We start from the raw sequence: 132,069 nt of genomic DNA on the forward strand, positions 1-132,069 counted from the left end.
TACATACATACATACACACAGAGGCGCCACTTGATCATGCTATGATATATACTATATGTGTATATATATATATATGTGTGTGTGTGTGTGTGTATGTATATGTGTATGTGTTTGTGTGTAAATATATATATGTGTGTGTGTGTGTGTGTGTATATGTATGTGTGTGTGTGTGTGTGTGTGTGTGTGTATAATAGCGTGATCAGACGGTACCTCTCATTTTCTCATCATTTTTTCATTTTAATAACCATGAAGGGGGTTGTGCGACGACAGCACATTTTCAAAATTCTGTTGACCTACATGCTGGTAGTATTTTCATGCTTAGAAAGCAAACAATATATGCTGTAACACCGCAAAGCCATATGGCTTACAGGAAATCATATGTGTAAGCACGTTAATTTAAACACATCTATGCGTCCATCGCAAAGTGACAGTCACTGTAGGTATACACCCGACCAAATGTATGACTGTGGAAATACAACGGATTTACACATTTGTTTAGACAGTTATCAAATACACCAAAGCTAAAACTGACGAGTCCTCTTCTCCCATTAAACGGGTAGCTTAAAAGTTGGACATTTGTTTACAGAATTTTTTTTTTTTTTAAATTCTACTTCTAATTTCTGGCCAGGTGCCTAAGAGGTATCAACATGTACATAGCTGTGAGGTTCTATTCTGTCCTAACACTGCTCTGCTGAGTCAAGCTGATGTTTCTTTTAAATGGTATGCTGTGTTACTACAAGTTCCAGTTTAGATGAAACACTGATATTGTATGTTCAGACCTTCAGGGTAAAAATCACAGTGGGAGTAACTTAATGTGGGATTCATCCAATCCCTGTGCCATACACACACACACAAAAAATAATCTTCTCATTACTGTCTACTGCTTAAAATTATCTGGTTACACGTGCTATTGGATTATGCGAACAAATACAGACATGTCATGTAAGAAGAAAGTGAAATTCCACCCACAAAAAACAATACCTATGAATAATATTAATAACAACAGAAAACACTCTCTCAGGTCTATGTCATTCTCCTCTTTGATTTTAGCAATCCTTCTTCACACTTAAATGATGGTGGCTTTTACATAGCATGTGGAAGTTGCCCCAACTACGTGTTAAATAATAAAAGAGATTCAGCCAGTTTGCTAATTTTGAAAGACAGCCTGGGTAAATCACAACAGACCTGCAAATCAGTCTATGTGCAAGATACGACCCCCTTATATTACTAACCTTACACTAACTTTTAAGCAGTCCCAGCTCACTACTCTGGTGTTCCCACAGGAAGGTCAAGCTCTCACGAAAAGATCTAAAATTCACAGTTCTCATTTTAATATCTGTAAAGGTAAAACATGAGTTTTATGTGTGCTCTCTTTTACATGGACCAAAAGAGTGTAAACCTTAATTAAATCGTGGCCAGTATATATCATTACTGTTGTATACACTTCATGACTTTACTTTTACACATTAATCCCCTTTTTCACACATGTATACAGTGATATATTTTATTTATAGCTCATATCATTTTTTTTCATTTAAGTCTTTTATCTTACATTCTATATTTCATAGGACTAGTGCTCTTATTGTTGAGTTGACTTGTTTCTCTCGTCCAACACATTTCATTGTACTGCTGACCCCGTGTTAACCTAACAAATAAAACTGAACCAACTATATGACTGACATCATTTACACTTACTATGTTATCAGGTATGATGATACTACAAACTGAGAGTGATCTTACATTTTAAAACTTGCATTTTTTTTTCCTGTCTGATGAAAACTGATTAAGAGACTGAGAAAACCGTGGAGCTCAGACCTCCAAAGTACTTAAAAGCTTTATCTTGGAAATATCTTGCATGTTCCTGCTCTGATGCACCCCGAGGCACAGGGGTGTGTGCTACGCGAAATAATGTGTCTGAATCCAAGCTGGACCACTCTCTCCAACTGTAGCCGGGGATTCTCAGGGAACACCTCTGGCAGAATTCTTTTACATGAATGAACCGGAAAGGGACAGCATCTATCTCCCCAGTTTACTAACAGTCAGGCGCCTTTATACTTATGGGTATCATTGCTGTTCTACACATGGTATGTGACTCAACAATACTATGCAGCTCATAGTGTGAAAGGATGCAGTGGCTGGCTTCTGATATATATATATATATATATATATCAGAAGAGGCATGTGCTAAACTGCTGTTTGTCCCACATATTGTAGTAAGTGGTAGAGACTTACAATAGATAAGATTAGTAGTGAGGGATGAAACTGCGGGAGGGATGGAAGAAATGATGAAAGAATAACAATTTTTTGATTACCTAAGATAACCCAATAACAAGACAACAGCAGACTCCACGGTGGGGGGGGGAGTTGTAGTTTACAATGCAGTTCTTTCCCTTTGCCTCGGTGGAAAAAGCAATCTTTTATGCCATGCCTTTTATACAGCCACGTCCTGTAGTCGTGCAACCAGCTATAACTTTTAAGACGTCATTTAATATTGATGTCGTTTTTATGGCGTTCTTTTACGAGGTCTGCACTTGGGGGACATTCCACAGGAAGAATTGTGCGCCTGTGTTGGAATCCGGGAAGGTACTGAAAATCCCCAGCTCGTCCTTGGTCAAATACTGGTACATCACAGCTGTTTTGTTGAATTCTTACCTTGAACACCATCATTTCTGGGACAACTTTATCGCTGTGTTTCAATTCATGATAAGGCTAGAATGCCCTAAAGGTGAAAAAAAAAATCTTTGATGTAATAAAACTCGTATATCCTACTAATTTAAAGCATCTAATATAAAATGGTATGATAGTACAGAATAAATATTTCCTGTTGGCCTATCACAAGCATAAAAATATGTTACTGCCTCTGATCTCAAGATCAAGGTTTTTGACAACGAAAAAAAAAAGTACTTGGAGACACAGGACCAGCTGTTCATTTAAAAGGGAAAACCAGACATTTCCAACTGGAGTATTTCTTTGTAAATGTCACCCTAACCTTCAGCAACACATACGTCATATCATTAAAATAATTCTTTGTGTCCCAGAATGCTGTATTTCATGAGTTTTTATTTAGAGATTATCCAGTTCTGAAATCATGCGGAACCATCAATGGGATATTTTCAATTAAATTACACAACCATCATACTGTTTATTAAATGCAGTAACTATTCTTGATGGTGAAAAAAGTTGACCAAGTATGACTTTAGTCTTTTAAATGTTTGTTGTTATGTGCTGAAAGTCAATTTTTCTGTTTGATGTCTCATGTGTCAGTTCGCATAAATAATGGTAGTCATTCACATTCTCCAAGCTGTAGTCTGATATAGGTGTTCTAATCCGATCCCTTGCACTGGAGTCGGACATGAGGAGCCAATAACTGACACTGCATGTACATGAGTGCAGATACACATATATATTTTCAGTTTACAACCTACAGTTATTGCAAGCTGCACTGTGTGGACATTTGGATAGCACAGACTTGGACGAGGCCCTGAAAAACAGGGCTGAAATTCCACATAAACCAAGAGATAAATTCAGGAACAGAACAGAGTGCTATGCTATTGCCCTTTCAGAGAAAAACCACAACAGAGGTAAACTTTCCATGAGGAAGAGGGTTCGGGGCTGAGCCAAGAACGTTGTTACCTGATGTAAAACAATGTAAAGCACAGCAGAAACACATGTTCAAGTCCTTCCCACACTGCCTAATGCTTTTCCAAACTGCTGTGACCATCATGTAGCACTTATCACTTACCAGCATTCACCCTAATTGCTGATCATAATCGTCAACTAGGGTAAATATTATAGTATTTATACAACTACAGATATTAGACAATTTACATTTTCTATGCTGGAGTACATGAGATAGAAGAAGCTCCACAATAGCATTTTCACAAGCTTTTGTAAGAACAAATTAGTATACAAATTGTCGGGGCACCTATCAGCTGACGGCAGTGTCTTTTTCATGTGGTTTGCCAATTCACCTAAAAAAACAACAACTGACAAATCAGATATTTAAATCAAATATGTAAAGAGTGAAATATGTGAAAAGTTAAAATACATTTTGCCCCAAAAAACTTTGGCTTTACCAGATAAGCTCCAAAACCTCCAGAAGCCCCAATGGAACGGACATAAAAACAACTTGTCGAGCAACGGGGAACGAACACATCATCAGCTGTGAGGAGGAAAAAGAGAAGAATTAGTCAGGCCATTTGTCCTCTTAAGATGAGCGATGATCTGCATCAATTCCTGATAATTCATAACCAGCGTCCAGAACTTGAACTTGAACTTGTTGCTTGGGTGGTCATTACACGCAGACATTACATTCATATTACACCTATTACAGCATTGTTCCATGGAATTAACACACTGACAAAAACATAAACAGCAATGTTCAACATTAGATCATTAGATTTTCTGGTTTCATTTTATTTTGTTTGACTAAATCTAGTCCGTTTCTTTGCCAAAAGTCCATGCAGTTTGCGAAAAGCAGGTTTTATGCTTGCATTGCTTTGTAAACTTAGAAACATTTTGTTGTGTTTTCCACTTTGCGATACATTTTTACTAGCACTTGTAGTTTTTCTCGAATTCTTGAAAGAATTTGTCCTCACAGAATCCAATTCAAAACAGAATAATACAGGATACCCACAGAAATGTGGATTAAAAAACATCACTTTTTTCTAGCAAAATGCGCAATTAATGTAAAACTTAAAACACATGTCACAAAAAAAGATAATTTCACCAAAGCAGAGAAAAATGACCCTCCTCAGAGAGCCTTTCTATTGCAAAACAATAGAGTGACCATAACACTCTCAAAATTGAAAACACATATCATAAAACCGAACAATTCTATCAAACACATTTTTTTTATAAATATTTAAACTTAGTTCTACTCTGTAACTAGGTCTAATAGCTACATGAACTACAATCACAACAGTGACCCCCAAATCCAATCCTGCAAGATGTTCTGCTTTGTATTTGGTCTCACCTTATAAGCTGACTAACCAGGGAAAGACATGTGAGCGCTACAGCCAATCACTGACCACAGTGGTTGACCGACATGGAAACTGACAGGGTTTTGGCACTCCAAAACTGAGTTTGGGAACGCCGTACCCAATAAACTATAAATGAGCAATATGTTAGTTTCCCACTGAATCTTTGAACCTTTGAAAACAGATTTTGATAAAAATGAGTGCAATCCCTATACTTTAAAGTTTCATGAAAATCCGTTTTCAAGGGTTCAAACATCACAATCACAATCTAAGGTTCATTACCTCACAATCAAGTCTCTAACACATTGAATATCCCATAACCGAAACTCCAGACGTGATAAGGTTATGAAAAAATCAAGGTTATGTGCTTCCATCCCTGTTCACTGAACATAAACTGTATGAAAAGGTGGTTTGTAAATTGTTCATGCTGTAAAGTTTCATCCAACTCCCTAGTGTCCTCCATGTATATCTAAAGCATTTTGGCCTATGAGGTGTCCTGATAAAGGAAAATAATGGACGCGCTTCAAAATGTGCAATGGAGTGACGTTTACTTAGTTCAAGTTAACGTTTACTTAGCCAAGTTCATTGTTTTATCCTGTTTATACACTGCCTGGCCACAAAAAAAAAAAAAAAAGGTCCCACACTCTAATATTTCTTCTGACCGCCTTTGGCTTTGATTACGGCACGCATTTGCTGTGGCACTGTTTCGACGACCTTACGCAACGTCAAAACATTTATTATTTACTGTTTGGTCGAGATCTTGTTGACAATTGGAGAGTCAAACCACTCCGCAAGGTCTTCTCCAGCACATCCCAAAGACTTTCGATGGGGTTAAGGTCAGGACTCTGTGGTGGCCAATTCATGTGTGAAAATGATTCCTCATGCTCCCTGAACCTCTCTTTAACAATTTGAGCCCGATGAATCTTGACACTGCCGTCCTGGAATACGCCCATGCAATCAGGGAAGAAAAGATCCATTGACGGGATAACCTGGTCATTCAGTACATTCAGGTACTCAGCTGACTTCATTTTTTTTTTTTTTTTTACCACATAACGTTGCTGAGGCTAGACCTGACCAATTGAAGCAACCCCAGATCATAAGACTGCCTCCAGAGGCTTCAAATCCAAACGACAACTTGTTTTTTTTTTTGGTTTTTAGGCCAGGCAGTGTACCATGGCCACTTGCCAAAGAGTTTTTTTGTTGTTGTTTTTTTTTTAAATGAAGGCTTTTTATATATTTGCTCATTCATAATAAAAGAGATTGATATACAAATAGTAAACAAACTGTGCCGTCATGGTAACAACTCTCTAATCTCCCTGTATTGCACCAGTAGCCCAAACAGTACATGGACATTATCTAACTAAACTTTCCAAATAGCCTACAGCATCTGGAAACATAGGGCTGCTTTTAACTGGTTTCCTCGTCACTGAAATATTTCTGAAAAGAATTTCATGCCTCCACATGAGGGAATAAGGTTTAATTTCTTGACACTTTTTTAAGATTAAATAATTAAAACAGTTTTTTTCCCCTTTTTTTTGATGAACATGAGACATAGCCAGTGCATTTTAGTAGAATACCCTTATTTGGTTACTTTATTGAAAACTTAATAATCACATTGCCAAAATATAACCAAAGTTATAGTTAATCTTCATCCTGTATACTTCTTGTAATAAAATCATTGCCATGCACAGTAAAGTATTCTCTGATAAACTTATTATTATGTTTAATGGCAACATTATAGTTTGTTAGTGATAACAGATTCTAGGTTTTATACAAGTTTTGTACAAAAAAGAACATTTCTGAGTGCCAAATACAGTTTCTGGCACTTCAAAAGAATCTCCTGTGTCAAATAATGAAAATATTTGGTTTTGTTTAACAAGATTGACACTATTTATTTCTGGGCATTAGATGGAAAACTATGGCTTTGATGTGCAGATAAATGCTTCATTAAAATTTGATTAGCATGGAGAATTGAGTGTCCTGATTTAAGAACAAAGTGAACATTGTGTAAAAAAAATGTTGTATAATACTGTTCCTAAAGGAAAAGTGATACAGTTACCAAATGTAAATTATAATAATTAACTTTAATAATTAAAGGTTTTTAGGCATCTGGTTCTAGAAAAACTGTAATTTACCCATGCAATGATACTGCATGACAACAGCTCACAATCCACCAACCTGACACTCCTCATTAATGTATAAAATAACTAGTCAGTTACAAACTATAAATGTGCACATTTGTATGTATTTTATATATATACAGGGCATAGAGGTTCCACTGAGATTCTTCAGGGCTGCCTGTCAAGATCAATGGAAAATTGCTGATGTGGAGTCTTGCCAGTTTGCTAATTCTAACCATATGTGAAACATAGGAGAAATCTGGTGCAAAATGACGGTGGCTCCGAAAACCCAGAAAACTCATCTTCAAAAACCTCACACCACCGAAGCGAATGTTATTTCAACATCACCACTCATATTTTCCCCACCGTGAAGTGGTAGACGTCAATAACATCAACAGGTATGCCAGGCCAAGAACATTCCATTGCCCAGCAACTGTACTCATATCCAATGTCTCACATATTCTAGATGCGACTTGCACACAGTGTCATCTCATTTGGCTTAGTCAACACAGAGCTTATAATAAATCCCTCCAAACATCCATTTGGCAGCCATCTGAAAAGATAGACAAATCTTTTCGCCCCCTTGACAGTCTGCTTTAAAGAATATATTTTCATTCAAGCTATGTTGCAAGCATCCATAAAATTGTCAAACATTCCAAAGTACTATTTTCCCATTTCTGTTATCTTTCCATGTCTAGACAGTTTTTGAGATCAAAACTAAAGTTAGAAAAATCTTCCACTTTACTTCATCACTCCCACTACCAGTGTTTCTTCTCCTCTTTCCCAAATCTACATCCAACTTCAAGCTCCTCTGGCGAAAACTGCTTTTACTGAAATAACAGACTACTGCAGCTACTAAGGCTGACACTTTAACAATGAAAGATCATTCATCGTTGAAAAGACTGAAGATAACATTTTTTTTTTAATCTGCATTCTTTCGTTCCTTTACTATTTCAATCACAGTGCAGTCTAAAGTTATGAAGAAACTGTCAGAAATTGTGAATGGTAAATGTTCAATTTCATGCTTATTTCCCTCACTGACAATCAGTAGATCAAACATACAGAATCCAGATGTACGGACTGGATCTGATAGTGTGTGAAATATCTCGTTGTCATTGTTTCATTGTTGACATTCCAAAGGATTAAGATAACTCTGACAGGAATATGGAGGAACCAGTGGATTAAAAGAAATAGGCTTTGTTTACAAAAAACTAAGCCATGCAAGCGCTGTCTTTCGTTACAAATTTTCTCAGGTTTTCTGAAAGGCTAAATTTGGGTTAATTAGGCCTGGCAGGGGAGTCTACTGAGTGATGACAGAAATTACTGTTGAACTGCTGGGAGGCTGGTTGATACGTAAGTTTAATTTGTCCTAAATCATGCTTATAGTCACAGAGAGACAGCTGCATGAACCAAGAAAGCACAGTAAACTGTTTCAGTCGTGACGATTATGAATGTGATGCGTGAGGGCTGATAATGGTGCTGCTTTTTAATGAAGCTGTTCTCATAACAGAGCAATAATTCTCATGATAACACATAATTATCTCTTTGGAGTTTGACAGAATTTCTGCCAGACATTTACCCTGCCAAGTCTAACAGTCTATATTTATTGCAAAGACCTGTCAAGTCAATGACAAGTGCACCCTGCCACAAAACCAATTACTGTCACATGGGGAACACTGTAACTGTCAGTACTATTGTGACCCACCACTGATTACACATCTGGCTACGCTATGTTAGTAGAATACTAAAGATCTGCAGGAGCTCTTTTTCTAGTTCTAAAGTTGAAAAGTCAAAAATAACGATCATAATATCGGTTCTTTGTATATGACAACACAAACCAGCACACTTTCCAGATGGAGGGCAGGCAACTGGAGGCAGGTTCAGAGGCAAGTTGGCAATGACCACCAACCCTGCAGGAATGCCTATTGTTTGCGCTGTTTAAGGCTGTTCCAACCCATCGGGAAAGGAACAAGGGCTACTTTCGTGTCCCGAAAATAATGGTACACAAAAGGAAGAAGGAGGGAGAGGAGGAAGGAAACTCACAGAGAAACGGTGGCAGACATGGATCAAAAACTTCTGTCTTAAGTCTGGTGAAGCGGAGTCCAACAATGCCTGTGTATGCAGTGACGGCTCTGTGAAAGGTAAGGCTAAAGTCATTTTGCTCTCTACACAGCTAGCTAAAACTGACAAAAAATACAGACCAGAGTGGTGATATCGCAGGAAGCATAGCTAGCTACATCTGCGATATTATCACCCTGTGGTGTTTGTTCTGCAGCTAGTGTTTCACAGTTTTAGTTAGCTAGCTAATTAGCTACTGGGAGATAGCTAGCTGGCTAAAACTATGAAGCACTAGGTGCAAAACAAAGACCACAGATGGGCTGCCGCTATGTATACACGCATTACGTGCAACGTGTGTCTTAAGATTCAATATTAAAATTTGTCAGGAGTCATGTAGATTAACACAACAAATTCATCCTCACTTCACATGTTGAGAATTTGCATGTATATAGTAGATTGCATTTAGAGAACAGTACAGAGAGGGTTAATGTAAAATGCATCTGTGCACATCTTCTGTCAGCAGCGATGAGAAAGGTAAAAATGATATAAGCATAAAGATGGTTGTCATTCAATCTCTATCAAATATCTGTTACAGTTTGATGCTTAATCCCTTCTTCACAAAAACAATGATTACCCTATTTGAATATTCTGTTAACAGGACTAGAGGATAATAAGACACAGTTTAGGCTACTTCTCAGTGCTCTCCAAATAATAATGTAGGCAGTGTGGCTGACAAAAAACACAGACCAGGTGGTGATATCGCAGGAAACATAGCTAGCTACATCTTCGATATTATCACCCTGTGGTGCAGGGCCACTGCTGGCCATTTGGGTGCCCTAAACGTAATTGTTTTGTGGTTCATTTTCTTTACTTTTAAATTATTTTTGTTCTGTAAATTGGCAAATGGGAAGTGAAACCTTTAGTTTTGCATCACTACTCCTTGTCCTTCACCCATTCATTACACTGAACCAAAGGATACACTATAGAATAATGCTGTTTCACATCATGACAGGTTTCTTGATTACTGATGTGTATGCATAAAAGACAGTTTTCATACAGTAAACCAGCAAGGCTCGGAATGTAAAAACAGATGATAGCCTGGTTAAACCCCTCAGCCAGCACACACAAAATCCACCCCTCTGAGGAGCTTGTCTCCTTTCAAAGTAGAGCCATAAAATCAGCATTGGAATGATGGAGGAGGGGTGGTGGGCCTTTTTTGTCTCCAACTATCTGTTGCAATGTTTCTTTCACCGGAAGCATAAAACATGCCTCCCAGGAACACATTAAGATAACTCCTGGGGTGTTAGCGGCAGTCAAGGGTCTTAATATAACAGGGCTTGAACTCTCTAATGGTTTACGCACTTAACTCAGGATAAACAGTGACAAAAGGGTGTTCCAGATCGGATGCTAGTATAATGGGAGAAGTATCCACTGAAGAAAGAATGTATTTCTGCTGTTAGGCCTCAGGGTAGAAACCTTGGGGAGTATATAAGTTACCGACGTAACCTACCAAAACTCAAAGCTATCCAAAAGAAGAATAGCTCAGAAACATTTGGACAGGCATAGCGTTTGGTTCATGTTATCTCGCTAACTGAGAGAACCTGTTCTGTTAAATATCGCCCCAGGCATTTTACTATATGTTTTTGGTTGTTTTTTTGTTTGTCAGTGCACACAAGGCTAAGAAAATCAGATTCCAACTGCAGTCATACGGAATATACCAATTCAGCAGCAAATCAAGAGAAAGAACAAAATAGGCATGTTGATAACTTCTAAATGACTGAGTAGAGTACTGTTAACATGTATTCAGTCTCAAGTAGCTAAAAGTGCATGCACTCTCACTTCTCAGATTCACAACTCATGTTTAAAACGTTTCAAATACGTTTTATATAGATTAAATGACAACAGAAGATAATAAGACAAAGAATGCGATTTGAAAAATGATATACTCTATGTGTAACTAAAGCTAGTGCTTGGCCGATTCCTTCGGCTCATGCTTAGTGGTGCATAGGTTGTGACCAAAGCTGAATGGAATTAAACAGCTGCTTCATATTTTCCAATCACAGGCACTGTATGAGGACAGTATGCAAAACATATACATCTCTAGTCTATCTGCAATAAACATTGCTCACATCTTATACAATCCACATCTAACAGCTTTCAGAGCTGGGGACTGGATTTTCAAAGGAACATCTGAATTGTATTTTGTATTGGTTGAAGTCACTTTTTTTTTCTTTTTATCACTTCTTTGTTTGTGTCAGCTGAAATAACGTTCCGGTGCCTCTAGAACTAAAATGTCTACATTTTACCCAGTTGCTGAATTTCACAAATATCAGTTATGGGTGATTCTTTATGTTGAAGCCAGTCTGTGCTGAATTTAAAAAGTAAGAACAAGGGTTTGAACATACCCTCATATGAACTGCTCCTCTCTGTTGTACTTTAACCCATGTGGTTTATTCATTACCTCGACAACCTAGAGGAGGACCATATAGTCCATCAAACTTTATGGCCTCCCATTCAAATATTCTCTTTACTGCCCACAACACCAGGCACACAAAAAGACATGCTTATTCCCAATACACATTTTAAATTCACGTGAAACACTCAAGTGCATGTTAATGCAACATTTGCACTATCCCAAAACCGTCGATTGAACATTCGGTCTTCTCTTACCTCAAATACCAGACCAACCCACTTTTTGACATTCTGTGGCTATGCATCTTCCACAGAACCAACAGTTCAGTGGAGGATGCTCTTTAAAATGGGTCACAACTAAAGCCTGCGACATATGGACTTGACAGGTGCATATGCAAAAAATCCTTCAGCTCTGCAGTACAGACTATGCAACAGACTTTCTCAGCTGAGTGTTCCTATTTGTAATTGGCTAACAAACTTGGATTACCTGACAAATAGCAGCTCATTTGTGAAGCTGGGCACTCACCTATAAGATTTCCCTCTCATGAGTATCGGTTCCATGAGAACCAGTGCACAGCAGTGTCTTCTTATTTTCCCGAGACTCATGTAAACTGTAAACTCATGAGCCTCTGCAGAGTCTATCTACTCACTACTCATGATTGCCAGTGATGTAGCCTTTGTTGGTCTCATGACAAAAGGTAATCTCTGTGATTGCACACACACACACACTGTCAACAGTGAGCAGTGAATCTGTCCTCTGCATTTAACCCATCCAAAACAGCGGTGGTGAACACACACACACACCAGACGCGAGAGCAGTGGGCAGCATTCCTTGTGCCTGGGGGGCATTGGGCTTAAGTGCCTTGCCCAAGGGCACACAGCCTTGGATGTCAGTCCCAGCAATTGACCCAGCGACCCCTCAGTCACAAACAGGAAGGTGGTGGCATTGTGGTGTTCTAACAATCACCTCAAAGTCAACATCATATAAAGAGTGATAGTGTTGAGTCTTACAAAAGTATCTTCCAATTTAATAACTGAAGAGACAGCACACTATGGTAGTAGAAAAACCCAGGCTGGACCATAAACTAGGAACTACCCTGTTATACTGATGCCAAAATAGACATTGGATGCAAAAAAATACATGTGTTCCTAGCCTGGCTCAACAAATTAAGAAAAGTGACTCAAAATGAAAGAATTTACTTCAGAGTCAGTCACCTCTTACTGAACTAGAGGAGAAGCATTGCCACTCTCACAGAAGGTACAGCTAAAGATGTATTTTATGGACCATTTTAAATAACTTGTCATGTAGCGAATTGCAGTCCAGTGCTACAGAGTCTTTAGCTCCCGACACGAGCATTTGCAAGTTCTCAAATGCCATCTGGTTCTGCATCATGTCTGTCCACACCAAGTCCAAACTGCAACACTGAACGACTTTTACCCTCCACTGCACAATTCCAGGGCTAAGAAGTAAGCAGGAAAGATTGTTTATGAACCCTCCCAAACATGTCATATTCTCACCCTCAGAGAACTAGTACCAGTCGATTAGAAACAGAACCAGCCCCTTTTGCTAGGCTGTCTCCATGTTCAATTCACCCTTATGGATACCAGCGTCTCCTGTGTCCCCCTACCTCCGCTAGACACAAACTGCCTGTTGTCCACGTTGTTTTATCTGTTTGTTTCTCTGAAATATATGAAATGGCATTATATGTATCATATCTTAATCATCATGTATCTTTCTGTGTACGACATATTAAGGCTACTATATCTATGCCGTGGGTATGGCGTAGGTTCTGCGTAGCCGCCTTCCCTATGCCGTAGCCTGTGCTGTAACATGACGTACCACCTCCCCAGAAACGAAACCACGCATCATGGCAACGCAGACCACAACAACGCAGACTAGTTTAGAAACTAGTCCTTTTTTTTAACACAAAACTTGTTTTTATAGATACTGCTGTGCAAAGACTGAATTCCGACTTTTTATTTGACAGTATTATTTGCCACCATTTGTAATGCACAAAGAAACGCCACACAGTGGCATAGAAACCCCCCATGGCAAACTAGCGCTTCGACGGTATAATTGCAGAGCGACGCAGACACACCAGCGCACAAGTATAACTGCTCCCAGCGGCGTAGGCCGCTTGCATAGGCTACAGTGTACAGCGCTTAAGAACAATCTGTGCACGCACAAATAGACTGAAAAACAGCTTCTTCCCAAGAGGTGTGGCACTACTGAAGTCAGATATCTCCTCAGTCTGACAAGACTGATGCACTGCTATCATTAGAGTACATGCAATAGTTTTTTTTTTTTTACTTCATGTCATTTCATGTCCACATGCAATATGTACTTACTTATGTCATTCACTCATGTAATTTCATTTTCTGCTATCATTGGGGTACGCGCAATATTCACTTACATGTCATTTTACAACTCATTATGTGCAGTATTCCACATCGCAGACATGTCATTCAACATCCCAATACACCATCACTCCATGTCACACCACACCTTTACTGCACCTTTGCTGCTGGCATTTTTGTTCGTTGATAGTTGTATTTATCGCTAACTGTTTTATACTTTACGTTGTTTATTTTCTTACTTATATTGCCTAGATTCTGTACTTTTTTATCGCTGATATTTATATTCCTTATTTTATTGCTGATATTTATATTTTAAATTTCTACTTTTTTTAATGTAAATATGTGTGAGTCTTACATAATGCACCGGTTGAGGATGGCGCGACTGCAATTTCGTTGTGCTTGCACAATGACAAAGTTCTTAAATCTTGAGTCTTCGATGCAGAAATATGAATCAGCCTTTATTCTGATTAAGAATGTTATGTGTTCAAATACAAACTGCCACATAAGGCATGGACAGAGTAAGTTCAACTGGGATGAATGTCTTATGTGAGGTCTGGAGACCCGAAGGATCCAGTAGTTCCAACACTAATAGACCCAAACGGGGTCTCCTCAGCCAATTTGTTCTATGCCAAAATGAGTTCCTCCAGGTGTTATCCTACAGGCTTTAAGATGACTATACTTACTGGAAGATGGACGTCCATTCTCCCATCTTACCCCAGGAATTTTTTTTTAATCTTTTTTTTCTCACTGCAAATCATTGCAAGAACAAATTGAGCAAATGTAAAAACATGCTCCTTTTGCCCATGTGACGGAAAAGAAGTGATTGGTGTTATTTTCCTCTAGCTTGATATAGTGTTTTTGGTTAAATTTCACAACACGGAGCTAAACTTCACAAATACTGTCCGCACAAATGTCTTTTTTTTTATTCTTGGAGTGTCAAATGCCAATAAGACAATAAATGTACTTTTAATTTCAAAATATTGTCTGCCATTTAAATCATATGATGATGTGCACTGCCAACGTATGATTGTTCTTAAATTGCCAATTTCTGCACTTGAAAAGTGCCCAAAGAGGAAAAAATATAGCCCAGCTGCGCAAAATAAAACAACAACGACAGAAAAAAGCATCATTTCTAACATCATAAAAGAGCAAAGACCAGAAAATTGATCTAGACCTCACCAGATAATGACTTCTTCGGTTTTTAGCATTAAAAAAAATATGAGATTTCTAATTTATTGGCCTCAGAGCAGTGGACAAGGTTTTGAAAAACGTGATTTTAGGAAAACTCCTACCCCAGATAAGAATTTAAAGAGCCAAAAAGTCTTAAAACCTTTTTTTGTGAATGATAACTGTCATAAAAAGGAATTTCCCATAAAAACACACTAAGTAACCCTTAAGCTGAAGTAAAGGGATGGGACTGACATGGTGTCATAGGCCTTGTAGTGACAGTCTCGCTGAACCATTTGAGTCATGTGTAGAAGTGGTGAGTGAAATCCTTCCAGTCCACAATGATAGGCTGTCCTTACCACCTGGAACAGTTAAAGTCATTCATGGGTATGAGGGAACACAGAGGAAAATAAAAAAGCCTAATTGTGATGAAAGTTGTGAAAAGCAAGATGAATAATTTTCCACATAAACTGGGAACATTTGATGAGGTGTTCATGCCAGTCTAACCCAAAGCAAATAAATATGAAATTAAATGAACAAATGTACATAAAGGAAGAACATTCCCTTTGATTTGAAACAGTACTGTTTTTTTTTTTTTCACAGTCACCATAATGGGTGGTTTCTTGGGTAGACTGGAAACAGTAACTTGTTTGGCTGTGCTTTTGATGCCAACCTTGTATATAGCAGCTCGCTGCCAAAAAAAGAGCTCCATCATTGTGGTGCACGTGTTAAATGTTTTTGCATCTATGTTTACATCATTTCAAATGGCTGGTGTATTTCCACACCCGACAACAAATGCTATAACACCAGTGCTAAGGATAAAAACAGTGCGAAGAATAACAAGTCTAAAATGCTAACTAGTCTTACATAACAAATCTAAAACGCTACAAATTCTAAGTCTACAAATTTACACAAGCTGCACACAGAAAAAAAACAAACAAAAACAAACAAAAAAAACCCCATGAGCTATTTTCAGAGAAAACAGATGGAATCAAGTTTTTCCCGATTTCACAGACACTAGTCCTCTCTGTTGCACAAAATTCCTATTTCACTCTTAAAGGTTCTTAGTGGCTTTGTCCGGTACAGGTTGGAGTGTTTGCAAAATCCATTTCAATCCCGGCAAATGCATCCCTGTTCTGCACATTGTCTGGCTCTGGAATAAAAGACTAACATTCTTGCCAAAATGAATTGTCCCATGTGTGTAGCAGGGATGACCCAGTTTGACTAAAGCAAACCAGTGAAAACACAGGCATTTGCCAAAGAGAGAAAAAAAAAAAGAAAAACAATGCTAGAGTAAATGAGGAATATAAACTATACTGAAGAAGATGCTTGCATATAGGTGAGGTTTCCAAATTAATCAAGCAATTAACATCCCATTATGTCATCTGTCATGAAGTAAAAATAGACAAACCCGAATGCACATTATTTTGGCTACCGTAGCTTGCAGAAGAGATTGTAGTGATTTGACAAAAATGGGGGATTGCTGGGGCATGTTTGGCTGGATCTTCAGTGACAAACTCAATTGGCTGATGTCTCATACAAATAATATCACAACAAGTGATTTCAGAACCGTAATTGAAACAGAACACTCCTTTACAGAAATTTCGATACTTTCGAGATTCAAGATGCGTGGAAAAGAATTGAGACATTTGAATCAGCTGATGGCAAATATCAATGGCCAGTATGGGCTGGCAGATCTTGTTTCATCACGATTAGACTGTTAAGGTGTGGTTGAGTTGGGCAAGCACAGAGCATGCCAGAAGAAAACTTCTGGTTCTGGTCACTTGCTTCCCATGTTGAAGGGTCCTAGAGGCTGTTATGCTGTAGGGTACTTTTTCTGGCCGTGGTTAAAATGCACTCATACACCTAGAGGATGAGGTAAATGGCAACAAAATCGAAACCATTTAGAGTGATAACCTCCATCATATGATGTAACATGTGTATCTTGATGAGAGCAGTTTCCTCCAGACAGACGCTGCCCTCAAACAGGGATCAAGTGATTGGTGAGTGGTTTGCTGAATATGAAAACAGCATGAGCCATATGCCATGGTCATCTCCCTCGTCGGGTCTCAATTACATTAATGCTTGTTGGAGATTCCAGAGCAGTGGTCAAAATAGTGCTTTCCATCACCATCAACCATAAACACCAAAAGATAGACTTTCCTGAGTCAAATCCCATCGGTTAGAGCTCTCGTCACTTGTAGAGTTCATGCCAAGGAGCACTGAATCTGCTGTGTTGGCTTGCAGTGACTCAACACCTTAGGAGGACACTTCGTACATCTACTCCCTTTATTTTGGCCACCACCCACATTTAAAATGGACCAACACCAAAGCAATTTAGCATCAGTTACACATGTGTATGTGCAAATGCACATGCACAGATGCACATCTGTTCAGTCACACAGTCATATATTTGAGTTCATATATGTGTATACACGCAATCTCTGAGGAATATCTTCCTTTCATCCAGCTGGGATGTTCCACAGCTTGTCTAACGCTCTTTGTTTGTCTACGAACAAAGGAAATCACACTACTCATGAGGAAATGTTGAACCATTCATCATCTTCTTTCACCCAGCTGTGTTACACTGTGTTTCAAAGAGGTGGTGATGACAAGTTGCACTATATTTAATGCTGTCACGAGGAACTACATCTATTGATCTACATATGTAATAATTCCAGAATGCTCTGTTTGACTACTCTTTAATGATATTAATTCAACACTTCAGGGAAAAGAACTTTAAATGTCATCCCAGACCAGGGCTGAATATTCAGAAAGCATCAGAGAGTTGTAAAATGGAACTTACTGCTCAAAAGTTCTGATAGTGACACAATAAAATAAGTCCTACCTTGACTGAAATTTAAGATATCACATGAGATGTCCTAAGGACGTAGGAATTTGTTTAATGGGGGAGTAAAAGGACAGTGCCTGAGGACTTTTGACAGAGAATGCACATAGTTGTTGACAGACGTAATTAGAGAGAGAATTACTTCAACCACTTGAGGAAATCCAGCAGTCTCTGCTGAGCTGAAAGCTGCTACTGTATTGTGTTCTGTATCCTAGCAACAGGGGGGAAAGATAAAATAAAAGATAATATTTTTTAAAACTGTGATATCATGCCCAAATACCACATGAAATATCATGTGTACCAGAATGAGCAAAACACATCAGTGCTAACAGCTGGTTTATTACTTAGTAATGTCAAGCTAGACTGAGACACTGTCTCAGAAATAAACTTTGAATACCAAATAGATACCTCCTGCATAAAACATTGAAGTAGGAATGATTTTACCCCCAAAACCACTTCAGCCTGATTACTTGGATTTGTACATTCAACAGATTAAGTGTATGAAACTGACAGTTGTGATATTGTTTGTACATCCACACACCAGGGGTTGTTGACCATGATACAAGCACCTCCACCCTTGCCCTTACCCGACTCCGTTGTTCTGTCGCGGCGATGAATGGAGGGGCCCTCGGGTAGAATGGCCGAGTCAGGGAACGAGGGATCCAGCCATGTCTCTGTGAAAACAAAGACATTACACGTCTTAATGTCCCGATGGAAGGCCAGTCTGGTTCTTAGTTCATCCAGCTTATTATTAAGAGATTGAACATTCGCTAGGAGAACGCTAGGAGGCGGGAAACGGTGTTGCCTGTTCCTCAGCCTGACCAGAACCCTGGGTGTTTTCCCCCTTTTCCTCCGGCGCCGCTTCTGCCCAGGTAACCACGGTGAGTTAAATCCAACCAAAGGAAAGCCCGTCGGGATAGTTCCAGATGGCGAATTTAGTTCAATATCCAGAGGAGTCTGTCTGTCATACTTGATTAGTGCATTACAAGTTATGAAAAAACTAGAAAATAGCGTAAAAAAAAAGAAGGGAAACACAGAGTTGAGGAGGACACAGAGTGACGGCAGCCATCCTCGTCAGTGCCATCTTGACAATATTTAAAATATTTAATATTGCTGATTAAAGTTAATAAGGTTCATTAGTTTGTTAGACACAAAAACTCCAGGTGTAACAACAGTGCACCAGAATGAGTCATCTTTAACTGACAGTATAACAAGATGTACAACTATATCTAGCCAATCTATCACTGTGACCAGAGGGTGTTTCCATAAAGTGGGATATCTTAGCCAAAAAGCTTCAGCCAAAAGTCAAAATGGTTCAACAGAAATGCTTCTTAGCTATTCTCCAAATGGACAATTTTCACTTTTGGCACGAGTTGTCTGGCTAACTAAGAAATTCTACATCATGGTGTACACCCCAGGTGTTTTAGGAAATTCAAATGATTACAGTCCCATGGGCAGTTGTAAAGTTTTTTCCTCTTCTTCTCACTAATAGGCAGCAATCACTGTTAATCGGGCATCAGTATGAGTGCACCCTGGCTGCTCATTTATATTTCATTAACAATTGTGGCGTGCCGCCGAATATTTAAATATTGTTGCTATAACCTTAACAAACCCATGGAAACATTTCATACAGCTGAAACACAGCTCCCTTACTGAAGGGCTGTCCTACAAATTTCTCTTCTAATTTCACCCGCTCCCAGTTTGCAGCAGAAAACCAGGAAGTACTAATGGGAGGCTAGGCTCTGTCCGTGCCTTGCAAATGTCAACTGTCCAAGGCAGCACTTTCTTGGAGGCAAAGCAATTTTACTTGTCTACACTTTGCTAAGGAGACAAAGCAGTGATATTCTCTTGAACCTTCAGCAAGACAACACCATGATAAAGATCACATAATACATGCAGAGGTCCAGGAATGCTTTTACACATAAGGTCAAGACTTCAAAGGCATGTTAGTGCAGCTTCAAGGTGTGCAGTGACAGAGAGAGAGAGAGAGAGAGAAATACAGAGAGACAGGGGCATAGAAATAGGGGCATGTGGAAATGCAGACACTGACACACAAAGACTCTTCCTCTCTCACTTTCCCTCTCTCTCTCTCTCTCTCTCTCTCTCTCTCTCTCTCTCCTACACACACACACACACACACACACACACACACACACAAATGTCCTTTGCACAAGGTAGACTACTGTTTACAGTTTTGTTTTTGGTGACAGGACATTTGTGTCGGGCCTATTTCAATTTTAAGACTGTTTAAGTACGCTTGTTTGGAATATAGGACCAAACAAGATGAATTTCATTTTTCCATGTAACATAATGATCAGTGCTCCACTTGGACTGTGTGCTCCAAGCAGACAGTTTGTACTTGATCATTTCTAGTTCCTGTAAATAACATTTTAAGAAAAAAAAAAAAAACAGCAATGATGATTAAAAGGATTATGATCTTTGACAAGGACATTAGTCTCATATAAAAAGAAGCCCTGAAAAAAAAATCGGAGGATTCTGGGGAACATCAATATGTATAAAAAAAAAACATGTCAGCTTTTCTGGGCCAAAGTGTACTGTGGTCCCCAAAACTCTTTTCTGACGTAAGATGAAAGAAGAATAAAGGGTTGTAAGATGAACGCTGATTTTCTATGAATTTCTTCTGTAGAAATCCATCTATCCAGATGAGAACAAAAACGAAGAAGAGTGAACATCAGGATTTTTCAACATTTGTTAAGCCCTGTTCTCCTCACCGTGATATTACGCTGACGCACTGTTTAGATTTGTCTTTAATCATGTAAAATGCTCAATTACACACCCCTGGAGCATATGCCTGTGAAATGAAGATATTCAAGCGCATTGTTTCATTTAGTTTTGGTGTGATTTGTTTTGATTTGGTTTTTCAAGAAACACGCAGATGGTTGGCAAATTATGTTACACGATCCAAAAAAAAAAAAATGGTGAATTTATGTAAATTCTTCTGTTATACTGCACAAGCATTCGTGTAGACTAGAAATTCACCATTGAAACACGCTGGAAGACTGATTGCTGTGTGGTGCTTGTAATGACAACAACAGAGCACAAAATCAAGGTAGGCCAATATCAGACAGAGTGTGTAATGGAAGAGTCTAAGTTTAGCATAGTTGTCTGTCATTTCATGTGGTGAGTGACGCTGTATATATCTCATATTTACACCCATGCTTTGAGGCTTAAACCTATCCTTGTGCCAATTTTGAGCACAGCTGTGACGGCAGTTTAAACGAATAAAAACTTAACAGTACAGCGAGATAGTCTCAGTCACAGTGTCCATGTCTCAAACATTGTAGTTACCAGACTGCAAAACCTGATAATGACAGACTCCCACACTATCTCTCCTACCGCCCTTGTACATACGTTCACAGACATTAATGTTCAAACACAACAATGCTGATATTTTGTCACATAGTCTGAAGATTGGGCTGGGGCCCTGACACTGTATGGAAAGACAAGACTGCCTCTCCACGAGATCCGCTTGTCAGGTTTAACCCTACTTTAGACTGGGCTGAAGGTGAGGTCATTACAGGGTTAAACATTTTGATTACACAAACACCGATGTATAATTAATGTCTTAAGAATCAGGTTCCTTTCAAAATGTGACACTGATTTGATTTTATTAGCTGGCTACCCAGGGTGCCGTGTTCTTTTCTGTATTTGTTAGTGGAAAACAGCAGCCTGCGGTTTCATTTGTTTTTATCTGTCAAGAGAAGTAGAGTTCAAAAGGACCGGTAATGAGGTTGTAAATATAAACATCTGGCTCTGCCATGGGGTTTTTGGTCTGTATTCTCTCACATGACTGGTCGGGGGGGGGGGGGGGGGGGGGGGGGTGCCTATGCTGGCAAAGGACTGCATGTCAGTCTCGCGTTCATCCTGTTACCATACCGTTTTTAGCAGCATCGTCACTTATCTAATAATATGACATCACCCAACAGTAAAGAAGCTTGAGAAACAAGAAGATCTATTTTTAGATCTCATCAGAACTACTGGACTGTGATTCATTAAAAGTATCTGAATTAAAGAAAAAAAAAACAAAAAAAAGGAAAGGTTGAGTACGTGGTAAACATGAGATGTATGAGGCTGCTGCTAGCGTAGCACGGCATACTGTTTTACATTGAATGTGCTATACTTTTATACGACTGGCAGCGCAGTAGGTGTGTTTACACCATAAACATGTGAGTAATGCACTGCGCTACAACATTATGACAGCTACAACGTCACTAGGCAATGGGAATTTTTCAGCTCCATTATAATCTTATGGGATCACCGTTGTATATGCTGTCCACGACTGTATTTGAATATACATAATGAGATATCTAGGCGCCAACAGAGCGTAAGAGCCCGGCATGGGCTAGCGAGGTCGAGGTGTAGGATTTTCCACTAGTGGCATTGTGTTGCCGCTTCAGATTCACATTGTTGCAGTTTTGGATTTTGGAACATTTCGGATTTCGGATTTCGGATTTTCGGATTAGGGATTCTCAACCAGTACTTAATCTTACTAAGAATTCCACTTTCATCCCATTCTTTGCCATTACTTACTTGTGTTTTTCTCTTCACACCTTAGATATGAATTTAACTGTGAAAAGATAACTATAAGTAAAGTCCTATTAATAAATTTACATATCATATGCATGTACTTCCAAGTCCCAAGCACATCTGGATGTGAGCATCCACGTCAGCATAGCTTGCAGAACTTGGTGTCGTGGTTGTCTGAGGTCAGCTAAACTACTCTTAGGTGTCAAACAGTTTGGATCAATGAGTTGAGGATCAAAGTGCTTGTCAGGAAACATGTTAGGGAGGTGAGAGGGGACATGGGTTACCATGCTGAAGCAGGGGAGCTGCTCCATTTGTCTGATTAGTCACACAGTGAAAACCACGTGTTGATTTGATATGGCATGCATATAGAAGTATCATACAAAGGTAGAAAAGAAAGCAAATAAACAAAAAAAAATTGTTGCAAGATATTTGGCATCAGTTACATACATTATTAATATTATTACTTTCCTAAAATAGATTCTATAATGAACAGTCATGTGGAAAGATCTTGAAGGCTATTGTTGAGTCTTTAGACTCTCTACTACTTAGCGCATTTCTTAGATTCACACCCTCCGGGAGAAAAAGTGCAAAGCATTTCAAATTAAGGAAACCACACAAGGTTAAGAAAGACTGTTTTCCTGTTGATTTATAACAGAGACTGGGGGAAAAGGAAATTGCACCCCCTGCTGAATATCATTCCCTGTTCAGGCCCTGAGCAAACACTCCAAACCTCTTCCAAGAGTCAGCTTGCCATTTGTAGATTGCATCAACTTGGCTTCACCAAACAGTAGACAGCTTCACAGTGACAAACAAAGCTGTCTATCACGCAGCAGACGTCTTGTCCGTCTCCTTTGGAGACCTCCTTCCTCCCACATACTGGATACTGCAAGTAAAACGGGTGTTACACGATGCAACTTCCACGCAGTTCTCAACTGTTCACAACTGGATTGCATCTGGATTGAATCACATGACTTGCTTGCTGTGATTTACAAGACCCTTGAATGCAGCTTAGTTGCAATTATGCAAGAGCAATTCAACTTGATGCAGAAAATTTCATGCGACCACCAAACAGCACTTTAAATCACACTTATCTTGACCAGATGACACTTTATCCATGATTTCTTACCACTGAATGGTATTTACAATGGTTTGTTTATGTAAGCAACCAACTTGTTCAAAATGGCACCATGAAATTGCAAAGTGGCATGAAATGATGATGAACAACTAAAATCAATAACGAGGTGTGAAAAAAATAACCCACGTTATGCTAAAAAACAAAACAGTTGTCTACGTAACCGGTCAAAAGACAAGCGTAGTAGGGGAAGTTATTCACATCATGTTAAGAAACTGTGCTTTATCAGTAGGCTTCTTTTCCCAAAAACACTGTTACAGCCCATTTTTTCATTGTAACGTTATTCAACATACAAGATCAGTCCTGAATTCTTTTCTCAGCTCCATTGCTAATGAGCACCTGAAGCGAATGTTCAGCAATCTTTAACATTACCTGGAGGTGGTCTAGGTGGCCACCAACTTTAAGAGAAGGAAGGAAAATGAACACATTCCATTTTGGTGAAACTAAGCTGTTTTCCAAGGCACTGGAAGTGTTTACAGATGTGCTGTCAAATTTTACATTTGAAATCCAGTTCTACGAGCCATGAGCTCTTAAATACTTCTCATCACCAATGCCATCTAAGTATAGCATCGTTCTATGATTCTCAGAAACAAAATCATATTTTCTTTTGTGAATGATGAGCAAATATTCAAAAGGCCACAATCATACTCTCGCATAGTTGTCTTTTGCACGTCGAAAGTCTTAAGGGGGCGGAAAGCAATTCTACCACATGTCTCCTGGCTCTGAGACCTGTGCATGGATTCCAGATGTTGGAACTCTGCTTCACAGAGAAGCGTGGATCCATTCCGAGCCATGTGTCTGGAATCGTCTGGCTGAGCCTGCCTCATCTACCCAGGACAATGAGTGGTAGTAAGGTAAAAGACAAAATGCGTGGGGGGACCATCAAACAACTGCTCTCCCCTGCCTTCCCACCCCCCCATCTCAAATGGGATATGCTACATATGTTCAAGTGCGTATTGCATATGTTTGAAGGAATCCCCAGCAGTTGGAGGTCGTAGACATCTTCTGGTTTGGTTTGCAGCTGACTCAGAGACAGACCACTGAATGTAATTTGCCTTGGACATTTGCTTAAGACGCTTTTCCCTCTGATGGTCAAACTCGTGTCAAATTTTTACTGCCAAAAGAAGCAGATTATCTTTAAATCATTTGCATATTTCAAACATCACCAAAAAGTAACATGTTCTTATTGAGATTATATCAAACTTCAGCTATCTAAAATGAATGAAAATAAAAGTGAAGAGTTTCAACTTTCTGATATAATATTTACATGTGGTATCATTTATCTCTGTGTTTAAAGGGGTCGAGGTGAGCCTGCCAGGCTGTTAAGGCTCATGCTCCTATCTGAGGCCAAGTGACTGTCAGAATATCAGATGAGCTTCTTTTGCCAAATGCATTTTGGTGTCAAGAAATGGTCCATTTTCATTCATGCATACTTACAAAAGCAAAAAGCACACAATTATGTAGCCTTAGCAATAAGGATAAGTAGTCGAGCAATTGCATGCAAATCATCGGTTAATAACGCAACCCCTCAAACAAATTTGAGGGATCATTAGGGTTTACTCTAGTCATACAACCACTCTTTGTGAAAAAGGAAACATTTGTTTCAAACCGTAATCTGTACACTGACTGTAATCGCTGACTACTGTCTCTAACAATTAAGTTATGTTTGGAGCCTATGTAAAAACGCTGGTCTAAATTAGAGAAATATTATTGTATGTTATGATATGTGATATATATAAGTAACTGTCTTTATTCTAGGTGAAAGAAATACGAAGTTATGTCTGAAAGTCCACAATCCTCAACTGAGATGTCCATGTACTGCTTTGAGATACAGGGCAAAGCAGATGGGTGGCTAAAAATCAGCTGACTGCAAACATCAGTTTGGAGTGTAAACAGGCAGTTTAATCAAGAACAGCTGAGAGTTTCTCAGTTAGGGATACTATGGTTAGGCTGCACTGCAGAAACCTGCTACCTGTTGCCCAGAATGCATGTTTGTAAAGTGACACAGGCAGTGGTCTAGCAGAGGTCAAAAGTCACGGGGTCAGGGTCACCCTTCACCGTGTTCTCAGCATGTAATCAGGGCCTATGTTAACGTTTTCTACAACACCAAATGATGGAATTTCTCTTGGAAACATAATGTCGCAACCTTTCACTGGAGTTCCAGACAGAAAACTGTTCAGACCATTTGTGGTGACCTGAGAGTCTGTTAAGGCACTGTTGGTATTCACTTTATCTTGTCAATTACATAAATATGCCAAGTTTTTGGTTTACACTAGTATGGGCACAGAGTAAAGTATTCATTTTGCTTACTCTTTGGAACACACTTATTAAATACAAATTAATCTAAAACCCAATCATCTAGTCATTTTTAAATGATTCCATCCGTCTTTGTGTCTGTACAGCCAGAAGTGAATTCGCAATCCATGAGACACTGTGTCACATAAGTTTATAGTTAAGTAAACTGTAGTAACTTACTCTGTCATAAATTAAATACCTGTTGCATTTAGCTTTAAGATGTTAAATTTACTTGGAGCTTGCATGCTCAGAGACCCCAGAGAAATTTGATGAAATACTGGTTTGCAGAGGCATAGGACAGGAGAGGAGGCCTGCCAGTGAAGGGCTTAACCACACTTTTAACAGGAATAACAGTGCTTGTCTGGCATTTTGGTTGGATGGATGAACAGTTGCTAGGATACAACGCTAAATATACTAGAGTGGAGCGCACTTCATCTGAAGAGTGGAGACATGAGCAGAATGAGGAAGTATGCCAAACAAGCTGCATGACAACCAAAAGGACAACAGATACAAGAAAAAACTCAATCAGCTACCAGATGTTAAACAAAAAGAAGTGCTGAATGTCAGAGTGCTATGAGTTGAGTTGAGTTGAAGTGTATGGAAATCTAAATTCAATCCAAATGAAGTTAGTCAGGATAAAGTATGCAGACCTTATCCCTCTTTGGACCTATAATATGTCAATACTACACCTGCGTTTGAACCATTTTCAACTTTTTTTTTTTTTTTAAATATACTAACAGATTTGAAAATGATTATGGTCTGAAACATCAGTGATAATATCATAATATTTCTTTTATGCAAATGAATGTGCTAGCAGTATGAACAACAGAGTAAAATGTCCTAATTAGTTCAAATCTCTCTCAGTAAGACATGTTAACTGTTGTACCCCTCAGGCCTAGTTACAGTAGTGGCAGGTCCACCACATGATGAATATTTTATTAAATTGAGCTTTTGCAATATTCAGAACAGACTACCAATTTAAGATTGTTTCACTGGACATAAAAGTCCAAAAACTAAAAACAGAAAATGTGTGTTTTTCTCTTGGCTGTTTGACAATGCATCACAAAATCTCTGAGAAACACTCAGCACTTTCATTGAATGGGTTGGTATAATTCCAGTTCTGTCAGGTACAATACAACTGATCTCTGTGGGGGTTTTTTATGCAGACAAACAGGACTTAACACTGAAGGAATATTTCAGATTTTGGCATAAGCTCCTCTAGTTAATAAAAAGATTCCTTTCATTGGAAGTCTATGCTGAGGCGCTAAGAGACATCTTTAGTTATTTAGGCCAGCAAACAACTTACTCTTCAAAGAGAGTAAAACAAAATGTGAGTGAAAATCAAAAAATCAAGGCACGAAACATCCTTGAAATGAAACACTATTTACATTACCAGCCAACGTAACCAAGTCATAATCACCCTGAATGCAGAGTAAATAAGGGATACCTTACATGTGCTGTGCTTTCAGAACAAAACTGACAAAAATGGTGACATTCTCCAAATTACAGTTTTTATTTGGGAGAAAATAGGTAAAGAGAGAGCACTGTGTCTGTATGATTCTGTGTGAGTATGTCAGGCACAGATTCATGGAATCACAATATTCTGCAAACCATTAAGGTCAGAGTCATTAAGTGATTTCCTTTCAAAATGCATGACTAGCATGTTGTCCAAGTGCACAAGCCAAGCCAAAACAGTCACCTAAAGTCACAAACACTTTGTTCACGCTACAACTAAATCTGATCAAGTACAGGATGTTCCCGCATATGTAACAGAGTTTGTAAAGCAGATTGAACAGCAAATAATAACATGGAAATGTATTTCATGACCACTGATCCCGTGCTTGAAAGCCTCATGTTATCAGAAACAACAGAGATCTGGCCCTAAAGAAAGCAGTAAACATGGCCGTAGATTGTCTGAGGCTATAAAAAGGCAACAAACAGACTTTAGGGGCAGTGCTATCAGCACTAAAAATACCAGAGAGATATTTTTCAAGCTAATGGCAAAAGTGCTTTCAAAAAGCAAATGCCTGCGGAACCCCCCCTCCCCCCCCAAAAAAAAACACACACAACAGAGACATGTTGTAACAGCAGTGCAGATACAGCAGGAACACTAAGTGTGTTTAAAATCTGGAAGGACTGGCCATGAAAAAATAACACTGTCCTGCAAAAAACATTAACCGATGTGTCACACATGTAGGGAAAAAAAAAAGTATAATTACATAATTACGATAATTAAAATTTCCAAATTTGTCAATGTCATACACAGTGAAGAAACTATTAGCAGCGTCCTCTTCCTTCACGTAGTGAAAAAGGGATAGGAAAGTCAGTCAGTCGACATGATAAAATAAAAGTATAAAGTTTTACTCCAAGATCAACACAGGTCTGTCCTGCAATGTACCTACAAAGACATTAAAAGTCAGGACAACCCTTGGAACATAACCAAAATTATTTTTTTTGGGCCAGCTGGAGTCCCCCTCTACATCCTGGACAAGGATAATTAATCACTCAGCAAGGCTCAGCATAGGGTTTAGTAGGACATTTATGCGGCTTGTGATCTATATGGAGCCTTCACTGTAAGACCAGCAGTAATGATGATGAACCTAGTATCTAGAGAGGACGGACACTGAGACATTGAGAGAGTCTTACCCTCAACTGTGCAACAGCCATACACCCTTAAATCAAAGCCTAACATGACACTCCCTACCGTGTCCCACTGCCTTCCAGATGAATAGCAACTGCCTTACTGGACAAAGTTAGGAATCGGCTTGCACGCACGGAGACCCAGAGGATAATAACCAACGTTTAAGAGCCAATGGACTGGTACTCAGTGAATCACACCAGGCTCAACCAAGCAGCGCAGACTGCAGAAGAAATGCATCCTAATTTACATGGGTTAGAATGGCCATGAATGCCAGCACTGCTGATTGGACCACACGTATTCGTCCAGCTGAATGCAAATATGGACCTCTGGAAAATCCCTTCATCAACCCGAATCAGCTAGATACACCACCTATATTCCATTTGGCCGACGTGACTTTAATGGTCACTATGTGTGACTTCAAAGTCCATACCAGTCAGTGCGTGTGATTTCACACCACACAACAGTCATTATATGAGACTCTCAATTTCACACCAGTCACTGCAGGTGACTAGAGAGCACATTCACCACCATGTAAGACTTTCCAGCACACAGCAATCACTATGTACGATTATGTGATGCGCTCCTTTCATTACTCATCAGGCAAGAGCAAGTAATGTAGAGACTAGGCTCAGTTTACAGTGTGAATCAATGGAAAACATCTTCTCTTTTCCTCTTGTCAGGAATTTTTTTCTAGCAATGAAAACTTTTAAAACTTTTACAATTTTTAAAAACACTCCTGATGTCCTGAATCCTATTTGCTTTGTTTCTGCACATTGTTTCATTTGGAAAAAAAAACAAAACAAAACAAAAGAGGTTTATTTTTGGGGTGGCTACACACTCAAGGCCTGTTCTCTTGCAGTAGCCCTGCTATTGTTCAGTACAGGAGAAACACTTGGGACATTAATGTGGCCTATGCCAATTTTTTTTTTTTCCTTATTAAAAAGTTTTCTTGGAAGAACTCATCTTATTGCAATTATGTCATGAGAATGATCTTTCTCTCAGAACTGGTGAGAAGTCCAAGTGAAAACTGGCACTAAGTATAACTAAATACAGATTTATCCAATCATAGACTTCAGGAATGGATGCTGCCATATGGCACTACAATAGATTGCTGGCTAAAAACCTCAGTAATAATTTAAACTTTTCTTATAGAAACATCTAGTGTGACTTCAGAAATTGTATGCTTGTTTGAATGTTGCTGGAATGTACAGCTTGTGGAACATAAAGCCAGTGCCTTGTAAAGTCAGGGCTTTCAACGCAAAACTGGTAGATTTTGTTCCATTTCCAATATTGAGAATATACAGATAAGCGTATGCCGCTGTTTAATCTTCTGTCTATGTACTTTAAGAATGCCTATCTTATTAAATTAGATGTAGTTATCTAGCAACAGCCTTTTGTTTGGTCTTTACAAAGCAGCATAACAGGAATAGAGGACATCAGGACATGACAATCCACTGTCTGAATGCCCTCGTCTTCCATTTTATTTCAACATACACCATTTTCAGACTGGTTTGACAGCCTAGATAAATCACGGCTGTCAACGTGTAGGCTCGATTTTAAATGTCTCTGAGATTAAGCTACATGCACTGTGAGACAAATTCATGATTACCTTTTGAAAACATGAAAGGTTATTATTTTGGGACACAGCGAACTTGAGAAAACCTCAGTAGCGTGTTCAAAGAAGCTGCATGGGTTTTTCAAAAAGTCTCTGAAGGCATAAACAAATAGACAATGATGCTATTAATACAGTATGTGCATGCCTTTTCTTCATTAACTTTCAAATCAATACACTCCAAACGCACGCTAACCACAGCTGGTCAATTACTTGTTAGCTGGTAAAGAAGTGTTGTTTAAATCCAGTAAACAAATAAAAATAAAAAGGTAGCAAATAAACAAATAGGACAGAAATGTAATTGACATAAACCGTTAGTAGGAACCAGGTGGGCAATATGTTCTGTATTCAATGGTTGGCACTGAGAGAGAGAAAGGTTTATTAGCTGTTGCAAAAGGAAGCACATTTGAAGTAGGCCAAAAACATATTTGAAATAAGCCAAAATCAAGCTGGTTTTGACTACGTGGACAAGCAGTTGTGCAATACCATCAGTCACTTGCTGGCTTTAATCAACTCTATTTACAGCCACTTTAAATCAATCACCACAAAGTTTAATGGAATTAAACTTTTTAGATTCCAAAAAATGTATCTGAAGGCCTTTTGAAATGCTCATTTCAAATGACTGGCTAGTACTAAAGGGTAAAATTTACCCTGACAAAGCCACATAAAACTGTATTTATTAGTTAGCAAGCTAACACATACAGTCTCCCAAACTTTATTGTCAAACTGAAATAATCATAGTTTGGAATACTGGTTAATCGAGCAATATACCCCAGCCGCTTATACGTAAAGAGGACATTTTCGAGGTAGCAGTTATCAGTGTTGTAGGCAAGCTCACCTAGTCCGATTCCAGGTCCATCATGAGACTACAGGGGGCCAAGTCCGAGACGAGAGAGGGTTGAGTCCAAGACAAGACAGAGTCTGGAAAGAGGTTAGTTGATGCAAGTCCAAGAGGAGACCAAAACCTAAGTAATGCAAGGTTAACCCATATGGTGAGTCTGCATGTTGCATTGCCTGGGTTTCCCAACCACTTGAAATTACACAACTGTGATGGGCCACGTGGGCTTATTGACCACCAGTTCCTGAAACATTATTCATATGGTTGAGGGATGTGATAGGTAATAACCTCCGCCCTGGTGAGAAAAAAAACCATTTAATTGCTATTTTCATGTCAAGCCATTTACATAATGCAGTTAGCTTATATTGAAGCATTGCATCATGATTTGGTGGGCTCGCTAGCTAGCTAGCTAGCTTGCTTCATTTGTGTCATGTATAGCCCCTTTCAGACATGCACTGCAACTCTGAATTTGTCTAGACATTAGCCGGTCCCTACTACAATTGTCTTTTTATAACTGTGTATTAATGTATTGAGTAAAAACACCTTTAAATTTTATGCAGCAGACTCAGTTTATTCAGGCGGGGTTTTCTCATGTTTTTCACAACACACAATACACAGGTTAACAAGGGGGATGCATTTTTTGTAATTTTGCTTAAAATTGGGAGACGGCAGAGTCAGAGGGTCCATTGGGTAAGGACCATACTTCTGTCCCTCAACGAAGAGGTGTGAAGGTGTACACTTCACTTATCCCACCAGGCTATAACAGACATCTGTAATCTCCTGGCAGATGAGCTGGGGACTGGTGCATGCTGTCCCCATGCACCCTCCATTGCTGTGAAAGTCACGGCTGTGCTACATTTCTTTGCAAGTGGGTAATTCCAGCATCCCCTCAGTTCAACTGGAGGCATACCCCCATCTGCCGTAAATTTGGCCATACACGCAGTTACCTCAAGCCTAGTCCAACATGCCCACCTGCCAACCAAAGTGGGGTTAAACAGGAGTTCTTGGCGAACTTTGGATTCTCTGGGGTTCTGGGTGCGATCGATTGCACGCAAGTGCGAACACGTGCCCCGGCAGAAAACGCTCTCGTAAAACCTACGAGAACTGTAAGGGAACTCATTCCATCAACGTCCAGGTGATTTGTGATGCAGCGTGTAAGGCTACATATGTATTCACAAAATATCCTGGATCTTGGTCGGCTCATCTCTCCTCTCGACCTCAAGGATGTTTGTTTCTCCGTTTCTTCTCCCTCCACAGCTACCCCCTGCTCCTGCTTACTGGGTCCTGGGTCTTCAGGATCATCAGTCAGCAGAGCTGCTTGACAGTTACGGTTCATTTATTGTATGACTTTGCAACAGGTGTTAATGCAAAATAAAACTATACGCAACAAGTCTGCATGGTTTGTACCTGACACTCTGATTGGTTTATTGCACATTATGCCCAAGACCCACCTATGAGTTAATTAAGTGCTCAAGTACAACCCCTTTAGACGAAGCGTCATATTTATCTGCAGTTAAAATAGCAAAAGCGGCATAACCACACCCTAAAAGCGCTTGCGTCATGCGCAACTGACCGTGCACTTAAGATTGTTAAAATAGAGCCCCAAAACTCTTAACATGCATACATCTTGACTTTTTCAGAAGCTGAGGTTTAGGTTATATCATATAACCATATCAAACTAAATCTGCTGAAAACATAACTGCTGAGCAAGGATAACCCACACAGCATTTGGAAAATCAAATGGACTCAGACTCCACATCTGTCCAAGGCCATGACAAAACTGACGTTTCCTCTAAGAATCAAGGACTATTGCTTTATGCCTTTAAAACCTTCAGTCTGTGCATGAGCCTTGCCCTCCTCAATATAAACCACAAATTTCCAATCAGTAGATTGATGGCCATTGCTAAAGAGCAATTTTATGGTCAGCTTACTATTTCTTGGTTGATTCTGAAATATGCTTGGGAGCACTGCTTTGATTGGATGCACTATTTGACACCAAATTTCAATATCCTGGCAGAGGAAACTAGATTCTTCGGCCAAATGACTTAATACTTGCAGGAGCTAATGACTCCATTTCCCTTAAACTAAGCCAAAGACCAATATCTAATAAAAAACACGTAGCATTACAGACCCACCACCTTATTCTGCTACGACGGATATTCTTCTATTGCCCGTATGCAAAGCCATCTGACCATAACACCTGGTTTTAATTGGAGTTCCAATGCTATGAAGCAAAGTTAAAATGCTTCTTGTGATTGCCCTAAATAGAGGCTCTCTACTGCTAACAGAAACTGAGGTGGTGCCTAACTGGAGATTGTGTCTCTTAAGGATGCAATCAAGTTTTGCAGATATCTAAATGTGGTCTTTCTGAATTTTATTTTGATTTTTATTTTGCCAAACCATCTGCCTCATTACATGTGGAAGAAAAAATGTTTTCGCACCCTGTGCCAGGCATGGACTACCGCCATTCTAGTGGTTTTAATTTTTTTCCTTAATTAGTTTTAATTAGCTACATCATAGTGGAAAGCAGTATCTCTAGCTGTTTTTCCTAATTGCTTTCTTCTTTCTGCCTAACCTGTTAAGATCAGAAACCATCTGTATTCTAAGAGTCCGTTTCCTCTCCCCAAGGTTAGGGACATTGAGGGTTAATGTAAAGCAGATCTATTAGTGGTGTACAGTAGTTACTGCAGTTACTGTAACTATTATCTGAGAATATTGTGAGACTTGACAAGTACACATTGAGTTTAATAGTTCAAGATAATCCAATTCTTTATCCGTTATGCTAGCGACTTCACATGCTGAAGTAATTTCTTTAGGAGAAATTATTCTAAAACTTCTTTCTTTATTTCTATTAATTTTAATAGAACAAAGTTTACAGAGGTTTGCCTCATGGTAAATAGGTTGCCACAAACTAATATCAGAAGCCAACTAGGAAATGAATAGGTTCGTTCTCTGAATAAAAACTTCAACTAAGAACAACAACAACCTGTGGTTGGGCCACCCCTTGAGTATTGCATCATTGAACTGACGTATAGCCCTGACGAGGACATCGAAAGGTTAACTCACAATGCGGTCAAATCCAAATGAGCCGCTCATAATATATATATATATATTTTTTTTTTTTTTTCTTTTTTTCTTTTTTCCTCTAACAGCACAACACAAATGAGATTCTTTTGTTTGTTTCCTTCTTAAAATTATTATGTAAACAAACGCATAAAGTTTAATAGTTTCCTTATGGCCTGGGTTGGTTTGATTGAACCGTGGGCTCTGGGCCTTCTCCTTGATTTTAGCCCGATTTCCATTACCTTCTCCTCTCCCTGTAGGCCCAGATGCTGTGCCCAATGTGCCCACCAGATGCCAAGTAAATGGGAATTTCAGGCATTTTAGTGCCATCACTACTACATCTTCAGCACTGCACAAATGACACACTCAGCACACGATAACAGAATGATTTTTCCATACAGTTGTTGGTGAATTTATACTAACAGTTGTTGATTGCATACGCACTGACACACAGGTCAACCTCCTTAAAGACCTACTGGAGACAAGCAGTAGGTCTTGAAACATTTAAAAAAATAGGTTAAAAATTTCAGCTCTGCTTGGCATCTGGGAGATGCAGTCATTGTATTAAGTGAGTACAATAAGAGTCCAGTGTTCTTAGAGGTACTGGTGACATATAATAAATTGCATTTTGTATTGAAGTAAATTGGATATTGTGTGTTGTGTATTGTAACTACTGTTTATTGTACAATGTGTACTGTACAATATGTAAACTGTATAGTTTCTGTCATCATATTCTGTACATAGTGTGGTCTACAGCCTGAGAGAATAATCACAAATAAGAATAACAGTGTGCAAATAAAACTCCCCAAAAACCTCTTGAACTTTGAATCTCTATGACCTGGAGTATTTTCAGTGGAACAGACCACTTCAATAGAACATGAGGTGTTAACAAGTTATAATTTTTCAAGACTCTTAGACTGCTTGTTTGTTTTCGTTACTAATGCCCCCTACCTATGGTATATCAGGGCCTCCCCAGTATTTCAGACATAACCCCACTTGAACTTGTCCCTTTCACACATCTGTTGACACAAAAGGCGAGAGGAAAGAGACATTTTGAAAGACAAAAGGAGGCAGAGCATGCTGTGCAATAGCACCATAAGGGTTGACTTTCCATTCATCTAGCCAATGAGTTTAACAATCTAAGCTCCAACAGCTGAGCCATTCACCTCAGATACTCCGGTAAGACAGGCCGACAGTAAGGAAGAGGCTGAGTTTTTCAGCTAGTCTAGCTGCATGGAAACTGTAAATCTCCAGCACTTCTCCATAAGAGAATTGTTCGGATCCCATTTCACAGAAACATGCAAAATATATCAGCATGCCCACATGGATACGGTGTCATTTTTACTACACAAATACATTCTCTTCTACCTCCAATAAACAGCCTGCTGTCAACAATCTACAGTCTAATGAAAAAGTATGGTAAGAAATAATATAACAATGTAATAACCGTGACGAACATTAATAAAATTTTATGTAATTGCACTAAGTATGTAATATTATCTTTCAAAATGGCTGCTCAGCATTTCCAGTGTACGACAGTTTCTACAGAACAAAAACACAATTAACCTAAATCTAAGCAGTCATCTGAAAGTCGATACAGACTGGCAGAAAAGTCACCTCTCTTGCGTATGGTACTGTCTGGAAACCTGGTTTGATTAGGCATGCACTGTCTGGTCTATGAAATGATATATCTGCTGACAAGAAAAACCTGAATAAACAAAGTTTGTTGACATAAACTGCTATCACATTAATTTAATAACCCAAGATCTGATGGTGGAATGAGAAACTTGTCCAAGCTGTCTCTCTTAGAGATTATTTTCCAGGACAAACTTTAAAGACATAGGTTGTACCTTGCCAAGTACGCACCTGATACATTTTTCCCTAGGTCAGCTCTGAAATAAGCTCACCATTTGTTTGTCTGTCTGAGAGCTCCAGAGAATTTCATAGAGGGAATCCTCATTTAAGCTGATCCTAAACCCACGGTTTAGAAAAGGAAAACTTTTTTTTTGTCATATTCACTGGGGATTTTTTATGGGTTCCTGTTATGTAACGTTTTCGGAAAAGTTAAATTTCTTCGAATGTTCCATGTTCACCCCTCCACTCTAATTTCCACTTCCCCACTGCGCCACTAAAAACATACACACTGAGGAAACTGAAGGTAGGAAGATCTGGAAAATCTACACCAGTCTGCATTGTGTTACATACCACAGACCTACCTTCTAACCTAGCTTCAGAGAAACCATTGACAGGCACTTCGTTACCCCCCTGCAAATTGTTATGGCGTTGTCATGGTTTCGCAGGAACCCTTTTTTTTTTTCTTAAAGGGAACACTAGCTGTGAATACTATATGCGTTAGAAATTCATTCATGAGACACTATTAAGCCTTCAGAATACCATATAGGGAATGTATAATGTATGAAAACTTTTGCCATATGAATTCATAATCAGTCACACCGCATTATTAATTTATACATAAGACATCACCTGTGTGATGCAGTATGTATGGGGTATAATTTGTGTATTATAACAAACATGCTAAAGACATACTGATTTACATTAATCAAAAAAAGCATACAGTTAAGTGATTTAAGTCATTAATATGCTAGAATAGCTAAAATTCATTATGAGAGCACAGAAATGGTATTATCCTGTTATTGTCAGTGTGGTATCGGTGGTAACAGAAACACCAGGTTAAATCAAGTTCGTTAAGTTTTGGAAAGCCCTCACATCTGTTCATTCTTGTGATTTACTTGATAACCAGGTTCTATGCATTTTAATTATATACTGCTGTCACGCTGGTGGTGTGGTTCAGGACCCAAGTGCAGGACACAATGATGAAGGTGAAAAAATGAAGGACTTTACTTAAAATAAAGATCAAAATACACGTGCAGAACAGGAACAAAAACCAATAACAAAAAGGTGCAGCGTAACAGTGTGCTAAAAACACAAACAACGATGGACAATGGACAAGGCAAACACTAGGACTTAAATACAGAGGGAAACTAAACAGGGCAAAACAGGATTGGGTAAAACTAACAAGGTTAATAATTAGACAAACAGGGACAGGTGGGGGGGCGGAGACAGACAGAGAACAGGCACACAAAGACATGCCAAACTAAAAGTCCAAAATGGAGGTGCAGGTTGTGACAACTGCATAAATCTATTGGTATATTTTCACACCTGTCTTTTCTTGTGATTTAATAAATAATCAGTAATAATGCCTAATAATGGTCTAATAATATACTTAAAAATTCTGTCAGTACATTCTCTTCACATGGACAAATGGACAAAAGTCTATCTTGGGCTACTGCAGAATGTTGGTAACAATAACGTTAAAATATTGTTGGTATCATCCATACTTCACCATTGCGTAAGGTAACACCAAGTGTTATCCTCATATCATATCATTCATTTTATGCTTTGCTCTATGTGCTGAGACCAACTCCATCATCGTTGCATAGTCTTTTAACTGATGCGACATCCCCCCACCCTGAGTACTCGAGAACTCGAGCTTCTCAAGAAACGAACACTTGAGTTGTAAAATTATGCACCCGTGCAACCCCTACATCAGACAACTCAATAATCAGTGTGTGTGAGCTACACCACAGACATTTAGAATTTCACTCATTTAATAAACAGACAACATCCACTTAAGTGCACACAACTGTAACAAAAAAACCGTATGCACTTGTTGTACAGTAAACACACGGGCCTTGCACAGACAAATATAAACACATACCTCTCTGCCATTCACTGTTGAATTGCTTGCTTTCTGAGTCAACTTTTCCTTTTTAATGTAGAAAGAGACGTTTTGTCAAACAACCCGGCTAACGTGTTAGCAAGAACAGGACCACAGGCGCCAGAGGAGTGTGAGGAGGCGCGAGAGCTGAGAGCGGAGCGTGAGTCAGTCAGGGATGACTTTTTCATATTGATCGGTCCAGGACAAACAGGGATACTTGTGACACAGTGTGGCGGGACAAACGGGGAGGGAAATAATTGTGACGCACACAATCATGCAAAAACGATAAACTTCAGTTATTTAATTATTTTAACTAATTACATTTTTAAAGCAATAAGTAGCCTACTCAAAGTGGCAGCACAAATTGCCTCGCGGGCCGGACCCGGACCCCGGGCTGCCAATTGAACCGCCCGGATGTACAGCCTAATTCTGTTGGTACATAATGCACAGCAGATTTGCAGCAAGCATTTCCCCACATAACAAAGCTAGCCATGTTTTAGAGACAGTCATTTTTTGTGTATATAACTAATACATCAAGGACACTGGCTAACATTTAGCCAGGTTTACCTCTGCTCTGATCTGTGGCTTTATTATCCTAATTCTTCATTTGTTCTAGTAAAGCGTCTGAACCTCCTGACACCTTACTTCTGTACTGGGGAGTTATATAATAAATTAACATTCAGAACTGGGCATGTGACAGTGATGGAATACTTACTATTTCACATTAAAGAACTGGATAAAATGTTTTTTTTGTGTGTTTCACTTACAGTGTATGTACAAGAGGAGAAGTACAGCAGCTATGAACAAAGGCTGTAATAGGATCAAGCAGTTAACAGTTTCCATTTCTGTGGTCATTGTATCTGTATCCCTTCATTCAAAATTCTTACATTTAGCAGTAACAAGGAGACTGTAAAAGGACTCTGTCCATCAACCATCCCAGAGAGTAATAACACTTGCTGAACGAACAAGCCTGGATTTCCATTTGTCTGTTCACCAGCTTTTGTCCCGTACAAACAATCAAATTAAATAAAAGTAGTCCCTGGCCAAATTATCTGGGAGAAAAAAAACACTACTGTAAAATAATTCGTTTGATTCATTGGAGGGGAAAAAAAATGATCAGTGACCCAAACCATAAAGGGAGAACAGGCTCCCCTACAAAAATAACTTTGGAAGCTGCCAGAAATCAGTATTTGGGTTGGTGAAACCTGTTGTTTTTATCACGGTGTTTTGTTACTTATTAATTCACTGTATTTTTAAGTTAGCAAATAGCTATGTCAAATCAGATAAGGCCATAGATTGTGTTTAATAACAGTTTCAGCTATAAATTTAACATTTAATGAAAATTTAGTTTACAACAGGTCATTCCTATAATAATGACTTATCATACATTGAGGTGTTCTTGAATTGTGTAGGCCACAAGCCATTTTGTCATGTCGATATTAGAACATTGTTTTATATTGTTTCATAAATTTACAAGCTTAATTTTAGAGTAAAGATTAACCGAGTACTTACAAAATCTACATTGGATTTCTGTCATTCTTAGCGCTGATCTGTTTATCCTAAGGGGTAATGGACCTAATGAATATGGCTGGCTTGGAAATGTATAAAAATGTATCAAATGTCTACTCAATTAAAATGTGGGTGACAGTGCCCCCCTGCCCAACCTAAGAGAATTCCTGGAGCAAGTATAACAAATGTGTTTACTTTCAGTCCAGCTTTTTCGTAATTCACTCTAACAAGTGTTGATCTCTTTCCCAAGGAGGACAAGGAAATTGGATAATAAGTTCCGTAAGTCGGTGAGGAAAACAGCTCTGGAAGCTAAAACAGGTGTGTATTTTCTGTGTGTGTGTGTGTGTGTGTGTGTGTGTGTGTGTGTGTGTGTGACAAGAACACAGTAACATGTGGTGGTGGGTATGACTTGGGCCTGGGATGGAAGCGCTTCACCTCCCTTTTCACTTTCCTGAGGCAAAGCAAGCATTTGTGTCCGATGGCACACTCTTCAGCATTCTTGACTATAAAAATGTAACCATAGACTAAATAAAGCTGGATAACATGTTGAAAGAAATTAGCCGATAGACCAAAACAGATTGTTGCTACGATATCTGTGAACGCTATCTCGCCATATTACAAACGAAAAAGATCAGCCCTTAAAAAACGGCATTCTCGGGTACATAAACACTTCTACACAAGCACAACACAAACACAAGCCACATTTCACGTTAAAGAAATCGGCTTTCAAGCTTCACAGTCTGAGACGATTGTACAACAAGCCTATACAATGCAACAACCATATTCAATTTCTCATAGACTGTTATCATTCACAGAGTTATTACAACTGTTTGCAATCTTTTGACACCAAGAGCCAGGCTATTCTGCTCAGAGATAACTACCCACAATAAACTGTCCCTTGGCTTGTAAAAAATCTCATACAATTAAGGCATATACAGTCCAGATTCAAGGGTTTGGACGAGGACAGTTTTTCCACATCCTGCTATTAATCCCTTTTACAACTAAAGTCCAAAGCAGACAGCATGCAAGGGCTCTCCCGGGATATGTAAATATTTGTCCGCTTTCCTTCTATTTTACTGCAGTTTTAGGTAAATCAACACTAAAGATGTTTAGTAGTTCACACTACAAATCTAAGAAAAAACAGGGATGCATCACCGTAAAAACATCTCATAAAACTACGGCACGACAGTTCAGTAGTGCCGTAGAGTGGATAAATGATACGGTAAACAGAAGAAATGAAAATGAAGTGAACATACTTACATATGGTCTCAATGTTTTGTGAGAAGTCTTCAAAAGACAATGAAAATTCAGTTGCGCTTAACTGAAGAAGCCCTCCAATAAGGTACTGCTCACCATATTCCCCTGTACTAAAGCAGGAGTATCAGTGCTAGTTCATGAAAACATGCCTTTGTGCAATTCCTATAGGGAGGATATTTTCCACTGAACACTTGTGAAGTGTAGTGTCTTGATATGATGTGACTGGTGAATGAACATAAACAGCTTTGTGTCAAACTGACCTTAAGAAATGTACATGTTTCAAAATGATTCTACAAGACACACAGACAAAACAACCACAAAGCAGTGACATGTTTTGTTTATTCAAGTGGATCATTTAGACATCTTCATTCTGCCTACATTGTTCCAAGGACAGTTTCATGGCATTTTGCCACACAAATGGCATAACAACCATATTTCGGATACACACACAAGAACTGATGGGACAGTGCACATAAAGTATTGTGGGTGAATCAATGCATACAAACAGCTTATTTATTCATCAGTCTAATTACTTTGGTTGACAAGTCGACATAAACTCCATTTCATATTACTGAGTGGCAAACCACTGAGGCAAAGAAGAATCTGGATCATTTTGTCTTCAACCAGTGGTATTAGCAATTATATTTCATATGATGTTGCTTAAAAAGTTCATGAATTCAACCTTTTAACTTAGAATGATGTCATTCTGTTGATCCCATTACTTGTTTACACAAACTGAGATTCACACAAGCATGACAAAGATCTGTTTTCTTTCGCAGGTTTACAGTGCAATTTTGATCATGTCAACCATGTTGATAAAAGCAATGTTGCAATAAATTTGTGGACAGATATCTTTTGCTGGAGCTGCTATCAGTATACCCTTGTTGTAGCAGCGCAACGTACAATGCACTGTGATGTTACACAGTGAATTAATGCATCTGTTGTGTGTTATAATAGCATTATCTTACTAGGAAAGTTTGTGCCCAAATGTCTGTTTCGCATTGCCTTTGTGTTCCATTGTTTCCATTCAAATTCACTCCTTATCACATTTACTTGGTTTAAACATGCTCTCATTTAGGTCTGGCTCATGTCATTAATCAACATGTATTGTGTGCATTTTGGACTATTGTTTGTATTATTATTACCCTAAGTTTCCAGTTCTTTATATCGCTGGATTTTTATCAAGACATGTTTAATTTGAATGTGTTAAAAGTTAGCTGTGTTACTTTTGTCAAAGTTTTGTGTGAACTGCCAATACTCTCTTTGTTTTCCATTGTAAATGCTGAGTTTTGCCATAACTTGACCAATGATGCAACATGAGTTTTAACGTAATTTCAAACTGATTTATTACTGACAAACTTTGTGAGACACATTTGTCAAATCATCTTGTACATTTTGTTTCTCCTTCCTTCCACAAAGCAATGAATTCATTAGTGTGTAATGGGAGTATGTTAACATGTGCCCTGGATCCAAGCAGAGTTGATTAGTTTGCCCAGACAAAGCACAAAAAAACATGACATGCATAAACCTTTGAAAGTAGCTAAGGTCACAGACAGAATTACAGCATCAAGCTACTCGACAGCACTATAAACGATTACACATTTTCAGAAGCTGACCAAAACATATCGATTCAACTGAGTGACTGATTGAGCCTATTGGCTACATTTTGCATTGGTTATCCGCCCCACTGCAGTGTGTGTTCAATGTCTAGGTAGTAGTCTTTGGCATGTTACTGATCTGAACCTCAGAATCGATACTGGGCTGATATTGAATGCTTCTGTTACTGCGGCACAGTGGTTGTGCCTCTGTAAGTTCTCTTATTTGATGCCTGAATGTTTTTTTAAAAAATTGTTTAATTCCAAAACAAGGCAATTATTGTTTTCTTCTGAGCCAGTTATCACTTTGTATACATGCTTTCATAGCTGGTAGACTATTTTCATTCCAAAGACCGAAGATTGTTTATACTTGGGTCCCAAGAGCCCTTGCTTACAACGGCTAAGTTAAACAATAATGCAGCTATAGTAACATAGCTCTAACCAAGCTACAAATATGAAAATAGTGGAAACATTCTTGAGGTTTTGATGTATCCCTAAGGTGATTAACAGCTATGTGATAGATTGTCTCACGGTCCAGTTACCTTTAAAGACAAACACTTCCATCTTAACAAGAATGGAAACAAGTGGAAACCTGATCATCTGATTAAATGAAGGTATGTAATGTTCCTCAAAAATGAATTATTCCAGATGTTACAAAGCACTGAAAACAAATAGACTAATAAAGATATTTATAGCTATCATCAAATGTATTTTATGCCTTGAATAGCGAGAGCTTAAAATGGCTTTTTGACATTTTAAAATGTATTCAGTAGAGATGAAGAATCAAAGAGGTGGACAGCTCTCACCTGGTTTTAACTTAAAAGATAAAAACAGATCGTATGTATTGGTCGACAGGTTGTCAGCGGGCTTTTCATCAGATACCACCACTGTAATGTTGAACATACCAACTTATGCAAGAAACTTCATGTTGCCATATGCAGCAGTTGGGAAAAAAAAACATTTAAAAAGCATAAGGAATGGCAGCTTATATGTGCATGCCTTTGTGTGGCAGGCATAAAACTTCATAAGTTATTGCTGAAAAGTTACTATTACACCTACTACAGCCCATTTTAAAACCTCATTCTCTGTTCTTAGTTCAATTACCATCACAAGAAAACTTAGTTAATTAAAATTTGCTATAAAAGACTGTCTGTCTTCAACAAATGTATTCGAATAAAAGTAAAAAAAAAAAATTAATAAATAATCCAAAAAAAAAAAAAAAAAAAAAGGAAAGAAACAGAAAACAAATCCCAAAAAACAGAAGTTTAAATGTGGAGGACATGACGGGAAATTGACCAGATGAATGGAAGAATAACACACTGTGAAGCTGCCCAGAGCCTCTACATTTCTGGGGTTTTGGATGCTCTCCACTTCAGAGAGCATGTCTGGTTTGGAGTTTGGGCAATACTGGGATAGACTGGTAACAGTCCCTCCTGTAGTGCTGTAATTCCCTGACTTGATTTGAAATTACATGGGTAGTCAAATGTTGAAGTTTCATTCATTGTGAAAAATTCTTGTTAATTGCTCATTCATTGATTTCAAATTGTCTGTCAACGTGTAAAGATTCATCATGTGTGTCCATCAGCCAACTCCTTCACCAAGCGTCAATGTCTCTGTCATGGCCATTTACCATTATCACTTTGATTCAGTGTAAATCTGTTGAACGTTGAAACAAAGATTTTGGGTAGTAATTTTAACAACTGCACACACAGCCAATCATCAAAGATAGGCTATTATGATCAGCCCCAATATGTTATATGCACATCTCACTCAAGGACATGTTTTGACTGACAGTTTATAGAGTAAGAGGCAGAAGTTGTCAGCAATTGAACTGTTGAAAAAGATATAAAGCCTATTCTAACCCCACAGATGCCAACCACATGGTCTACTCATAAACATCATTTTCACCGCAATGACCAGCAGGACAAGAATGATGAAAGATTCCACCAGGACAGTACCACTCACTTAGTCAATACCATTAAGCTTTATCCACATCTTCATTCATATGAAAATATGAAAGGCATGAGAATACAGGTGATCTACTTTTGGAGACAAATGGATATTAGGAACGGTCAGAGAGACTCCTCTGTTGTTGTTAAATAGATATTTATAAACATCCTAGTGTATTTGCTGTGCCAAAATAGTTCAAATGAGAGGCAAATGTGCCCTCTGACACAGCTGATAACCAGCGGGTAATAGAGAACATGAGAAATGTGGTTTCGGCTGTTAATGGTTTTCTTCACAGGAATGGAGTTAAGTAACAGTTCTCGCAAATGCTGTGAGTTAAAAATTACCCATTTCTAAATTGCTTCCAACTGAATAATGGACAAGCAATTGGGTAGTACAGTATAGCACCGTGTTCACGGTTAGTGTTGCTCGTTTCAAGTCATTTCTACAAAATATGTAGCCCTAAGATTTACACTCCATTAAAGAGTTAGTTTGACACAGTTAGCGCAAAGCGCACTTCTGGAAATCTCCAAAATATGTATAATTATGTGAAAAGGCAGAATAATGTGGTTTTTAAAAGAAAGAGCTACTCTCAGAAAGTGGCTCAGGGGTTAAATTTGCACGTGCAGTTTATAAATGCTCCAAAGCCCATAAAAATATACATATGTGGCATAAATTATAATGAGAACGCAGCTGGAAATGTAATTTTTTTTATCATGTTTTATATTACTGGCAACAGAAAACTTCTGCTTTCTGCAAATTTGCACTGATGTGGGACTCCACTCTACTGCTTTCCCACCCAACTACATGAGTGACTCTGGGTATTCATAAATGCATGTTAGCGCAATAAGTCTTACAATGAATTAAAAGTAGCAGTGCAGAATTTTCACAGGTCATGTTTTTCACAGACAAAAAAAAAAAAAAAAAATGTTTTCAGAGGTCATTTCTTTCCTACAAACAACAACCCAACATTTTGTTTCTCTTATCCTTTGTAGCAAATTGAAACAAGGGATCAGATGTGCATTTCTCACATGGTACTAACAATCGCTCATATGTCAAGAGTTTTCAGTTGCTTTATTTATAACTTAGCTTGTAGATGTTGTAGTATTGTGGAGAACACAATAAGTCCTTTTTGGTTAATGCGAGAATTAAGTATTGAAAGAATTAAGAAGCACAAAAGAAACAGAGACACACAGAGAGAACAAAACAAGAGGAATAAGACTGAAAAGAAAGCAAGACTCACGGAAAGAATGAGATTCAGGAGCGGTGCCGCATTCTTTCATAGTGGCTCCAAAAGGAACATATTGGTTCCCTCTTATTAACTTTATTTCAAGGGACTATACTCATAATTTAGTGTCCTCACGATACCCTTAACCTTAATTAACAACGATCAAGTACAAAATGACGGTCATAATTTGAAGATCAGACTGCTATGGACTGCCATGGACTGCTATGATGTCATGGATGTTTTAAATGTTAATTTGATGGGGAAGGAGCTACACCTGGCTAATTTCAATTAATATCACAGGATTCCCACTGGTTCTGATTAAGAACCGTAGCTAGAGATGAGAGATGAATTGGATAACGACCACACAGGAAGAGGAACCAAACTAAGGTGAAAGGTTTCTATCCAGTGAGCTCCCCAGCAGCATTTGGTTCTAATTAGTACAAGCACAAAAAGAAGAGAGGGGTTAAAGTTCAGGTCACCATAATTACTGCCTGATTGTTAGCCCAATTCTTTACTTTTGTTTGTTCATAATATCCAAGACCTGAGAGTGTGCAGTTATACTCCATTAGTGTTCCTGTATTCAAGCGAGACATGACAATGCCTCCCTACAGACCTGTTGCACTACCGTCTCTTGTCATGACGTTTGAACGGTTGGTGGTGTGCAACCATAGATCCATCACAAACCCCCACCCCCCCCACCCCCCCACCCCCCCCGGGGACCTTACATTTCGTATACAGAGCCAACAGGTCAGGTGCCGTGAGTTGTCATGGTTTATTGCCCACCATGTCCAGCTTAATGCTGAGGAAACAGCTGAAATGCTAATAGACCGCCACAGACTTCCCCCTTCAACTTCACCCCCCAGAAATCAACAATAAAGCAACGAGTGCGGTGAACTCGTTCAGGTTCTCGGGAGCGCACCATAGCTAACAAGCACAAATGGCGCTTCAACATTGCCAACATCATTTAAAAAGCCCAGAGACGGATGTACTTCCTCTGTTGTGTGAAAAAAACTGAAGGTCACTCTGTACGTATTGAGCCATTTTTACCAGTCTACCATCAAGAACATCTTCATATACTCAATCACGGTCTGACCAGGATCCACGTCTGTACCCTCCAAGGACAGACTTCAATGAGACATCAAATCTGCAGAGAAGGTGACTGTATGCTGTTTTGCCCTCTATTACAACCCAGTACAACTTCAGAGACAAAAAACACACAAAAATACATGCACATGCACCCTACACTTGATCTCAATAGAATAACATTCTATTATATTTATTATTATTACAATTACCTGGTGTCACATAAATATGTTTATCACTGCTATGTTTATTGATGTCTTTTTACCTGGACGTGGTCTCACAAGCATTTTTTTGTACTAATTGTGACTGTCTGCACTCCCTCTGTTATGCTTACTGTTCTGTGTGTGTGTGTGTTTTTTATACTGTATCACTGTTTTATTCTTCCTCTTGTTACCAATTACATGTATTTAATTGATGAAATACATGCCAAGTGCTTAGTGAATGAAGATGTATCTGATTCCGATCGCACAGAGAGGCAATGCACATCCATCCACCCATTATATAACTGAGGTTACTTGAACTTTTGGGCATTTCCGTAAATCCAGGATTCATTCCGAATATCTTTTTTAGATTAAGAAAGCATGTTATCTAACTGCTTCTATAACTTTGCGTTGAGTCATTTTTCCTTAAATGATCCTAAATCTGAGCGACCTCTAAGGAATTTGTAAGGACGGCAGAAGGCCTTTGGTTCTGAAGACAATGAGCCATAGCACAGACTCGTCTCCATGGGCTGAGCATCCCCAGACGCCTCCTCCATTACCAGGACTTAAGTGGTGCCACAGGGTCAACCAAAATTGGATATCTGGATTAGTCATATGTTTGTGTTTAGTCTCTTAACAAAGCAGTGCCAGAGAATTTGAGAGGGAGAGAGAGAGAGAGAGAGAATAAGGAAAGCTTAGGAAAGAAGCACTATTATTAAATTCAAGCTAAATCAACATATGCAAAATTTTCACATTAGCCGTTTCAATTCAGTACATGTTACACGTATATCCACTGAGAGTTTTACCATAATTGGTGGCAATCATGTTAAATAATGCTCTTGGGAAACCAGTAGAGAAAAAAAAAAACAAAAAAAACACTTTCACTAAGTTTGTATTTTTTATGAGGGCTCCACTGCACGAAGGTTCATGATGTCCATAAACAGCTTAAACCGTCACCACAGGTGACGTATTCACCACCAAATCAGAATACAATGAAGATACTCAAATAAAAGACTCCTGTAAACCCTTTTCAGGATTTGTTTATACCAGCCGCACAGTCTGTGAAATGCAATTAATTTGGTCACTGGTATTTACGCAGAGTCTAAGAGAGGATGTGACATCATATTATGCTAAAATTCATGGAAACATCTATTAAGTTCCGATAAATTTGATACATTTTTGTTGCTAGTTATGTGACCAGTTATTATGGTTTAAAGTGGCTGATAAACCTAACTGAAAAATTCTTATAAAAAAAACAAAAAACAAAGGGAACATCAAACACGCTATATAATTCTGGTTGTACAAAAACAACCTATTAGCTGTGATTGGGCAGTCCAATTATTTAAAGCTATATATTAAGGAACTGATCGGAATGAGAGAGTGTTGATTTAATCACATCTGTTTGGTTCTTCCCACAGTGTTGATTTTTTTTTTCTTTTTTCTTGTGCGTGATTCACCACAGGCAGGGAAAGCAATGACTTCAAAAAGACTAGAGTGTTTAAATTCATTCTCTTGAATTCTCGTATTCATGTATATGCGCAAAATTATAACTTGGATGCATTGTCTCACAGATGCAGAGAGTTGAACATAATTAAAGAAGCTTTATTCAGGTCCCTCTTTTTTGTCTTTTGAAAAGACATCTCCAACTTATCATCACGGTCTTTGCTGGGACTCCCGGGAATTGCGCACACACACACACACACACACACACACAGACGCACACACCCTACATGTCATTCTACAAATATTCCCTCATACGAATGAGCAAACTTTATTGATCTCAAAAAGTACAAGAGGTCTCCTTAAAAAAAATGGTTTCATGATCAAAGGTTTGTAAACCACTCACAGATGTGCAAATCTCCTCCTGTAACCCAAATAGTACATATTTGGCCTTGTCTTGGGATATTTCTCTGTTATGCAATGTAAGCCCCTTTGAAATTTCAAGAGCAGAGAAGGGAGACATTTCTAAATTTTATCAGCAGGAAATGCAGGCTCTCTGGACTGAAGTATGCATTATGCATCTGCACAAAGATGGACCATTAAATACTGCTTGTGCTAACACTAAAATGCCATTAATGGTTTCCAATACCAGACGTCCTATGTTTATGAATACTGAAGACTGTGCTTGGACAGGTCTTGGTGAGGTACAGAGCAAAGGAAGATAATGGAAGAATGGCATGTTAAACAAAAAAGGTTTTAATTTATCTCCAACTTTTGTGTGTCAATTCATTTTAAAATCAGATTGCTCCTACACATCACATGATTAAAGGAGTTATAAAATGCCTCACATAATAGAACTTATCAAACACCCAGAGGAATAGCCTCAAGTCAAGGTTAGATAACAGAGAAGCAAATTGTTAGCATGTGTTAAATAAGTGGGAAGAAGATAAGCATGCAAGTGAGGACACACAGAGCAGACCCCCACCCCCCCCAACCATCTCTTCTATGGTAAGATCCTCGTGTGAGGAACAGAGCAGGCTTTAATTGGGTTTGTTGTGCATCGAGTTGTGTTTGAATCCCAGCTGGGCCTCATCTGCCATTTGAGATATTTACCAGCTGCGTTCCCTCAGAGGGAAAGGTTTCTTTCTCATTATCAGGGTGTTAGTCATTGTCAGTCAGTTATCCATATAGTTCCAAGTATGTTTAGGAAGTTCTTCTAATTTTTTGAGGGGTTTTTTTAATCACTATTGTGTTCTTATCTTAAAACAATTTTGTTGATGGGGATTTAATGCATCTCCCTGTGTGTGACTGTTGAGTTCAAGATGATAACATCAGTACCCTTGTAATTGAAAAGAAAGGGATTTATGTAGTCAAGAGTTAGAATACCTAAACCATTTACTCCTATTGTTTCCAGATTAGGATGCTAATTGGAATGTTGGAACTCAGCTAATAGCCAAAATCATCAAATCCTTACCACTGTGAGTTTTACAGTAAGAACACAACTGTGAAAAAAGTGAACATTTGTTTTAAATGAATAGCACTCCAAATAAAGTGTTTTATTTGGCAATATCTTGAAAAGATGTTTCAGACTTACTACAGGAACTCTCTTAGCCTTTCTTCCTTTACTTTGTTCCTGTTTGTTCGTATGGCTGCCAGGTGAGAAAGCAATTTCAACTCCTAAGGTAATTGGCGTATCCAAATTGAGAGAAGAAGAGAGGGAGAGAAATGGCCCTGGGAAGTCTTTTTGTAATAACTGTTTACAGAATAGGAAGCATGTCCTTCTAGCCTAGAGAGAGGGGAGTTTGACTTCTTTACACAGTTAGGCCCCCCAACACACAGGCAATGCCGTGCATTACAGTTAGTCTCTAAGCTGTGTCATCACGGACCTCCATTTGTCCACAACTGACCAATCATGCGGAGCTATGCGGATCAGTGTGTTGGATCTTCAGTAGCTGCCTCTCCCTCCACTCTGCATGACTCTGAATGTTTATGCTTCTAACGCTGACGCGAACATTTCTGAAAGGCCACAAAAGCCACCAGTTTACCCTTCCAAAAAACGAACTGGCCCGTACCTTACGGTTAATCAACCGGCTAGGCTGAATTTTCCGCTACATTTCGCTTTGTTTAGGTGAGAGACAGGTATAAACATCCCAGTGAACACCATCCCTGAACATCTTGTAAGTGAAACATTGGTAAATAAAGAACAAGTTAGTCAGGCTCATCTGAATCATTCGTATGCTGCTCTTTAGTCGTACACTGTTTGTTATGTCCCTGCGTGTTTTCAAGCACAAATCTAAAGAACCAGGTGTTCCAATACAACAAGAGACTTGCTTTGTATCCATGGCAGCAATAATAGAAAAAAAAATACATTACAGCTGCCTTTATGTGATTGGCCTGCCATGTCAAGGCATGCATTGAAAGAGTGCATGAAAGGTATTTTCTACATTCAGAGCATTCCACTTTATGCCACAAATAAACCTACACAGAAAATTAAAACGGATCTCTGTTACCATACAGTGGTCATGGCTTTACCCACCACACTATAAAAATAATTCACAATGGAGACTCACAATATCACCATTTGTAAGCTCAACTGCAAGATGTATTGACATTGTAATCAAGTCACATTTAATTATATTTTAATATAAAAAATAGGCTGTTTCAGCGTGCCAGATACTCTGATACTTTGTTATTACAAATGAGACCTACAGGAGAAACATATCAGATTATGATGGTATGCAGGACAACGTGAAGCATTGCTATTTTGCTCCTCAGTTTATTTAAGCAAAAATTTGTGCAGTAAAGATATTTTTGTTCTGGAATATTAAGAAAGAAAAGTTGATCAGTTTATGTTATAATATAATTCCAATTTTACAACGTCAACATTTTTCACATTTATTTGGAGGACGAATGTTTCTGCTGTCACTGTCTGCTGGTGTTTATCTATGCAGTGTTTCTCTCTCAGCGCCAAACAACACCTAAACACTCATCCCAGAGCCTAGGGGCAGCCAAGATTTGCGATCCAATAGAATGAATGTTGGGGGAACCTGTCCAAAAAGTGGACGTGTGATTGGCCAAAATATTTTCCATAGTTTAGACATCTACACTGTCCCAATGGGTTAGCAAAGTGCTACTGTCACGCACACACACACACACACACACACACACAGACAGAAAGCATGCAGAGACATGCATTCAAACAAAAACATACACACACACACACACACACACACACACACACACAGTCGTTATTAGTCATCACGTCTCCATTATCCGGGTCTGCCCCAGAGCACTGGAAACTGAGTTTAATACAATTTATCAGTCTTATACACATTCAAGGAGCATTAATCTCATTGCTGGGAAAACAACTGTCTGTGACTAACAAAAGAAAAATTCATTAGGCTGATTCATGGATTCCACTGAATCACGTTGTGCCTTCTAATAGGTTCATTATCAGTATGCATCTCAAAAAGTAATTCACCGCCCAGACCTATAGAGACACTGTTCTCCCAGACTAATCACGAGGCTTGAGGCCCTCCCAAAAATACCGCATTTCATTGAAATGAACACAGATTAAGTGTAAAGAACAATAAAAACAAACCGGGTATAAATATGTTTTAAAGTAATGAAAACAGCGATAAAGAATAAATAGAAGTTGCATTAACAACAACGGCTGAAAATGGCTTTTATGAGAATACACCACAGTTTGAGGGATTATTTGTTGCCTTGCTGCAGTATGTTTAGGGTAACAAATTAAGATCGCGCAGTTAGGAGCCGCTAATAGATGTCTTAGGACAAGAGCCCACCAAAGTAGACCAGGGGTGCATGTGAGAGACTCTGCCTTACAGCCAGAAAGAGCATTTTCCTATTAAGGGAAACTGTGAGCGTTTCTTCAAAAACATATGCATATCCAAGAAAAAATGTCAATGAACTTTTTTAAGGTTTATATAACCACTTTTCTTCCATTTAAAACATTTTTTCCATGAGTAAGTAGACATTGCACACAAGAAAGGACTCAATTCCGCATTCTCCACTCAGCTCTTTGTTATTTTTTCCAATAGCGCCCCGTTCCATAGGAAATGATGAACTAAGCCTGGAGACCCATTTATTATGACAATTTTAGGTCATATTTTGAAGAGCTAATGACTGGCCAAGGGAAATACACAAAACTCTTTGATTTCTTCTTTTTTTGTTTTCCCTCAAGACGTGTTAATTAACAATTTACAAAAATGATTGTCCCCTCACTGTGACAGGTTTTGTCTTCAAATAATTCCTTGGAAAAGACTGGCTGAAAAAGTTTAAGGTTGATTTTTTTTCTCTCTCTCTCTCTCTCTGTTACTACTGTGCAACTGGAAAAAGTAAGCCATGATTTTAGTTTTTATAGGAGCAGTGTGTCACATGTATCGAACGTGATAGCTATGTTTAACACCTCCTCATTGTTTTTTCCATAACACCAGTTGTAAGCTTAGCTCACAGTTTCTTTGTTTTCCAAGAAACCTCATAGTGGTGGTCTTTGGAAACCATATATACATACACACACACACACACACACACACACACACACACACACACACACACACATACATAACCACTTCCCCACACTCAGACACAAAGAGTGTGGGATTTTGGGAAAGAGAAACCTGGTGTCTAGTTCAGTTGTGACATCAGCACAGTAAATACGAGTAGTGCCTGTTTTTAGCACCATAGGTGCACTCCAGACAGAGAATGCTGGCACTGCAACACTATGGGGGGGCTGATCGTTTGTTCGTTCCAACCAACAACCCCTTTGGAAATATTGTGTTTCCAGACGTGGTTGCCCTGAGGTGAAATGCAGTAGTGGAAAAATATCCTGCTCTCACTGACGAGCCCATCAGAATGTTCTGCAACGTGGACCGAGGCAGGGGGGCTTTGAGAAGCACTGTGGGGAGGGGGGAATCGCCTGACACGATATCGTGCGTGAAGACAATACGAGGCAACGCTATCTCACTCCCTCCATGTTACCTCAGCGGAACCACACTGACACCTAGTGGTAGGGAAACCACCGGGCATGAAGTCAGGCCTAAATCTCAAGCTAAGAATCTCAGCCAGTCCTTTTTCTTCTTGTGGGCAGTCACCATTCCAATCAAGACCGCATACATCAAACTTACACCTACAGTCTACTTATTTAAAAAAAACTGTCATTGCAAAAAAAAGAAAAATATGATGAAGAGAAAAAAAAGTTACTGTCCTGATAATTTGTTGTCTAATGGTAAAAATATGAACTCTCCTACCATGTGTTTTTGCAGGAGGATTACTTTGCAGCTCTAGTAATTGTATAAAGTCACTCTTGTCATGTTTATTCATGTTTACTACCTGATTCTAAACTATTTGGTGCAATGTTAAAATCTTGCTGTCACATGTACTTGGTTAATCCAATTTGATACAGCTGAGCTGCATTAAAGGGTTTGTTTACCCTTTGTCAGTTCATTAAAGAACAATATTTTTATTTAAGCTACTCTTAGAGAAGATCATATTTTTTATCGTAGAGAGTACTGGTAGGAAAAGAATGGAAGCCAAATTCATTCAGACAGGGACTGTGGAATGGAAAATCTAGTATTGAATAACAATAAAGTTACAGACCTTGGGGCCCTCTCTGTTAAAATAAAATAACTGCCTATTTAAGGTATTCAAAATGTTGTTGTTAACGGCAGAAGACAGCTAATTTACACTGTCAGTTTAAAAGTCTTGAAATGGATCTAAACCAACAGATGACCGCAACAAAAAACAGGCTACTTGATCCAATGTCATCCATGCAAAAATCCATATCATTGCAAAAGCAATATGCATTTTGTTGTTGTTGTTGTTTGTTTGCTTGTTTGTTTATTTGTTTGTTTGTTGTTTTAATGCCTTCGGGCAGTACTCTTTTGTGTAAAATCACGTAACCCTAATGTATACAAACAAGACAGTGTGGGAATCTACGCTATCTTAAGACAATCCCTCCCCTGCGACCTTTCCCCCCCTGACTGACATGAGGTGATATCGGGAGACACACAGCAGTGATGAAGCAGCACATGCCCAGTTACTGATGTCAGACTAAACCCCCAGTCTCTCTCTGCTTTACATAGGTTCATTCAGAGGGAACCATGTTTCAAGGCAGATAACTGCTGTTTTTCATCTCAGCATACTCCACATTCCTCCTCATGCTCTCCTCCCCAGTGCGCCACGTAGGACCAGCATCAGATCCCAACAAGTCGCAACATTTCAGCCCTCGCAAAAAAAAAAAAGAGCATCTTCGCTATGATTTCTACTCAAATATCACTGTTAAATAATTTCCTCATTTAGGCTACTCCGCTGACTGGTAGTTATTTACCATTACTACTAGTCTGACTCACCTCCTAAAGAACTTCGCTCCCCCTTTGGGTTTTTTTTTTTCTTTTCCTCTCTTTTTTTGTCTTGTTTGATAAAGGAACATCTGTGAGCTAGTCTCATGAAGAGTGTCGTAAAATTCTTCTTAGCATTCTCCTTCTCTGGTTTGACCTCAAGCTTTTAAGGGTTTATTGACTTCCTGACAAAAATGCAGAACAGCAACTTGGCACAAAACTACCAAGAAAAGAGACTAAGAACATATTAAAACTATTTGCAGTAGCTAATGAAAATCAAGTTAAATTGCGAAAGCAGAACACCACTAATTATGATGTCAAACAAGGTTTCATGACTTCAACTGGATTTTAAGTATAAAGCACAGAACAGTTCACAGCCTCCAAGTTATTTGCTGGGTCAGTAAGTGTTATTGTACTTTACATCATCGAAAAATGAAATCCTAGGCAAAATACATACCTGAGGGACCTCGGTTGTCTCCCTCAGGGTCCAATAGAAATAGATTTGTTTTTTTTTTTCAATTCAATGTGAAGACAGTGAATGAATTAGGTTACTTTTTTGAAGCAGACCTTAGAGGGTTTGAAACTTGGACCTTTCAGGCTGATATAAACCATTCAATTCAACCATTATGTTTTCATTCCATTCAGACTTGTGTTGAAGGATAAAAAGGGGCAAGAAAAAAAAAAATTAGACAGAGCCAGTCTTTCAAACCTTAAGTACACATTAATATTTAACCCAGGTGTATCTAGGAGTGACTCTCTCTCTCTCTCTCTCTCTCTCTCTCCATCCAGTCCCATGTATGTCAAGGACCACACGTATAGCCAAACCACATGAAAAACTGTGTCTTGTAAATGACAAAACCTTCCTGCAGGACATGCCTTCGCCTTTCCACCTCCCTATCTTACATAAGAACGTTGGCTACAGGGCAAGAATTCCTCAGGTCCAGACCTGAGCCTTCCAGCCCATCCCTTCAGTAACACATAACACAAACCAACCCATAGCCTTATCCTGCTCTTGTGTGCTTACATTCTGTTTTTTTTTTTTTTTTTTTGTAAGGATCAACAGGTTCTTTATTTGATGCCCATAACTGACAGCCAATAACAAAACAAAATGCAATGACATCCCTAAGCAAACTTAATCCTACTGGGACCAAAATTAAAACAAACAAACAGAAAAAAAAAAGATTAAAATCTGCATTCTAGGACTCCTACTATGCCAAGTCACACACATTTCCATAGGCCTCCTGCCAAACGCTAAGCACAGGTACAGAATGCCAATAAATCCTTGTAGGTGACTTGTCTCATAAAACAAAATCAGGAAAATATTTAGCCGGTAAGAGACAGAGTGAATGAGGTGGAAGGACCTACGTTCTGTTTGTCTTCAGCAACCAAAGTTAGACGCAAGCCCGGTCTGTCTGGCTGCGCAAAGAGATTCTTTCAACAAATGTTCTTCAGGGATCGCAAAATAGTCGAAGAGAAAAGGAGAAGCTCATCATTGCTCTCCTGTGACTGTTTCACACTGACAACCACCCTGCTTTTTCCATTCTGGATTTACCGTAATCAAACTCTTCACATTGCCTGGAAACTCACTGCAAGTGAACACTCAGTACGAGTGCTGGGACATGGGTGAGTCGTAGGAGAAGGGGTTACACAAATTTTCTTGTTGGGAAAATTTATTGCCCCCCTTTTTTTTTCCACCAAAGTATGAAAACCAGAGGAGGAAGGAAAATGTGGGGATGCCTCCATTATCCTCGACCACCTGCAGACTTTTCCCCGACATTCCTGCTCCCTCTTTAGCTGGTCTGAAATGATTTGTGGTTAAAGTTCAACTTTCCCTTTTCTTAGGCCCTCTTCTCTTTGACTTTAACCCCACCACCGACCATCGCCATGAATTCTGAGACGCAGGGGTACGCGGTGACACAGATTAGAGCGTTCGAAATTAAAATCCATAGGACCTTAGCTTTATTAGCTTTCTTGTGTTCAGACAGACATCTGGGAGAAATTCCATCGTGATTTACGATGAAACGCGGGCTGATTTAGATGAGTTAATGAGTTACCTAAGGACTCGTATTTTACTGGAGTCTCCTCTCCTAGCCCAGGAGCTCTTAGATCATTCAGTGGCATGTTGTTCACTGATGGCATGGTACCACAAATGGAGAAATCTGGATCGAGCAAAGGAAAACAATGTCACCGGGAACAGTTCATCAAAAGCAAAGTTCCAGACACTGTGTAAGCAACACCTCACAGAAATGTGTTGTATGACAATTTGTTTGTTACTACCACAGAGAGAGTGTGATTATTCCATTCCTCTCATGCCTCGTTAAACGACCCTCCAAAAAAAAACGAAATGGGCGCAATGACAGAGAGGCAACATAAACAGGCTAATGTTGGGACAACTAAACATTTCTTTTTCTGAGAATGAGGAAGAGTAAAACACTCCTTAACTCAGCAGAAACGCTGGAAGGCTGATGGCATGCAGTACAACATACTACTTGTTTAGAGAACGGCTTCATCCACCTGCCCTGTCGTAGAGTTTTGGATTTCAACCTTGTATCTTTTAGCGAACTCTCGGCTAAGCAGAAGAGACCTGAGAAGAAGAAGTTCTCACAAAAAAAAAAAAAAAAGGAAATAAATCTAGCAATATGAATTATGGCTCTCCAGTGACAGAAGAAGCCCTGTAGGCCTATGTGAACATGCTTAACACAAGTCCAGTGAACCTGTTACTCACAGAACTTCTCAAATACTCTGAGGAGCCATGCTTTATCAGTAAATGGGGCCTGTGAGAACGACAGCTCCCTGAGTTACATGGTGTGCTGTGATAACGCAGAATTAATCAGGAGTGAGCGATTGCCTCTAATGAGTGGAAAACATCACCATGGGCCATGTTTATGTGGCTGGATTGGAAAGTATTCCCGAGCCCCTGGGGCAATGGGAAAACCCTCCATGCAAAGGGTGTAATAAAGGTACACAATTCACACACTCACACCCAGAAACTGTCTCTCTCTTTCTCTCTCTCTCTCTCCCTCTCTCTCTCTCCCTCCCCACCCCCCATCTAGTAAGTAGGGGAGAAAAATCCATTAAGTAAAATTACAGCAGGCACTATTCGTTTCACTGGTGAACAATAAAATAAAACCAAAGGGGCGGGGGGGGGGGGGGGGGGGGGGGGGGGGGATGGGGGGGTTATAAATGATTACAGAATGGTAGACAGATTTTCATCATTTCAAAGCACAAAGGCCAAGACTGACTTTTCAAACACCATGACTGCACAGCATCATTAGGAACCAATATAAAGGGCATTATTTGTTTTTACCCATGCTGTCATAACAAAAATATTTTATATTATTTTGCTTTAACAGATATAGATAAGCATATTCATAACCTGTTAGTGTTTTTTTTTTTTGTTTTTTTTTTATCGCCAGTGTTGTCCCAGCTGGCACCTCTGTGACAAATCACTTTACAGTTCATCCGGACCTGGACACATGACAATCACGTTGAATGCAGTTAGAAATAACCAAATGCTGGTTTATCATTTTAAGCTTCTGTAATAGGTCACTGATCATATTGTTAATGAAGTGTTACATTACCTCAGTACAAATAATGGCCCTCATCTTCAGAGACAAGAATGGAATCTAAAAAGAAGCACATGTTGCGGTGACATTATCGTATTCACTTTTCAGCTGCCTAGTTGTTACGAGGTTGGGCAATTAAGCATGTAAGCGAAGAACCATGCAATCTGTGCACCAAGCCAGAGACATTAGGTCACTTTCTCTGCATCTCTGAATCACACCCTATGATCACATCAGCCCCACTAAAAATCTGAACATATTTCTAATGATAATGGAAGTGACATTATACTGAAACAGCGTTTACTACTCTGCACATACATGCAGACACACACACACAAACCCACTCAAACACATACACACACTCAAACATCACTTTAAAGTTATGCCAAAGGCTTCAGCCAACCTTTTTTTTTCAGCCAGCAAGAAATCTAACAACACCCTACTGCTTACTACAGATTCTGAATGACCAGTCATACTCCCAGACCCCCTCTCAGACATGTTTCAGCAAAGTGCCCTGCAACTCAAACTTCTGGATATCTTCCCCCATTCATCACCTTGCTTAACTCGCCGTAGACACACTCCAATTAGCCTCTGTTTGGGCTCCACCCGATGGCACACTCCTAAGGACGATAGCTATGAGGAATGTCAGTGAGGTCAGGGGTCGTTCAGATCAGGCACACGCCAACCTCTGATTTTCATTCTTCCCTTGTCGCGACCTGCGTTGATATTACGCGTGCCAACAGAGAGGTTTTTATTTCTGCTCTGTTCTCTTTCACCTTATTCCTTTCTCAACTCCCATGACCTTTTCAGGATTTACTGCTGTTTGTGCATGTCACGTAACGACAATTGACCAGGACAGAGTGTCTGTGAATGCGTTGAAGCTATGTCAGAGAATTGGCGAAGTTTACACAAGATCAAAGGGCCGCGAGGACTCTTTATAAAAGTTCACGGGATGTGGTTCAAACTGTACTCACAACCGTCCACTTAAAGCTTATCAGAGTGTATCACCGACAGGATGATGCAGGGTGAAAAGGTCAAGGATGGGAGAGTGGGAGTGTTATTTTCATTCCTATTCAGAAAGTGATGGAAGACAACTGCATCAGTTACGAGAGGAATACTATAGGACCAAAGCACTGCGCTTGTGTATTCCTGAAATAAGAGACACTGTGATGCACCAGCTTTGAAGAGAGCTTAGAAGCAGAATCAAAAATCAAATGCACAGAATCTTCAAAAGCAATTACCATTAAGTTGATGTAGACTCTAATACATTCTTTGCTCGGTCTAGATTAAGATATTCCAAAAATTCTAGGGTGAAATTGTTGGGAAAAGTCCAAAATTTTTCTGAAATTGCTCAAATAATGTCATTATGTTGTATATTATTGTGTTAATGTGCTACATATGAGTAATATAGGACTCCTGACTACATATCTAAAGAGGGTGTAGGTGAAATATTCATGTATTTTGGTTTGTGAAAGAGCCTGATGTATCCTTTGCACCAGACAGCTTGTCTCATGTGGAGCTCAGATGTTCGAAGTGAGCCATCAAAAGGAAATTCCACAGTGCACATAATTCTGCAAAATCTGGCAACCCACAAAATGTGGCACCTCACGGAAGGAAATCAGATGAAAATCCTTTAAGGGTGGAAAAAAAAAGGCAAGTGCAATGTTCTGTCTGGTGAATTCCACATGCAAGCCTGTGTGTAAGAGAGCATCTGAGAGAGAGAGAGCATCCCCAACAGAACTCATGAATCACAGCTTGCATTCATTACCATCTAAGGTGTGTGTGTGTGTGTGTGTCTCCCAGATCATCAGCCATTGACTTTGCATGTTAAGTTGATTCTTTCCACTCTGTGAGATCTACGTTGAGTAAGCTCTCAAGAAATGTGATAAGAAAACAAGCAAACGGTGTTTGTTTATGCCTTTCCATACATACAAAAATCGGCAGGAGAGTTGATTCTTCCTTAGGCTTATTGATTCGAACTGCATCTAATAATCTGTTTGTTTAGAAACAAATTAGGCTAGACAGAAGGTCATAGAATTCTGTTTAATATGATTCATCATCGGAGAAAAACATCAACAAACGCTGAAAAAGTCAACCCACATGAAAGCTATGTAAATTGTGGTATTGTTTCTGGAGAACAAAAAAAAAAACATTAAATGAAACTTCATGATGTCTGAAAGACTTCCTAACCAAGATGTCATGAGTTCCTGAAACCTTCTTTCCAACGGAGTCTGAACACAGATGTCAACAAGGCGGCAAAAGACACAGACACAGAAATGGCAGAATTATGCAAAGCAACATAAAATTGCAACAGAATTACGGAATCTTGTGAGTAATACATTACATGTCTTGTCAGACACTAGCCTTTGTTACCAGTAGATTAGAAGCTTGTGAGGTTTTCTGAACTTCACTCAAAGTCCAGTTGCCTAATTTTAGCCATTAACTTGCCACATAAATCTCACTTTAAAGGGTTCATAGTGTAAGGAAGTGCCACCCTAAGAATAAATTGTCACTAAGAATGGAGCCCTGCGTTTGACTCCTTTGCTCAAAGACACTTCATCTAATCAGGGTTTGCATTCTTCCCCACCATCAAGCCACAGCATGAGTAAATAATTTGCTTTGAAATGAATGGGACTAATTACAAACCTTGTGCTTTTTTTTTTTTTTTTTTTTTTGTAGTAGTGGTAGTAGTAGCAGTAAGCAATCTTTAGATCTGTTTTAACAGACGATTCAGTGCCTAGTGGACAACTTGCTGAAGATGTCCAAAGGCCCGTCGTGGAGAGTGAGTCTCGACATGTCATCTCAGTCTCAGATTTAAACCTTTGTTCTCCCTTTCATTTCTACTCCATTTATCCCCGCTTTCATGCTGACCATCTGCCAGACTGCTTTAGCAGGCCAGGAGAAAAAAAAAAAAAAAAAAGAAAAACGTAGAATGCAGAGATTAATTCCATATTGAGTGAGGGCCCAAGCTTGGGGAGGAGGGGACATGTTACTGGCATCTTTAGTCCCTGAGGACTGAAGTGAGACTATGAGTAAGACTGAGCGGTTACAGACATGTTAGCATAGCCACCAAATGAATAGTTTTACCAGCAGGAGTTGATACATTCAGTCTTTTGGAGCTTTCACAGACAGAGACAAATTAGTAGAGAATAGTTAAAAACTTGTAGACACACATAAATCTTTTAAATGCTTTCACAATTACCCATCATTCAAGCATTTGTAACATAAATTACAAATAGTTTTGCTATTTTTTCTTTTCTTGTATTGTGTCTGTGAGCAGGACCGACAGTAGCTTCCAACCGTTTCCTTTAGCAAAAACTAAAGCTTTACTATTTTATTCCAATAAAGTAATGACTCAGGCTCACATTCTTGGTTACCAAATGGTACAAGGAACAGATTTAGTCTCAAATTTATTTGGCCGCAGTCACGCAAATGAATTATTGTCCTCTGAGTTATTCCATGACAGTGTTGACAAAACGAATGCTAATTCAAATCCAGAGTATCTGAGCTCGCTTTTTAAAATGAAGACAGCTGACCTTTTCAACTTTTGATCAACCTGCCGTTCGTTTTGAGAATACCTTCAAAAAGTGTAAATGAACTGGTCTCCCATGTATTTGCAGTTCTGTTATTATATTTTGTAATGACCGATTGAAATGTATTACATGATAAAAAGCAATCGAGAGACTCTCGGGTTGAGTCTTCTATCCTGCTGTCCATGTAGAGGTGAGAGTGGGAATGTGTCTGGTTGTTATACAGAGTTAAATCTGAGAACCAATGCTTGGAACATCATATCCTGGTCTGCAATAAAAAAAGGAGGGGGAGGCAGGGGTGGGAGGGACCCTTCGTCAAAGCGCCTCAGTGGGCTACTTTTTTCCGCTCTGGGCATACAGTCCTAAACGGCGGCTAAGCTCCCAGACGGCAGTGGAAAATGCTGCTTCTGTGGGTTTTATATTGTTCTACATAACGCTTTAGAATTTAAATAGAGTTAACTCTGCAGTGAAAGCAGAACATATAAGTCAGTTCGAAAACACCAGTTCACTGCAGAGATGGTCTAATCAGTGGAGACATTGCTTATGGATAAAAACTGTCATAATCATTGACAAAAGACAAAAAAAAGTGAGATAAATTCAAACAAAAGATGAGATCACCATAGTGGGAGTATTCACTTTCTGTCAAGTTATTTACAGTAACATCCAAACTCTTCCTTTACTAATGGAAAAGGTGAGAAAGGCACATTTTTGCAGGTTATTTTGGGGGGTACATGCACCCAGGTCTAAAGAGGACAAACACTTCACGGGAGACGCTAATGTCTGTTTCGGATTATATTAATTGGCAATTGCAGTGAAGAGAAATGCAAGGCAGCTGTCTAGATTTGTTCTACTACACTCACGCTGAGCGGGGGGTGAAATGAAATGCAATCTCTTTCGCAGATAATGGTGCCGGCAAGGGTCAGTGGGCTGCTTTTAGCTTTCCCGCCTTCTCTGTCTAGAGCCATAGCAGTCGGGATATTCCACACAGTCTAATTAGAACCATAAGATTTAGCGATTTCTTTTTTCTTCCTTTCTCAGAGCCATAACACTTACCCCATCATACTGTCTATATTTACACTGACACCACAACAGTTCACATTTTCCACAGTGCTGTAATATACAGTGAATGTGCTTATGGTTTGATCTGACACAGACATACAGTGAACTCATTCACATCCAACATTCGTGTAGAAATACAAAAAATAAAAAAAAAACAACTTTAAAATAAAACACTCTATTAGCATGTAGATTGCAACACTCGCATAGCAAGCTATTTAATACCAGTGAAGAGGTACTATGATAACCTAAATAGGATGGCTTTTCCCATTGACAAACCTGTTAAACACCCTAATAGTACTAAACTGATTAGAGCTTCTAAACATACACTGTTCATGGACCAGAACACCACAATGCAAAATTTAAGCAAGATATAAGTTTACAGACTTTAAAAGCACCCAATCCTTCAAAAGGGATGAAGAGATACACAATTACCCATGATGGTCATTTAAGTACTAATATGCCTCCCCCCTCCGCCCCCCCATTTAAGTAATAATATGCCCCCCCCCCCCCCAGACACACACACACACACACACACACACACTCAGAAGCAACATTGTGTTAATAATATCTATCATCTATGTCCTTTTTCTTTCTTTCTTTCTTTCTTTCTTTCTTTCTTTCTTTCTCTCTGTCTGTCTGTCTGTCTGTCTTTGTCCTTTGTTCATCCAGATGCGACCCACTGAGATTTAATATCTGTTGTTAAAGGGAGCCATGGCCAAGATAGTCACACAACTCCAAGGAGACCCAACAGGTACAAACAACAGCTGAAGTTAACTTTAATTAAACATTTTTACCTCCTCTCATCTCACCACAACACAGCAACGTCAAGATGGTGAGATTTTACAGCTGGGTTTGACCCGATTTCTCGGGTTCAAGCCCTGAGCTTTCATTAAGTCTCTCGTACTCAAGAGCTGCTATGAGCCCAATTTTGTGGAAAACGGAAAAACATCCCACATTATACTGGGTGATGTTCCAAGTTCATCCTGTCTCTTCTCACTTAGAATTCTGCACATTTATAAGCCAAAACTGTACTATCAATCCAAACAAAACCTTTTTTTTTCTCCGTAAACCTGGCCCCATACAAGCAGTTGTGTGACTTATCCTCTATAGTCCGCTACATTGCCAGGACCTTGTGTACAGGATAACACTGCTCGGAGGTACTAAGCACCCAGTAGATTCAACTCAGACTTTCTTGGGGTTTGTGATTTAAAAGCACACCCCAAATCACTGAAGCTTGCATCTGTATGCAGGATGCATTGTATTGGGTGGGTCACCAAATACCAGAACCAGGCACTGAACAATCTTATAGAAACTATCAGAACCTAACTCTGTTAACATAACATGTCAAAGGGCACCATACATTTCAATGAAATATCGTTTTTTCCTGTGTTACCGAGGGTCCATCAATGCTTCCTTTCTCTTCTTAAGAGCAGTCACACTTTTAAATCATAGTGTTTGCTAGAATCACCATCCAACTGTTCCTATGTAGGTAAGATGGATGAAATGCAACAGATGAGTTCCCTATAGGGATCAATAAAGTGTAACTTAATTCAACTAACGAGGTTCTTTTTTCCACCTGAGGTAGGTGTGCTCCCTGAAGGAACTGGCGCAGCTCCTGGTTGACATTGTTCTGCATGTAGGAGGTAGCAATACACCCTAACATTGTAGCCAAAGCTGTAATGAAAGCTTCTGGTGATGCAGTAGACACAGGTAAAGGTGAACATAAAGTCTTAGCATCTCCAGCTGTCTCACTGTCACACAGTAGCTGCTCCGTGAATTAATTTAATAATACTTTCTCAAGGAAATGAAAATATGGAAAGAAGATTACCTGTATATATTATTTCAATTGTTTATATGTTGTGTTAAAATTTCCCCCTACATGGATGAGGAACATTCTAAATTTCTGGTATTTTAATTCTAGCTCGGCATGGAAAATGGAAAAAAATCTAACTGCCATCTAATCTTTTAAATTCATGAGTGTTAGTATAAATTTGTCAAACACTCATACATTTAAAGTATCAGTTGACAGTCTAGTCAGTCTAGTTTACAAATGTTTTAAAGATTAGATGAGACTTTTAGATGACTTTACCGTTTTGCCCATTAAAAGCTAATGTAATTTTCAGGCCTGTAATGGATCAGTGATTACTTGGTTCGGTACTGAAGTGCAGGTGATGAGAAGTTCCTTGACAGGGAATCCCCAAGTGGAGAAGGAAGCTTTTGTAGAGCTCTCTGCTCAGTTGTCCTCTGACACCAATGGTACTCACAGGTTTTACCTTCTGGCCTGAAACGCTGGCTAATGATTGTCCAATGTCTACACACATATGTGCGCGCGCGCACACACACACACAATATAGTTCAAGATAGGTAAATAGATAGATATATAGGTAGATTAGATAGATTGATAGATTGATAGATATTGACATGCTATCTGCAGATCAGCTCATTATTGTATTAATATTATATTAATGGTTGTCCAATGCATACACACCGACACACATGCACACACGCACACACACACACACACACATACACAAATATACAGTATATATATCGGCATATTGGCATGCAACCAGCAAGTCAGCTCATTATTACATATAATCAAGACTTCAGATGTTATATTTACAATTCACACCTTTTTGCTGCTTTTTTTTTTTTTTTTTTACAGTGCATGACTACTTTTCTTGAAGGCATAAAATTAAAGTAAAGGTTCACCCTAGTTGACTAAAAATCCAGGCATTTAATAATAATAATAAAAAAAAGAAGATACCAACAAAGACTAAGGTAAGGGTTATGAAGAGTTCATATGTCAGTGAAGGTGGATCTCTACTTTAAACTTTTCAAGATCAAAGCTTAGCACATATAATTACCTCGCTTCTCTCTCTCTCTCTCTCTCTCTGTCTCTCTCTGTCTCTCCACTCTTAATCATCTTGTCCAGTCCAGTGTTGTAACATACTGGCTGAACAACAGAGACTAGAAAGAATGTAAACATGAAAGAGCTGACCAGTTACATCCAAAATATATTATTATAAAACAGTTCTCCTGGCTATACCTATAAAGACACATCTTCAGTGAAGAAGACTGAAACAAGCCAATAATTAGCAAAAAGTGGGGCACACATATTTTACGAGGGAGGCAGAATTCCTGATTTTAACCTCCACAGTGATGCGGCCCATTCCTCTCATCTTTGTCTTTGACCTCTTTCGGTCGCGCTGTGCTTTGTGTATTAGATAAACGGTAGACAACCAGGAACTGCCAAAGAACCTCTCTAAAAGGTATGCCCCTTGCCCTCCCCAGTTAATTGCACATTTTTGTTGTAGAGAAAGCAGACTCATGACTATGACTAACCATAAATTGCCTCTCCTCTCCACACCTCTGTCATTTTTGCTCACAATGATAAAGGGTCACTTTATATGTACATAAGCACAGGCTTAGGCCACATTCATGAGACCCAAAACCTGTAGGACCAATCCATTTTCAAAAGGTATACCTAATAAACTAGCCACTGATTCTGTCTGTGTGTGTGTGTGTGTGTGTGTGTGTGTGTGTGTGTGAGTGTGTGTGTGTGTATGAGTGTGCATGTGTGCGTTCCTGTGTGTGTGTGTGTGTACATATAATCCTATAAAATAATGCATTCTCAGTCATATTCCATTCTCTACACTGTTCAAAGCATTTTGAAAAGTTCTGTTCCGGACAAAACGTTACTGAGCAGAGGTATTCCCTCACGAGCAGGTTCCAGTCAGAAGTATGACTGAGCTTGTTTAAATGAAAAGCCTGGGTGGGATAACAACAAGATAACTTTCCATGACTCCCCACGATGAGATAAGCACGCCTTGCCAGATGCACGCATCATCGGGCCACCGGGGGCAAGGTCATGTTTAGTTGTTGGTCGGAAACAAATGATTTTTCCTACTGACTATATAGGCAGATGACATCATTTTGTAACTCTGCCAAATCCTGAGAGGAGGGAGATAGGAACGTGTGATACAAGGCTTTTTATCCAATTCTTACTTCGTTTCCGTGATTACCGTAGATTTACACTTAAGCGCTCGCGTTGAAAGCGATAATTTGATAATTCGAAAAAGGAATGCCTGAAGAACGAGGGATCCCACATTACTCCTTTTTAGGAAACGCCTGGGTCGGGGAGGATGCAGTAGATCTCTGGGTTAGACAAAAATTTCATTAAAACCCAATTACCGATCGAGTCCGGGAAAACTGCGAAATACTAAGCACATGTGCTATGTTTCATTTTGGTAGTTAACATATATCATCGACAGAGATTACTCAGCACTGAACCTTTAGATGCACTCCCCCGGCAACAGAACACCACAATTCTCATTCCAGAAAAAAAAGACTGCAGATAAGATGAAAAGATCAACATCTCTTGGAGGACTACCGTAAACTGTAAATTTAAGCACGGTGCAGTTTTCTACCTACAAATAACTTAGGTCGCAGTATTGCTCAGCCCAAATATTTCAGAGCTTTTGAGACTGTTAAAAAAATCTCTTCTCCGAGTTGAAACTGAGGTTTGTACTGTATTGCATTTATTTGTTTATTTCCCCCCGTTTTCATGGCAACCACTTTACAAGGCCGTGTATTGAGAACTAAATATCAATAAAACGTTTCAGCCTCTGGCATCGCAATTTGACTGAGACATCCGGATTTCAGCTTTGAACAGGAAATTCAGCTGTGCATTGTCTTGATAAAGTAGGAGTGTTGGATAATGTGGACAACCCTTGAGCATCAGTAAGTGGTTAGGAAAGTACTGTATCCATTGGAATTAAGTAGAAAACCACCACTACAGCCACTCAACTATGATTCACTCTTCAAACATAAACCATCTAGGCATGTTTTCATTTTAAAAATTCCATTTGATCAAATAATGTGGAGACTAAACAATGTAAGGCAAGAAATATTTAAGATTTCATTGCTAATTTTCAACATACGTAGGCAGAGTTTACTATTACGCAACAGATTAAATCCCAGATGTACATTCATACAAATGTTTTAAGCTCCTCCAAAACCAAAGTGTCTGGTCAATGTAGCTTCTTTGGTAATGCTACTGCTAATTATTATATCTCTGGTGAACCTCAGCTGTCTTAAAGAATCAGTGGTGAATGTGGGGGCCCTTGTGATGATTGAGAATTTGACATGGCGTGGAGAAATAGACAAGCAACTCTTGGGGAACACAGTTAAAAAAAAAAGAAAACATATGAAGGACACATGAACCAGAGACAGAACTCTTAGAGGAAGATTTTTCCATCATCACTGCATCTTAAAGGTTGTTTCAACCTCCAGCACCCACATTTCGGACTAATGCAGTAATGCTGGTGCAACGAACCATCTAAGCCCCGTAACAGACACGTTCATGACATCATAATTCCACAGCAGGGAATGATGGGTACTTAGTCCAGGTTTATGACATGATCCAGAGAGTAAATTACCCATAAAGACCCCAGAAAGACAGCCACAGCCCATCTCAGATGACACGAGACTTCTCTTAGAATGTTGGTGCGTGCGCTGTAAACTCGAATAAGAAACTGGCAAAAGGCTGAAATGAATTAGATACCCAAACTACAATATTTGATGTAATTTGATGTAATGAAAACTGAGACTTTATTCCATTAATTAAGTAGTGTTTGCTCAATTATTTGAATAATCCTACCTTATTCAACTTTACAGTGTGTGTGTGTGTGTGTGCGTGTGTGTGTGCGCGTGCGTGTGTGTGTGTGTATGTGTGTATGTGTGTGTGTGTGTGTATGTGTGTGTGTGTGTGTGTGTGTGCCTGTGCGTGTGTGTATTCTGCATGATCTCAATGATCATACTCAGCAAAAATGGTGATACAGTACATTCACTCCAGAGTCCATCTTTGTACAGCTATGACATGCTTTACAGCCTTAGTTTATGGAGCGATGCACATTTGTCCCAGTTCTATCCTACCGTCTCTGTAAACTGGAGCATGACGCTTTGGCTGTTGTCATAACAAACTCGTTCAGCTGGTCCTGCACAGCATTTACTGCATTGAATTCAGTTCAGCCAAGTTTGAAGAGCATGTGTTCTGTTCTCAAAACATTGCCACAGTTATGAGGCTAGTCATATAGGAACAATCACTACCCTCAACTGCAGATAAACTTTTAGCAGGACGGTGTATCCATGGCAACAAATTAAAGAAAGAAAAATAGCACTGTAAGGTCAACAGTATTCTACACTTAACAGTAGCTTCCCATGACTGCCATCAAAACACTCACCATTTAACTGCTCAAGTGAGACTCTCCATGAACCTCTTCATCCCTTAAATACTGAGATTATTTTTCATCCAACACATATTGAGAGAAACATTGATTTTTTTTTCTTCATGTGTTCAATCCGAAACAAAAGACAGAGGGCCATCACTGACTTGATAGCATGGCCAGAACAATCCTGCCACCTACTGGAAGATTTTTTTAATGAGCAAAGTGTCTGTGCTGAGGAACAGTTATAGTCTGGTCCACAATGTCTGAATTAGAGAGAGATGTTAAGCAGTGACTCACTTCTTTAGGGAGGAAATAGTAAACACTCTGGCTCCGTCTTCACCCCTTTGGGAAAAACACCAGTCTCTTTGAATGCCTTGATGCACAAATGTATTCATTAATTACAAACAAGCCAGTAATGAGGCATTTAATTTCATCTGACACCATTTGACTTTTGTTTTGTCTTATGAATGCCATTCAAAAAGCTTTTGCCCGTTTGGAGCTGACCAGAGACCTACAGTTAGTAAGCAATTTGTAGAGGGATGCCATCCCTCTTGTTAGCGAAATGCATCCCCCTTGTTAGCCTGCCATCCCCCTATATGCTTTATAGAGTAGTGTCAGTGACCTTTGGCCCATCCCCCCTGTTGACCATTGGGCCACCCCCCCGGGTTAAAAAATGACAAATCGCCTACTGCCTACAGTTTTAGATCTTTAATGTTTTATGGTCTTGTACCAAGTATTTCTCTCTGACTGGAGCACAGATATGCTCTCATATGAATTCAATGTGGTGACAAATGCAAAGATTTTGAGGCCTGCGAGTAAGCAATGTCGATGTGGTCTGGAGCGCATGTGTTTGGCTCATGTACATATACATACATACATATACTTAGTGGCTATACATACACACAAAGACACTCATTGACTCACACACTCACACTCACTCACACACACACACACACACACACACACACACACACACACTCTCACATAGCAGTCATTTGGTAAAATATAGTAGGAGTGAAAAATGAAGTATCACTGAGAAGTGTTTGGTTTGTAAGAGTGTGGAGTCATGGAAGGATGTTTTGCTTCAACGCTGTTGTTTATGTTCCCATGAGACATGAGTGCTCGCCGCGTACGGCATCATGTTTATTTTATGGTGGTATGATCTAAGCCACGTTTGCCTGAGATTTTTTTTCCTAGGTTAATATTTCCTGATTTTTAGTTTTTAGGAACCGTGGGGATCCCCATTATGTGTCCTAGCTAAGCACAAATACACTCTTTCAAATAATCAAGAGCTTAGTTGAATTGGGTGAGAAGAAACTGGGTCAGGTAAAAAAAAAAAAGTGCTGTATTACAGTTCCCTGGAACTAAAGGAATATGTTTTTTTTTTAATGTGTGAACTGAATTTAGGATCCTGAGAGAGTTAAGCAATCTTCAGCTTGAAGAAAAATTATTCCCATCAGCCTTTTAGCATCCTTTGATGTCCCACACAACACAATACTGATCACAACTATTTTGTTTTCATTTCAATTTCTTTGTTGGTCAGATGTTTCTATGTAACAGATCATTTTGGGGGTTTTTTTCAGCATTGATAGACAAGTTCTTTGGAGAAGCTTAAGAAAATTTCCAAGGCCCAATAACCAATAACGAACAATTACGGGGAAAAAAGCGACACCTTGTGCTGTTAGAAACCATCTTGTTACTTCCTCTGAACCTATTTCACACTGCTGAAGCTCTCTCATAAACTTGTTTCAACTTCAGGTGACAAACTTCAGATTTTGCCCGAAGTAGTGTCTGCTTCAGGCATAAAAACTGAAAACCCTAAATGTAGACGGACAAAATAGATGATTATGTTGCACTGTTTCATGAGGCCAAAGCTTATTCCTGGGAATGACCACATCAACATGACGTTCTGGATTTGGTTCTACAAAGAAAGGAATGAGTTCTGATACGATCTCCTCAGCTTTCTTTATCTTTTCTGCCCTCTCTGCCAGCTGGCGTTTGACCGTGACATCTGCTCCAGGAAAGATGGCTAAATGGAGATGTAGAAAGTGAATAACGATATATTTCATGTGACATTACTAAGGTCATAACCCAGTCAATGACACCAAAGCGACCACCAGGACCTCTGAACTTAGTTTTAAACAGCCATAAGGAGAAATGAGGCTGCAGCAGACATCACAATACATTAGTCAATGCGCTCGGCAGTTAAAATTGCGTTAATTGTCAAAGTTGGCGACGTACCAAAGCATAATTAGGTCTGGCCAAACATATGCACCCTACCTTTGGTCTGACATTGCACATGTTCCACAGTCTCATGTTCATCTTTTATGGAAAATTAATGACGACCTCTTGACATCTCTGGTTTCAGACTTTCTGTATATCAAGCGCTCTTTTAATTATAGTTCCGATAGTTAACTTATTGCAAAGGGCATTTGGGGATTCGTTTTTTTTTTCGGTCTTATTTTTTTGCAGGGTTCACTCATTGCGGTGGCCGTGGGTTTATCGTTTAGATTCTGCCACGGTACAAACCGCCCAATGTGCTTACGACACAGTAAACAGTTTTATGACAAAATCCAAGCTCTTACTGGTGCCGGCGGGCACAGAACGTTGGGATTAATCTTAACGGCCGCGTAGAATATAAACATAATATGACATTTGGTTTTTGCCCAGAGACCAGTCCATTTGTACAAATCGAAGGATGGTTCGGCACAAACAAGTTTCTCCGCACCGTGATGCTAACGGCAACTTTCAGAACTCCGCAGAAGTCACATCCCGGGGAAAACCATAAGATCCATAATTAATGACTTCACAGCCCGCAACATAGGACAATGCATTAACTTGTATGCATTTTAAAATGCAGATGTTAAAGTTTACATGTAGAACTGTGATTTTAGTTCACTTTAGCTTGTAAAGCTAAAGTTGCACATTCCACTCACCGATTCACAAGGTAAACAATAATATTGAATCAAGGATTTTTTTCTTCTGACTAAGCACAGTGGTCATAGTTATTGTATTCTGTTTTAGGAGCCAAAATTTTACCTGTACCATAGGTCATGTACAGGTATTTAGATGGCTGTTTTGTGACATCTAAAACTCATCAGTTTAAAAACCTGACTCTCAGACTAGCTTCCACTGCATTTTACTAAATATCTTAAAACATATCAAACACAATACAAGACAGCGCTCTGACACAACCTACCTCCAAAGAACAAATATTGTCATGTATGTAGGTATAGATATGTATAGATGTGAGTATATTTGGAACAAATACATTTTTGCTCATGTTTGCTCTGTTTAGTCCACTCAGATATGTGCTGTTTGGCCATTCATGTACATCCCAGTGTTACATATATCCAGAACGTGACACAAAGAGTGGTCTTTGATTCAGCAGTGATTTATGGAATGTGCTGCATAGTAATCTAACCGAAGACTGATAGGATAACTGAGGCAAACACATGTGGTCATGTACAGTGATGTGTCCAAAGTCTAAGCGTAAGCCTACGGGGCTGTGAAATTAACATGGTTCAAAATCATATGGAACCCTTCAGACATACATTTTCATTTCACTGCCTACTTGTATCCTATACTTAATGTTTTTTTCATATAGACTTTGATTTTAAAGGTATTTGGCACTACCTAAAAGACAAAAGAGTGCTGCGTGAGATACTTCATCTTAAAAACACGTTTGCACTCACGCTGAAGTGCTTAAGACAAGTTCTTGCAAACTTTGCTATGGTTGGTCTGTTGATCTATAAAATCCATCAGGGAGATTTTTAAACACTCAGGGTGTTAATAACACCCAATGAAAACAATCAACAGTTTGACAGCTGGTGTGCCATGTGTCCATCACAAACCTGAATCTAAACTGCAACACATAAGGGATGTTCTTTGAGTTCTGGCATGTTGTTTGGACATAACGATCACCCTGTCTCATAATTCAACCATAAACAAGCATCAGCCTCCTCGATTTTGGAAACAGACTTTATGAGTACAGGTGTGGTTCGTTGTTTATCAACCCATTGTAAAAGAGAGGTAAGCAGAGGAACTAATGAAAGGGGGAAAACGTCAGTTATGTTGACAACATATAGCATAGTTTCACATGTATTCAGAACTTATGTATATAAGCTTGCAAAATCATATGGCGTAGGGTTTGTGAAGATATACTAGCCTTCGTGCAGTGCTTGTATTTACTGTAGTGCACTCTGTTGAATGTTCCTTCAGTGTAAGCTCTGCTGAACAAGGTCTCCAAGTGAGATCATTTAACTGCAGGATCTGCTAACAATATCTTGAATTGATAGTCGATGCCTCTCTTTTTATGACCTGAGGTTCAACTTGTGCAAAAAGTTTTGTTACAAACTTATTACCAAAAACCCATTGTAAATCCGTGCCTTACACTGAGTGACTTAATAACAACTTGTTTCATTTTTAACAGTAAAACACATGGCCCCTTCTAACAAAACCAGATCTCAGCGACTAGAAATCCTCTATTAAAATTTAATCCTGTTGTTCCTTAAATATCAGGCCAATCCAGCATGTTATTTGCTATCTAATGACCTCTGGACTAAATACAGTCCTCTCTGTGTTCTTGCCATTTAGTCTTGTCAGATTAACCCAAGAATGTTCCCACTTTAAAACACGGAGCTTAGCAAGCAGTTTTGTGGTTTGTCCCTCTGGGCTTGTCTCTTGAGACGGTTAACATCATAGAAACTTAAAGCTCTCCATCATTGCAGATGCTTTGAAATTGAACTTTGGTCTGTCTCTCTGTATTTCGGTCTCATGGCTAATTCAATGTGATTGTAGGACAGATTGCTACAATTCCAGTACAGATCCAAAAGAGAAAACGCGTTTAAGTGCGCAGATTTATGCGGGCTGCTAACGTGCTAGACCCTCTACTGCTCGATTCCGACTGTCATCTTTTTCTCCTTTCTCTCTCTGCTGAGAGACAGAAAAATATGTCTTGGCCCTGCCAGCTCCATTAATCACAGTGAATTAAAACATGCTAGACATTAAAGTGATTCATTCTCAGTCAGAGTTGTAGCTCCGAGAGTAAATCTCTTGCTGTTTTTTTTTTTTTGTTGTTTTTTTTTTTTTTTTTTTTTTTTTTTACTGCTTCACATCTGCCGTTTACTTCAAACGACCCAGGAGAGTTCGAGGGCTACGGGACGTTTGCAGTGCCGTGCCAATTAGACGTGTGTTAATGTGACCTTTCTGGTCCATGTAGTAATGTCTCATTTTAGAGCTTTGGAGGCGCCTTATCTTTCAAAATGAACGGCCGCAGTCTAAACCAAGTTGTCATAAACAACATTAATATAAGGATATTAAGCATGCATTTTAAGTCTTTCTTCAGTCTTTCATGAAGTTGTTTACTCATTTAATCAGAGTCGACATGACGTCAGGATCTCATATATCTACATAATGGCTCTTTACTGAGGTGATGTGCAGTGTTTTTTTTGTTTTTTTTTCCAGAGTCAGTGCTGTCATAAAAACTGCCGTGTTTTTTTTTTTGGTTTTTTTTTTCAGATTCAACTTGGCCTAAACAGTACACTCAAACAATGGCTAAATATAATTTACAAATATTACAGTGCATTCAAAATATCTAGAATCACACATACTCTGATTGAAAGATAACAATTAAAAAGACTCAATCAAAATCTACATTTGTCTCCTTTCTGCTTTTCAATCAGTTTTACTCATTAGGTTCTCTGTAAAAAAAAAAAAAAAAATCCCATTGGCTATCCACCAGTCTCCCCACCTGTGGCTAAAAGCTTAGGGAATGAAGAGTGATAAAAGTCCAGAGCAGGCTACAGATCACATGGTGGCACTGATGAGTTGGAGGCACGCCGCTGAAATACACTGGAACATATTGCTCAAATGCCCCGCACTGACTGCAGTCTTCACCGCACAACGAACAGGGGGACATATCCCGCCTCTGCTCTGACGTGTAGGACCTGCTCGTCCTCCGACCTGTAAGGAACAACGAATTGTGAGTGAATGGAATCTGAGTAGATTTTCAGTTAAAAAAACATAACTCAGCTAGCCCGCCCGACAGCCCGCAGACTTGACATAACAAAAGACACAGAGGTATTCTGTAGATTGGAGATATTTGCGGAGAGCTTACGAGGTTCGTAGTAGTCATAGACAGTAACTAAAGCGTGTTGCAGGCCTGCCACCTTGTAATCCAAAACGGTTGGGATTTCGACACACATTTCAGTCGTGGTGATCTGGGAGGAGGTTTGTATTATATTAATGCATATTAAAATATACAGCTTAAGAAAGTCAGGTAAAACTTTAAAACTTGAATGTCTTGAAGCATTCCCAAATCAGCCTCTGTAGATGAGTAAAATGGCACAATCGTCTTGTTTCTTTTTCTTTTTTTTTTATATCAAACATGGAAACAAAGGTAAAAGAATACTTGGTGTCAGGTAGCATGAATCATCAACATTGTATGTAAATTGTACGAGTCCAACCCCAGGGCATTAAAAGTGAGTAGTCTGATAGAAATAAGAAAAAAAAAAAGGAAGAAAAAGAGGAAGAGAATATTATGTAAGGAGACTCACTGAATCTAAGTAAAGAATCACTTTTCCTGGAGGTGTCTCCACCCTCCTGATCACATCATCGGTCGGTACTCCGTAATCCGCCAGGCCAAAGCCGCTGAGTAAGCCAACTTCCAGAATAGCCATGCCAGTCTGACTTAAACCCTGATTTTCCCAAAGCCTGAAATAGCCAGAACACTATCAGTGACATAAGAAATAACAATACATTACAAATGAAGTAAATATAAAAACTACCCCTTGCTTTGAAGAGATATTGTGTAACAGCAGGAGGAAAGAAACACTACCTGGTGCATATATGAAGATAAATATTGTACATGTCTCTGTCTGTAACATCTATCTCCAATTCAAAGGCCTCCTGTTCATGGGCATCTCTGCGTCTCCTTGAAAACCCCTCACTTTCCACATTGTAAAATGCTGCCAGCTGAGAAGGTGAGAGATGGTAAGACAGTCAGTAAGTAAGCTCTGGATCTGCTTTACAGTAATGAACTCACCACATTGGCTAATTTAAGATTTTAGTAGCCTTTGCAAAGGTGTGTCAAAACAGTATAATGAGAAAACGTTTGTTTTGCTGTAGATATATTTGTAACGTTTATCCCTGAAAATGTTTTTGAATTTGAACACAATTGTTTAAATTCTTGAAAAGAAGACATTACTTCGCTCAGAATTAACTTAGCACTGGAGAGTTTGCTGTGTACTCATGAACAAAAGTCTATCTTTCTTGGCCATCTGCATGAAACTTCAATTTAAGCTCTCAAAGGCACTGTTATACATTACAAAGGAGCGAGTTCTAATAAGTAATGACAAAAGGAATATTTTTCCAATTATTCTTCCTTCTTTCATCCTTTCATTTCCAGCAAGTAACATGAAGCAGGAGGCAAGATTATCAGTCACAGCTGTTGTGCTTTTCACTTTCATGTACATTGTATTGGTAATAGTGATCTCCAAGGTACTGGCAAACTCTCCAGGTGCTTATTCAAATGCACGATGCTCATTCAAATATAGCGCTTCTACTCACCTAGCAACCCTGATTACCTATGGCACCTAAAGCTAAACATTGTTACCAAGGGCACTGCTCTGCGCTACGCTGAGGACGTTAACAACAGAACGCTGAATCCCCTTTGCTGTGAACAACATCACAGAGATCAGCGCCAGTTATGGTCTGGCACGGCGCCAGAGGGTGAAACAAGGTAAAAATGTACTCATACCTGAAAGAGGGCGAAGCCTCGACCCCTTGCGGTGACTTGAATGTTTAGCTCTCCGTCTGCTTCGATCTGGAAGGCAAGCAAAACGTTACCGTGTCACATCGTCATCCAGATGCTGAAGTGCATTGAGGCGATTGCTGTGTGGGTGGCTAGTGACCTCTTGGCTCTGTTGCAGCAGGTAGTTTGTCCTGTTGATTGTAAAGGAGGCGACTGGTCCTGTAGGTGCGTTGACCAGTATGTCAAGGTTTAGGAGGTCCGAGCTACCAAAGGAGCTGTACCAAGACAGTGCATGCAGGGCAACAATTGTGTCCTAAAAACAGAGAGTGACAAAGAAAGTCACATTTGTGAGCTAATTTTTATGGCTGAACATGTCAACACCATGAGCGTTTCTTTGATGGGAAACAATTAAGTCTCCTAAATGAAAAAAAAAAAAAAAGTTCTAGAGGTATTTGTGTTCTTTTAAACAGCACTTTGTGAACTGGCAGTTTCTGCAGCAGCTGAAATCAGAATCAGACGCACACCACGTGGATCACCACACCACAGGGTCTTTTTTTGTCCCCAATTAGTATAAGTTTTGAACAGATGATGAGTTTTTATAAGAAATCTTACAAGCCTCTTTGTTTGTGTTTAATTCAATATGGGTTTACAGAATCAGCTCAGAGCCTTGATCACGCAGCACATGCACAGATCAGTGAAGCACCCAAACACAGACAGTGCTGACTTCTTGGAATAACCTTCTATTAAATGTGGCCAGCTGAAGTCTTTGTCTGACACAACACAGATAGAAACAACCACTCTCTCTGCTCAAACTTACTCTCTCTCACACTACAGCTCCAAGATGTGCCAGGCATCCACAGTCTACTGATCTGATGCTGGATCTTCACCAAGCCTTTTGCACGAGCCTCTCCGATTCAAAATTTCTCTGAAACTCCCCGATATCCACGGAAGGGCTTAAGCTTAAGCTAAAAGTTTTATCCCAAACTGATATCTCCAAGATTCAGTGTTCCTCACTGAGATCTGTGCTACTGACAGAAAGCAGGCTCCAAGGAGACAGGGGATTCCAATGAGAGACTTTCTCTGAAGGCAGACTACAAATTTTGTTCAGGGCTGTACTTAAATATCAAAGCTACTCTCTCAAAGTCTGGAGCCATTTTAAAATCAATGGCACATTTTCATATGCACTCTTTACTGATTCTAATCCTATAAAAGAGGTTCAGATGAGCAAGAACACCTCATGCCATCACATTTATATTCATGAAGAACACATGAAGTATGTGTTCCCTCATTGTCTGAAGGCTAGTTAAAAGTATCCAGCCAAGCATGTATGAAGATTCTCAAGCACTGGAATGCCAAAAAAAACAACCGGACATACCATTCAACTCTCTGACCAAACATGATATTATGCAGTTGTCGTGAGTTGAGCTGGGGTGTGGGAATCAGCATTAGTACCCAGCAAGATGCCTGTATCTGGAATTCTTTTCTATGGAAGTTTACCACTGTTTATCTCTCTAGCATGAATAATTGGGCTGTTTTTGGGCGGTTTTTATATGATATAGGCAGACATGACCACTTACATAAATTGATGATAGTCTTCTTCATGCCTAACTTGACTTTAGCACTGATTTGACCTTTAAAGTGTTAACGAGTTTGCAGAACTGCACGCTGTCATGCAATGTTGAATGAACATGCTTTTGGGTATTTCTTTTTTTACACAAGTAGAAGATTAATTGGTAAGTGTTTGAAGGCTGACTGATCGTTCGCGTTCTAGGTTAATTATTGGTTTCCACCTTATGGTTCTGTAATTCAAATATTCAGTTTATGAAACCGTGACATTCTTTTCATTGCATCACTAGTTGGCAAAATAATGGTGTTGACATCCATTAAGGTCGAGACAAGTTCATGAGTAATGTTGCATAATGAGCATATTTGACATGTTTGTTGCCTGTAAGAGAGTCATTTTTGAGATGTATACAATTATAAATATCATCACAGAGGCAACATTACTAATTCTCAGGTATATCTGTTGAAATTTCTCCCGTGAGAAGCTTATAATGCCTCCTTCAAAGTCTTATGCTTTTAACTTGGGCTTTCATTTTTGGTAAAGCTGGGGAAGAGAAAATGTGTGAAGATATTCTCACTTGTGTGGAGCCATATCCACCCAGGTGGTTTCTCTGCTGGCTAAGCCATTTCATGAGGGTGAAGCCATCTGCTGGCCTGCCCTGTTTATACAGAGCAAGAAGGACATAGGCGGCCATCTCGACGTCAGCTGAACGAGGCTGCCAGGAATCAGCCAACCCCACATTTGAGGAACTCCATCGCGGTACCCCATCTGTGGAGACAGCGCACCGTGCAATTGTGCAACGCTTGCAGCGTTCAGACCGAAATACACTTATCATTCAGCACGTAGCAGGTTTCTATACAAAGTAGCAATGCCAAAGCAACCCAAAAGGACTGATGAAACTTGGTCATAAAGTTCCCATCTGTGAATATATTCACCATGAATTCTGCACACTATAACAAGTTCTACAAAGATCCCACAAACACAGATTTTTCTATGCATGCTTCACGCATTACGTATTTTAAACGCATTAAGTCATGATCTTAAATGGTCTCTTTTCACTCTAGAGAGTGGGAGTGAGTAATCTGTCATTCTGTTCCTGTGAACACTCACCCTGCTCCTCTGCTCTGCTGAGCAGCTGATTCACAGCCGTGGGTGCAGAGGCACTGTCAGCCAGAGACAGGGCGTAGCCTGCTAAGCTCAGGCTGTAGTTGCTAGAGATGCCTTGGGCAAGCCTGGTTTGCAGGTAACTGAGTGCGGCTGACACCTGGCTCGCATACATACTCTAGTAACAAATAAAACGGCGTTCTGTCATGTCAGATTCAACAAAGCCTGCGTTAAAAACGTCCCTTGAATCCTAAAACATTACTGATTGCAATCTAAGTACGTGCTACAGACCCTGTAGGTTGCATCTTCAAGCAGGGCCATAAGGACATAGGCAGTGAGAGAGACCGGCCCGTCCAGACCTCCCTGTAGCTCTGAGTGGATGACCCTGCCCGGTTCCAGAAAGGTCCCGCCAGGTTCCTGCTGGGCGCTCAGCCAACTTGCCGTCCTGGCTATAACTGTCGGGTCAATGGAGACGAATTGCCGTGCCTGCAGGAAACACCTGAGCACGAACGCTGACAACCTGCATCAAAAAAAAAAAAAAAAAAAAATTGACACCATCTACACAGAGGTCCAAACTACTCCAAACTGGTTTCACTTTAGTTCAAATGAGTCATACATAGATACAAGACCAGACTTACCAAGTGCTGCCAGATAAATCATCATCTCCAAATGCACTAAATGAGCCATCCAACCTCTGGTAGGACAGCTCACGCTCATAGCCTGCACGTGGAGACAGCAATTAAATTATTCATTTGATTCAGTTATATCTCGGGGAAGCAACATAGCAACTAGGAGTTGTTACAGTATGATATTATATTTTAATAAGACTTGTTAATGATATTGTACCTTCCATCATGTACGTGACAGCCTTGTTCCGTATCTCCTCGGTAGCTTGTCCAGTGCTGGTGAGGTAGCGCAGAATGTAAATATTGGGAGCAAAATGGATCATGTTCTGTTCACCACATCCATATGGCATCTGAATGAGAGACTCCAGCCCGGTGATGGATGGTCCGAGAATGTCGCCTTTAACAACACAAAAAGACAAACAGGAAATAGGAACCACTAAACATAACATGCTGAATGAGAAGTTCATCTGCAGCAAACAAGCAACAATATCGTTCAGATATTCACCCTAACCCAAAAAAAGAGGAATGTTTACCATCATTTTGTCACAGTCAACAAAATAAGCTAAATGCTGCTTTTGAAGGTACCAGAGTCATCAATAACAAAGGTTGTGCATGTTTAGCGTCGTGGATAACAACAACAAGTAAGCCAAGTAGCCTTCTAAATCAACTAGCCTGACAGAGGCTGAACATTTTACAGCATCATTCTAGGAAAAACAATCACACAGCTGCTCACCATAAAAACAGAGCTTGGGTCTGTTTCAGAGCCAAGCATACCATTATTGCTAGGCTTTTCTCTTCAACATTTATGGATACACATGCTTAAGGGACTTGCTCATCATCATGTGTCAATGTTTACAATGAGTGTTCACTTTTAAGTGTGTTTTTATGAGACAAAACACAAGTCCAATCAAACTTTGCTGCGATGGTTCCTTGAACCGTAGGAACCTTGCGTTGCGTAACAGTCTCTCTGCACAGTATGGCTTCACATCGTGGTAACCCTCAAAGACAGACGTCGGACTTGACGTACGACGTACCAATGGCGGTTACTTCAGCTCGCTGGCTGCCGGGAACCACATCTGCAGGGAAGGTGAACAGAATCTCTTCGGTCAGAAGGCTCTGTGTCGGTGCAAACTCCAGGAACAGAGTTTTCGTGAAAGTCTGCTCAATTCCTTCTGGCTGTGAAAAAAAAGCCAAAAAAGAGTAAAAACAGCAGCTAAAGGGTCAATTTGGGTTATTCAGAAAGTATATTCTCTTCAAAAGAAACTGTTCTGAATTATCAAGCTAGGACAGAGTAAAAAGGGGCAATAAATCTCCGTTAATAGCTCTGCAGAGCTGCACAATCTGTGCAAAGAGCGAGTGCAGATCTAGAGGTATCATGCTGAAAAGGGGAACATGGAAAATACCAAAAAAAAAAAAAAAAAACGAGGGGGATACCATTTTTTTGTTTCAAAAAATGATGAATAAAGTTACAGAATACTACAGCATGTGGATGTACACACTGGTGAGTGAAACTATTGCAATGAATTATAAAATGACATTTTTATTAGAAAAGCTGATGATGACATAAAAAAGAGCACAGAATCAGATTGTGAAAGAAGTCTTATGAAGCACCTTGACCAGTATTGACCCTCGGACGACGTCCGAGCCATAGGAGGAAATGGCTCTGACAGAGATGGGCATTTCTCCCAGCTCTGTCGCTCTGATGGGGAAGAGCACGGAGGTACCGTTCTGACTCCAAACAGAGACCCTCTGTGTGCTAGCCATGGATATCGCCTCGCTCTCAGAGGACACAAACTCAAACATCTCACTCTCGCCAACAATCACCATGACCTGGGATTAAAGGCAGGGAACGGTTACCAAAATCGTTTCGCATGACCTACAAAATGGGCTTTGTTCACAAAGAAAACATCTCTTTACAAAAAAAAAAAATTGAACAAATCCAACTTGAAAGGTAATTGTTGCCCAGAACAATCGATGCTGCGTGAAGATTATGATACCCATTACAACTACAAAGCATTCCTTTTACAAAAGAGCTCGACTGTATATTCATTATAAAAAGGAGCCTAAATATGATAAATATCTTCACAAACAAAGCGATGAATTGGTCACCTGAAATTTAATATTTTTTGTTTCTACATACAGACCTGGAGTGGGTTCCCAATACACATTGCAACTCTACCATCACTGTGAAGACATATTTGCTGTGTATTGTTAATTTGAGAGTTATCCACAATATTGCCTGTAGTTTATCAAGCATAGGCGTCTCACAGGACTACAGAAAGGTCAATTCAAAGTCTAGGATCCTGCTCTGGGTGGAGCACCTCATATCTACAACACAAAGCACTTAATGATCTGACAGGTTATCCCGTGGGTACCTCTAGGTCCTCTTCCATGTAGTTGAATAGAATGATCTCCAGCAGAAGCAGTTCTCCTCGGATGATATATGCAGGAAGATTTAAGGACAGGAAAAAGTCTTGGAACACGGTGAGCTGCAGGAAAACTCTCAAAGTCAGTAATCAAGAACATGGTAATCTGAAGGAAAATTGGATGAAGCAGGAAGCCTAAACTCTCACCTCTGCTGGAGCACTCACGCCTAAACCCAGGTTCTCAGACATGACAAAAGCAGTAGCTACCCAGGATGTCATGCTGTCTGGAACCATCAGAGGGAGAACTGTAGTATTTGAGCTGCTGTGATTCATATAAAAGTAAGAGAGATGCTGGCAATTACTGAAATATGGTCCATAAAAAAGCTGAAATTTATCTTGAACATTTTGTTGCTATGTTGTAAATTGGTTATTTGTTTGATTAAGGGGATGTAAAAATGAAAGAATGAGAGCAGGAACCCCTCTGTTACCCCATATTAAGGTTCAGCCACAGCCATGTTTCTGGAAAATTCTTGCGCTCATGTGGTTCCTGGTTTGAATAGCCCTCATACTGTGTGATCTCGACTCCCTCCCCTGCTGTGGAACAGACGAGGGTTAGTAAGAACTGGGCTGCAATGTCTGAACTGAAGCTCAGCTTTCGTTTGAGTGTCTTGATCCAAGAGTTCAATTTTAAAACTTACGAAATTCAGGGGCCAACAGATTTTCCTCTATGTTCAGTCTGGCATCTGTCAGCACCATGAGATTGCATTCCTGAAGTTTGTAACACGAGATAGCATAAAATGAGACCCCTAATGTACTCAAATGGAAAACTGACACATGTGAGAAAGCCTGGCATAAAGCTATCAAATAAACCCAATTCTATGAGTCACAACTACCGTGAATATGGAATATGGATCTCCCATCCTCATTCCATCTGGGACAGGGTGGCTCATATATTCACTGTATTCCACCAGCTCTTCAATCACCTACAAAAATGCAAATGCATATCCTCAGACGTCCCATTGTTGCAACGTCTGAGAAAAACAACAAAAGACATCACGAAAGAAATACAGAAACCTGTCTGCCAGGTTCTGAGGAACATAGCCTCAGAGTGCTTGTTTCCAAGTACAAACTGATACCTGGGTGGGTGTTGTGTATTGGGTTACATACGTGTACCAGCACAAGTTATTGTGCAGAATCTATTGAAACTGAGACAATGTAAAATCCAGTGTAAATCGCTAAGTCTGCTGCTGAGTTATTTCCTTATTCTCACAGGTGAATGGGTGGAAGTCTTTGTGATGGCACATAAAACGCGACCTACATACACGGTCATTTTAAGAACACCAAGGTGAGAAAACACGTTTTTGACTAAACCCCCAGTGAGTGTCATTTTGTAGCACTGAGTGATTTAGCTCATTTAGGTAAAATGGAAAGAGACACAAAAACAGATTTGTTCTCACCCTTTTCTCTGTGATGTCGTTGTCCGTCCCCGACGATTTTGTGGCTTTGTCCACCACCATTATTCCCACCAGAGAGCCGGGTTCAGACACAGACACAGACAGAGACACGCCATCCGCCGGCTGCGCTGTCCCATGGCTCCAGCTTAAAGACACCTGCCATCACCAGATCATTATGAAACCTTTACAGATGCCACGATGAAAAGCTGTTAACATGCACGCAGTACCACTGATTGATTGGATTAGTCAAACGAAGAATTACATGGTTTCTCAGGGCTTGTGTGAAGGGGATGTGCAACGCGTCGTTGATAATCTCCCCGTCAGGTCGAACACAGTACACCAGCACGCAGGACTTAGGAACCCAGGACTGATCTGGAGTCAGTGTGAAGGAAGTGGATCTCATAGTCCCTGCAGCTACCACTTGACCTCGTGACATCACCTACAGACACGTTGAGTAATTAGCTAATAACTTGAGATTTGTTACATTTGACAGTTTTAAGAAATGACCGGGCTACCAAACAGCCTACCTGAAAGAGACATTTTATTTCTTTACTTGTTAGTCACTGTCAAAGTGTTTCTTTGGTTCGGTTTGAAAGCATTTAAAAACAGTACTCTCATCTGCCTGTTTGACACCAGGCCAGGCAGAAAGAGTTTTAACAATATTATCTTTTTTTCACCCCAAAATCAGGAAGAACTAGCATTTCCTCTTTTCTATTACAATTCTTACTCAATTTAATTTAGATAAGACATTATGTTATAATATCAAATGTTATAGATGTTATACATATGGAATATATCATTATATATTATAATATATACATTATAATAATATATAATGGATTATATTATTATATTTTCCGTTATAACATCATAATGGAATCATTTGGTGTTAATATATTATTATGGAACTCTGGTGTATTATCTAATACCAACTGGGTTTTACATAATAACTGTGAATAATAGATTCATTTGTGTTAGATTAGTGCTAGAACAAAACTCTGCAGGAGCTGAACCGTCCAAACAAAGGGCTGCCAGCTCTGGTATGTGCAATGTCATTTTTTTTGCCCCTTTTGAAAGACAAACCATTAGCAACGCTCTTCTGTCTCTTGGTTTCCCTGTTTTACGTCACTGCCTCAAACGGACAACCTGTTCTTTCTTCATATTTGAAAAGACCTATTTACGTTCTGCTTTGAAATCCTGGCAACAATTGTGGTCATTGGCTCCACAGCAAAAATAGTTGTCGTTACGGTTGTGTTCTCTACTGTTCCTTCTTTTTCCCCAGAAATCAATCACTTACCAAGTAGTGAAACTCGGTTAGTAAGAAACTGCTCTCTACAGTCAAATGCAAAGGGTGTCCAACCTGTAAAAGTCAGATGCAAATTATTGTAAGATTCCACTGTTATTGAAAGGCCTGACAAGTCAAATTCTATGTAATGACAAACAGGCGCATCCATAGCAGCGGTACCTGGGGAGTGCTGGTGTAGTTGAGTTGAATATAAGACTGACTTGGTGATGAGTAGCTGCTGTACAGTTGAAGCCTCTCACTACTATCTTCAAAATGGGCCTAAACACACACACACACACACACACACACACACACAGTGTGACCAAATCATAACATTAGCATCATCCAACACATATTTTCCAGACCTCCGAACATGCTTACTTCAATACTGAGCGTAGCCACATTTTCTGATAACTGAATGTGGAAAGGAACGACTCCGTTAGCAGGGACTGGCAGCACTAATTCCTGGACTGGAATCTCATCGTTCATGGCAGGAAAGGGACGCATATTCGTGAGGGACATCGAAGCGTCCGTCGTAGAGGAGTTGTGCATGCGGGGTTGCAAAGCACCCTCCTCATCCCACTTCCAACTCCACGGGCTGCGTCTGTGCTGGCTCACTGACAGAGACACGCTCTTCATCTGGTCGGCCGCGGTCAGGGGCTGCCCATTGTACGAAGCAACTCTCACCTGCAAAAACACCAACCAAAGTGTTTCCTGACATGTCTGAGTTACAGAGCGAAATCAGTAAACAGGTTGAGAAGCTTGATTTTGGATTCGAGTCTTTGACAGATCCTTTGAGTTTTAATGGAAAGACTTCAGACATGAAGATACAGTCTCAGACAGTACTGTGGGACCGTGCACAAGCCCTTTTGATTCTTCTTACCTCAGCTGAAAAGTTCAAAGACGGCTTTATGACGGAGGGATATTGACGAAATTCAAGATTATATTTACACTTAACCACCGACACCCTGATGCTGCTGTTGTATGTTAGGCCTTAGGGGAAAATAAATACATAAATAAATAAAAAGATTAACACAGATTGGCACATTGAATTCTAGGACTATCTAGGATTAACATACTATATATGAAAGAGTAAACAACTAACAAACATCCAAAAAAAAAAAAATCCACTTACCTGTCAAAGACTCTGTGACAGATGCTATGATGTCTACATATTCACTGTCCATATATCCTGCATAATACTGATACATCTGATCCACTGATCGTTCGTATATATCATTAAATAACTCAGGCACATCAAAGATGAAATCAGTTGAGCCATAAATCTGTGAGGAATATGCACAATATTTGATTATAGAGTGACTGAACTGCTGTAAACAAGTGAAGGTCTATCAGAGAATGTACAATACCCACATTCATATATACATATATACAGGAGAGAACTTCATTAGCATTTGTCACGTGCTAAAACACAATGCTTACCATTTTGCTGTCTTCATAATGGACATCAATGCCATGGAAACAATGGACATATGTCAGTTTGACATGTCCAGACACTGACTTCCCATAGAAATATCTAGGAAACAGTTATACCATATTGGTCACATTTATGCGCTGACCTTAAGATTGTCATTATTTATAGAATTTGATCTTTTCAAAGGGGATGTGACTAATCTGATTACCTTAGAGTAGGATTTGACTGAGCAAAATGAAATATAAAGATGTTGTGAATAGACTCACCGTGCAGTAACAGTGCCTCTCAGTGTCTCCTCATAGTGAAGAATAGAAGGTGCCTGAACAAGAACTTCAAACTTTGGCAGCACTGCAAGAGAATAAACATCAGTTCCTTTGAGTGATAAAAACTCCTAAAACTCTAAGTTAATGCTGAGTATCAGTTTGTCAGTCAAATTACATCTGAAGAGTCATTTTGATCATTCACATTGCTTCTCATGGACTATTGCTGTACTGCTTTGTACATCTTTTTTTTTTTTTTTATCCAATCTTGGCCGAACTTCTTGTGAGATGGTTGTGATTTAGTTACAGAACTAATACGTCAACAGTGTTTCCCACTGGAATTACAATCAAGATGTCTCTAAATTTCCAAGCCAGTGATCTCGCATACAAAATGTGGTCATACCGTAGTAATCGACATTGAATTGTTTTTCCTGTACAACTTCCTGGAAGTCAGAAACAGAAAACAATGTAAAGGTTAACATATTGATTGCAGACTATGCATCCTGAAAACAGCCTCGGTGTTAGGTTTATATGAAGTGAAACAGAAAGGTTTCAGCTTACGTTGAAAGTAAACATCCAAAGAGCTATTCGTGAAAAATGGATCTCACATGAAGGCTAGCTTTATTTCAGCAAAACATTTTCTATCCGGTTTAGTGAACATATACAGTATGATCTCATATTTACATATTTATATTTATATATGTATAATAACATTACGTTGAAATAGCTGATACAGATTTTAGCTGGAATACATGGTAAACGTTTTTGGAAAGTTGTTAGTGAACATGCACTTACATTTACTGTGGAAACAATCGTCCACATACCAAGAGGCGGGTTTTCAGAGAGCTGAAACTCTTTTGATACAACACCCAGAACACTGTCCAGTGACATCCACTGCCGTATCATGTTTCCCCTCGGGTCCTTGCTCCCCACATTAACGGAAACAAGGCATATTAGATCAAATTCTCATCTACGCTGAGGCCCTCATGTCACTCCACACTAACATCCCCAGGGCCTTTGTACTTCAGCAGAGCGTTAAACATTAAGAGTTAAGCAAGAATTCAAATTTTTTGCAAGATAGTTATCTAGAACTATGCCTATTTTACACCCAATATTGAACGAGATGTTCCCACAAGTGACGAGCAATAGAATGCGAATTTTGTTAAGAGAAGTAAAGAGAAATGGGGGAACACAGTAGCCCTGGGCTGAGAAATTCCAGCGCTAAAAGTTCTTCTGACTCAACATCCCCAAAACACAAAGGTCACACACCCTGATGACCAGGTCCATCTGGCCCTCGTGAGGTTTGCTGTCGGGCTGAATTATCACCGCCCGGATCTTCACCGCCTGCCCCGGCTTGTAGTTTGGCTTGTCCGTCTGAATGAGAATGGACACACTTTTGGGACTAAAGCGCAGGAATGTTGTGTTGGTGAACACCATCTGATTTCCCACGTAGCCTTTCACCAGCAGCTCATATGGATACCAGTAGCTCATATCATTTTCAGGGACCTACACAGAGGGAAAAAAAAACAACAAAAAAAAAGATATTTGTTCATGGAGTTACAATTTTACACAGGCCACGTGATGAAAGGGATGGAATAGTAAACTGATGTAGGTTAAGTGGTGAATATCATCTGTGAGCTGATGGTGGACTGTGATATCCTCTGCGTTGTTTTCATTGTCAAACTCCACTGATGTTCGCTCAAGTTTGAAACATAGATCTACAAGTTCTCCATCGCTCACTATAGTTGCTTCACATGATTCAGACTCTTTCAAGACAGAATGAGGTTGACATCTGATCCAGCCCATAAACACAAGACATTGCTAAAAGCCAGTTTCACACGTTCACTGTGAAGCTTTAATTCCCAGAGGTGTACACTTCTAATTAACTGTCAAAAGTATTCATACACAATGGTGAGAAGCCAAACGTATACAAAAACAACAACAATAACAACAATAAAACTAGACACATTAATCAATGAAATACACAGTTTGGTCACAGACTTTATCATTTTTTTTCTTTTTTTTTTTCTTTTTTTCGTTCATATCATGTTTAAAGATAAGCTTTTTTTCTGATTATGAAATATGAATTTCTGATATTTCAAAGATGGGCACTTACAGCAGACAGCACTTGCATTTCCGTGGAGCCTTGAACAAGGAAACAAATAAAGGTTTAAATGTAATAACATCACCAGGGCTATTATTGTACAATGTATAGACATTATTTGGCTACTGTTTCAGTTAGCAAGGTTTCTGTACAATATAGTATAGCAAATTTACTTAAATGCATGAGACAGTCTCAGTATGATCTAAGATGACCATATAATTCATTGCAGTACAGACTGTGCTATACCTCCTTCAATGGTACTCTTTGTTCTGACAACACTGGTGTTGCCATGTATAATCTCAGAGATGACCAGAACTGCAGAAGCTTTCAGGTTGGTGACTGATAATGTGGTCGGGATACCAGGTCGTAAGACTTTAGAAACTGATATCAGGTATGAGGGACTGTGACTGGGACTGAATGAGAAAGAGAAGCAAAACACAAACGTGACCACAAAATAAAAGAACCGCAAAGCATCAAAGACACACGTATGATACCGAGTTGTACTGTTCAGCTGGCAAATGAAAGGCACAAAAAACAGCAGAATACAGGACATGTGTCATAGCCTACAATAATCAAAATAAGTAAATAAAGATGAAAAAATGCACACTCTGTGAACAAGTGACAAGACACAGATGACATAAAATAGATATGCTCCATTACCTTTCCAAAGTTTGGGCTCCACTGTAAATCGCAAAAAATCCAAAGACTCCAAAAACTTGAAGCCACTCCATTTGCAAGTTCAACGCAGCAATGTGTTCTCCCAGTTAATGGAGCCATAGATTTTTTTTTAAAAGGGTCCGTACACCTGATCTTTTGCTACTCCACCTACACATCCCCAAGGGGGAAACATTCTTCCATACAATCAGCCATATCAAATGAATCTCCACAGCACTCACATTTTTTTTGTAACAAAATTTATGCAACAAGTTTGACAGTAATGCACACAGTGAAATCTGAACTAAAAAAAATTACATCTTCTACAACATATACAAGTGCATCGTAGAATTTATAACTGTATATATCACACATTAAGAGTATTTTAACTGTATTCATTTATATGTAATTGTTTTAACATATTGCTGTATCAACTGGATAGAAGAAGGGAAAGCAGCACAATGTTTAAATGGGGCTGCAACTTCGAACATTATCAGAAAATCAGATTCATTTACATTTTACAGTCTGGCATTTTGCAGATGCCAAATCAAAGCGACTTACAATCAGTGCATCATTTTAACATCCTACAAGATTAACATCCTTGTCGTCTGCATTTTCAATTGACTAATACTAAGCAATTCCCGTTCGGCACAGATCTGTATGTAGTGTATGTACTATTTCCTTTAATAAACAATGTGCCCATTAAAGTAGGAGTGATGGTACAGAATTAAGCACAGAGTAGCTACTCTGTTTGTACAGCAGATGGCCCTCTGACTACACAGAGGACCATGATTCCTCCGATGTAAAGGCTGAAGTTGAGAGGTGACGATAGGTCAAGCGTCCTGAACACACCAACAGAATGACAACATTACGAGCTTTCACTTGCGATGATCTTTTTAAATTCAACAACATGTGAGTTTTCCTTAGCACTGTTGATTATTGTAGCTGTACGTACGTATATGGCGTCCTTTCAGTGTACACGGTGCAAAAGTTTGACGTTAGTGTACCAGACAGTAGATAAGCTAGTTAGCTTAGCAAGCTAGCTAACATAAAGCGTGTGGTTTAACTTGCGTGCAAAAAAAAGCAGTTTATTTGATTGCAGAGTTAACTAATAACGATGTTCATCCAAATTTATGGCGTTCTCGTATTAGTCGGTTTACGTTATCATACTTATTGTTCATAATCTGTATAGCATGTTCATAATCGGCTAACGTCAGCTAACATAATTTAACTGTATATTACATTAATGTTGCTTTTGCTAACCTATTAACAGCTGATCTACTAGGAGCGTTACTGAATACTGTTCCTCCTTTTCCCCTCCAACAGCAATTTGGACCCCTTAACGGAAACGGTATCCTTCAAAAGCTAATCGCGAAACAGTTTTCGTCTGAATATTGGAGCATTGCGGCGCCCTAAACATGTATTGGTTAAAAGACGATCTTGTTTAATTCAAGTTGGATATAGAATAGTCACTAGCTATTTGAATGTATTTTACATCATTTAGTATATCAACATTTATGTGTGATTCACAGAAAGTGATGGCATATCTGCTAACCCCTAACATGCCTTTAGTCGTCAATTTAATCAGGTATTGTCTGTTTTAATGTGTTAGATACATCAGTATTCTGAGAAAATCATCCATTTTCTTAACCTCTTTCTGTGTACAGTATGGCATTCCATTTTATCTGCAGTACCTTGCACACTGGCCGGAGTATTTCATTGTTGCTGAGGCTCCCGGTGGGGAGCTGATGGGTTACAGTGAGTTTCTATCAGCAGCAAAAACAGCATCTTTGCACCATCTTATTTTCATACTACAGCTCTACAGCAAATAAGTAAAATTATATGAATCTGTTCTGTAAAGATGACATGTCTCTCATACAATTGGGGTTCGTTTGAATTGAAGTGATTCCTCTGATTTCCTTCTCATTTGACAGTCATGGGAAAGGCAGAGGGATCCGTGGCACGGGAAGAGTGGCATGGCCACGTCACTGCTCTCTCAGTAGCCCCAGAGTTCAGACGCTTGGGACTGGCAGCCAAACTCATGGAGATGCTGGAGGAGATCTCAGAGAGGTCATTAAACGTCTTCAGTATGTACACATCCCCTTCAACCTAAGAAATAAGGTTCTAAATCAGCTCATGCTATACTGTTCTCCTTTCAGGAAAGGCGGATTCTTTGTCGACCTGTTTGTTCGAGTATCAAACCAAGTGGCTGTGAATATGTATAAGCAACTGGGTTACAGTGTTTACAGAACGGTAATCGAGTATTATTCAGCGAGTAACGGAGAACCAGATGAAGATGCCTATGGTAAACTGTGGTTAATCTACTTATTGACATGACAACAGATTACGAAATGTAGCTATTTGGTCTACATTTTGCCTTATTTCTTTTAAACAAATTTGATTGTTGTTCTGTTTCTCCACAGATATGAGGAAAGCTTTATCAAGAGACACAGAAAAGAAATCCATCATACCGCTTCCTCATCCTGTTAGACCAGAAGATATAGAATAACACTCAGATGTGGCTCTCTGATTCCATCTGTCACCCCATATTGGGAATAATGGGCTTATTGGATTTACAAACATGTTCCCAGCAATGTGAATATCATTATTGGAAACTATTAATAGATCATATATTGTCAGAGTGCCACTGAATTTATAAATATTTATATAGGCTTTCTTTTCAGTTCTCAGTGTTCAGCTGCAGAAAAAAAACGGCTTTTATTTCATTAAAGGTTGACTTGTATAACCAAAATAAGCACCTGTTGTTGTTTTTTTTCCCGGTCTTAGCTTTTTTTTTCTTGAAAGTAAAGATTTAGGGCAACATATTATCCACAAACAGTACAAGAAAATCCAGACAAATCTCCTTTTCTTTATTTTGTTACAAAACGAAAAATGTATAAAGAATTGGCTTCAGAACAACGACGTCTCAAAGCAGTCCAGTAACTAAGTGTAACTCAACACGTTTAGTCTTTTTCTGCATCATCTGGTTTCTCTTTCTTTGTTTTTTCACTGGCGTCACTGTCGTTGTCATCATCCTCGCTTTCACTGCTGCTACTAGAGCTGCTACTGCTGCTTTCATCATCATCATCATCATCTCTGTCGTCGTACGGGTTTTCAGCTGGGGCCTTCTCAGAGGTCGCTTCCTGGTCCTCTCTTTGCTCTGCTGGCGCTGGACTAGCATGCTCCTCTGTTTCTTTGTTGTGGTGGTGTTCTTCTTCTTCTTCTTCTTCTTCTTCTTCTTCTTCTTCTTCTTCTTCTTTTTCTTCTCCTTCCTCGTCCTCCACCTCATCTTGCTGCTGCTGTTTTTTCCACATCTTGGCCATAGCCAGCAGTTTGAGATTGGGTTGATTGGCAGCGTCTTCGGGGAAGATGTAGTCATAATACTCTTCCCAGCCTGCGTCCGACTGGAAGGCGAGGAGAAAACATGCATTCAGTGAGACCGACGTCTGTAAGCGAATCTATGATATAACGAAACGTACGATGTAGAGATAAGTAGTCGTCGAATTGGAATCCTTACCCCATCCTCGGCAGTCAGCTTCCTCCTCTTCTTCACCTTCTCGGGCAGCAGTTTCCTGATTCTGTCCCTGGTGTTGTCTGTGCCAAACTCCTGCTCAAAGTCTCTCCAAGACTCCAAGAGCATCAACCTCTCCTCCTTCTCCTCACAGCTGCGCAGAACCTTATTAGCTTCCTCATAGATCTGCCTACACCTCTGTAAGCGGTCGCTGCTGTCGATGGACAGCTCAAACTGGGCGTAGCTGATCCAGACCTGTAGCAGACAAAGATGATGAAGTGTAACAGTGACCAAATTGCTTGGTATTTCTAATTAATAGAAGACAGACTGATGGCGATTTAAAAAAAAAAAAAAAAAACTTAGGTGAAATTATATTCAGGTAACTCCATAAGGTAATTGGTTACAGATCTACGGTGATTGGTTACAGACCTTGACGTGCTGAGTGCGTTGCAACAGTCTCTTGTAGAGCCCACGGGTGTTGTCATACTCTTCTTGTTCGATTTCAAAATCAATGTATGATTTCCACAGCACCTAAATCATATGAACAGTGTACAGTCACTATTCTGCAGTGAAAAGACACGAGGCCTAAAATGGGTTCCAGCTAATACTTAAAGTGATGATGTCAGAGGAGGGACAAACGTTTTTTACCTCCGGCATGTCCAATCGGGGTTGTCCAATGGCTAGCTCGAAAATCGCCCGTGCTCGTTCCACGTCTCCCAGGATGGTCTCCAACTCTGCAAACTTGATCCAAGTTGTGCAGTTCTCTGGTCCGAACTCCAGGTATTTCTCATAGAGCTTCCTGCATCGGTCAAACTCTCGCAGCTGAAGCTCCAGCTCAATGTAGCCTTTGAACAGCTTGTTCTTTGGGGATTTACCTATTGCTGTTCCCTGATGAGAGAATGAACAATGAATTATGTCAGTCATTGATTAAGTATACTAAGTTGTGTAATAACTACAAGTAACTGCTAGACAAGACTGATGTGGGTAGTAGTTAATGGTGAGGGGAAAACACTTACCAGAGCTTGCCTGGCATTTTTGAGGTTCTTCTGACGGATTTCAAACTGGGCATACAGCAGCCAGATTTTGGCAAATGTGAACTGAAGGGAAAAAAAAAATCAAGTCAAATACCTCAGATATTGAGGACAGCCAGTTCAGTTGTAATGGCCCCATCCTGGGTCAACTGAACAGAAAACTTTTCAAAACAACTAAAAACACAATGAGGATGTAGAAATTAATTTTATAGACTTCTTCTGGGCTCAGCATCACTTTTCATAAACCACTGTAGATTTTAAAAAAAAACACCTTTTTATGAGGGATGAAATCCAAACTGGTCTGGTACACTTGTCTTGTTCTCTCTGGGTCCTACCATGGAAAGACACAAGATTAAACACTATAGAGCATCAGCTTTCAATTTCAAATGACATTTTTGGAGAAGAATTTTCACAAAGCATCTCAGATCTCCTATTAACCAACAACCAAGAGAGAAAACCCCATTTCTCATCCTATATATCAGTTCTTTCAGCAACTAAACTACTGAGCTAGCACTGTTCGTCTCTTGTATAAATCTCCCACGGTACATACCACTGTATACATCTCTGTTCTGTATATGATATCCCAGGCACTTCTGAGAATAACTCATGCCAAAGATGTCACTATCCACAAATCATACACACCAACTCCACACTCTCCCACGGACAACAGTTAGATATGCATTAAATTGCGAGATTTGAGCTTCTGATCAAAAGTTGAATGTAGCACTCACTCCTGACTGAACAAGACTAATTCTAAGACACAGGGAAAGGAGATCTGACCTTGACTTCCAGTTCCTCGTACAAAGCATAGTTGATCCAGAGGTAAATGTAACGTCTCCAGTGTCTCTTCTCTTGGATGGGGGGAACGTTAGCAATGGCTCTCTCATACACCTCCCTGACTGAATCAGGATCCGCATCACTTTCCAACAACCGCAGATAGTCAAACCACGCGTCGTAGTTGTGTGGGTTTGCCTACAGAAATACCCACCATGTTAATGCGCGCGACATTCAAACAAATCAAACACGCAACGTAGAGCCGCACAGAATGCACTTCAGCTGAAATGAAACGGTATTTTACCTTGACTTCCTCCTCGTACTGAAACCTCCTTTTGCTCACAATTACATCCTCGATCCCCCTTCGGTCCCCAAACTTCTTCTCAAACATCGTGTAGTTCTTGAACAACTCTTGGGCCTGCTGTTTGGGGATTCTGTCCAGGGCGTACTTGTAGATGACTCTGACCCGTTCAAACTGAAAACCATTTGAAGAATAAATAAGTAAACAGGACGAATGGAGGATAGCACAGCTTGTGAATGTTCTTAGCACAAGAAAATAACGAAAGACGTATCTGTACAAAATTTAACCTCTTTCTGCTTTTCCTCAAATTTAGCAAAGGCCACGTAGAGGTCTTCGCTTATCTGCTCCTCGCCGAAAAACTCCACACCTCTCTCAAACACCTTCCTGGCATGAGTGATGTAACCAAACTTCTCTTCAAAGCGCGCATATTTGATCCAGTTCTTCACTTCAGGATGAACGATCACAAGTGCATTGAAGTTAAGGCATTTAATCAGTCGAGTAAAGGTGGAGCGTTTAAAATATACTCACATGATGCATTCAATGGGCTGAAACAGCCATTAGCAAAAAATAAATAAATAAATAAATGATCGAAAGCACTAATCAACATTAATCAAATACATGGTCCAACTACGAAAAATGTTACGCTGACTAGCATTAGGTCCACGTTGATTGAAAAAAGTATGAAGAGTGCATACACGGTAAAAGACATATTGGACAACATCTTGAGGCTTTAGTAAAGGATATATCTCTCGTAGATGGTACGAGCCTTGTCCACCTCCTTGTAACGCAGCTCAAAGTTGATGTAAGAGTGCCAAGCTTGTTCCTCAGGTTCCCATTCCATCCAGCGTTCAAACACTTGCCTGCAGCCTGCTACATTCCCCAGCATCTCCTCCATGTAGGTGTACTTGTACCTGACCACGGTTAAACACAAAGCATGGAGCCTCAGAATCATGGCAAATCATCACTTTTCTGTTCTTTGGAATAATGTTCTGACTTATGTTTTGAGTTAGACAAACACCACACAGGAGACACCGCTTGTATCTGAAGATAAAGAAATAAACTGAATAAGAACAAGAAAAAATAAATTGAATGTTTAAAGGCTATTACCAGAACTGGTTGACTCGGGGCAGTATGGTGATGGCTCTGTCCCAGATATTGCGAGCATGGTTCACCTGCCGGTTTTTCATTTCCATCTCTGCATATTTCAGCCAGAGCGTAATATTCCGGTGATCTACGTCGAGGGCACGCTCGTAAATGGAACGCGCTCTTTATGACAATATCAAGGGAAAAAAAAATAGTAATTATAGCAGAAGCAATAATACACTGTTAGTTCAACTTCAGAAATTCAGAGCATCAGATCAGAGTCATACCTCTGGACTTCCTTTAGACTTTCTTCCCATTGTGCGTACTTTATCCAATTGCTTATGACAGTTCTGTTCTTTCTAATATTGTCTTCGAATCCCTTTGAGAGAGAGAGCAACAGTATAACAATTTACCTTGAAGCAAATGCACATGTACACAATTTTGTTTTTGAATACTCTGATAAACTGTGCGTGTAAAAACTCTTTATATAGTGGACATACCTTACGTTTCCTCAATTTGTAATCGTTCAACTCTTCCTCATCGGTGATCTTCTGCTTCGGCGGCGGTGGCAGAAGTTCGAGCTCTCTCTCCTTTGCCTCTCTGAGCAACTGCTCGGCAGTAATTTGTACTTCTGCCGGGGCTTTGTTTTTTACCTATGTCACATAAAATACAAAGACATGTCGGTGTAGTCACACGGTCGAACCACGTCAAATAAACAGACAAAATAGAGCCTTTCATCCTGTTATTAAGTTTAACTCTCCGTTCCACTGCACAGTACATTTGCAAACAATGCTGAAATGCCACAAAAGCTCACATCATAACAAACAAGCTGCTAGTCGCTAACTAATTTAGCCGCCAGTAAGGCCTAGCTTTAGCAGAGCTAACGTATGGTTTGCATAACTAAACTTTGTTTTACCTTTGCCACTTTCGGTATTCTTTGCTTTCCTGCAGCTGTCGACGCCATATTTACAGGTTGTTCGGGTTAAATCAAGAGAAACTCAATGAACTGAAATGCCGAAATCAGGCACTTAAAAACGATTTTTCAAATGCCCACACTTTCCACCATGACACTTCCCCGACGAGCGTCGAGCGTAACCTGTGAACTGCGACCTTTCACCACAATTTCGTCACTACCCTGTGTTGTCATGGATACAGACGCTCATGTTTCTGTTAGTGTGCTGTGCACCCTTGCTATAGCTGCTTTTATTTGAGAAAGCGGTTGTTGAATTTTACATTCGCAGGGTATACTTAATCGTTTTGTCTCTCACAGTGCAATATGAAAGGGTATTTTTAAGTTCGTATTCTAATGTTTTGGCTCGCCCCCTCGCGACATCTAAAGCTCAAAAGTGGGTAATATGTTACCAAGTTAGAGTTTTAATGTGCACGCAAACAGCCTATCAACAACAGTATTTGTAGTAGCGATAGTGGCGTGTCTTAATTAATTTCTGTCTCTCTTAGTCATTATTTTTCATCAGCCAAGATGAGGACAATTACTTCCTCAGGTGGCAAAGTTGAAAATGTCTCTGTCAGGAGGACCGAATCAGGGGACGCGGAAGAGATCAATAACCTGATTACCTCGGCAACCTTTTCTGTGTTTGGAAGAGTCGATGTGATTTATCTGCTGTGAGTATGCATGGTTGCCAGCTGGTGATATTCCCAGTTATATCATTCACAAAGAGTCAGAAGTGTATTTTTGGTCTGTAAAATTTTCTCTCGTTAACACACTATTACCTAATGACTGCACAATGCAAAAATCATAGTGAAAGTGTTACGTATGTAATACAGTACCAGTGAAGTAATGCCTATTTTAATATTCCGTTATCAATACTTATGAAATCATGCGTGTTTTTTGCAGAGAGAAGGCCAATTTGGCTGTGACACTGCACACAGAGAAGAATGAGGTCCTCGCCCATGCAGCATTCCTGGATCATCCCATTGGCGACCTTGCGGATCAGGCTTTGTGGGAGCCCCTCCTCCAAAACGTTTTCAACGGCAAAAGATGCTCTGTATGCACAGACTTGAAAACATGACACTCATCATCTGTTTTTGAATAGTTGCGTCTGCCTCGCTGATACTGCATGGTTAACTTTTTGACCTCTTCCTCTCTCTCTTTTTTTTTTTTTTCGTAGCCTCTGAACACACTGTTTCTGCATCTCTTTGTAGCACAACCCAGCTTCTCAATTGGAAGTGCTAAGGAGATTGTGAGGTAACGGGAGATCTCGGTGCATTGTTTGTTTTTCTGGAAAGCTTTTTGCTAAATTACGCTCAATAATATCAGGTTTACTTATCCCCATTGCAATTTGATAAGCTTGTATATTATAATAATCTTAAACAAGACAGGTTATTCTATTTTTATATGATTAGGCAGACTTTGAATCTTGTTTTGGGCAGCACAAATTACATTCCCATGGTGCACTTGTATGCCAATGTTATCCTATTACCGTTCATAACCATTAGAACAAATTTCACAATCGCAGAAAATAGATTTCGCATTACATGAATATGAGTTATGGATGCTTGGAAAGGCCTGGTGGTTTTGCAGACCTCAGAATGACTTCCTCTGCCCTCTTTGATATCACCCACAGGACTGTCTTCAATGCCATTGTGGAGCTGCAGTATATCTGCCTGGTGACTCCTAAAAGCGGCCCTTTAGGTTAGAAATGAACCTCTTTTTCATATGTAATGTGTATTTAATGTGTAATCTAATTTATGCATTTGTTAATTATTTCTGTGGTCCCTTTTGTTATTGCATTTGTTGAAATGAAATACCTAAAGCATTGTAGATTCATTTACCTTGTTAAATGTTGATTTTTTTTTTTTTTTTTTAAGAGCCTGCACTGATGGAGATCTTTGAACCTATGAAATGTGTTAAGCCACCGGACGTGCAATGCTCTGCATTCATCTGCTACAGACACAGCTTTTGCCCACAACTACATGTTCGCAAAGCCAGGTTCTAAGACAATCGTATTTTGTTCACGTTCATTTTTTTCCATCTTACAAATCACATTACAACAAAATTCAATAAGAAACCATAACATGTTTTTTTTGTTCAATTACCTTGAACTATCTTAAACTTTTAGAGATCAAAAGAAAGAAGGATTAAAAATGGCTCGGATCCCAATGTGTTGGTTTGTTGGACGACGCACTGTTCTGTGATTCGTCTCTGCAGAGTGGAGGACCATGACGACCTGACTGAGATATTTGCCGAGAAGACCCAAGCCCTCTGTGCCTCGCATGGTCCTTACTTCCTGGCAGAGCTCATCGAGGCTCAAGATGAGGAGAATCATGCCGCAGTGTGTGAAGTTAGTCACGCCTGCTGTCTCGTGATGAATATTCATGAATTTCAGCCAAATCCACATGGACCCGATCCATTTTTTACGTGTAATCTGAAACCAACACATGCCCTTTTCTACAGCAGAGAAACTTGATGAAGTTTAGAATTGCTTCATGGTTTAGTGGTGCACTTGCAAGGCTGCAGATGCTTTGGCCGGTCGGATATTTTGGTAGGGTACAGTCCCCTTGGACTGTGGTGATGACAGACCTCCCCTCCCCTTGCGTGCATCTCAAGCTGACATGTGTTCATGGTAACATATGGCAAATGAGAGCTAATGCTTAGCCAAGACATGCTCACACTGAACAGATTGTGTCCAGACATCTGTAGCATTTCTGCTTTTTTTGTCTGGATGGATTCTCCATTCAGTAAGAAAAAAAAAACAAACAACAAAAACCACAATACGCTACACTACCCTGGAGGATTCTGAATAACTGAAATTTCTTTTTCTTGGAAAAGTCATAAATTATTTGAAAGTGACTGTTATGTCCTCTCCTCTTTACTCATTTTTACATCCGAAGTTATAAATATTTTATAGACTGTCCTGCCCACAACTATGCATAGGGATAATATAATAATTTTACATTATAATATATTTGTACACATGATGAAAATGTGATAAAACATATTTTTCTAATTAGGTCTTCATTAGGCGCATAATAATATTGAATCATAATGAACCATTTCAGTTATTTTCCTGGGATAATTTGGCTACAAAAGCATCTCTGTGCCTGTTTCCACTCAGAGCGGAGGTGCTGCCGTTGGATTTATGAGTGTCAGTGGAGACATTAATTTAAAGCTGCTCAATGCATGCTTTGAACTTGGACCATTCAACGGTCTATACAAGACAGACCCGTCTGAGGTCACGGCTGAGCCAGTGGAAACAAGTCTTCCAGAAGGAAATGACATCAATAATCCAAAGGAACAAAACGAGGAGGTATGACCCCAAAACAGGAAATGAGAACTTAATGAGGAATATCATCTCTCCAAACTATTCCATTAAAACACTTTTTTTTGTTATTTGCTAGGTGGCTATTAGAAAATGAGCTATATAATGAGCTATAAAGTAATGTTTGTACTCTTTCCTCCACGCAAATCCATTTCTAGGGTCCACAGGAGGCTGAGCAACTTGAGGATGTGGCCAGAGAGAATCTGTCGAAAAGAGTAAGTCAAGTGTCCAGTGTAACACAATGTGCAACCTTTGTTTCATGTTTTCTTTAGTTTGCTTGTTTTACATCTATATAACTCTAGGGAAATATGGCTGATGGTATTTTCCTTTCAGTAAAAGCTTGATTTAAACTGAAATCGATGATATATTCTGATCCCAGATGTTGAATTTTATTTTGGGTTTTTTTCACTTCAGAACGAGGATATAAAACCCAGTATTAATCAATCTAAGGCCTCCGTCACTGAATCTCACGCTAAGGAGAGACCCAATGCATTCTGCATTCAGCTATTCGTTATCGACAAGAGATTTGAAATGAGGTGAGTTCAAAGAGAGGTCGTAGTCACAAATGTACCAACCCTCCATTTATGCATAAACGCATACCTGGACATAAACCCAGCGACGTAGCATCTTATTAAAAGAAAGAAAGAAAGAAAGAAAAAGTAGCACCAGGGCAGAAAGTCTTGTGTACTGGCTCTTAAACGTTATAGATGTGCGTAAAGAAGCACTTTTAGCTCCTCTGGCCCTCCTCCAGCAGGTATCAGTTATAGGCAGTGTAGAAATTGAGGGAGACTGATTGTTAGTTGGCTCCTGCTGAGCACTCCTTTCTGCCACCTTACCGCCCAGCTGTTGTGGAATATGGAATCCACTTGCTCCCTGCCGGGAGTGAGCATGTAATTAATGACTAGAATGCTTAAAGTGACAGCGAGTTGAAGAGGAGAAGTTGAGTCAAGACCAACGGGCAGATTGGTTTGGCCAGTTTTGCTGCCAATGGCGAGAATTCAAAACCAGTCTCCTAGAAGAGGCGTAATGCCTATATTTTATGTAATTTTTGTTCTTTTTTCTGTCATTCTTTTTGCAGATCTGTAGATTTCTTACCCTACGTGTTCAAACTTTTCCCCGTGAGTACAAATGTTCCATGTTTTTATTCGTGATAATTAGACGAGCGTCATTGTTTACTGGTCAAGCCGTAAAAACCTTGTTTGCTCCGAATTTATGGCTGCTTTGTTAGGGCCAAGTTTCCTAAAAACTTTTGTAAGCGCCTACATTTGCGCCAGTTTTCCTCACATTTAAGCGAAAAGAAAAGCCTAAAGACAAAACCATATGTTGTTATTCAAATACTGTTTCTGTTTATGCTGCATTTTGTCCTTTAACTTTAGAATGATGATTTTATCATGCATGGTTAAACAAATAAAACATACTGTCTTGGTAAAAAATTCTTCATGAGCCAGTTTACATCTGAGAGTCTATGTTTGTTGGTGCTGAAGGAGCGAGATTACTGCGTTATCTCAGTGCCCAAAATGGCTCCAGAGTACCCTCTGCTGCAGTCTTTTCTCCGAGTGGTACCTCAACGCACCAGCACCCTACCCCAAGAACTCTACATATTTCATCGCTCTGGTCTACTGAAGTACGACAGCACCGCACGCACACACACACACACACACGCGCACGCACGCACACACACGTACACGCACACACACACACACACATACACATACACACTCACAAGCTTCTATCTGTAATATGAGCTAATATTTAATCTATACCAATCAGTAGGTTCCATTTCCATTTATACATTCCCTCAAGGACATTTTGGAAAGAGACATTATCATTATTGTCAAATATCTGATGCTTGTTGGTTGCTTTCGTTCAGAACTGTGGAGGTGAGGGTAGCTTTGTCTGCAGACGTACCCTCTGTGGAGGTTCTGGTTCAGGGTCTCACTTTGTCTGAGTCCCTGCTTGAGGATCTGGACAGGTTCCTTAACGCCCGCAGAGATCCGGTCAGTCCCCTCCTGCATACCAGACTGTTACTATATAGGGAAAACACAGAGCTTGAGTCAATGACAAAACACACAGAACTGGTTTAGGCATTCTAGTTAACATTTAGCATCATTAGCATTTAGTATTGTCTTAGACACATTGACATTTAATATCATCTTTCAGTCATTTCCTGTTCTCTTTCACTCACCTAACATTCAACAAAACTCCCTTATCCTCAATTTGTTGGTTTATTTTCCTTTCTCTCTCTTAGGATGGGACCCCTATTCAGGCATTTGTTGCTCAAGTGCAAGGACAAATTGCTGGTATAATTATCATCAGAGATGAGGAGGTAAAAACTCTCCCAGTATGCAACCCAACATACTTTGATTGTAGAACAGTGTAAAAAATGGTATCCCTGCATTTTCCGTCTCTCTCTCTCTCTCTCTCTCTCTCTCTCTCTCTCTCTCTCTCTGTGTCCCCTTTAGGATATTGAATACATCAGAGCCCACTACAACATTGAGAACTTCATCTACTTCAGCCATCACCAGCGTGAGGAGCACAGCCGACTGTGCCACTTTGTGCTTAACCCTGTTTTCCATCACTACAGCCGTCACTTCCTCAAGGAGGCTCTGCGGTTGGCGCACAAAACCTGCCTCTATTACCCTGTCTACCCTTCCTACCAAAGCATGAAGGTGAGGGGAACTGATTAGTTGTTCCTTTGAGGTTCCTGCTTCTCATTCTCATTTCACGTTCACTGTTCACACATGTTCATCAGTAGTCGCCACCCCCCCGCCCCCCCCCAACCCAACCCCTCCCCAAGTCCCTTATTCCTGTTTCTCTTTCCCTCTCTCCCTCTTGTTTTCTCTGTTTCCTCTCTGAAATCCTCAGTGTGGCCGGGGAGCAGGTGCTGATTGGACTGTGAGCTCTGCTTCTCTCTGTAAATGCCACGAGACGTTTCCTAGCCGTGTCCAGGCCTCCTCCCCTGCTAATTACCTTGGACAAATAAGAGCCAGATTGGGAGATGATGAGGTGTAAATAGAATTATGGGAAATGAACACAGAGAGAGACAGAGAGAGAGAGACAGAGAGAGCGAGAGAGAGAGAGAGAGAAAGAGGGGGCAATCAGCATTTGGAGAATGGAGGGAATATTGAGTTTGCCCAGCTCTGAGGAATGGAGGGGCATGTTTCGCTGGCGCACATTATCCTCTTGATACTTTGTTGTAAAAGCTTCTCAACCTCTCCCGACTCTCCTACGCTCCCTGTAGAGAACTGTTGTGTTGTTGATATTATAACTGTAATTATCGCCACAGCCCTAATGTGGATCCAGCTTTTAGCAGCATTGAGGATGAGGAGTCCTCTTCGTGAACCCAGATGTCTCCTTTTATATTCTCCTTTTCTAGAATGCCTGTGTCCATTCATGTACCTCCGCGCTAAACTACATGGTCCCCGTACATCCGCGACAGCAGATCATCTACCCCTTGGACGAGCTGGGCGTTAACGCACCATCCAAACAGATCACCAAGGAACAGGTTAGTCCTCCGCCACCAACAGAAAGACACGGCGTTAGAAAGACTTTGAGAGAAACTGGTTTAGAGCCAGACAAAGGCAGCAACAAATGGACCCAGATGAAGCCAAGCAGACACAGATGAAGAGCAATGCTGAACTCCGCAAGCCAGAAGAGAACTGGACGGATGGACGGATGAATGGATGGATGGATGGATGGATTGATTAGAAAACAGATGAGTGAATGCTTGGCAGACAAACGCGCGCAGTGCAGAGACACAAGACATTTGTTGTCATTCCCTGTTAAGGTTTTTATATGCACCGCTGCCAAATGCGTGAGGATGGCAGGAACACAAGAGAGAAGCATTTCTTCCTGTAGCCACAGGGGGGCACTGTTCAGCAATCAGAAAAGCACCACTGAGGGTATAGCTGCTGAGGTCAATGGGAGTTTTTTGGGGGGTTTTTTTCTCCTCCAAACAAATGTAATTTAGGGGTATGTACACTTAACACAAAGGGACTTTTGAATAATTAAGCTTGTGGGTTTCTATCTTTCCTCCCTCGGCCACATGTTTCAGCACATCAGAATAACAGCATTAGTGGGAATGGATCACTAGTATAGACATGTGTCCAAGGGCCGTTTGTGCTTTGGGTTATTTAATGGCTCTTGCTAATGGAGCAGATGGCCTTGGTGACAGATGGTGGGAAATGTTTACCGCTGGTGTTTAACAGGTAAAACAGCGCTCTTATCCAGCAAGCAGCAGCAGCCGCAGTACAGCCTGGCCTCACCTGGACGTGTTTACTCACCACGTCACATACCCCCCTCTCATTGTCCTTTACACGCTAGAGGGCACGTTCAAAACAAATGGGATTTGATCAGTTTACAATGGATCGGTTTAAAGTGTGTGGATGCCCCATGGCATGGCAACTGAGTTCATACCTACTGATAACTGTTTGTGGAAACACACGTACAGACAGAGACACACACCAAACCCGTATTGAATCACCTCACAGCACAGTACATTCTGGAGGGTAAGTTTTCAAACACGGTTATGTAACAGGTCTGTGGGTGGAGGCACTTTGGATTTCATGTCATATCTCTCATGGTTTGTATGTATTTTAATGCGTCCTCGCTTGTTCAGTGCATTAGCACTGGTACAATCTGCCCCGGTCTCCCATTTTAAAGCCCTATTTTCGTAGCACGGCAACCGTCATTTCCCAGGCTGCCGTGTAGATAAGAGCGTCGGCCTGGAAGCTTTGCCTCAGGTTGTCGCTGTAAGCCCCCACATCCCTCGCAGATGCATTAATCTGGTTTAAAGCACCTGTTTTTCTCTCTCTCTCCATCAATAGCGGATTGTGTTACCATAGGGCCATGGTCACCGAGTGTGAGGCTATTATGTCCCTGAAAAGGTTATGTGTCCACCGTGGGTCTGGTTTGGCTGCACCTGCTCCACTCATACTTGAGCAACTTATTTAGACAGTAATCTTATAGACCGCTCTGTTGGATTCTCCGCCGTGTTTAAGTTAAATTGCGCTCATTAAGCATGACGTCACTACAGTTTTACGACCATGCCAGGTTGTGGGGCAAAATTTGTGGAATCAGTCATTTGATTAAATGCTTTTAAGATGCAATTTTTTCACTCTCTCTCTCTCTTGTGTCTGATGAGTGCAGCCTGCTCTGTGGGTTACAACAATTAGAAGAGTTCAAAGACAAACCTCTCAAAATCCAGGATGATTATAGTATTTAGACTGAATGAGCAAGACGGTTCCATTTTTGACCATAAAATCAAACTCATCATAAATAAACAGTGAATATGGTCCGTACGAAAAATGCTCCAGTCATTTTTCAGATTCCCTGCTTGCTACTCATGTGTTGCCATTTTCCACCAAACAAGGTGCACCATGGAACCAATCCATCAAATTATTAACGCTCAAGGACCAATTAGAGCACCAAGCTCTCTCAGAAATGATTAGCAGTGCACGGCAGCTGTTGGAATTGAATTTATTCAAAGAGTATCAACATGTTCCTCTAGTTAATTCTCCCACAGTGCTCTCTGGTGAATGCACTGACATTTGAAAATAGCACTATTTTACATCAAGGATGGAGCCCATCAAAATGTTTCCCTTAAAATATATATATATATATATATATATATATATAGTACATGAAATTTGGATTGTCATGCTCTCACCCGGCTCTCAGTATGAAACTTGCCAACATTAGGAAATTTCAGTATTTTACATTTTTACATTAATGACTTCTCCCAACACAGAGTGCCTGGACATTCTTTTTGGACAGTTAAGTGCTTGGTGAAATGTACTGTATATCCAGTCACTTTTATTAGTCTATTGTCATTCAAAGAAACTCTTACAAATGGAATGGGTCTTATGCGTGTGCTCATATGCCTTGCTGCTTTTAGGAATGCAGTAATTGCCATTGGCTGAACTCCATTTGGTTAAAGGACAAAATGAATGAATGAATGAACGGATGAAAGATGGGCCAAAGTAGCGCGAGCGGACCATCTGTCGTTCAAACACGTGAGCTCTAATGAGTTCGCAAACAGGTAAAGGCTTTGCTAAGTGGCTCTTAGTCCTTCACACTCTCACCCTCTCTTCTTTTTTTTTTTTTTTTTTTCCCTTTAGATTCCTTATGCGCTGAATCACTTCAATAGGAAACTCACAATGGAACCAAAAGTCACCATCAATGCCAGGATAGTGGTGGTAGGAGCCTCTGACACTGGTTTATCTTTCCTGGAGACTCTAGTTTTCTGGTATGCTATTTGGTGGACAAGAAAGGCTGCTTCAATCAATATATAAAATAATAATGATTTCTTAATAGCTTTCAGGATTTCTTCAGAAATAATAACACTAATATGTTTGTGAGTGGGAAAAAGGAAAAAAAACAAAACAAAAAGAAAACAACAACCAACATTATCTTTGAGTGATTGTAATTAGTGGGAGTAACCTTTGGGATTTGTGGAAGCTGTGATTGCTTGAAATATGAGCTTAGAGGCTTATAGGCTAATGCTTGACTTGACATGAATGTTCCATCAAGGCAATTAGTGTCTGTAGCGTGCCCTAAGATTTAGATTTCTTTGTACTTCAAAGGCCATGATTGCGTTTTGTCAAAAGAGGGCATTTGCAATTACCTTAATCAAGTGTGCTGTTGTGGCTTTGCACACTCGTAAATTCTGACTCTGACGATCGGTCGTAGTTGTAAGTCTTGCTACGGAGAGAGTTTCTGGAAGCGGCAGCGGTGCTCTCCGGCAGGGAAAAGCAGAGGCTGGAAACAGTTGCGTTCGGCCGCTCTGTGCGAGAATGAAAGTTCTTGACCTCACAACGCCGTATTTTAAGGCGGTCCCTTAGCCCTCAGAAAAGCCGATAACTGCTTGGCAACCATGTCACTCCTCAACGCCTCCTTGGCAGCCGTGGCTGGGGGCACGCAGCTGCCCCAAGCTGGCGTTCAGCGGGGCCCAGGCTCCTCTGGCCCTTTAATTAGCTGCTCCACTGTTCTCCTGTCAGGGCTCCTTCACTGCGATCCATGTTTGCTGTCACTAATGACTTGACTAATGAGGTAGTTAGTGTCCGCTAACTCCAAGGCGAGGTTGGCCCCTGCAGTGGCTTGCATGAGTGACGGGTCAGCCTGCGGTCTCTCCGCGGGCCCTCGGCCCCCTTATCTGCCCCAGTCCAAAACAGCCGGCCTCCAACTCACCCTCAGCTTGTATGGGGGGCCTCAGCATCCCTCCATCAGTCACAGGGATTGATGGTCAGGAGTGGTATAGAGAAGTGGTGGAGGTGGTGGATGGAGAGAGAGAAAGGGGGGGGGGGGGGGTGTGCAAACAGATAAAGACACATTAGGTCTGTTTGGCCCCTGTGCCCTGTGGTCAGAAGCTCGGCCACAATGGGAGCCTGTCAGCCGCTGATAACACCAAAAGAATTGGAGGGTGGGTGAAAGGAAAAGAACATGGGCTAGTAATTTGGTCAGACCCTGACAGCCAGTGAGAGGGAACTGAAATGCTTCACACCCTGTTACTGTCGAGATTAGCATGGAAAGTTAAAATCGAGATTTGCCTTTCTGTTGTGAGCTTTCACGTTCTTCGGCGTTAGACAGATATGGGCTAACTATAACGATACACCATAAATAAAAAACGATGCCGTATATTCCGTTTCCGTGACATATAGTTATAGACGCAATAAACAGTACAAGAGGGCTTTCAGTAAGCAGTTGCAAAACACAGAGAGACTGTTTCTTTTTTTTTTTCTTTTCTTTTTTTTTTTATTTTGTTTTCTTTTTTGTTAAAAAAAATTATTTTGATGTTCACTAATGTTTCTAGCTCTCATCTAATCCCTCTGTGCTGTCCTATTCACTTCTTAGAAAACCATCATCCAGAAGCAGAAGCTTAGAGCTTAAGCCAGTTTATTGCTGTAGATCAATCATGCTGATCCGCGGGCGAAGCGGACCTGCGGGCCATGAGCAGTGTTCGCTGTACGCCGTCTCCCCTATTCACAACGCAGGCGAGCTTTTCCGCTGTAGCGACACTGCAGATAATGTCTTTTTGGCCGCATACAAAACAGGTCATTTACATAACAAGAGACCTTTTACACTCCTGAGGGTAAACGCAGAAGGGGAGCTCTACATGCGGTAGAAAAAAAAAGAGAGAGAGAGAAAGAAAGAAAGAAAGAAAGAAAGAAAGAAAGAAAGAAAGAAAGAAAGAAAGGGAGGTACAAAACAAAGGATAGGCTTTTACTCCGGTGCCTGAAGAAGAAAGAGCTTTAATGTATTGCCTGTGCCACCACAAATGCAGCAGGGGAACAGAGGGATGTCAGCACTCATTCGCATCTGCTGCTCTTGCATTCACAAAATAACCTTACACTACCAAGGGCCTTTTTTCTTTTTTTTTTTCTGTTTGTGCTTTCTCTTTGGTTTGTTATCTCTCTCTTTCTTTTTCTCTCTCTCTCTCTCTCTCTCTCTTTCTCTCTCTCTCTCTCTTTCTTTCTTTCTCTCTCTCTCTCTTTCTCTCTTTCTCTCTCTCTCTTTTTCTCTCTCTTTTTCTCTCTCTCTCTCTTCTTCTCTCTCTCTTTCTTTCTCTCTCTCTCTCTCTCTCTCTCTCTCTCTTTCTTTCTCTCTCTTTCTCTCTCTCTATTTTATTTCTATATCTCATGGGTGTTCATTTCTACGCGGAAAAAAAAAACTCTGTGAAAATACACAAAAGTACTGGAATATATAATGGGAAATGGGCAAAATCCATTTGAGAGACCGTCCGTCGGAGCAATAAGTGTTCCATTTCAAAGTTTGAATCAATATCTCTCCAGCTCTTAGTCATTCTGTTTACCAATATGAACTTAAAGACCCTCTGAATGCTTGTGCGTTCGCAAGCAATCAGACTGGAAATAAGTAAAAGCTGCTAAAAGCTATCTGAAACTCAGATGGCAGGACAACCAAAGACATTTCTTTAGATGCAAATTTACTGAGATTGAGACTCTCTCGCATAATTCATATTCATTTCTCATGTTTTTTTCCTCCCCAGTCCTCATCTAAGGTTCAATAATTTGACCCTCATTTCCACAAATGGCTTCCCATGCTGCTATACCAATGACAACATGAAGTTTCTGTCTTCAAGGTGAGACCTACATATTCTCTGTTTGTTATACCTCAGGTACTTGTTTCAAGTTAAACGTGTTTGAGTATGCTATACATATTTAAAGCAGATCTGTATTAGATTGGGATACCAGATTTTCAAATGAGCAGTTCAGTTCTTCACATAGCATAGGCCCTGTGTCACCATTATCTGGGGTATCAGCGTAGAGTCAGCATTTCTCAAACGGATCCCTTGTGTTGGAATGTTTTAGGCACACTTTAAGAGTGGTGTGTGTTACAGAAAATATGTTAAAAGTGCAGCAAGTAAGAATTACGCAGGGTTGGTAAAAGGACATTTTTTTGGTCTGTCGATTAGCCCCTGAATGAGATGGTTTAAGACTCTGAGAAAAGAGGTATGCAGAGACGTTACAGCATTCCATACGCTCAGCAGGTGGCAGGTTGGTTGCCTTAATGACGTCATGGTCCTCTCCTTACATGTATTATCCTTTGATGAAAAACAGAGACAGCATCACTGCGGCAAGAGCTAGTGTTTATGGTACATCGGCCCTCAATTCTGTTTACGTGACCTTCACAGACTCGCAGCAGAATGCAGGCTCCGAGAAGGCATTGCATACTTAAACTGATGTTCACAGTGGAAAATAAAGTTATCTTTTGACTGGGATATATACTACATCTCCCAGTTATCCTATGAGAGCCTCTTAAGTGATAAGGTGAAATCGCTAAATTCTCTCCTTATCGATGCAAATCAAATTTTGATGAGTTATCTTCCCTTGAGGATTTAAGCTCTTGAAATAAATGTTTGCGGGCGTTTCTGGCCAGCGTTAGTCGTGGCTTGCGAGTATCCGTGGCTGAACCTTCAGTTTAAAAAAAGTTATCAGCGTATTCGATTTCTGTACAGACAGTACTTGTTACCGTGGCAGTGTACCAGGTTGTTCTCACTGACTGTTCCTGGCATTCACAGCCATGGTTACAGCGACAGGGATCATGCCCAACTCTCTCTGCGTTCCTGGATCAACGTGGTGAGAGGAAAGATGACAGGCATCGACAGAGCTGCAAAACACGTCGAGGTGGCCGGAGGCAACAGGGTTCCTTATGATCATCTCGTCCTGTGCACTGGACAGCAGTATCAGGTCAGACATCAAGAGACATGAACCATAAATAAGAGCACTTTCAGAGCGACTGGGAAACATGACAGGAGGACTGCTGTGAGAGTTCTCCAAATCCCAGCTTGTGTTTTTAAAGAGGATGCGCTTTTTTCAGTCTAGTGCATTGTCGAGACTCACAGTATCTTGACCTCTCTGTAGGTTCCCTGTACCACCGGTGCGGATATCACGCAACCAGCTGCTAGCGGCCAAGGCTCGGTCCAGCCCACATGCAGGTACACAGGACCAGTTCCCTCCAACCTCTTCACCCTTAACGACCCACATGACTGCGTGGAAGCCTTCCATTGGCTGTTAAGGAACTTTGTGGACCAGGAGGGTATGTGGCCTCTAGCCCCGCAATGATCTCATCCACTCTTCTCCCATTATACAGAGCTTGCTCCCCTCAGCTAAAGATTAATTAGTGGCTAATTAGTCAGAGTGAAATCTTTCATCTGTCTGAGGCAGGTCTGCCTCTTCCCATCCATTTACGAAATGATATTAATATCAGAGAGGGCAGGAATTAATCTCCCTTTTCTAGGTTAAGGAATAGACGGGAGAAACCCAGTGATCCGTGTCTGATTAAGCCTATTATATTTTTTCTAATTACAGGCTCCTTTTAATATTCCGGGAAGCAGTGCAATTATCAGTGAATGCAAATGATGCTGTCTAATGTGGAGGATATCAATTTGGATGATGAAATCAGCATTTTTTTAGAGCAAGAAAAGCATCTCTCTCTCTCCCTTTAAATGAGCTAGCCTAATTAATATCATCATGTTATCAGGGTACATTTATTATGTCTTGAGGGTAAAAAAAATCTGTAAAAAACTGCCTTACAGAAAAGTGTGTTTATACATACATGCATATATATATATATATATATATATATATATACAGAGAGAGAGACAGAGAGAGAGATAGATAAGGTCATAAAAATTCAAATAAGAAGAATTTACAGTGATGTCCAGATTAGAAATGTGATTAAGTGATTTTTATTTTTCAGTACAAGTAGTTCACACTGTATTTTTAAGATGAAGTATTCCTTTCAGCTGAATAGGTGGCAGCACCTTTCACAAATCACAGTTCTAAATGGCAAGTGTCCACCATACTCGGATGTGTAGTAGCTGTCCACAGCCCACAGTTCAGCACCATGGACAGAGCTTAGTGCATGCCTGTCACACCAGAGCGTTGCTTTCATTTAAGCTCCATGCAACAAAATGGGAAAGTTAAGCCGGTTACTGATCTTTTCTGAATTGTAAACATCTTTACCATCTCTATTGTAATCAAGAGGTAAAAATAACTACAAAGCAGATGTTAGAAAAAAAAAAAAATATATATATATATATAGATTTTTTAGGCTTTGTACTGTAGCTGGGACCTGAACACTCACACTCTTAAAACACAGATGTCAAAGATTTGTTTATTTTGGTTGTGATCTCAACAGCAGTTGAACACTTGACGTCATATCCCAAACAGGGGAATAAATTAAACCAGATCAATTTGAAAGTCAAATACAGTAAACATCTTTAGCTCTTTGGGGCACGTCTAAATATAGCACTCGTATGACCTTTCATTTATTCACTATTACTGTGTTCCCTATGTGCGGTAATTAGTCTCAGGGCAATGCATCCTAGTGGAGTGAACACAAGGTACAAGCCATACACTACATCAAAGGGCACGTTTACAAAGGAATCTCATTTAAATCAATCTATTGCCATCTCTATTAACATTACCATTATATTCAAGAGGAGGTTCTTCTTTTTTATTTATTTTTTTTTTTTACTCTCAGGGCTCAGTTGTAGAAGTGGTAGAGTCACTTGAGAGCAGCTCTCACTCCTACTCTGCTGCCTCTGCGTTATTAGTCGAGACAAGGGACCGTACTACAGCCTTTACAGGGCTGCTCCCTGTTGCTAAGTGACCCTCCACTGTCTCCCAGTATTTCATATTCCTCAAAAAGACCCTAATTAATTGCTTCCATTCCTGCTTGCTAGATCTCAAATTGCATCAAACTTGTGTTGTTGTGGCATTCATTCACTCATTCATTCATTCATTCATTCATTCATTCATTCATTCATTCATGTATTTATTAATTTATTAGTCCTCTGTGCAAAAACCCTCTCTTTTCTCATTCTTTGCTTTGTCGTCCCCAGGTAATGCTGTTGTCTATGGTAACACCATAGATGCATACACCTGCGTAGAGGCCTTCTTGTGCTTGGGTATCAGGGGTTCCAGGATCCACCTGGTCCATCTACCTGTGGATACACCTGGCTCCTGCTTCAGCAACCCCAGCGTGGAGAAAGCGGTCAAAAGGGCTCTGGAGAAGAAAGAGGTTCACATCCATCACAACTGCTTACTGGCTCAGTTGAATGATGGACAACAAGCTGAGACAATCACTTCTGTGACCTTCACCACGGATCCTGAGCTGCTCCGACTTGAGTGCTCTGTAAGTTCTAATCAGTAGCTACACTCTTAGAACGGTTTGAAGAGGCTGTGCAAAATCAACAACTCTCAGTAGATACCCTTGACCAAGAATCTCATAATCCTGTTACCTGCTCTGGCAAGGCAGCCTGCTTATCTGTCCGATAGACACTGATTTTCAATAACTTGCCGAAGAAGTGAACAGTTGGCAGATATAACATCGTATCCTTACTCTTGAGCCTCAGTCTTGGAAAACAATTGTACCAGTAAAAGCCATGACTTAAATCAAACGCCCGCGTATATAGGAGAGGTCACACTGAATAAAAACAACAACAACAAAAAAAAAACCCTCTCTGGAGATGCTAATTTTCTTCATTTCTGCCTTTAGGTTTTTATGAATTTCTCCAAAAAAGCGGTCGATTACGATGCCTTCAAGGCTATCACAGATGCCTCCCTGGTGTTTGACGGACGACTGGTCATAGACAGCACCTTTCACACTAACGACTCCACCATCCGTGCAGCTGGCCCACTCACCAAGTTCGCCCGTCGCTACTACGCAGACCAGTGGTCCCACGCCAACTTTAACTCAAGGGAAGTGGGCCAGGAACTGGCAGGAGCACTGCTGCCCTTTTTCGACCCCACGCTGGAGCCTGTAGCCAGCCCCCCTCCTGAACTGGACCTCCTCATCCCAGTCTACAGTCGGCCCAAGATCCAAGGTCCATAACCCTTGATTTAGAAGCTCCAAAAATCACATTGGTCATTTTTCACATATACCCTAATATTTCAATATAACACGGGTGTTACGTTGTAAAATGAGCCTTTTTTTTTTTTAGTTAGGTTAAAAAAAAAGAAAAGCAGACAAACTACTGAATCACAACTGTCCATTAAGAATATACTAATCAGAGCTAAAGAATTCTGCATCTCTGAATTTCAAATGATGGTAAAAAAAAAAAAAGAGCATGCGCTTTCTTTTTGTTCCGTTTTATGTAAAAGTATGTTTAACGACCTTCAATTGCTCATCCACAATATCGCAGAAGGGCGCAAAGACTACTGTTATATTGTTCCCTGGTGATGGAATCTGAAAAACATTCAGCCATTAACCATTTTACTGAAACTAATATTGAACAATACAAAGCCATTTTTTTTTTTTATTATTTGGTTATTCACAGAGTAAACAAGGTCATTTGGAGCTACATACACACAATGCAGCCACTTCTGTTTGTCCACCCATGACAGATCAAGTGACCTTCAGCCATTCAAAAGGTTTCGTTAAAAGTATGTGGAGATAGCATAACATTATCAATGCAAGAGAATCAAACTCCGCAAAGTGGAAGAATCGGGGCCGTTTCTGGCAGTTCAAAAGGAAGTGCGGCCTTTTTTAAAAAATTTTTTAGCACTTTTAACGTCAGACATTTTGGGGCGAGGGTCAAATATATCATACAAAATGTATACTTTAGCGACGAGAAAGAATGTAATGAGAAAAGAGAAAGAGAAAACATGAGCAAAAAAGAAACAGAACAGAAAAAAAAAAAGATGACGTGGTTAGGATCCACAGCCCTTCAGCCGCTCTCTCCTCTCAGCCTGACAACAAGACTTTGTGAAACGCTTGGATGAGTCATAGCAATACAGAAAACAAAAATCAATTTACATTTTTTTTTTGTTTGTTTTTGTTTTTTGTTTTTTTTTTATTATCCAATGAGAATGGAGCTAATGAAAGGGACTATGTAATTGTGTGGGTGGGAGAAAAATTGATTACACCCTTTAGATATATACCATTACCTGACCTAAGTCTTGCTATGCTGTCAGAAATCGGGGGGGGGGGGGGGGGGGGGGGGGACATTTATAACTGTTCCATCATGTGGAAATACAGGTCACAACAGAGAAGTAACTTCTTAGTCAAAAGCCTGATATTTCACCACAAGCTCATGTCAGTCATATAAAAAAGCATCTCATTCTTATGGCGTGATAAGGTGTGTTCAGTCATGTTGCCAGTGATTAGTGTCTTTCAGGTTGTAGATAAAAGTCAGTTTCACAAAATGCATCAAAAGAGATGCACGTGAAATAGGAGTCGTGAATAAATTGACAAGTGTTGGAATTATGTTCTCAGGTGGGAGATTACCCGGAGGATACAGTTATCTCCATGTTACAAAACCAGTCGTCTGTACCAACAATGCAACACCTCTACCTGCTAAAAAGGTTTATTTCAGTTCCTCAGAAAATATTCTGCAAAATGAAAGGTTTTTTTTTTGTCGTTGTTGTTTTTTTTAATTTTAGCATCCATTTTCGAGCTGTTTCTGTTAATACACACTCTCAATACTAATGCACGGCCTATTTTGTAATTCATTTCTCCTGATGAAATTCTGTGCAGGGTCGAGAGATTGTGACGGGGCGCATTGAGACAGGAAACTACTTCCAGCTTTGCCTTAATATGAATGGCGTAGTGGAGTCCATCACCTGTCTTTCTCTGAAAACCATCCCTGTTTCCAACTACCTGTGTCTGTACGGCAAGCATGAGCACCTGCTTAACCACCTGTGCTTACGTTACGATGAAGGCCTCCTCCACGATCTCTACAGGTTCCACCTCTCTGCAATGTCTCAGTTCCTCTAGCCTTGGTCCTAGGCATTTAGAGTTATTTCAACACCACACTACATGGTGTCAGATCACTGTTAGTTCTATAGACGTACCCCTTTTCTTCAAAACGTAATGTGTTCTGTAAGATAGCGTAACTACTTCAACCTTTGACAGTCTGTCACTCTGGTAACAGATGATAACATTTTGCACAGATATATAATACTACAATGCTACTAGATTGCAGTTGAGTCTTATTATGCGTAGCTGATTTATTGGCTGTGAGGTTGAATCACGGCTTGTTGAGATCTATGCCTGCGACAGGCTGACCTCTCCTCCAATATTTTAACTCTGGCGACCCCTGTGTGACAGTGCTATTGTGCTTGGGTCTAATCTGTTTATGCAGGTGTCCAATCTGCTTTGCAGTACTGGGAGGAGACAATGGCTAAGCAGGCCCAGCAGTGGTCATAAGGCTCTCTAACACTTATTAAATCTGGATTCTTCACTGGCCCCTATCAGAGGTCTGAGTGAGCCTGCCCTCAATGTCATTACTGAGGCTGGCTGAACATCAAGAGCCGTTAAAATAATTGATTGACCATGCTGTTGCAATGGGGCTATTAAATGAACATGCTAAACATGCAGCGGGATGGTGTGTGTGTGTGTGTGTGTGTGTGTGTGTGTGTGTGTGTGTGTGTCTTATTGCCAGATAGGGTTTTAGATGGTTATTGTCATTTTAATGCTTAGAGTAAATATTAAAAAAATGATCTCTCTCTCTCTCTCTCTCTCTCTCTCTCTCTGTGTGTGTGTGTTTGTTTTCTTTTTATCCACAGTTATTTCAGGGAGAGATGGTGCCTGCCCATATACCACGACCGCTTTACAGATTTTGAGCAAGAGGTTCGTCAAATCATGGAGTCAACAAAAGTAGAGGTTTGAATTTGTTGGATTTTTCATATCACCAAAACTCACTGTGAACTGCAATGTGTGTCATAAATGCACATCTGATTTGCATTTAAATTAAGAGTCAAGATTTCTTGTTAATGTCTTACATTTTGTAAGTACTGTATTTCTTATTTGGTATTATTACAGATGTTGTCTATCTTTTATAATTAAAAAAAAAAACTTTAATATGATGGGTATTCTCTTGCATATGTTTTGAAATTTTCATGGACAAAACTAGAGCCATCTTTTATCTCTATGTTATTCACAGGTTGGCAGCGACTCAGTGTCCATGTCTGAACTCATTCAGAGGCTTGCGGATGACAAACTGGATATAGAGGAAGAAACAGTGCTTTATGTCAGGAACTGTTTTGAGAGAAGTGAGGGGTTAACTGCCCTGAACAGAAGCGTTCTCAATTACTTAAAGTACAACAGATACCATCTCCCCATGTTTGCACAGCCAGGATTTATTTTATAGCTTTAAATGTCAGCTACTGCAAACTACGTAACAATTACCATCACACTTGGTTTTCAGTCTGAACTCTTCCTTTTTTGTGTTTGAACAAGTGATCCATAATAAATGCGGAAAACCTGATACAGTTTGGTCTAATTGTATCTAAGTTTTTACACTACACTTCTACACTACTCGGTTTCAGAGTCTGTTGGGGTGAAAAGTATTCAGTGGTCTGCCTTTGCCAATCAGAGACACTGACTGGTGGTACGCCTTCATGTGACGTCTTTCAGACAAACGGAAACACAACATAAAAAAAATATAAGTTATCTATTTGGCCCCATAGACAACTTAATATTTTAACCCCTCAGTCAAGTCACAGCAGAATTGTTTCTTGTTTAGGGGTGGGTCAGAAAGCACAGCAGGGGCTCCATGCAGCCTGGTAAGTATGGAAGGATGAGAGAGGATTTGCGAAGTTGAAGAACCGAGGCTCTAGCAGCTGTATGGTAATTTAGCGCAAATATTCGGCGCCTCCCCTAGAGCTAAGGGCGCACGCCACTGAACAAACAGGCGCACGCGCGCCTTGACGCATGTGATTCATCAGCAGTGCTACTCTCGTAATGCACGCACAGAAAAAAATGTGAATGGCAAAACAGAAACCCGAATACGTCAACTGACACGGTTCAGTTACATTAAATTGGACAACAGATCAGCCTCCTGATTAATTTAGCCATGTAACTACGAAGCGATGCGGGCGAATACGGAAGCCTTTTACTTTTTTGTGATCATAAGTTATTTTTACAAGACTAATTTTCAGGCAGTCAACACTTTCTAGTTAGTGTCTTTTTTGGGAATCGTCACCATTAAGGGACATTCATATCTAATCATCATCACTGAACTGAAACAAGTGGCAGTTTCAACCCGTGTTGCCTACATTTGAATGAGCAGTTGCACGATGTGAATTCTTCGATTTTCTTGAATTTTGAGATTCCTATTTCTTTATTATTTGTTATATCGTTTATTATATCGTTGTTTTATGTGTTCAATTTTCGCTCAGACCATCTAAAGCATTATGTAAATTAGGGTAACAGTATTCTGCAGTGAAGTTCTGAGTTTGAATGGAATAACTCATTAAAGGGGTTTGACAGCAAGCACTGCGCTCGAGCTGTGGAATGACCGTTTATAATAACTCAATTTTAAATGCAGTAGTTATAAACATTAATGTCCACTGCCATAAACCTTCTACGACACACAAAATAGTCCTTTCCTGTAGCGATGCGATTAGGCAATTTTAAGTAGGCTACAACTCCCTTAAAAACATACTGCTTTAAGCTATTTTAATTTGTTATTAAAATTGATTATACGGATAAAAAAAAAACAAAAAAAACAATACAAGTGCGTTAATCCTGACTCGGCTGCAGAGCATGCAGTGGAATGGTACCGCGAGCTGCTTAGAAAATAACAAACAACATAACTCTCCTTGTTAGAGTGAAGAATTTTGAGCGACTGAGCATTATTTGACCCGAAGGAACTGTGTAGTTTTAACCGGATGATAATCGTTCTTTGGCCTATTTGAGGATGCCTCTCTTTGTCCACATCCCTGATTACTCTCAGCACGCGTCTATCTGTCTTGGCCAGTTCGGTTGTGAGGCCTATTTTACCGAGCAATTTCCTTTTCAGCCGCATACGGGACACAGCTTGCACAAGCGTGGCTTTTGTGATGCAAAACAGGGGGACCCTCTTTTATTAATTATGTATGTGTAAGATGACTGATTCATATGCCCTGAGTTCAACTGTCGTGTAACACATGTCGCAAACGTTGCTCCCATTTTTGTTCATTTCTACATTTTTACATTTCATTTCCTCATATGATAACCGCCAGGATTATTACTATTGTTGTTGTTGTTGTTATTATTCTTCTTCTTATTATTATTATTATTATGACTACTATTATTGCTACTAATACGCTACTACTACAGCTACCACTACAGTGATAATTTTTAAATTTACATTTTATATTGTGCTCTTGAAGTTTTCCTTATATAAACAGAATATAGGCTACATCTATTAGATTCGTTGCAGCCCAACGCAGGCCTAACTGTGGCTGTACAAATCTGATTGCCTCACTACAATACTGCAACAGCTTTTTCCTAGGACTGTCAAAAATCATTTTGGGTGAAATAATAAGTTTTTGCCTGATATTTCAATGGAAAGACTTCGATGATTTCCTCATGAACTACTCTATGTGGAAGGAGTTCTACAAACAACATTGTGGGCTGTTTCTTTGTTGTCATTTTCCGTTGATGGGCATCCCCCCTCCCGTTTTAATTTTAGATTCTGATGGTCGAGCAGTGACGGACGTCTCCTTTTGGGCAGATCAGAGCCCCCCAAAGGAGACGCAACAAAGCCGAGGCACGTGTGCATTTGTATAGAAAACCATCAGACCGTAAAAAGAGGAGGGTCCCGGCGTGTGCCCTCGTCGGCGAGGAAGGGGCCACGAAAAGCATAGTAATATAATAAACCCCAGGTACATCTGCTAAGCAATCTGCAAATCCCCCTACATTTTCAGCTGAAACCAAGCCTTCCTACCCTCCCACTCTCAAATCCATAGGGATCTTCGTTCCATCTGATTGGTCGGGGATGAGGCAACAAGGGGCGAGAACAATGTCATCATTTCGCCTTAAAAAGAGTGCTGCTATGCCTTGGTGATGAAAAGCATCTCATGACGAGACGTAGGGAACACAAAATATCTGAGTACCAGGTGTGCTTGTAGTCCTCTGGATTTTATTTTAACGCCAGTCCACTCCCTCTCTAAAGTGCCTTTTTCTCCCTGTAAAGATGCCCAGAGGATTTTTAGTAAAGAGGAACAAGAAATCGACACCTGTTTCATATAGGATTCGTAACGAAGAAGAACAGGGGCACTTCTCAGCCCCACAGAATCAAAGCGATGCGCTAGCATCCTCAGCTCTCGGGTCCAGCCCAAGTCGCTCCGCAGGTTCATCATCTACCACTGAGGCAAGCGCCGAAGGCTCGAGACAGGAAGCTAAACGGATTCAGTTTGGGAATCCAGAGACTGTGTGCCAAGCGCTCTACAGCCCTACCCGACCAGTAAGCAAAGAGCATGAGCGAGCATATTTTGAGAGACGTTTCAATCTCGGCTCACCGATCTCGGCGGAGTCGTTTCCAACACCTGCAGCGCTCAACAGTTTGGATCACCTCCTTTTCGCCCCCGTGGACCTTAAAATCGGCACTAGTAACAGTAACCGGGGAGGGATCAGCAACACCCTTCCGACCACCGCCACAGGGAATGCCACTAAGAGACCATCTTCCGACACTGAACGTAAGAGCAAACCTGCATCCAAAAAACCCAAAGCAATCAGGAAACTTCATTTTGAAGACGAGGTTACTACATCCCCGGTGCTTGGTTTGAAGATAAAAGAGGGACCGGTTGATCAGAAGCCAAGACCGGTATCCACTAGTGGTGACAAACCTCTTGGTGAGTTTATTTGTCAGCTGTGCAGAGAAGCATACGCCGACCCATTCGCTCTGGCTCAACACAAGTGTTCCCGGATAGTCAGGGTGGAGTACAGGTGCCCGGAATGTGATAAGGTCTTCAGCTGTCCCGCAAACCTCGCATCACACAGGCGTTGGCACAAACCGAAACCACAAAACGCAACAGCACTATCAAATACCAATTCAGAGAGCAATAAAATATCCGCTTCTGACAAATCCGTCTCTGAAGATTTCAAGGAGGCAAGAGTCGAGCTAGCAAGCGACCGGGACACACCCAGCCCCGGCTTGTCGGAATCGGGATCGGAAGATGGCCTCTACGATTGTCACCACTGTGCAAAAAAGTTTAAACGTCAAGCGTACTTGCGAAAACACATTCTGTCACAGCATGCCTCAGAGAGTGAAAAGAGCGACGCCTGTCAGTCAACCCCAAATGAGGGAAAGCCGAAACAGGTGATTTCGTCTGACCAAATTCAAAGCCAAGCACCTCTAAACCTCAGTTCATCGGAGTGTCATCTGTGTCCGGTTTGTGGAGAGAGCTTTCCCAACAGAGTCAACCAGGAGAGGCATATACGTCTACAACACTCATCACAGGTATTTCCATGCAAATACTGTCCTGCGATGTTCTACAGCTCACCGGGACTAACTCGGCACATCAATAAATGTCATCCATCGGAGAATCGACAAGTGATTCTGTTGCAAATGCCAGTACGCCCAGCCTGTTAGACTTCAATAAAAAAAAACCCGTGCCTTTACACTGGGAAGAAGCGCCACAAAGTTGGATCATTTGCAAGTCAGCACAAGGTGACTTTCAAACTTGAGACAAAAAAAAGGATTTAAAATCCTATATAGCGCTTGAATTCTATATTTTCAGATTATCTTAGTTTATCTGAATAAAGTGAGAAACCATTAGACTGTTAAATTATTTTTCTAGGATCTCTGCACAAGTGCTATTTGCATTAGCTTCTAGACCTAAGAGAGGGAAATCCTAGCTCTGCCGTTGACAGAAAATGCCTTTCAAATTCACAGGCTGTAAATATATCTATAACTTTATTAGCTTTAATATAGCTTGTGAACATGTGGACATTGGATTTTTAGCTTTGTCACAAAATATTTTACAATGTAAAAGTTTTTCCTTCTAGTGTAGCCAGAAATGCCTTGAAATAGTGCTCTTTTACACAAGACTGTGCTGTAAGACTGCCTTAATCATATAAATGTCTCGTGATTTGTCGTCTTATTTATCATCAGTAAGTTTGCCACAAATTGTATGCTTATTTTTATATTATGACGATATGTATTCATGTATTCTTAATTATTTTTATTTATTTATGTATTTATTTATTGCAAATGTTTTAAGTAAGTTATTGTCATGTGTGTGTTGTGTGTGTGCTTGATTTATGAATCATTTGGTGACATTTTTCCGTGACATAGCCAAAAGCCCCCCCCCCCCCCCCCCCCCCCTTCTGTGTCTGTTAAGTTTAGATGTTTGGGATGATGTTTAATGAAATAACTTCACACAATCCAAGAATCTGACTTTGTAATACACTCTGCCTTTAGATACAATCATTCTCTCTAGACAGGTTAGTTTGTAACCATTACCTTTTCCAGCGCTTGTGTGTTTCTGCCGTATTGCTATGTGTCTAAATAATAAAAATAATACAAAAACACTGCTGAGATCCACTTGAGTTGTATTGAATATATTACAGCACATTGCAAAGTTATGCAGGTCAGCAATGATCATTAACCCCCTCAGTCGCCGTTACAAAATCGCTGTTAAAGTTATATTGCAATATAAGGATGAAAGCTCATTTTCAAATCTTTTCTGTGTAGGTTTCATGTGAGCTTTCGCTTTCCAGTGTTTACCTCCTTCCTGTCCTGTGCTTTTATACAACATACCAAAACATCTTAGTTGCCTGATCTTTAAAATGATCCTGAGTCAGCTGGTATTACAATAGTATTAACTTGTTTTACTTCAAAGTATAGAAAAAGCTCTCAGAATCAACTGTGAGCACCAAAAAGAGACTTTTTCTTTTCTTTTTTTTTTCTTTCTTTCTTTCCTTCTTTTCTTTTTTTTATTTTTTTGCTTGTGCAGTATTTGTTTCATAACTCTGTTGTCCAGATAAACAGCTGGTTACTGTTGACAGAGTCTAAAGTGGTTGCCATGGTGGCAGAGGCATAGCCTGGCAGACTTTGGTCATGTTCACAGCAGAGGGCACAAGCTCCATTCCCCTAAAGTACATTATCCAGCATCCTGCTGTCCAACAGAACACGCAAACTGTACCATTACATACGGAGTGGTCCGGTGTGAAATGTAATAAAATTGAAACCAGTGCGTTGGAGGAAGAAAGTAAAATGAACACATCAATGAACATTAGAATAACAAACTGTTGATTTGATTTTATCCGTCTTGCAGGGGAAAGTTGTGCTGACACTTGTTTGTCCTGAGGAAAAAAAAAAAACCCATTTCATCCCTTTTGTGGAAACATCATTTTACATCCCCTCTTTAGATGAGGCAATTTCTCCACTTCATGCAGTTAATGGTGTGAAGTAAAGGGGATTGTATTTTAATGGTACTGAGTATTACAATGGTCACAAGATTCCTTTTACCTCATAAGAACTGCTCACACACTCACTCCCACATAGGAAACAACTGCCTCGTCATGGCAACCAAATCCCAGGATGGAGGAACAGAGATGAGATCCACCCAATGCTCTTACACTGTCAAATTCTCAGAGGACTAGAGTCCTAAAGGGGAGCACTGTCAACCGCATCTTCAATTAAACAAAAAAAAAAAAAGTCCAAAGACCTTAAAGATACAAAGTAAAAGGAGTGTGTCAAAGAATTGTTTTCTTCCCAGACTAGTCAAACTCAAAGAATTTCATGCCACGCAAGATTATGTTAAAGGGGATAATTACATGTGGGCAACTGTAATTTAACCATCCATGTTTTGACAGTGTAGTCTAAAAGATTTTACCAAACTGATTGACCTGTTAACATCAGGAAAAAAAAAGGAGGTACAAATAGTTGTCAAAAAAACAAACACAATCAATTCTTTTGGCACATTCCATCAGAGTGCACTTCCTTCAGATACTTCCAGCCCAGACGACACGCATACACACACAAACACACACACACAAACAAGTACGGGCGCACGCGCGCGTACACGCACACACACACACACACACACACAAAGAGAGAGTTGACAGTGAGTCAAACAGGCCCAACCTCCTTGTACCACACCCAGTGTGAGTGACAGGTGGAAGGCAGCTGCAGAGCGGGCCAACAGAGATAACAGAAGATAAAGGCTTTCACACAAACATTAGACATTAGCACTCATGCAGGAAACTGCTGCCTCACCTTTATAGAAAGAGCTGAGAGAAAAAGAGAGAGAGAGAGGGAGGAAGAGAGAAAGAAAGACAGAAAAAGGGAGAGATAGAGAGAGAGAGAGGGAGAGAGAGAGAGAGAGAGAGAGAGAGAGAGTACACAGAAAGAAAGAGCTGCACTCATAAAATAAATCCAAAATAGAAGACCTCTCAGCCTTGAGGGGGTTAGGAGGATTGGAAGGTGGATGTACAGAACGGGGTCACAGAGAGGGGCATGTGTGTATGTTTGTGTGTGTGTGTGTGTGTGTGTGTGTGTGTGTGTGTGTGTGTGTGCGTGTGTGTGTTTGTGTGTGTTTGTGTGCCTATGAGGGAGAGCAATCATGTCTGCACATATTGGGCATAGCCCTGAACAGGCCAACATACTGGCTCAGTGAACACACACTCAGACAAACACACAATAATCAATCAGGTTTCATTCTGCACTACTGACTGTGTATCTTGTGGACCTTTGTGGATTTTCTGTCTTGCTGACACACAGAACTGTGTTTGCTGTTTTCCTTCTGTTCAGTGGGGAGTCCACAGAGTCCCCCCACAATCTGTCAGTCAACACATGATTCAGTCCCATTTTACCAACATCCATCATCATCTGACAGAGCCGCAGGGTCGTTTCACAACAGGCAGAACACGAGGACTCTGTGTTTGTGTGTGCGTGTGTGTGCATGTGTGTGTGTGTGTGTGTATGTGCATGTTATTGTGTTCAGCTATGAAAAGAAGTCCCTGAAATTGTAGTCACACACTGTGACAGTGTAAGTAAGCTAAATAAATAGGGTTTTTCTAAAACACGAGACCGCACCTGCCCACACCTCGTCAGGTTATCTCTGCCTCATCTTTTGTCTTCTCCTTCTCCTCCTGTTTTTTGGCTTCTCTCTCTCTGTCTCTCCTCAGAAGAAAAGACAGAACGAACAAGCACTTGTTCAACCGAGCTGACAAAGGTTTGCAGCCTGGCGCGTGCCTCCTCTTATCTCTGCCACACTTAGACAAAGACACGGAGAGAAAGAGAGAGGGAGAGAAAGAGGGGAAAGTAAACACATGCCCATTCAGCCCTCCTCAGCTGCGTACAGCAAGGCAAACAAACCTTGAGGCATTTTCCAGTACGGCAGGTGTTGCTGTCAGGGATCTGACACACACAGACACACACACTCACTCACACACACACACACACACACACACACACACACACACACACATGCTGCGGAAAGTTAACTGGAAAAGATTTTCTGTAAGTGGCAGGCGCACAAGACAGTACACCCATCCACCCACCACAACACTCATGCAGACAGTCTCAGTTTCAGGTTTTTTCAAATTCAGACTCACAGTCTGAACACAAACACATAAGATTCTTTAGTCTAATTGTGTTAAAATAAACATTAAATTGGAGTCTAATGAATATATGAGATATCTGACTGCATGTTCTCGTGCAATAAAACAACAAAAGCCCCCCCCCCCCTCCCTAACCAAAAAAAAAGAAAGAAAAAACATCAGTAGGATAAATATAAATTTATAGGAGTCATTGATTTGTGTGTGTGTGTGTGTGTGTGTGTGTGTGTGTGTGTGTGTGTGTGTGTGTGTGGAATTTCTGTATAATTTCTAGACAGCGGAACTTTCTAAAGTCGTGGTTCATCAGGATACAGATGTGTTGGAAACTGGCTTTCCTCTGACAGTATCAGATGTGTCCATGACCAGACTGGCCTATAATAGAGTGATTAAATCTTCATGGTTTGTGAGTTGTTTGAAATTTAAGGCTCTAAGGTACTTAAATATTTACTGAGATGTATTGTGACTTGTGAGATTGCCTCCGCTCTGCAATCCCTTATTTGTGTTAACTTCAGAGTATATGAAAAAATACAGACTACATTCATTATACAAAGATTTTGCATCAAAACAGTCAATTCTTCAAATAAATAACCAGACAATCCTGAAAATTTAGTAAAAAGTCTATTTAAACCACAGTGTGTTACAAAATGTCACAACAGAACCTTTCTGTCAAATCTCCAACTTATGTCCGTCTGTGTGTGTGCGTGTGTGCACGCGCGTCTGTGTGTGTATGTGTGTATGTGTTAAGTGTTTCCTTGTTTGGAGGATTGTGTTCTTAAAATCTGGCACACTTCCATTGTGTAGTTCCTCAAACCTTCGACATATTTCTGTATTCGACAACCAGACGGCTTTTGTGCGAAAGTTTGGGGGGGGTGGGGAGGGGAGGGGGTGATGAAGGTGGGGGTGGGTGGTGGGGACAGCTGATTCCAAACACAGGCCAGACAAAAGGGTCCAGACCTCCTCCACACATGTCACACACAATGCCCGGGCCCTAATGCTTGTAAATCTATTCAGCGATTCAGAGTCCAAGATAATAACAAGCTGTTCAGAATGAATTTCCAATGAGGAAAGAGAGGCAGAGCACATTAGAGTCTGATTATGGCTGCGGCCCTATTCCACCATCCAGTGTGTGGTGTGAAACACATCCTCCATTTAGAGACAATGAGTAGAAATGTGTGTATTTCTGGACAGAGCGGTTTGGTTTGTGTGAGTGTTTCAGAACCCCCCCCCCCCCCCCCCCCACCTCCCCCCAACCCCTGTATTCACACTGATGGACCAGCAGTTTCAGTCACACTTTAAAAGAATCCAGCCGAAGGCTTTCACACCAGTTTGGACTGAAGCAAGGCCTATACAGCAGTGCAAATATCTGTGCTGACACACACACGCACACACACACGCGCACACACACACACATACACACACACATGCACACACTCAAAATCACACACTGATGCACACGTAGGCACACACAATCATTCTCATACAGATACTTACACTAGAGCATGTGTTCACATGCACACACACACACACACACACACACACACACACATTTAGTAATTATGGGTCTGCTTTCTATCTGTGCATCCCTGTGGCCCTGAGCTGTTCAGTATTCCGGTTCATGAAAGGTCGGTGGAGGTCGGAGCAGTGTTCCTCAATGCCTCTCCAGGAAGCAGGGGCATAATTATGCAAATCGGACTGGCTCCCCTCAGCTCCTGCCAGTCTGCCTATCTGGCCAGTACTGAGTGTGAGTGTCTCTGCACAAGATCTGCTCTGCAAGAGCGCGTGCACACACACACACACACACACACACACAAGGCAAACTGACATATCATTTGGTCTATCTGAACCATGACTCCTGGCTGAACTGGGTCTGGTGTCAGTCTTGGGCACAGAGAGCCCAGCTGTCACCCCTGTTTTTCCCTGTGTCTCTCTCTGCTGTCTGTCTGTCTGTCTGTCTGTCTGTCTATCTGTCTGTCTGCTGGAGGAGTGGAACGTGAGCTCAGATATTACAGCACTTGACTGCATTTCTACTGTACTTGTACTCCAATCAAACAATTTTTTTTTAAATATGCATATTTTGACTCAAATTCATTTTATGTAAATATCTTAATTTTGACCCTACTGCACATTGTGCCACATTAAGGAGGCATCTTTTTCAGAGTGTGAGAAATTTTGTTGGGTCGAAATCCATTTTCAGATATTTTGATAACTGTAAACTTAAGTAAAAGTATAGCATTTAAATTGAGAAAACTGATGTTGTATCCTGTGTGTGGTCTGTCTGTGTGTTCTTTTCTTGTTGATCCTCCATCCTGATACATCATCACCGAAACAGTTAGTCACCTGTTTGAACGTCCCTCAGCAGCAGGCTGGTATCAAATACCTGCTTGAACAGTGACAGAAAAACTCAGAGAAATTGAATTAGCCAGATTCAATCAGCCACAAATAAAATCAAGCTTGAGGTGCTTTGTAACGTGATAGTATTACATGTGTATGTGTGCCTGTAAGAGCTTGCTAATTAGTGTGTGTGTGGGGGGAGGGGGGGAGAGATGAGGGGGGGGGTATGTCCTTCATCAGGTTGGGGTAATTCAGCTTCAGCTGCCTGTGTGATGTATGCAAGACACAGCTAGCCGACCCCCACACCCCCCCCCTCCACTGCACTAAATGTCCCCCCATTCAGAACACGACGCAACCATTAATCTACAGTCACACTGAGAAAACACACAAGAAAGACAGAAGGAAGGACAGAAAGAAAGAAAGAAAGAAAGAAAGAAAGAAAGAAAGAAAGAGACAGATAGATAGATAGATAGATAGATAGATAGATAGATAGATAGATAGATAGATAGATAGATAGATAGATAGACCGATAGATAGACCGATAGATAGACTTTCAAAGGCAGGCAGAGAGGAGAGGACATAAAAAACGTGTTTGAGGAGAAAGTGATAAGGACAGTAAAGGCTATGAATAAAAAAAACGGGAATGTATCTAATGTGTTTATTATCATTATTTTATTATCACTGTCATTAGGGCTGTCTGCATCTAAAAAGGATTTCTATATCAGAATCATTTTTTCTGATCCTTTTACCTGTGACACCACCACATTTATGTGACCTGCACAGTGTTACCCTGCACTGAGAGCAACGAAAACAATGTGATTGTTTACCATGGAAACCTGTGGGGTGAAACAGCGGCTACAAATTACTGCATGACAGCATAAATTCTATAGCCTGTGTGGGTCTGTGTGTACGTGTGTATGTGTGTGTGTGTGTGTGTGTGTGTGTGTGTGTGTGTGTGTGTGTAGTGAGCGCAGTCAAAGACGAGTGTGAACTTTTCTATTCATCCCTGTCTTATCCAGCCTGAACTCTTCATGACTCATGCCTAATGAATAGCTCGCAGAGCCGCAGGGGAGTGTATATGTGTGTCCTTGTGTGTGTGTGTGTGTGTGTGTGTGTGTGTAGGGTCCTGAGGGGGTCCTGCGTGCCCGTCGGGGCTCTGTCTATTCTGGGGCCGGGTTGTGTGGTTGCCAGGCACAGGGCCTCCGCCCCGGCTGGATGTCAGCAGCAGGCTGTCAGTTGCGAGAGGCCGTCTGGCAAACAGGCCACAGAGGCCTGCCTAAGCTGGCACGTGCCGGCGCAGCAGGGCCAGAGGCAGCCATGACCAATCGCTGAAAAAGGCCGATTGAGCTCTCGGCCGTATAGCACCTGAGCCTGCCATGAGGACTGGCACCAAGTGGACTTGTCTCATCAGAGGGTGTACGGAGAGAACAGTGTCTTTACAGCAGGACACGCACTCACGCACACAGACACACATACACACACACACACACACAGGCACAGGCACAGGCACAGACACACATACACACATACACACACACACACACACTGAGAGTGCAGAGTCCACTGACTCTGTCTCATGTGCATGCAGACGAACACACACACACACACACACACACACACAGCATCCACTCTCTCATATAAAAGCCTGACTCGTATTCTCCCCCTTAAAAAAAAAGTAAGCATTCAAGGATGCCACTTACACCCTACCACGCATCACCATGCAGAGATGAAAAATAGTTTCACTGATTCATCAATCAGATAAAGTAGGCAAAATGCACAAACCTCAGCACGAGACAGAATGAATTGAAGATTTGTAATGGAGCTATATGCTTCTTCCTGCTTTTAATAAATAGCAGACACGTTGCTTGCTTTGAAAACTTTCCTGGCACCACTTGGGGACGTATGAGCATGTGTAAAATAATGTACAACTGGACTAATAACTGAATCTGAATCTAGCCAACTGAGTTTGAAGAAAGTTTTTATCATCATGATTGTCATGTTTTTATCAATATCATTATCATATTATATCATCATCATTTTACCATATAACTTCAGCAGACAATAGAATATTGGGTTCAACGGGTAATTGTAAAAGACCTGAATGTAGTGTTCATCTGGTAATTGTAAAAGACCTGGATGCAGAGTTCATCCAGTAATTTTAGTTTTCAGGTGTCCCATTAGAAGTAGGGATGAACCAGGTATGTGTGATATAAAGGGGAGTTTCGGCTTTTTTGTATTTTATGATTAATTATGCCTTTTATGAGTGCATGTTATTTATGAACTGTGAAATGACACGCATATTAATGCGTAAAGTATTACATTGATGTCTTTGCGTTTGGAGTTTCACTTTTATAATCAGACGTAGTTTCCTTCTGTGGATTAAAAACCTCAAGTCTGGTCAAGGCAACTTAAGGAGAAGGACCAGTATAAATATTAAAGCAAGAGGTGTGTCGTTATTGGGGCATTGCTTATTTAACCGCCTATAAGGTTTAGTTTTTTTTCTATTTTACAAGTTCATTTATTCATTTATTTTAAACTTTGGTCATCGATTTGTAGCTTTATCTTGGATAGTTATGTTTAGGAGGTTTTTTTTCTTCTTTGTTGGGTTTTTTTTTTCCAGTATTGGGGCACGGTTCATCTTTTTCACCCGGCCTGAAAAATGAAACACACCATTTTCAGTGCCACAGCCAACTCATTCCATGACAGCAAGGCTGAACACAATTCTTCAAGCATAAAATAGTGTTTGCTACTCACTCTATCATTTACAGCCGATTTACACATGGCTGAAAATCTTCAAGGACTTTTCACATTAGCCAAGACGAAAGTTGAGGCAGTCCTCCTGTCTTAAGTGCTTTACATCGTAAATAACACACGTTACGCATTACAAGCCACAGAGACAAGCTCCAGGTCAGCTGCCATGGCAACAAAGGCCGAGTCATGACAAGGGTCAGTTCCTGGGAACTGCAACATTCGTTGCAAAAATGTTTTATGTTTAGATGAATAGGCTTTCAGCTTTTCAAAGAAAGTAATCCTGTTCATTTGCTGATTGATTGTCTCTTTGTTTTCCCCAAGATTATTGTTTGTTGCACTTGACAAAAGAAACAATCTCACAGTTATGCAGGTAGTCTGTTGGTCAGGCAACAATGACAATGACTTACTGATTGTACTGAGGATCACAACATTCTCTGACCAGAAACTGTAATACAATAAAACAGTCAGTGAAGGTATGAAGATATCAGAGAGATAGAGAGAGAGGGAGAGGGAGAGAGAGAGAGAGAGAGAGAGAAGGAGAGAGAGAGAAGGAGAGAGAGAGAGAGACATCCAGGAACTGTTTTATACATTGAGCTTCGGGCATGCGATCGATAAAGTAGTATGTCGAGGCAGCCTTGGGAGGACTGTCCAGGAAACACAGGCACAGACTGAAATGAATGTGGAAGAGTAAGATGCAGTAAACCAAGGTTGGGATCAATTCTGAACTAAGCTGAGAACTGGCAGTTCTGTTTAAGCAGTTACAGTTCGATTTGGATACAGAATTGAAAAAAAAAAACCCAAAATGGTTCACATTTCTGTGTTAGTCATGCAACACTCTCTATAATTATTGCATTTTCAATCCCTGAACGTTTTTCTTTTCCCAGTTCCAATTTAAATTCCAGCTGTTCGTGTGAATTGGAATAACTCGGTTCATCCATGAATCAACCCCAACTCTACAGTGAAGCAAGGGCTCCGCCCCAAAAAATTTTATTACCTCACGTACAAAGAAATCAGTTCAAAGAAAACAACGATAAAAACACTTTCACAAACATCTTCCATCGAACGTCACCATTTTAAGCTTCGTTTTGTGATGTCATCGGGATGTCATTTTAAGCAACTGAGAAGGTGAAGTCCATAAAACTTAGTACTCATCTTCTGACTCTTTTATGTAACCAGATCGTGGGGTAATTGAAACATTAGGACCCCCTTGTGCTGTAGCCTCAGGGTTCTTACTCTTCATGTTCTGCAGGGGGTCTGTTTCATGGTGAGCGGGAGATCAATATGGGTTTACGGAAGGGGAGGGAAAGCCTGAGTCTTCGGATGGTGGCGGGAGCTGTCAAAGGAAAAAAAAACCAAAAAAAAAACCCGGTGGCGGCAGCTGGGGTTTCACCAAAGAGTGACCGAAATCTCCAAAAAAAAAAAAAAAAAAACCCAAAAAAGCAAAAAAAAAAAAAGATCATATCAGATTTATTACTTTTCCCCTGTTTTTTTTTCCCCCCCAGGGCCATGGTTTCTTTAAATTGATTACTTCATAAGCCATTCATTTTGTTCACTGTTCTGTTCATTGAAGAGGGGCAATCAATAAACACAGCCACTGTGTAGACACATACCTTTGGCTTCTAGGGGCTCAATGAGTGACACTCCAATCATTTGCTGGTACAAAAACAACTGAAGGGAGATAGCTCCAACGGTCTAATTCAAAGTCATTTACCGTGAAACCGGGGGGCTCTCTGGGCATTCTAATAATCTTGAAACTCTCTATAATAACTCCCTAATGCCATTATCCTTTTTTGG

General features: G+C 40.2%; 5 protein-coding genes across 5 annotated transcripts; 3 read left to right on the forward strand and 2 right to left on the reverse strand.

Moving 5' to 3' along the window:
• Positions 1 to 56,266: 56,266 nt before the first annotated feature.
• cd109 (CD109 molecule) lies at positions 56,267 to 89,492 on the reverse strand. The gene is made up of 35 exons (XM_030770874.1): positions 89,422 to 89,492; positions 89,008 to 89,174; positions 88,774 to 88,802; positions 87,927 to 88,163; positions 87,453 to 87,578; positions 87,061 to 87,100; positions 86,664 to 86,745; positions 86,406 to 86,499; positions 86,098 to 86,248; positions 85,846 to 85,955; positions 85,344 to 85,649; positions 85,143 to 85,241; positions 84,975 to 85,037; positions 83,940 to 84,116; positions 83,681 to 83,833; positions 83,117 to 83,206; positions 82,922 to 82,991; positions 82,712 to 82,814; positions 82,431 to 82,545; positions 82,233 to 82,346; positions 81,469 to 81,687; positions 80,892 to 81,033; positions 80,078 to 80,254; positions 79,870 to 79,951; positions 79,523 to 79,751; positions 79,238 to 79,409; positions 78,705 to 78,895; positions 76,724 to 76,876; positions 76,570 to 76,635; positions 75,649 to 75,785; positions 75,368 to 75,524; positions 74,929 to 75,031; positions 74,616 to 74,774; positions 56,483 to 56,587; positions 56,267 to 56,319 (listed from the first exon to the last, which is right to left on the reverse strand). The coding sequence occupies exons 1-35, from the start codon at positions 89,490 to 89,492 to the stop codon at positions 56,267 to 56,269; spliced, it is 4,542 nt and encodes a 1,513-aa protein (XP_030626734.1).
• Positions 89,493 to 90,247: 755 nt separating this feature from the next.
• naa20 (N-alpha-acetyltransferase 20, NatB catalytic subunit) lies at positions 90,248 to 92,098 on the forward strand. The gene is made up of 6 exons (XM_030771839.1): positions 90,248 to 90,327; positions 90,742 to 90,766; positions 91,083 to 91,173; positions 91,350 to 91,485; positions 91,575 to 91,720; positions 91,839 to 92,098. Exons 1-6 carry the CDS (start codon positions 90,275 to 90,277, stop codon positions 91,922 to 91,924), a joined length of 537 nt encoding a protein of 178 aa, XP_030627699.1. The 5' UTR covers positions 90,248 to 90,274; the 3' UTR covers positions 91,925 to 92,098.
• Positions 92,099 to 92,331: 233 nt separating this feature from the next.
• crnkl1 (crooked neck pre-mRNA splicing factor 1) lies at positions 92,332 to 97,185 on the reverse strand. The gene is made up of 14 exons (XM_030771335.1): positions 97,032 to 97,185; positions 96,616 to 96,768; positions 96,403 to 96,494; positions 96,140 to 96,298; positions 95,777 to 95,943; positions 95,320 to 95,498; positions 95,036 to 95,206; positions 94,738 to 94,929; positions 94,229 to 94,288; positions 93,943 to 94,023; positions 93,575 to 93,814; positions 93,356 to 93,457; positions 92,933 to 93,181; positions 92,332 to 92,819 (listed from the first exon to the last, which is right to left on the reverse strand). The coding sequence occupies exons 1-14, from the start codon at positions 97,077 to 97,079 to the stop codon at positions 92,379 to 92,381; spliced, it is 2,334 nt and encodes a 777-aa protein (XP_030627195.1). The 5' UTR covers positions 97,080 to 97,185; the 3' UTR covers positions 92,332 to 92,378.
• A 410-nt stretch (positions 97,186 to 97,595) lies between these two features.
• On the forward strand, positions 97,596 to 117,010 carry cfap61 (cilia and flagella associated protein 61). The gene is made up of 25 exons (XM_030770875.1): positions 97,596 to 97,738; positions 97,971 to 98,121; positions 98,245 to 98,321; positions 98,701 to 98,768; positions 98,945 to 99,065; positions 99,285 to 99,417; positions 100,192 to 100,383; positions 100,554 to 100,610; positions 100,810 to 100,931; positions 101,474 to 101,513; positions 101,880 to 102,019; positions 102,266 to 102,392; positions 102,644 to 102,721; positions 102,858 to 103,064; positions 103,772 to 103,900; positions 106,515 to 106,642; positions 109,400 to 109,492; positions 110,432 to 110,600; positions 110,775 to 110,949; positions 112,760 to 113,052; positions 113,416 to 113,743; positions 115,135 to 115,223; positions 115,396 to 115,601; positions 116,427 to 116,523; positions 116,804 to 117,010. Exons 1-25 carry the CDS (start codon positions 97,596 to 97,598, stop codon positions 117,008 to 117,010), a joined length of 3,570 nt encoding a protein of 1,189 aa, XP_030626735.1.
• A 2,811-nt stretch (positions 117,011 to 119,821) lies between these two features.
• insm1a (insulinoma-associated 1a) lies at positions 119,822 to 121,219 on the forward strand. Its single transcript, XM_030772878.1, has one exon. It carries the CDS (start codon positions 119,822 to 119,824, stop codon positions 121,217 to 121,219), a length of 1,398 nt encoding a protein of 465 aa, XP_030628738.1.
• The last annotated feature ends 10,850 nt before the right edge of the window (positions 121,220 to 132,069 follow it).

This window comes from Chanos chanos, chromosome 4, assembly GCF_902362185.1.
Source record: "Chanos chanos chromosome 4, fChaCha1.1, whole genome shotgun sequence".
NCBI lineage: Eukaryota > Metazoa > Chordata > Actinopteri > Gonorynchiformes > Chanidae > Chanos > Chanos chanos.

What these genes read in the sequence shown, in the direction of transcription:
- cd109 (XM_030770874.1), bottom strand. Translation starts at nt 89,492, where the DNA reads ATGGAGTGGCTTCAAGTTTTTGGAGTCTTTGGATTTTTTGCGATTTAC. An exon ending in CTTTGAACTTTTCAGCTGAG is followed by an intron (nt 85,650 to 85,845) that starts GTAAGAAGAATC and finishes GTGTTTTTGCAG; the next exon opens with GTGAGAGTTGCTTCGTACAA. An exon ending in GAGGGTCAATACTGGTCAAG is followed by an intron (nt 81,034 to 81,468) that starts GTGCTTCATAAG and finishes TTTTTTTCACAG; the next exon opens with CCAGAAGGAATTGAGCAGAC.
- naa20 (XM_030771839.1), top strand. Translation starts at nt 90,275, where the DNA reads ATGACAACATTACGAGCTTTCACTTGCGATGATCTTTTTAAATTCAAC. An exon ending in TGGGGAGCTGATGGGTTACA is followed by an intron (nt 91,174 to 91,349) that starts GTGAGTTTCTAT and finishes CTCATTTGACAG; the next exon opens with TCATGGGAAAGGCAGAGGGA. An exon ending in CTGGAGGAGATCTCAGAGAG is followed by an intron (nt 91,486 to 91,574) that starts GTCATTAAACGT and finishes TTCTCCTTTCAG; the next exon opens with GAAAGGCGGATTCTTTGTCG.
- crnkl1 (XM_030771335.1), bottom strand. Translation starts at nt 97,079, where the DNA reads ATGGCGTCGACAGCTGCAGGAAAGCAAAGAATACCGAAAGTGGCAAAG. An exon ending in TCGTACCATCTACGAGAGAT is followed by an intron (nt 95,499 to 95,776) that starts ATATCCTTTACT and finishes ACTTCAATGCAC; the next exon opens with TTGTGATCGTTCATCCTGAA. An exon ending in AACGCACTCAGCACGTCAAG is followed by an intron (nt 93,182 to 93,355) that starts GTCTGTAACCAA and finishes TGTCTGCTACAG; the next exon opens with GTCTGGATCAGCTACGCCCA.
- cfap61 (XM_030770875.1), top strand. Translation starts at nt 97,596, where the DNA reads ATGAGGACAATTACTTCCTCAGGTGGCAAAGTTGAAAATGTCTCTGTC. An exon ending in TCCTAAAAGCGGCCCTTTAG is followed by an intron (nt 98,769 to 98,944) that starts GTTAGAAATGAA and finishes TTTTTTTTTAAG; the next exon opens with AGCCTGCACTGATGGAGATC. An exon ending in CTACATGTTCGCAAAGCCAG is followed by an intron (nt 99,066 to 99,284) that starts GTTCTAAGACAA and finishes TCGTCTCTGCAG; the next exon opens with AGTGGAGGACCATGACGACC.
- insm1a (XM_030772878.1), top strand. Translation starts at nt 119,822, where the DNA reads ATGCCCAGAGGATTTTTAGTAAAGAGGAACAAGAAATCGACACCTGTT.